Source organism: Vombatus ursinus, unplaced genomic scaffold, assembly GCF_900497805.2.
Source record: "Vombatus ursinus unplaced genomic scaffold, bare-nosed wombat genome assembly UNPS02014809.1, whole genome shotgun sequence".
In the NCBI taxonomy this organism is placed as follows: domain Eukaryota; kingdom Metazoa; phylum Chordata; class Mammalia; order Diprotodontia; family Vombatidae; genus Vombatus; species Vombatus ursinus.
The window spans coordinates 15,052,768-15,181,486 of NW_020954587.1; the positions used below are offsets into that span (position 1 = coordinate 15,052,768).

The 128,719-nt window shown below is 38.5% G+C and overlaps 2 protein-coding genes and 1 pseudogene across 3 annotated transcripts; all 3 read left to right on the forward strand.

Annotated features, from left to right (window-relative positions):
* The first annotated feature begins 22,451 nt into the window (after window positions 1-22,451).
* On the forward strand, window positions 22,452-23,195 carry LOC114052759 (annotated as a pseudogene).
* A 19,915-nt stretch (window positions 23,196-43,110) lies between these two features.
* SLC5A3 (solute carrier family 5 member 3) lies at window positions 43,111-71,068 on the forward strand. 2 transcript variants are annotated; one of them, XM_027875536.1, is made up of 2 exons: window positions 43,111-43,167; window positions 66,787-71,068. In XM_027875536.1, exon 2 carries the CDS (start codon window positions 67,128-67,130, stop codon window positions 69,279-69,281), a length of 2,154 nt encoding a protein of 717 aa, XP_027731337.1. In that variant the 5' UTR covers window positions 43,111-43,167; window positions 66,787-67,127; the 3' UTR covers window positions 69,282-71,068. The 2 variants fall into 2 exon arrangements, with proteins under 2 accessions (XP_027731337.1, XP_027731336.1); XM_027875535.1 differs by lacking the exon at window positions 43,111-43,167 and adding an exon at window positions 44,212-44,281.
* Window positions 43,288-121,644, forward strand: MRPS6 (mitochondrial ribosomal protein S6). Its single transcript, XM_027875465.1, has 6 exons — window positions 43,288-43,342; window positions 43,610-43,755; window positions 43,792-44,014; window positions 44,058-44,281; window positions 102,030-102,169; window positions 120,913-121,644. Exons 1-6 carry the CDS (start codon window positions 43,288-43,290, stop codon window positions 121,094-121,096), a joined length of 972 nt encoding a protein of 323 aa, XP_027731266.1. The 3' UTR covers window positions 121,097-121,644.
* The last annotated feature ends 7,075 nt before the right edge of the window (window positions 121,645-128,719 follow it).

The window sequence follows — 128,719 nt, forward strand, 5'->3', positions numbered from 1 at the left end:
TCTTCTTGTTGCATCCCTAACACTTAGCATAATGCTTGAAATATAATAATTGCTTTTAGTTAATGTTTTATTTTTTCTTACTTCCAAAAATGGAAATAGCATTTGATTTGATAGAGTTAAAGGCTAAATAACAAAGGTATGAACATTTTGCTGGCAGCCCAGAAGGAGCGGATGTTCTCTCTGTGTTTTCCTGCCCACTGTCTCCCTCAGTTCAAGGTAAGGTTGCTGGGTAATAAAACACAATGTCTCCTTCATTGGAATGGTTATTTTCCGAGCCAGTGTCTTATGCAGATAGTCTCTGTGCAGATAGTTTTTTCAGTTTTTGCTCAGAGTCCTCTATGGTAAGTATCCACTATTTCTATCTTCTCCATCATCAGAGAGCCCAACTAGTTGTCATAAACAATAGGTGGTTGTGATGAATTGTTTTTATAGTGCTATTGGCATTCTTTGTAGTTATTTTTATAAATTATTGCAATAATTTGGATTGTTGAAAAAACCTTTTGGTTGGTTTCTCTATCTCAAGTATCTACCCAATCCAGTCCATCCTCTACTCAACTATCAAGGTGATCTTCCTAAAGTGCGGATCTCTCTATTATATGCAAGATAAAGAACAAGATGCTCTGTTTGGCCTTAAAAAGCCCTTTATAACCTGGTTCCTTTTTGCCTTTCCAGTTTTCTTATACATTATTCTCCTCCCTGACCTCCTTGTTCTTACTTAAACAAGATATCTCATCTCCCAGCTCCTTTCACTGGGCTGACCCCCATGCCTGAAATGTTCTCCCACCTCATCTCTACCTCCTGGCTTCACTGACTTCCATCAAATCTCAGCTAAAGTCCCACCTCCTTCAAGAAGCCTTTTCCCTCTGTAATTCTAGTATCATCTCTCTAAGATTATTTCCAATTTATTCTTTACATATGTTGTTTGTACATAGTTATTTACATTTTGTTTCCCCCATTAGATTGTGAGCTCCTTGAGGGCAAGGGCTGTTTTTGCCTTACTTTGTATCCCCAATGCTTAGAACAGTGCTTGGTACAGAATAGATGCTTAATAAATACTTGATAACTTGACTTGTAAAAAGGCAAGTTGAACAATCTCTCAACAACTTGGTATCAAGTATTGTTTCACTATTCTGCTCATTTTGGGGTGTCGTGAACATCACAATTTCTCTTCAAAACGGTCTCCTTGTTTGGGATCTTCACAATAAATTTGGGCATCATACTGCTATTATTTCCATCAGAGTTTTTCCTAATCAGAGCTCATGTGTAGCCTTGTTTCAACTTCTTTGCCAACTTAGGGGTGAACTGGTTGGGAGTATTTGCATCACCTCCATCTTCTGATACTCCTAAGCACGAGTCACCGGTGAGGCATTACTCTGACTCAAAGTAAAGAACTAACAGATGTGCATAAACAGTTTCCGAATCTTGCCATCTATATTTCTTTACATCTCTTGAATCTGATTCTCCTGTAACATCACAAGTTAATCTGGTCACAGTTTCAATGACCTAGTTGTTATGTCACCTGGTGATAGGTTATATGCATGGACTCGAAATGCCATGTGCTGAGTTCACTGAGCTCTTTTTATGGTCTAAGAGCTCCTAACATATTCAATTTGTGGTTGTTCAGTCATATCTAACTCTTCCTGACTTTGTGGACTATAGCATGTCAATAATGTGAATGGGGTTTTCTTGGCAAGGACACTAGCATGATTTGCCATTTTCTTCTCCAGTGATTAAGGCAAACAGAGATTAAGTGACTTGCCCAGGGTCACACAGCTAAGTAAGTGTCTGAGTTTGAATTTGAACTCAGATCTTCTTGACTCCAGGATCACTGTTCTATCCAGTGAACCACCTAGTAGCCCTAACATATTTAGAAGTGTGACTAAAATGATTAGGTTGCTGGTCTCTTTGTTTTAGAGGTAGATCTACCAGCAGCACTCTCTTAGTTCAGGTTCGATTTGGGGACAAAATGAGGGACTCATAAGTCACTAAACAGACAACAAAAAGGAAGTTTACTTTTCCTTAATACAGAAAGGATGTGCACCAGGGATACAGTGATACATCTTCTGATCTGGTAAATGTGGTTTCCCTTTTCTCCTTATGAAGATGCATCTGGTCTGCAGGTCAGCAAGATTGGGTGTGGTGACTTCCATGGTCTTAGGCACCCACTAAATCTGAGAGACCCTGAGCTCATCTGGGTGAGGTTTTTATGCATTTGGATGATCAGGAAGCTGCATTAAGGGAAGAAGGGGCTAATTAGATCCTAGGGACAACTTTGTCTTCTTTTAGGGAGACTGAATTTCTATCTTAAGAAGTAAGGAGGGGGCAGTTAGGTGGCACAGTGGATAGAGTTCTGGCCTTGGACTCAGAAGGACCTGAGTTCAAATCTGGCCTCAGACACATAACACTCACTAGCTGTGTGACCCTGGGCAAGTCACTTAACCCCAATGGCCTCACCAAAAAAAAAAAAAAGAAAGAAATAAGGAGGCATGGGGAGGTCTAACCTATGTTCCCAGGAAAGAAAGGAGGTATGGGCCTCACCCATATTGGAAAATTCTGGTATATATTAGTAGTATCACACTCTGTAAATGGTTAAACTATAGTTCTAAACTTCCTAACACTTACCAAAGTTAGTATTTCTTTGAGTATATTGCTGTCCTAGTGATTCTTAAATTATCTTAAATTTAACTAATTTATTATGTTACATTAATATATTAATTATATTAAATTATCTAAATTGTTTTCCAGGTCAGTTGTTTTGGCTATGAGATACATTACATATTTTTCTACTTTTTCAGTCCTTTTACTTTATTTTAATATTTTTTGTTGTCTCATGAAGTCATTATATACTGTTTGGTCCATTCTAATTTTTGAGTTTGTTGCTTGGGCAAGGTTTTGCACTTCTTGTGCCAAGGCATTAATTCCCTTTCCAACTTTTTCTTTCATAGCACTCATTTTTTTCCTTTTTCTTTCTAGTGCTCTTATTTCACTGACAAAAAATATTTTAAAATTATTTTTAAACTCTTTTATCTCTTCCAGGAATCATAGTTGGATTTTGCCAAGCTTTGTTTTTCTTTGAGCCATTGCTTGTAGATATTTTGGAGTTATTCTCTTCTTTGTCTTGAACATCCCTGTCTCTGTAATAGCTTTTTATGGTGGTATTCTTTTTTGGTTTGTTTATTCTTTCAGCATACTTCCTGATCCCAGATTTTTATGTTTGGGCCAGACCCTCATGCTTCTGGAGGGAATGTCTGAGCTAAGCCTGGATCCCCCTGAGTCCTTTTGTTCTCTTTGGTCATTTAAGTGTTGTGTTATTCCAGGTTTCAGGGACAGATCAAGGTGGAAACCTGTCAGTTTTCAGTGTTCCCAAAGTGACCTTATCCAGGGATAAATCTAATAGGTGACCTCCTAATATAAGGACTCCAAGTTCCTAACCTGGGTTTGAATCTGATCAATAAACCTGAGTGCCTGTCCCTGGTTTGAAGCTCTAATAGACTACTGTTGGACTCAGCCACTACCAACCTGATGGAAGGCTTTGCTAATTTAGAGTGAAAAAACTTCAGGCTCCCTTTGTTTTGTGATACTTGCCCCCATTATTCCACTGCAGACTTCAGACTGTCCTAGAGCTGGAACTGAGACCCTTTTCTGCACCTATGGTCAAAACCACATAATTACCATTTGTTTAGAATTGAGCCTTGCTCAGTGCAGTTAGGTCCTGCAACCACTTATAACCCTGGAACAACATATCTAGGTGCAGGTCCCCTCTCTAGTCCACCCTGGATCTGTGACCTGGTACTGGGTAGATAGTAACAGAGCTACCAGTTGGCACCTTTTTTGTATCTTGCCTGAACAAGGTCAGACACCTTTGTATGGATACAGTTTGATCTTTTAAAAACTGGATTTCCCAATCAGGACTCAGTTTAGTGCATTTTCTACATCTGTGTGGAGTAGTTTTATGTGTTTGTTAAGGGAGGGGTGGTTACAGCTCAGCTATAATTCTTCCTTAGTCTGCCATCTTGGACTCAGGATTGCATGGTATCACCTTAGGTTGCATACTGAATCCTTTGTCCTTCAGACCATGTTATTACATTCCTTCCTGGTTTCCTCTCTGTGTGTGTGCATGTGTGTGTGAGCACATACATGCGAGAGTGCAGATGTCTTCTGTTATTTAAATTTCTTTTCATTTCTTTCTCCTCATCATTTGCAGAATTTGTTGTTTATCATTGGAATTGTTCAATTTAATCACCGTGTCTCGGGCTTTGGGGATTTTTTTGTTTTGGAGGCAATCTATGGATTTTTTTAACTGGCACTTTATTTTCTGTGTTCACAAGTTTTAGGGAGTTTTCTGTTATTATTTTTTTTCATTATGGTGTCCAGATTTTTTTACCTTGTTGTGTTCTTCTGGGAGATGTATAATCCTAAAGTTTTCTCTATGCATCCTGTTTTTAAGGTCATATGTTTTGCTTGTATAGAGATCACATTTTCTTTTAACGTTGTTATTTTTTGCTCCTCTTCTTCCAGATTATCTTTCACTTCTGTGTAACAAAATTCTCAATCAGTTACTCTCTCTTTGGTTCTTTGGTGAAATTTGCTGCCATAGGTTCAAGTTTTTATATGCTGCTAATTATTTTTGCTATGTAGGACACACATTCTACTTTCACAATTTTTATTTCTCTATTAAACCATTCAAAGACATTCCTCTGTGGTTCCATGCTCTTTCGGGAATCCGTGAGGGGGTGCAGTGAACATAGTGCTAGTTTCCTCATCTGCAGTGGTTTGCCATTTCCTTCTCTAGCTCATTTGACAGACGAGGACTGAGGCAAACAGTGACTTCCCAGGGTCACACAGCTAGTAAATGTCTGAGGCCAGATATGGACTCAGGAAAAAGAGTCTTCCTGACTCTAGGCCTGGCACTCTATCCCTTGTGCCAACTAGCCACCCTATGTTTGGCATTGTGCAAATTGATAAAATCCTGAGGGACAGATGAAAGCAATTGTCTCTTTTCTTCTGTCAAAGGAATCTGATAGTACACACAATACAAATGCAAGACTGAGAACAACTAGCTACCTAGAAAGTAGTTCAGGATGTCTTGCACCCTTGACATAATACATTAGTTTATGATAGTTCTTTTGTTAAAATATTTGGTCACGTAGACACAAAGTCCATTCTTGTGGAAGTCATTCCCTATGGATGATACATAGCTCCTGCTGGATTCTGTGATGATACTGGTGACCAGAAGTTCTTTAAGATGGTCTGAGGACTTCTATAAGAGATAAATAAACCTTCTTGAACAGTTTCCTTAAAAGCCAGGAATTGGTGATCTGGATTTTCCTATATCACACTCAAGCTTTGAGAACACACCTGTCCTGTTACTGAGCTTCTGTCTCAACAATTTCTTCTATTTTTATGGTACGGGAGAGTCACAAAATTTAAAGTTCTCAGGACTTATATATGAATATGAAAAACTAGCACCCTCACAACGTTCACTGCCAACACTTGCCTTTTGGCTTTTGTGCAAGCTCCCTCATGGTAAAGAGTGCAACTATTATGTCTCAGCTTGTTGTCTGTAATATCCTGCCTGAACTGGCTGGAACTGGTTCTGATCAGTGCTGATTCCAGTGATTGTTGGTAGGTATGGTTGTATCAGAGATGGTATCCACTTTTCTGTTAGTATAAATGACTTACTAGAAAAACTTCAAGCTTAGTCAAATGTATTCCAGAAAAGGATAGTCCCTGTCACTTAGTCCTCCAAAATTAAAGCCCTTTTAAAAGCTATAAAGGTACTTTCCTTATATACATTTCATAAAATAACTGGAAAATGATAGCCATTTGAGACCTGCTATCCAAGACCTCAATGCAGTCCACATTCTCAATTGTCTCCATTAGCGCTGTATGGAATACCATGATTACAGATTCAGTAGATCCATAAGGAATGCAAAATAAGGGTATTTTTACTATCAGTTAGTCAGTTAATCAATAAGCATGCACTTATTATATGCCAGGCATTATTCTAAGTTTATCATTCTTGGGATCCAAGGTAACCTCCTTTCCTGACCCTATCTTTATTTCCTCATGCTCAGTTATTTGGACCTCAATCTTTTACACACCAACACAGGATTTTCTCTTGGGCTCTTCTGTTCTTTCAGGTTACAGATACAGCACACTACTATTCTGCTTTCCCCATCAGAATTCTGATGGTGATGTTTTTGCATGGGTATATCATGACCTCCATTCCCTTGGTTCTTTATCTTTCTGAGGAGAATAGGTTTGCCTACTTCTCCATCTCTCACCAGAATGTCTGTGGAAGATCTTCTTGGTGCTTCCAATACTGTTAGCTGTCTGTCATCTTTTCACTGGGGCTGGAAAGGCCCACAGAACTTCAGGTAGAGGTCATAGTTCAATTTAATGAAGTAAGTGTGGCAGCCCCAAACTCCTCATGCACTTTGCCACATATGGTCAATGTAATTCCCTTATATGTATATTTCTGATGAGCTCTAATAAAGTTGTCAGGGGGAGAATAGTCTCAGCCTAAGAAGGCAGAGAAAGGGTGTGTTTGAACCCAACCTGAAGACTTAGGAAGAGTACTATAACCCTGGTCTTCCCATTAAAAAGTGATGATAGTTTGGGTCATGACACTCAAGAATTAACCCTTTCTGGCTCTCTGGAAAGCATCAAACTCAGTGATAAAACATAGCAGGAAGACATATATGATGAGGTTTATACTATACGATCATGACTATTCTCTAATGATTTTGTTCATGTGAGACTTGACACCTCAATTAGAGTAGAAGGTCATCAAAGGCAGGTGCTATATCTTCTATTTTGTGGGTTTTTTTCCATGTCCCCCAATACCCTGAGATGTGACTTCTTAGTAACTAAGAAGATGGAGTAAGATGCTCTTATCTTCTGACTCTGGGCATTTTCACTGGCTGATGTAACATTCCTGTAACACTCTCCCTCCTCATCTCTGATTTCTTACTTCCTTCAAGTTCCAGCTAAAATTCCATTTTCTACAGGCAGCCTTTCTCAATCCCTCTCAGTTTTCATGCCTTCTCTCTATTTATAATTTCCAGTTTATCTTCAATACAGTTTGTTTGTACATCCTTGTTAGCATGTTGTCTCTCCCATTAGTCTGTGTGCTCCTTAAGGACAAGGACAGTCTTCCCATTTTGTGTGTGTGTGTGTGTGTGTGTGTGTGTGTGTGTGTGTGCACGCGTGCGTGTCCCTAGAACTTAGTACAGTGCCTGGAACATAGTAGGTACTAAATAAATGTTTACTGATTAACTGATTATTTCAACCCCATTTCCTTTCAACTCTTAGTCACATCTCTAGATATTGGGGGATATGAAAAAAAAATCTAAACTAGAAGTGATAGTATCTGCCCTTTAGGAACATATAATCTTAACAAAGACATAAAGACTTGTATGAACAATGCCATTAGAAAAACAAATGCACAATCATATAGTATAAATCTACATATAAGAGCAGAGGGATAAAATAAAGGAATGAAGTGGTATTAAATCAGAGGAGGCTTCTTAGAAGAGTGGGTCTTCATTTCTCTCCAGGCCTTCCTGAGTCTCTTGGACTTTTTCTACACTACCCCAGAAACCCCTTAACCCTAGAAGCTCACTCTAGCCCTGAACTCTACACATTGTAAGTACCCCACCCTAAGGCCTCTCCCTCTGATTGGCTGGTTCCCTTTTAAGAAAGCCCAGACTAGCCATGTCTTTATTCCTCTTCAGGTTGTACTCCTGACTCTTGGTAAAATCTCACTGTCCTGGGTACTTTCATCTCCACCCTTCGACCCTTTTTCAGATCTCTTTTATGTATTGCCCTTGAGAATGTAAGCTCCTTGAGGACAGGGACTGTTATTTATTTTTTTTTGCTTGTCTTTGTATTGTTAGCACTTAGCAAATGCTTGTTGACTTGATTTGATGACTTAAACAAAGTGATAGATATGAAGGCGTGCAACAGATACTAGAAGTTTTCTCTGACAAAGAAAAGAGTTCTATGTGGTACATTGTCCAAATGCAAATCCATTTTCAAAACACAGCAGGGTACAAAAAGCATGTGAAGAGAGGAAAGCATAGTCAGAGCCCAAAGGATATTCTTCTTTTGGTTCAGTTACTTTCCAAGACCTCCTTTGTATTCTAGGGGTACACCAGCCACCCTGGTTTCAGGTGGAACACAGACCATAAGCAGGTAGTGAGTATGAAATAGTTTACCTAATCAAGATAGCTTCCACCTTTTCTACTCCCACAGAAATAAACTGAGCTCCTTTAAACAGCCACATACACCACCCATCATTCCAGAACAAACAGGGCTGTGTTAGATACACAAGCATCTCTGATCATCCTACCACACAGTGGGAGGACATTCCAGGCACATGAGCAATAAGGAGATGAAGGTGGAATGGAAATATGGAAAGTTTGTGCAGGGGTAGTAAGAAGATGGGCCTGGCTAAAGCTAAGAAATCACAAGGAATAGGAGAAGAGTCTTTGGAAGGCTCTGGGAAAGATGAGAAAAGGAGAGTATACATAATTAATGGAGGGGTTTAGACTTAATTAAAAATTCTAATAAGGAGCCCCTGAAGGTTCTAAAGCAGGTGAGTGACCCTTGTGGAAGATTATTCTGTCAGATATAAGCAGAATGGCCTGGAGCAGACAGACTACTACAGATATCTCATTCTTTTCCTTCCCATCGACTACTGAATCCTTAGTGAGTAGCCAAATATAATGTTGGTATGTTGAAGTTCCTGTCAGGGCAGGCCTTGTGAGTAGGTAGCATATATGGCTACTTATGTAGTGAGGTTTCACAAATATTGAAAAAGTTTCCTGCCCTAAAAATACCTTCTCCATTTGGCTCACTACTGTCAAATTCCAAAATCAGAACTTCATTCCTTTGGTGTAGGCCAAGAAGGTAAAATGCAAATACCTTTAGAAGAAATAATAAACCAACTTCCATGTTGTGAAAAGTACCAGCTAAGCTCAGGTCCTCAGAAAAAATTCCTATTAGCAATGAAGAACAACAGTGTATGAAACAACAGAACTAAAGAAAAACACCTCCATTCCATAATGGACTGCTTGGGAAGACGGGGCCTGAAAGCACAGACCACTCCATGGGTCAACGTCTCCTGGTAGGTGATGGTATGAGCAAACTAGGTCAAGACTAGTGCAAAAGGGGTCTTGGGAGACCAGACTAAAGCCAGCTTGATATCGGGTCAGCCCTCTCCAGGGGCCAAGGGCTGAAACCTTGGCCCTCCAGTAAGTCACAAATAGCAATGGGCAAAGCCAGCTGAAATCAAGGTTGGGGGAACTCCTCAAGAGATAGCTGCAAACAATATCAGTGGGTGGGGCTTGGTTCCAACAAATCAGCCTCTTCTAGGTCCCAGATCAGGACTGTGGAAGAAAAGCCTGTCCCCAGGCATTTTCCTATCCTAGAAATATAGTGGAGGAGACAGGATTGAAACCTAACCACACCATGCAGTATTGAGGCAGTATGAACAGCTTTCTTTTACTTTCTTTTTTTTTTAATTTCTCATTGTTTTAAATTTTTTAAATTTATTTTGAACTTAAATACAAAAAGAGAGAGAAAAAAGAACATTTCCATGTACACAGCAGAACATAACAAGAGGATTCAATATAAAACCATGAATTTCCATTTCAGACTATTTACTTTTTTTAAACTATGTAATAAATACTACACATTGTTTCCAAAGCTATCCTGATTTTCTGTGTGTCTTTCTAAGTTTTCTTTTGTTTTCTTCTGTGTGCTTTTCCCCTCTCTCTCTCTCCCCGCACCCAGTAAGTACAACAGCTCTCAGATTATAGTGAAGGCAAGACCTGATTAATCCTAGTACAACATCATCCCATTCCAGACCAGGGCCTGACAGGGTTCGAGCCCAAGCTGAGACCTTTGTCCCTTACCCCAAAAAAGAACTTGGGTCTCATTTGTCTGTGGGACCTTAGGGAACCCCACCTTGGACTCTCCTTGAAACTTTCCCACTTTGTCGAGGAAGTCTCTAGCATTAGCCTGAGGTGATGATCCTATCAGCTTGCCTTTCCTATACCCAATCTCCCAATTCTCTGTTACCCTTAATTTAGCCCAGCTCTCTATTGTCTGTTACCTCCGGATGGCCCTCAGCCACTTCCCACCCTTGAGCCTATCTAGACTCCATTCTACCCCTTAGTCACTCCTACCAAGATCCTCCCTAGACCCCTCCTCACCCCAAACTACTTGTCCACTCTTAGACCCCTCCCACAGTCCTTCTGTTTATAAGGTCCATCTTGTCTCCATTGAGGTGTTCAGATTGTTGGCCAATATGGCAGATCTTTAATAAGTCTTGTCTTTGGCTGAAAGAAGGCTTGGGTCAAATTCATTTGGGCAGGACCCACATCTCTTGCTTTCAATAGTCTGAGGTCCCAGCACTCCTGAACCTCAACAGGTCTACTCATTCTACCCATAAGTTCAGAAAGAGACAGATCTTGACTTTGGCACAAAGTTTTAAATCAGGAACTGAAGATGAAAGCATGAACAAACAGAAAAGAACACCTAATACAATAAAGAAACACTGTGAGTTAATATAAAGATAAAAATTCCAGATAAAAGAATTAACTCTGAAATAATCATAAGTAGAACCACAAGTAAAAAGAATGTATTGGCCACATGGACTCCTTAAGTGCATGTAAGAAAAGAAGGAAGAACTGAAACAAGTGTAAAGAAATACAATTACAATACTTGGAAAGAGAATAAACATCTTAGAGCAGAAAGTGGTCAATCTTATTCAAATAATGGACATACTGAGAATGAAAGAAAAAGAACTCAATGATTCAGTAAGGCAAGAAGAAATATTAGAATTTTGTTAAAAAACTGAAAAATGAGAAAAATAAGCGAGATATCTATTATAGAAAACTTCCTTGGAAGACAGTACAATAAGAGATAATTTAGAGCTAGTAAGGGTCTTGGCAAGGGGAGGCCTAGAGTCAAAAAGACCTTCATTCAAAACTACCCTCAGTCATTTACTAACTACATGACCCTGGGCAAGTCACTTAGTGCCTCAGTTTCCTCAATTATAAAATGGGGATAATAATAGTGTTTACCTCCTAGAGTTGGTATGAGAATCAAAGAAGATAATATTTGTAAAGCACTTAGTACAGTGTCTGGCACAGAGTAGGTGCTTGTTTCTTTGCTTCCTTCCCACTGTATTCCATGGAACCCATAACTAAAAAAAAAAAAACATATTTTTTAAAAAATTGTAAAACAAAACTTCCCAGAACTATTAGAGCCAGAGAATAAAGTGAAAATAGAAAAAATCAATTGAAATTGATCACCTACTGAAATTCCAAATTAAACATATCTAAAAATGTTACAGACAAAAGTCAAAATTCAAAGTCAAAGAAAAATATATTGTAACTAGTCAGAACTGTTGAGGTCTCAGAGGTTGAGACACACCTCAAAGACCAGAGTACAGGACAGGGTCATCTGGAATGAATTCACAGACTCAAGCAGTCTTTAAGTCAAGGTGGCAAAGATTTATTGTTATGCGTTACAGTGGGCAGAGGTCCTTAAGGAATTCAACCTAACAGGAACGATGCTAAAACTTACATAGGAAAAGTAGTGGATTATGTGGCAAGTATACTCATTAGGTGATAACATACAACTATGTCATTCACTACTGGAAACCACGGAGGAGGGTTTCCTAAGGGGTGTGTTTTTGGTCTGTTATGTCTGTAACAAGATAGCTTCAGAAGTTGATGTCTATAGCTTGACCTCTGGATTGTATACAGTAACTGTGGGCATCAGTACTTGATAGTTCTGCTGGTACAAGATAGTCCTGTTCATACGAGGGAAATTCTACAGAGGTCAGCTTGTTCTTGTAACAGGGAGAGATAGTTTGCCTCACTGGGCTCACTCATGAGTTATTGCCAGAGATGGGGTCCTTGGGCTGGAGGGAAACTGTCAGGGATAATGTTTCTGAGGCTAGAAAGAAATATGATATTAGAAGTGGGGTCTGAGTACAAGCACCCAAGCACTCCATCATTCCCCCCTTAAACAGATGGGACCCAAAATCTTTTGGGGTAAGAGACAAAGGTCTCAGCTTCTGAAACTGCTTCTTGCTGGGATTAAATGTAGAGCTGTCTCTGCCTCGTGGGGTCCCCCATTCAAGGGGCTGGTTGTTTGGCCAGTACCTGGAACTTGACCAATGCCAGGTCCAAGGGGTGATGGGTGATGCTCTTGGACAGAGGTTGGTAGCCAGTCTGAACAGTCATCTGGAAGTGGAGGGCACTGAGCCTGGAGGAGACAAATCTGGCAAGGAGATTAAAGAAACAAAGGCCAAAAAGGAGTAAGAGGAAAATGACCAGAAGTGGGTTAAGTATGGGCTGTTCTTCTGACAGAGTTATCTGAAATTTGGTTAAGCCTTTCTTCTTAAAATACTGTCATACTTCCTCATATCCTCTCAACATACTTAAACCATCTGAATTTGGCACAAAGGTACCCAGACCACCTATCCATGGACAACAGGAGGGACTTGTATATCTCCCTCCATTTGTCTACCTTCCATATTTTCAATCAAACCTTTATTGATCTTTCCAAATCTTTTGAACCCATTACTCAAACTACTCAACATTCCTTTACATTTCAACCATAAGACAAGATAGCTCATAAGTCGTTACTCTTTACTAACATAACTGTATTGCCTTAAACAAAAGAGGTTCCTAACTTTAACCTCACAACTGAATAGATTCACATCCTTGTTTCACAAGCTTGTTTATCCTCCTTTAATTATATTCACTCTGAAAGAAAGAGATACTTCAGAAATTGAACCTTTTATATACAATAAATTTTAACTCTTGCTTAGGCCATGGAATGACTACAAATTCAGATCAAAACAGCAAGATCTCACATACTTACATTGTGCTCATATCTTTTACTGACCATTTACTCTGATCATAGAAATTTGCAATACAAGGAAAAGGCAGGGACATGTGACATACCAAACATGACAGGATAAAACATCCTTAGCTCCATTTGAATTCGGATAAGAGTCTCAGTTCTTCAACCATGCAGTATCAATTCCACCTCATAGTCAGACTCGGGAATAGTCAGGTGGGAAACATTCCTTTTCAAAGGAACACAATGGGGAAACTGAGCCAGGAGGATCCCATCCTAGATTGAGGCTAAGATTGTCCTCATGGCTTTTTCCCAGATGCAGACTTCCATTGGTTAATAGTACAAGATAACATTCCCTCTGTGTAGCTTGTGGCATTTCTCTCAGATACTGATTTAATGCAGATAACTACACTCAAATTCAAACTCAAAACAAAATTAGTTATAGTCCCAAGAGCCTTTTACCTGAAACAGCAAGTTTCACTAATCATAGCTTAGAGCCAGATATAGTTAATTTTACTCTCATGGAGTTGCAATAAGCAATAAAGATTTACCAGGACTCACATACATAAGGGATTTCATTTAACATCTTTCTTTCTCAAATTCAAACTTGTCCTGGTATAAAAGCCAATCCTTAGAAATCACTTATATACACTTGCAAATTCTCAGCAAGCCAAGTTCATTATTTAGGAACTCCATAACCCAAACAAGTTCTTTGCTCACACAGATGGTTTCCAGGGACCTAGTAAGTTTACAAAATAAGAGGAATTGACATGGACCCCAGGGAGGGGCTGATCCTGGTGCTCCTGCCTGCTGACCCCCATACTCCAAGGAGGACTGTTCTGAATTGGCAGAACCAATCTGGATAAGGCTTTCACCCAATCCCCTCCTTTTCACACACAGTAATCAATGAACAATTTTAGGTTTTAGCATTAAAACAGTAATCTCAAATAACTTAGTTAACAATCTTACAGCTTTCATAAGTGATAGCCAAATTGTTTTAGCTGTAACTTCCTCTTTAACTACAGGCAAAGGTGGAAATACCTGGTTTTCTAAATGGCAGTTATAAGACAAGGTTAGCAGGACTGATAAAGTAACATAACTGGTTTTACACAATTTTCCACCATCTTTTAGTTATTTTCAGTTCATACTTTAATAACATCCAAATTATGAAAAGCTGCTTGATATAACTGCTACAAAAGTTTACCAATTTAAAACAATATTATGTACTTGAAACTTGAAACAAACACATTACCAATCAGGTGACTCCAATTCTGTTGAATGCATTTCCAAATTACCTTACATAGAAAATTGGGCATCTCATCACCATTGGCATTATATACTGGTCACAACTAATTAAGGAACTAATAATAATAATAGTTAACATTTATAGTGTCTGCCTTCTGCCAGGCATTGTGTTAAGCACCTTCCAATCATGTGAGATAAACTGAGGTAACTTGCTTAATGTCACCCAGTTAACAAATTTCATATTCATATATTTTCCCAATTTGCCTTAGTGCCAAACAGTATAATAAATTCTGACTTATCTTAAGTATCAAATTAGGAGCAACACATTTCATTTAAAATATGACCAGAATGAATTCAGTTACCTTTTGGTTGTGTTCTGTTACACAAAAACTTTTCTCTTTTATATGTGAGGCAAGAAAGGTTAAGAGCTAGTCAACCTGCCTCTTTGATCTGAGGGGAAAAGGTTCTCTCTTTCTTTCTTGTCTCTCTCTCTCTCTCTCTCTCTCTCTCTCTCTCTCTCTCTCTCTCTCCTCATTCAAAGCTTGGCCAGAGTTGGAATGTAGAGAGAGAAAATTTTTTACCAACAATTTTCCAAAAGTTTCCAAACTGTTTACTCTCAAACCCTCTGTTCACACAGTTCGTGCAAATAGATTATGCTTTTCTTTCTACCCATACTCCTCTCATTCCTACATGCTTAAACTTTCTTGTCTTTCCTTCTACTATGCCTCTGGTAGACTTTGATTAAGGCCCCTTTAAAACTGCACATATCTTATTTCTTTCTAATTCTTATCTGACACTTCTCTTACCCTCTTCGACTTGCATTGACCAATCATATAACCTAAATAGTAAAGTATTTCTCTCTCTGTCATCCACCCGCTTCTCTGAGGCTGCTGCAATCAGGGAGGGAAGGAGAGGGGGAGAGAAAGAAAGTGGCATTCCAAGCAAAGTCCAGCTGCAGCCCTTGGATGTTACCTTTGCTGCTTGGCTGCAAAGGGTGTCAGATTGCACACTGACACTCACTCATACCACAAAGAGACACAGACACACAGCAGATACAGACAGGGTGATACAAATGACAGGGAGAATCCAAAAGCTCAGAGAGGTTTATCAGAAATCCCCTGCACAAATCAGACAACTTTTCACAGTCCTCCAGATTGTATAGAGGCCAGGTAAAATGTTCCTTTTTAAGGTCTTGGAGATTAAGCTTTTTCCAGTTCTGTAGAAGGTAACCTAGGGGCGAATCTTGAGGTGTAGAGAGAGATTGGCTCTCCTTTTTGCCTATAAGCCTATAGATAGAAAGGGAAACCCATAAGCACCTGTAGTCGCTCACCTCAGCCAGCTCCTGGAGATGGAGAAAATACGCAGGTGTTCCCAAAACAAGGCATCCCTTGTCAAGAGGGAATTCTGCCAGAGTTTATTGCAGGCTCCACCCAAAGTCCCGACAAGCTTTCCTAGGTGCTCCTGGGATGATCCAACTACAGGGGGAGGGGAGGGTGAGGCTTACCTTGACTCAGAGAATGCCTGAGACTTCAGACAGGCCCCACGTTGGGCACCAAAAATGTAGCTGTCTGAAAAGTTTAGACCCCTCAAAGACCAGAGTATAGGACAGGGTCATCTGGCTTGAATTCACAGACTCAAGCACTCTTTAAGGCAAGGTGGCAAAGATTTATTGTTATGCTTTACAGTGGGCAGAGGTCCTTAAGGAATTCTGCCAGGGTAGGCAGAGCTCCTTAGGGAACTTGCAACCTAACAGGAATGATGCTAAAGCTTATATAGGAAAAGTAGTGAATTATGTGGCAAGTATACTAATTAGATGATAACATACAACTATGTCATTCACTACTGGAAACCATGGAAGTGGATTTCCTAAGGGGTGTGTTTTAGGTCTGTTATGTCTGAAACAAGATAGCTTCAGAAGTTGATGTCTATAGCTTGACCTCTGGATTGTATACAGTAACTGTGGACATCAGTACTTGATGGTTCTGTTGGTACAAGATAGCCCTGTTCATACAAGGGAAATTCTACAGAGGTCAGCTTGTTATTGTAACAGGGAGAGATAGTTTGCCTCACTGGGCCCACTCATGAATTATTGCAGAGATAGGGTCCTTGGGCTGGAGGTAAACTGCCAGGTATAGTGTTTCTGAGAGTAGGGAGAAATATGATCTTGGAAGCAGGGTCTGAGTACAAGCACCCAAGCACCCCATCAGAACTACATTCAGGACCACATGACTACACAGCATCAAATATAAAGGAAAGAACATTTTGGAAGTGGATACACTAAAAATCCAAAAAAAAAAAAAAAAAAAAGACTTGCAACCAAGAATAACAATCTGCAAAAGCATCTAATTCTATAAAGGAGCAAATGGTCCTTTAATAGGACAGAGGATTTTAAAAAAACATTCTTATTCAGAAAATCAGAGCTGGGTAGAATCTTTAATCTTTGAAATGCAAACACAGGAGTCGGGAAGAACTTGGGTACATATATTTGTGTAACTTGAAAAGGCTAAATGATGATTGAATGCTCACACCCAAATAGTGAGAAAAAAGACAACTGTACCTTCAAAAATCTCACTGTTTTTTAATAACCAAAAATCATTCAAGAAAGACAAACTCAGTCTGGGTAGAGTTTTGTGCTATATTGTTTGGATTTGAGAATAAAGAATAAGAATGGAAAAAAAATACATGCAGGAGGAAAAAAGGAAGAAGAGGGAGGAATTTACTATTTTTCATAATTAGAACTTCATCAGAAAAATAAACAAACATGAGAGGGGGAAGAGTAGCCATCTAATGAACATCAATGTTTTTTTAAAAATTGTGCTTTAAATTTTATTATTTTATTTTCCCCCAATAACATGTAAAAGCAATACCCAACATTTGTTTTAAAAATTGAGTTCCAGTAGATAGAGCACTGGCCCTGGATTCAGGAGGCCTGAGTTCAAATCCGGCCTCAGACACATGACACTTACTAGCTGTGTGACCCTGGGCAAGTCACTTAACCCCTTTGCCTAGCCAAAAAAAAAAAAACACTTAAAAAAATTAAAAATTGAGTTCCAAATTCTGTGAGGGACTGTCTGATGTTGGTTACTCCCAAGTGGGGGTTGTGGCAAGATGGGGTAGGAACTGGGTATTAGGAAGTAACCAGAGCTCACGCTCCTGAGGCAGTGAGCAGTGCTATGTGAGCTGTGATAAGCTGGGGAAGGAACAGGATACAAGGAAGTAGCCGGAGCACGTGCTCCTGAGGCAGGGGACTGTGCCACGTGGGAGCGAGATGGCAGAGGACAAGTTCCCTTTGCTTAATCCCCTCCCTAAGTGCAACGTCAACCCCAGACGCCTCCTTCCTGTGTCCTTCCTGACTTCCTGGGTCACGTACCTTCCCTTTGTGTAGCACTGACCCCAGATGCCTCCTCCCGGTATCTGGGCCTGACTTCCTAAGTCACGTACTCTCTCTTTGTCTATGCACTAATCCCAGATGCCTCCTTCCTGTATCCGGTCTTAGCCTCCTGCGTCACTTCCTCTCCCTTGGTGTGCTAAACCCAGACATCCCCTTCCGGTATCTGATCCTACAATCAAAGACTAGTAGGCGGGCTGAGGAGGAGGGGCTAAGTAGATACTTAAGGAACGGTCGTGGTCGGAGCACGCTCTCTCTTTGCTCCTGCTCTCTTGCTATGGCCTTCCTGCTTGACCTTGCTGTGATGGCCTCTGAATAAAGCTTGGGTGTTGGCACCTCCTGGTTGGCTCGTCTCTGTGTGTTTATCCGGGTAGGCCCCGAAGACTGGTAACTATGACTCTGGCAGCCTGCTCCTTATAGGAGGAGAGAGCACGGCGCGGCCGGCACAAAATTCTCTCCCTCCTTATCTATCTCCTCATCGAGAAGACAAGCAAGTTGATATAGGTTATATGTGTGTAGTCATGCAAAACATATTTCAATATTAGTAATGGCATAAAAGAAAACATAGACCAAAATAAAAACCCAAGAAAAATAAAGAATAAAAAAATGTATCCTTTGATCTGTACTCAGATTCCATCATTTCTCTCTCTGGGGATGGACAATATTTTTCATCATAAGTCCTTCAGAGTTGTGTAAGGTCATTATATTGCTGAGAATAGCTAAATTATTCATAGTTGATCATCCCCCATCATTGCTGTTATTGTATACAATGTTCTCCTGGTTCTACTCATTTCACTTTGCATCAGTTCATGTAAATCTTTCCAGATTTTTCTGGGAGCATTTAGCTCATTATTTCTTACAGCACAGTAGTATTCCATCACATTTATATATCACAAATTGTTCAGCCAACTGATGGGCATTCCCTCAATTTCCAATTCTTTGCCACTAGAAAAGAACTGCTATAAATATTTGGGCATAATTCCAAATTGCTCTACATAATGGTTGAATCAGCTCACAACTCAACCAATGGCATCTCCCATAGCCCACAATTTTCCCACAGCCCCTCCAACACTTGTCACTTTCCTTTTTTGTCCCATTAACCAATCTAAAGTAATACCTCAGAATTGTTTTAATTTGCATCTCTCCAATCAATAGTGATTTAGAGCATTTTTTCACATAACTACAGATAGCTTTGATTACTTCATCTGAAAACTCACTTGAACATCACTTTTACTTGAACCAAGAAAGGAAAGGAATTAAAATTAACAAGATAATGGGTGGAGATAGGGAAAGGCAAGAGGCAGGATTGGAGAGAAGGGATAGAATTGGGAAGAGAATAGTCACAATCAAAACAAATTTCAATTAGGAAGAATGAATTGTGAAGCAGAGTATAAAAGGAGAGGATGGAAGGATTAGATTTGGTTGACTAAGTTGGGCTGGATAAGGAAAGGAAAGGCAAAGAAGGTAGAATTAGATTATTCCAATTATGGATTGCTAGCATTGCTTCCACTCTTTTTTTGGTCACCTTTTTTCCCCCCTTTGTAAAAGTGGAAACTTTGTCAAAAGAGGAAACTTTTTTATAGGTCATGATGAAAGGAAAACACTTAACAATTCTAACCATGAATGTGAATGAAATGAACTATTCATAAAATGGAGGAATGTTGCAGAATGGATTAGAAAGCAGAATGCAAAATATCTATATATCTATATATCTATATATATATATTGTCCACAAGGAACACACCTGAACCATAAAGATTCAGAAAGTGTAAGGATGGGGGAGATTGAATCAATGAATCATTCTACCCCACTTAGAATAACTCCTCTGTCATAAGGATCATGCCTCCTGAACTCTGTCATCTCCTACATTATCTTCATCTCCCTCCCACCAGAACCTTGAGCTCCTAGCACAGTATACCTTGAGCTCCTTGAGTACCCTATGGATACCCTGACTCCATAGATGGGCTTTTGCCTTATCTCACTAGATATTGTCTTTCCCCATTAGAATGTAAACTCCTTGAACAATTTACACAAAAATAATACTGCAAATATAACTTTGAAAGACTAGGAACTCTGATCAATACAATGAAAAACCACAAATCCAAAGGTCTCATTATGAAACTTTCTATCCATCTCCAGATAGAAAGCTGGTGCACTCTGAGTACAGACTGAAATATATTTCTTTCTTTGTAAGGGGTAAACAGGTAGGGGGATCCCTAATGAGAAAATTTGTTTCACTTGACATAAATATTTGCAATAGGTTTTTTTTGTTTGTTTGTTTTTGGTCATCTCAATGGGTGAGGGTAGGGGAAATGGGAAGGAGGAATTTAAAACTGAAAATAAAATTGAGTTGTAAAAAAGAATGTAAACTCTTTGAGGACAAAAACTATCTTGTTATTTGCATTTTTATTTGTATCCTCAGCACCTACCACTGTACCTGGCACATAATAAATGCTTTATCTATGTATTTAACAAGATGTTCTATACCCTGATAACTTTATTAGATGAGAATACCTCTACTGAAAGTCATTAAACTAGTTACAGAGAAGTCTTTAATCAATTTGGAAGGTGTGCAAGTCATTGGACAAAATGAAATAATTTTACAAAAGAAATGTATTGAGATTGGTCGAGATAGCTATGTTTGTTTATGGGGCTTGGATAAAACTACAAGCCAATTTAGAACAAATAATTCCAGAGGTGGGCCAGCCTGGAAAGAGTAGCTTCAGCCAAGCCCCTGAGGAGGAACCACTTGTGGGGTAGGTGGAGAAAGTCTTGTTCCAACCTTGACCAGAGGATGACCCATGAATTTTGAAAGGTCAGAAGATTTTGGACTTCCCATAGCCTTTGTAGACATCTCCCCAGGAGGCTCATGGTAGTGTAGGAATTGAGAGCCAGTAGAAACTGAGGAAAATTAGCTTCATGATTCTACAAAGAGCCAAGCAGAAGGCTAGACCATGCTCAAAGGGAAATTCATGAGGACTCCATGAAGAGGCTGAAAGGACTTCAACAAATACAAATTGTGAGTTGCCCCTTTCTTTGCTAGATGTTCTCTCTTAGTTAGAACCCACTTTCCCCTAGATTGGTTTGGGAGAAGGTTTATACCATCTGTTTTTACTACACCAACTCAGCAAATATCTGCTTTTTAAAAGCTAATTGAGGAAGCAAGTAAGAGAAGTAGAGGAAAAACTGAGAGTGGTGCTAAAGGAGACCCAAAAAAAATACTGAAGAAAATAACACCTTAAAAAATAGTCTAACCCAAATGGCAAAAGAAATCCAAAAAGCCAATGAGGAGAAGAATGCCCTTAGAAACAAAATTAGCCAAATGGAAAAGGAAGTCCAAAAGCTTACTGAAGAAAATACTTCCTTAAAAATTAGAATGGAGAAATTGGAAGATAGGGACAATTTGAGAAATCAAGGCACTGTAACACTAATCAAAAGGAATGAAAAATAGAAGAGAATGTGAAATATCTCATTGGAAAAACAACTGATCTGGAAAATAGATCCAGGAGAGAGAACTTAAAAATTATTGGACTATCTGAAAGCCATGATCAAAAAAAGAGTCTAGACATCATCTTTCAAGAAATTATCAAGGAAAACTACCCTGATATTTTAGAACCAGAGGGCAAAATAGAAATTGAAAGAATCCACCGATCGCCTCCTGAAAGAGATCCCCAAAGGAAAACTCCTAGGAATGTTGTAGCCAAATTCCAGAATTCCCAGGTCAAGGAGAAGATATTGCAAGCAGCCAGAAGGAAACAATTCAAGTATTGTGGAAACACAATCAGGATAACACAAGATTTAGCAGCTTCTACATTAAGGGTCCGGAAGGCATGGAGTATGATATTCCAGAGGGCAAAGGAATTAGGACTACAACCTAGAATCACCTACCCAGCAAAACTGAGTATAATTCTTCAGGGTAAAAAATGGTCATTCAATGAAATAGAGAACTTTCAAGCATTCCTGTGGAAAAGACCAGAGCTGAATAGAAAATTTGACCTTCAAATACAAGACTCAAGTGAAACATGGAAGAGGTAAACAGGAAAAAGAAATCATAAGAGACTTATTAAGGTTGAAATGTTTACATTCCTGCAGGGAAATATATTTGTAACTCATGAGTCCTTTGTCAGTATTAGGGTAGTGGGAGGGAAAAAATTATATGTTTCTATACATAGATAGATAGAGGACACAGGGTGAGTTGAAGATGAAGGGGTGATATCTGGAAAATGAAATTAAGGGGTGGGAGAAGATTATACTGGGAGAAGGAGAAAGGGGGAAGTAGAATGAGATAAAATATCTCAAATGAAACAGACAAGAAAAGGCTTTTACAGTGGAGGGGAAATGGGGGAAGGTGAGAGGGAATGAGTGAATCTTGTTCTCATAGGATTTGGCTTAAGGAGGGAATAACATACACAATGGGGTATGGAAATCTATCTTACTCTACAGGAAAATAAGGGGGGAAAGGGACAAGAGAGAAGGGGGTTGATAGAGGGGAGGGCACATTGGAAGAGGGGGTAATCAGAAGCAAACACTTCTGAGGAGGGACAGGGTCAAAAGAGAGACTAAAATAAATGGGGGGTAGGATAGGATGAAGGGAAATATACTTAGTTTTTCACAACAGGACTACTATAGAAGTGTTCTGCATGACTACACATCTATAACCTGTATCGAGATGATTGCCTTTTCAGTGAGGGTGGGTGGGGAGGGAGGAAGGGAGAAAATTTGTAACCCAAAGTTTTAAAAACACATGTTGAAAATAAAAAAAAAGAAAAGATTAAAAAAAAAATCTAATTGAGGCAGCTGGACTGTGAGGGCCTGGGCAATGGTGGTGACTCGGGGAAGTGAATGGTTTTACCAGCAGGCCCCACATTGGCCCTTCCCTCGGTGACATCAGCCCTGGCCGTTTCCCTCTTTTTTCTGGGCCACGGTGCTCATGTTTGCTGCCTTCTGCTACATGCTAGTGCTGCTGCTCACCGCCATGCTCATCTTCTTCGCCATCTGGCACATTATAGCATTTGATGAACCTGTGGGTCGCGAAAAATTTGGCAACAGTAAAAGGTTGCTGAATGTGCAATGACCAAAAATTAATTAAAAATCAAATGTGTAATGAGTCCGAGGTGTTTCTGGTAGCACTTACACAAGTTGCATACCGCAACTTCACTCAGCCTCAGTTCTGAACACAAAGCAAGCTCTTTGTGCTGCACATGCCCTCAGGTCACGCAACACCAACAAATGCTGCTGAACTGAAAAGCCTAGTGAGTGGAAAAAGTTTAAGAAGCCCTGCAGTATAGACCAATGTAAAACACTCAATCCTCTTGTACTTCCAGAATATCTCATCCACATTTTCTTCTGTGTCATGTTTCTCTGTACATGTCTATTACACTGGGTCTCAATATGCCACTTTTGGCATGTCCTATTTGGTTTTTTTTTTTTTTTGGCTAGGCAATGGGGTTAAGTGACTTGCCCAGGGTCACACAGCTAGGCATATCCTATTTGGAGGTATATGAGTTGATCAGTGATGAGTGGACCAGGACTCTATGATCCTACAACCATCATGAATGCAGATACTCTAGCATACTGTCAGAAAGAAGGATGGTGCAAATTAGCTTTTTACCTATTATCATTTTTATTTTTTTATTGTCTATATGGCAAGATTAATGTTCTGGTGAGCTCTTAAGATGATGTACAACAGACTCAGTCCGGTTAAGTGCAAACAAAAGTCACAAAGTGAAAGGATTCTATCAACAAGAACCTGTTTCCAAGATTAGCTTATGCAATATGATCAGTTACTTAAAAAAAAACAAAACAACTCCTTATTTTTAAAATGTTTCCACATTTTTGGTTTGTGGAAAGACTGTTTTCATACGTTATGCTTAGACAAAGAAATTAAATGGAATTATGGATAAATTAATATAAGAGGATCACTTCTGGTTTTGACAGATTTGAACTTGTACTCCTTAGGAACAGCCATAATTTTCTGAATAATTGTATTAATTACTTACTTTCCTTAGTCTGTTGGAAGTTTTTGTTTATAGGAGCTTGAAGTAGCTTATGTTGGTTTTACTGAAATACTGACTCATTATAAACTAGTGTAGAGATCAAGCATTTTTGAAGGACTGAAAACTTTGTATATGTGACCTTGTGGGAAGCCTTATAGGTTTCTTCATATATCATGTAGAAGATTACATGGATATATTTTTTTCTTAACATTTGAATATTAGCCATATATATTGCATGACCTAGGAATTTCCCATTATAGTTCCATAAAATTTATATACTTTAATTCTTAAGTATAACTAAACCTATTAAGTATACTAAATTATCTTGGAATGCATTTTAAATTATTTTAAATGGTTTTATTTGTAGCAGTCATTTAGGAAGAAATTCAGTATTCTAATTATTGTTACAATCTAGTGATAAAAGATATTCTTAAGGACTTGCAGGTTATACCTTAGATGTTCAGAACAGAAAATGATAGAGAACATTGTGTAACTACCCTGCTGTTCCTTAGTGCAATACAATAAAAGTCTAAAATTTTTTTAAAAAGCATATTAGTCTATGGCTAAATGAGATAAAGTAGTAATTAGTGAGGGGGAGTACACATTGGTGGGGGCTTATGAGCAATAGCATTAGAAGTTCTACAAGTGGTCAAAGGGCATGCAGTTTTATAGACCTTTGAGCATAATTTCAAATTGCTCTCCAGAATGGTTGGATCAGCTTACAACTCATCAACAATGCATTAGTGTTCCAATTTTCCCACATCTTCTCCAACATTTATCATTTTCCTGTTTTGTCATGTTAGACAATCTGATAGGTGTGATGTGGTACTTCAAAGTTGTTTTGAGTTTCATCTCTCTAATCAATACTAATTTACAGCATTTTTTCATGTGACTATAGATGGCTTTAATTTCTTCATCTGAAAACTGCCTGTTCATATCCGTTGACCATTTATCAACTGGGGAATGACTTGTATTCTGATAAATTTGACTCAGGTCTCTACATATTTTTAGAAATGAGGGCTTTTTCAGAGACATTGGTTGTATAATTTGTTTCCCAGCTTTCTGTTTCCCTTCTAATCTTGGTTGCATTGGCTTTCAGCAAAATCTTTTCAATTTAATGTAATCAAAATTATTCATTTTGCATTTCATAATGTTCTTTACCTCTTGTTTGGTCATAAATTCTTCCATTCTCCATAAATCTGACAAGTAAACTATTTCTTGCTCTCCCAGTTAGCTTATAGTATCAGCCTTTATATCTAAATCATGTACCCATTTTGACTTTATCTTGGTATAGGGTATAAAAAATTGGTGTAATGCCTAGTTTCTGCCAATTTTCCCAGCAGTTTTTGTTACATAGTGCGTAGTTATTCCAGAAGCTGAAGTCTTTGGGTTTATCAAATAGTAGATTACTATAGTCATCAACTACTGTGTCTTGTGTCCCTAACATATTCCACTGACCTGCCACTCTGTTGTTTAGCCAGTACCAAGTAATGTTGATGATTGCTGCTTTATAATACAATTTAAGATCTGCTATGACTCAGCCACCTTCCTTAGCATTTCTTTTCATTAATTCCCTTGATATTCTGGACCTTTTGTTCTTCCAGATGAATTTTGTTATTATTTTTTCTAGCCTTATAAAATAATTTTTGGTAGTTTGATTGGTATGGCACTGAATAAGTAAATTAATTTAGGTAGAATTGTCATTTTTATTATATTAGCTCAGCCTACCTATGAGCAACTGATAATTATTTAGATCTGACTTTATTTGTGTAAAAAGTGTTTTGTAATTGTGTTCATATAGTTCCCGGGTTTGTCTTGGCAGATAGACCCCCAAATATTTCTTTCTATAATTTCTAATTTCTAATAATTTATCTTTCTATTTCTTGCTGCTGGGCTTTGTTAATAATATATGGAAATGCTGTGATTTATGTGGGTTTATTTTATATCTTGCAACTTGGCTAAAGTTGTTCATTATGTCAAGTCGTTTTTTAGTTGATTCTCTAAGTATATCATCATTTCATCTGCAAAGAGTGATAGCTTTGTTTCTTCTCTGCCTTTTCTAATTTCTTCAATTTCTTTTTCTTCTCTTATTGCTAAAGCTAATATTTCTAGTACAATATTGAATAACAGTGGTAATAATGGACATCCTTGTTTCATCCCTGCTGTTATTGAAAATGCTTCTAGCTTATCCCCATTACATGCTTGCTGATGGTTTTTGTTAGATACCACTTGTCATTTTAAGGAAGACTCTATTTATTCCCATGTTCCTCGTGTTTTTAAGTAGGAATGAGTGTTGTATTTTGTCAAAAGCTTTTTCTGTATCTATTGAGATAATCATATGATTTCTGTTAGTTTTGTTGTTGATATGGTCAATTATGCTGATAGTTTTCCTGATATTGAACCAGCCTTGCATTTCTGGTATAAATCTTATCTGATCTTAGTGTATTATCCTCATGATAAGTTGCTGTAATCTCTTTGCTAATATTTCATTTAAACTTCTTGATCTATATTCATTACGAAAATTGGTCCATAATTTTCTTTCTCTGTTTTGGCTCTTCCTGGTTTAGGTATCAGCACTATATTTGTGTCATAAAAAGAATTTGGTAGGACTCATTCTTTGCCTATTTTCCCAAATAGTTTATATAGTATTGGAATTAATTGTTCTTTAAATGTTTGAAGAGGGGCAGCTAGGTGGTGCAGTGAATAAAGCTCCAGCCTTGGAGTCAGGAGGACCTGAGTTCAAATCTAGCATTAGACACTTGACACTTACTAGCTCTGTGACCCTGGGTAAGTCACTTAACCCCGATTGCCTCACCAAAAAAATTATTTAAAAAAATGTTTGAAAGAATTCACTTGTAAATCCATCTGGCTCTGGAGAGTTTTCTTAGGGAGTTCATTGATGACTTGTTCAATTTCTTTTTCTGAAATGGGGTTATTTAAGAAGTTTATTTCTTCTTCCGTTAATCTGGGCAATTTATACTTTTGTAAATATTCATCCATTTCACTAAGATTGTCAAATTAATTGGCATACAGTTGGGCAAAATAGCTCCTAATTATTGTTTTAACTTCCTCTTCATTGGTGGTAAATTCACCCTATTCATTTTTGATACTGGTAACTTGGTTTTCTTCTTTCTTTTTTTAATCAAATTAACCAAAGGTTCATCTATTTTATTGTTTGTTTGTTTTTTCATAAAACCAGCTTTTAGTTTTATTTCTTAGTTCAATAGTTTCCTTAATTTCAATTTTATCAATCTCTCCTTTGGTTTTCAGAATTCCTAATTTGGTATTTAATTGGGGGTTTTTAATTTGTTCTTTTTCTAGCTTTTTTATTTGTATGCCCAATTCATTGATGTCTTCTTTCTCTATTTTATTCATGTAAGCATTGAGAAATATCAAATTCCTCTTAAGAACTGCTTTGGCTGCATCCCATAAGTTTTGGTCTGTTGTCTCATTATTGTCATTCTCTTGGATTAAGTTATTGATTGTTTCTATGATTTGTTGTTTGACCCACTCATTTTTAAAGATTATTTAGTTTTCAATTAATTTTTAGTCCATCTTTCCATGGCCCTTTAGTACATGTAATTTTTATTGCATCATGGTCTGAAAAGGATACATTTAATATTTTTGCCTTTCTGCATTGGATTGTGAGGTTTTTATGCCTTGTATGTGGTCAGTTTTTGTGTAGCTTTCATATACTACTGAGAAAAAGGTATATTCTTTTCTATCCCCATTCAATTTTCTCCAGAGGTCTACCATGTCTAACTTTTCTAAGATTCTATTCACGTCTTTAATTTCTTCTTGGTTTATTTTGTGGTTAGATTTATCTAGTTCTGAGAGAGGGAGGTTGAGGCCCCCATTAGTATGGTTTTGCTGTCTATTTCTTCCTGTAATTCTCTGAACTTCTCCTCTAAGAATCTGGATGCTATACCACTTGGTGCACATATGTTTAGTAATGATATTACTTTATTCTCTATGGTGCCTTTTAGCAGGATGTAGTTTCCTTCTTTACCTCTTTTAATAAGATCTATTTTTGCTTTTGCTTTGTCTGAGATCAGGATTGCTACCCCTGCTTTTTTTACTTCAGCTGAAGCAAAATATATTCTGCTCCAGCCTTTTACCTTTACTCTGTGTGTATCTCTCACTTCAAAAGTGTTTCTTGTAAACAACATATTGTAGAATTCTGGTTTTTAATCTACTCTGCTATCCACTTCCATTTCATGGAAGAATTCATCCCATTCACCCTCACAGTTATGATTATTAACTTTGTCTTTCTTTCCATCCTATTTTTCCCCATTTATGTTTTTCTCTCTCCTTTCTCCCTTTTCCTCCTCACTGGTGCTTTGCTTCTGACCACTGCCTCCCTCAATCTGCCCTCCCTTCTATTAATCCCCTCCCTTTTCTTCCCCCTTTCCCCTCCTACTTCCTATTGGGTAAGATAGATTTCTATACCCAATTGAGTGTGTATGATATTCTCTCTTTGAGCCAAATCTGATGAAAGGTTCAAACAATACTCACCTCCCTCCTTTCTTTCCCTCTGTTGTAAAGTCTTTGTGCCATTTCATGTGATATAATTTACCCTTTTCTGCCTCTTCCTTTCCTCTTCTCTCAGTACAATCTTTTTTTCTCTTAATTTTTTTAAGCCATCACATCAAAGACAACTTATATCCACTCCCTCTGTCTATGAATACCCCTTCTAAATGTCATAATAAAGATACAGTTCTCAAGAGTTACAAGTATCATCTTCCCATGTAGGGAATATTGAATAGTATGTTTTTTCTTTTCCTGTTTACCTTTTTATGCTTCTCTTAAGTATTGTATTTGAAGATTAAGTTTTCTGTTCAGCTCTGGATTTTTCGTCAGGAAAATTTGAAAGTCCCTCATTTCATTGAATTTCCATTTCCTCCCCTGAAAGATCATGATCAGTTTTGCTGGGTGGTTGATCCTTGGTTGTAATCCAAGCTCCTTTGCTGTACAGAATATAATATTCCAAGCCCTCCAACTTTTTAATGTAGAAACTGCAAGGTCTTGCATAATCTTGACTGTGGTTCCACTACATTTAAATTGTTTCTTTCTGGCTGCTTGCAGTATTTTCTCTTTGATCTGATAATTCTGGAATTTATCTACAATATTTCTTGGAGTTTTCATGTTGGGATCTCTTTCAGGACATGATCAATGGGTTCTCCGATGACTATTTTAGGCTGTGGTTCTAGGACCTCAGGGCAGTTTTCCTTGACAATTTCTTGAAAGATGCTGTCCAGGCCCTTTTTTTGATCATGGCTTCCGGATAGACCAATAATTTTAAAATTATCTCTCCTGGATCTGTTTTCCAGGTGAGTTGTTTTTCCAATGACGTATTTTACATTTTCTTCTATTTTTTCATTCTTTTGATTTTGTTTGACTGATTCTTGATATCTCATAGAGTCATTAGCTTCCACTTACCCAATTCTAATTTTTATTGAATTGTTTTCTTCAGTTAGCTTTTGTACATCCTTTCCCATTTGGCCAATTCTACTTTTTAAGGAGTTGTTTTCTTCAGTGGACTTTTTTTTTCCCATTTGGCCAATTGTATTTTTTAGGGAATTGTTTTCTACAGCCAATTTTTGTCCTTCCTTTTCCAAGTTGTTGACTCCCTCTTGTATACTTCTCATTTCTTTTCCCAATTTTTCTCCTACCTCTCTTATTTGACTTTTAAAATCCTTCTTGAGCTCTTCCAAGAAGGCTTTTTGGGCTTGAGACCAGTTCATATTCCCCTTTGAGGTTTTGCATGTACATATATTGACAAGGTTGTCTTCTGAATTTGTGTTTTGATCTTCCCTGTTCCCATAGAATCTATGGTCAGTATCCATTTCTGCTTTTTGCTCATGATGTTTGCCTAATTTCTGGCTTTTAGAGTTGAGCTCTCCTGCTGGAGCAGAGGGGGCACTGTCCCAAGCTTCTTGTGCTGGAGGCCAGGGGCCTGGTCACTGTCTTTGTGTGCTGGGGCCTCAGGTGCTGGCAGCTGGAGGCTGTAGGGGTCTGGCAGCTTACCTTGCTAGGCTGGGGTCCCAGTGGTAGTGTCTGGTATATGCTGAGGCCATGTGAGATTTTTCTGTGTTTCCCCAGGGCTACAGTGAAGCTGGCAGGGTGGGATGGGAGTCTGGCTGCTGGAAGACACCTACTCACCTGTAGCTGCCCTGAAGCACTCAGAGGTCAGCTGGAGGACACTTGCTTGCTGGCACGTGTGGTGTCTGCTGGTTCCCCTGACTGTGCCAAGGTAAGCAAAGGCACTGATGTTGGTGCTTGCCTGCTCCACCCCCCTGGGGCTCAAGGTCTCCCACTGGTTTGCTGAGGTGGGGCTTGCTGCTGGCTTGCCGGGATGTCTCTGGTCCTGGACTGTGCCTCCATTCCACCAGAGTGAGAGGGACCTTTCCCACTGATCCTCCAAGCCTGCTGGGCTCATAGAATGCTCCATCCCATTTTTCTGCTAGCTCCACTTTTTCAGGATTTTTCCTGGGGAGATATTTTCTGGGTTTTTAAGAGGTCAATAAGGGAGAGTAAGAGCAACTTACTGCTTACTCTGCCATCTTGGCTTCCAGAAGTCCCAATAGAGATTCATTCCAAAAGTCATTCTGTATAGATTCAAAGGATATGTACAGTCAGTTCTTTAATAATACATGCAGTTATCAACAACCATATAAAAAGAATGCTCCCAGTGATTAATAAGAGCAATTTGAATTAAGCAATTCTAAGATTCCATATCCACATCACATTTGTCATGTTAGCAATGATAACAAAGGAGGAAACTAGCAATTGTGTGGTAGGATTGTGGAAGGACAGGTGGAACAATGCACAATTAGTAGAGCTGTTAAATCATTCCAGTTCAGTACTTGTATAAAAATTTTGAAAATATACTCTCAAACATTGCTAAACTGTATATACACTTTGACCCAGAGATATTATTATAAGATATATAATCCAAAGAGATTAAGGGCAGAGGGAAAGGATCTATATGCAAAATCTAACACTTTTAGCTATAACAAAGAACTTGAAACAAAACAGTTGCCCATCAATTTGGAAATGGCTGAATGAACTGTGGTATACAAAAGTAATGGAAAATATTATTATGCCACAAAAATACAAATATGACAGATTTAGAGAAATATGTTTTGCTTTATTGTATTTTATATACAAATATAAATATATTTATATATTATATATTTATATAATTTTACATATTCTGGGGAGGGTGTCCTTATTCCAACTCCCATTTTCACTATTAAGTCAGATCCCTCAGAAGGCAGGTACATCTCTGGTTGTAGGGGTAACCCTAAGGAGTTTGGACCATCTTTCAAGTGTTATATGTTTGAGCTCTTATCTGTGTGTTGCCCAAATACATATTATATATATGTATATATATTTCCAGTTACAATTCGTATCTCCTCAATATTATTAATTGGCTCAGTTATTAGTTTTGTAATATCATTTAACCATTAACACCAATTAGTTTTTATCAAAGGATATTTGCTGAAAAGATACAGCAAAAACTAAAGCACAGAAACATCCTCCTGAACCACCTTTGTTCCTGGGAGAGCAGGCTCAAACTTCAAGCAGTTGCTACAAAACATTTGCCGCATCAAGTTCACTTTTGGTTTTGGTATTGCCACTGAACAAGTATTTCCCTTCCTTCAGGACATAGTCTCAATCTCTGAATCAACCCACTCACTGCTGGCCTGGATCCTGCAAGGCATTCCTCAGGGCTGTGTTAGTGTCTCACCTTGCTCAGTCATCAGCAAACTCTGGTTTGGACTCCAGGGTGGATCACTGATACTCTTCCAACCTTTCAAAGCTCATGAGCTTGAATATGTTCTGCCTCCAATATCCCTTCACCAAAGGTGGGAAAGAATAGACACAACAGGGACAGAACAGGAGCAGGGCCATATGTTCATGGTTTCATGTTGACTGAGGTGGGGAGAGTGCCTAAAGGCTCACTGCAGTTAATGCATCTTTTGCCATCAGGGAAAAACAAGCTATTTAATGACTTACCATGTTGGCAGCTCAGCATCTCCTCCCTCATTTACTATTTCAGGCTATTTGACTATTTGGCATCTTCCAATAATTTGGTAATTTTCTAATTTGATTCATTGTTTGTGTTTATATATCATCCCCCTCCCACTTGATGGTAAGCTTTTGAGGGCAAGGACAAAGTCTTATTTAATTTTGTATCCCCACAGTAGTAGACTTGTAGATAGCAGGCACTTGATAAATGTCTGTTGAGAGTAATTAATTCAACATTTGTTGAACTGTGAGTCCAAGACAGGACTTTTAGGGACACTTTTAAAATGTTAGCAGGAGCTCCTCAAGCGAATGAGACTGTAGGAAAAAAATTTCTTTTGAAAATCCCCATCCTTGAATTTCACAATGATAGAATAAATTCAACATGTTAGTTTCAAAGCTGTCCTGTTTGTTTACACCTACTTCTGAACTTCCTTCTGTTCTTTTCTGTGTATTCTTCTTTTCTTCTTTTTCTTTTGGCATCCCTATTGCTTGTCTTCTCCCTCTGAAATCTGCACCTCCCTACAACAACAACAACTCCCCACTTACGACAAATAAGCATAGCTTCACATTGACCATGTCTGAAAATGGATATCTTAAACTGCACCTTGAGTTCCCTTCTTGAGTCAGGTGGTTGGCAACATGGTGACTTTTTAACAAAGCAAACTTGTTCAATATTAAGATCTAAGATGATTGGAAAGCAGATATCATTAAACAAATATGTCATGGTTTTTTTTTCCTTTTTTTTTTTTTTTTGGTCTAGTTCTATGTTTTCTTTGGTGTAGGGAACTCCTGATAGATAAATTTCTTTAACCATGATCACCAATTGCTCTACATTCATAGTCTTTGATAGTTCCTGGGGGCACTAAGAGGTTAATCAGCTTATATAGGATCACATAGCCAGGATATATCAGAGTTAGGACTTGAATTCACATCTTACTGTGAAGCAAGCTAGACTAGGATGCCTTTCACTAAAACATATCTGTCTTTATTTTAGGCATTTTTTCTGTTGTGTCTTACTCTTTGTGATCCATTTGGGGTTTTCTTGGCAAAGAAAACGGAGTCGTTTGCCATTTCCTTCTCCAACTCATTTTACAGATAAGGAACTGAGACAAACAGGGTTAAGTGACTTGCCCAGGGTCACACAGCTAGTAAGTGTCTGAGGCCAGATTTGAACTCAAGTGCAGCCCTATATTCACTGCACCAACTAGCTGCCTAATAAGATACCTATTTAATCCATTAACACCTCATCATCTGTGATTACAGAGCTTGGGATAAGGGGGAGAGAAGGAATCAAATCCTCCTCCCTTTTACTTGTTCCCCCAGTTAAATATTTGTTATCCTCAGAAAACCAATACTTTTTGGAAAAAGTCTTTTTTAGAAAAGTCCAGTTGGCACAGTTTACAAAAGATCCACAAATTAATATTCTTCAACAAGGATACAGGAGTATCTGCACTAGAGAGATCATTTCCAAATTTAAGGTTACATAATTTTAAGAAATATAAATTTTAAAAATTCTGATAGGTTACTGGTTATTTTAGTGTTTGAAAAGGCCTTCCGTAGTTCAAAGAAAATAAGAAAAGGGAAAAAGAAAATCAAGCCTCTGTCCTCAGAGGGAAAGTCTGGTCCCTATAGAAGTTCCCAGAACATGTGAAGCTCTCCCCAAAAGAATTAGGGACCTGAGCTCAATGAGAAGTCACTCCCTCACTTTGCAGGTGAAAAACCACTATGCTTTGTCCTGGTGTTTGTGGACAGCAGAGATTTTCTAGATCCAGGAGAGATGAGAATGTTTGCCTTCTCTGTTCTCTGCTACTGACATAGACTGGATTCAGTTTGGAAGGGTAAAAACATCTCCAGGTCTTTTTATCACATAGGGCATCCCAAAATTTCTCCAGGGACTCCTGCAGCATATAAGGCAATTCAAATGGGGGTCCAAACTCATACTTCACTTAGGACAAGCAGCTTCACTTAAAAGAAAACAAGGTCAGGGAAAACCCAAAGAAATATCAGGCTCCAAAAAAAGGGACTCAGTAATTGTGGTTGCTTTCTCAGAGTTTCCAGGCAAGTTAGGTAAACCTTATCCTATAGATCTGCAGTCCATAAGGATCCTCAGAAAAGTTGTCTGTGTTCATGTCACAATGAAGCAAACAGTGGAGATCTGGTAGAAAGTTAAAGAAAAATGGCCATTGGTTGAACTTCAAAAGTGTGCTCTTGGCGAATTGCTAGGTACCAGAATTCTAGGGATGCAAGTATGCTGTTTATATCGGCTTTCATAATCATAAAGGGTACAGTAAAGCAAACAAACAAAAACCAACCAAACAGATACAAGTGCATCCCTTTGTGAAGTATGAGCACTACTTTCTGATCACTTCCTACCACTACATCAATTGAGCTGAGGAGGGGAGGAGAAAAAAAAAACAATTCTCTTTCCTTTATATACTTATTTATAAAACATATACATGTACTACTGTACTAAGACTACAACTAATACTAATGTGCTACGTTACAAAACTTACTCAAAAATGGACGTCTAAAAAAGAACAAGACAAAGATAAAATAAAATTTGATCCTAGTATCAATAGGGAGCAAGGAAGCAATATGGTCAGAGCTAGGCTTTAGAAACACTTTGGGGCAGCTAGATGGTGCAGTGGATACAGCACCAGCCCTGGAGTCAGGAGGACCTGAGTTCAAATCTGGCCTCTGACATATCACACTTACTAGCTGTGTGACCCTGGGCAAGTCACTTAACCTCATTTGCCTAGCCAAAAAAAAAAAGAAAGAAAGAAAAAAAGAAAAATCTCTTTGACAGCAGAATGGAGAATGGATTGGAGAGATGAGAAACAACGTAGGGAGAGCAATAAAAAGGTGATTGCAATAATACGAGTAAGAGGTGATGAGGGCCAGAACTAGGGTGGTGGCTCTGTGAGTAGAGAGAAGGGAATTCATGGGGGTCAAAATGACAAGACTTAGCGAGTGACTGGATTGTGGAGTGGAAGAGATAAAAATGATAGTACTTGTAACAGTAATAACTAAGTTTGAAAGAGGGGAGGGTTTGGGTTGAAGGAAAATATGAGATCTACAGTCTGCCATGTACAGAAATATTGATATACATTTCAATGGACCTTGACTGGGAATAGTCTTCTCTACAAAATAGTTTAATGGCTACTAGATTTTCATCTAGCTACTCTTCTCAGAAACCCTGTAACACACAAACCTCTCAGAGACTGAGGAGGGAATCTTCTTCTGGCTTTCCTCCTCTAGTAAACAACCTCATAAATTTCTTTCTAAAACTATTTAAGATTTTGGGGTTCATTCTCCTTGACCAACAATCCCTAGTTTTCTATGCCTGCTCATGCTGTGGGATCTACTCTGTTTCACCCAAATTGAAAAGGAAGGAGGCAGGGCTTTGACTCATAGGTCACTCCTCCAGAGTGCAGACCCCACCTCTGAGAGGTCTCTGCATCTACTAATCTTGGAGAAAAGGGATGAGTACGGTTGGGGATAGGAGCCAATTTTACTAATAGTACTTGTGTGACTACTGCAGTAGGTGCCCATAGAAGTGGCTATGTTATAACCAAGGCTCTGGACTTAGGGACTAGCCCAGTTGTTGGTAACTGAATAAGTCCAAGTTAGTCCAATATGTCCACTCTAGCTAGCATTGATACAGTGCCTACTATGTAGCAGACACTGTGCTATATGCTTTACAAATATTTTCTCAGTTGGTACAACAACCCAGGAGGTAGGTGCTATTATTAACCCCACTTTACAGATGGGGAAACTGTGGTTAAGTGACTGGCCCAAAGTCACATAGCTAGTAAGTATTTAAAGTCAGATTTGAATAAGGACTTCCTGACTCCAGGCTGGCCCCTAGAAACCAGATGGTGCTTAATCTTCACATCTCATGTAGTCATCCAGCTATCCACCCACAGTGCATGGCATACAGTAAGTGGTTAATAAATGTTTTTTTCATTCACTCATTCACTCACTGAAGTGCCTATATTTACCTGGCTCAGAAAGGGGAAGACCGTTAGCTAATACAACACAGGGAGGATTGGGTTGGGAGAGTGTTGGAGGATAAGAATAAGTGTGGTTATGTTGGACATAAGCCCCATTGTGGGCTATTATGGAGATGGTGGGATGTGATCGATTTCCTAAAACTTTGGTTGGTTGATAACACACACCTTGGGGTCGGGCTATGACCACTTCTTTAGAAACTACTGGAAAACAGGAAACTTACGATTTTTTGTAGCAATTGTGCCAGAGATTGGCTGTCAACGTGATAATGGCAATAACAATTTATTTTAAAGCTTGGAAGTGAAAGGGAAGAGGATAATAATTGTAAGGATCATGTGAATTTTTTTTCAAAATAGGGAAACCTGAAAGTTTGACAGCAGATGGAAGGAACCAGAGAAAGAAAAAGATTGAAGACACTGGGAAAATGGGATAATGAAGGAAGCACAATGAAAAGAAAAAGAAAAGGAGTAATAATAGGTAATACTTACATATCTATTTAAGCAATTAATATAAACTATTTTATATGTGTTATCTCTCTTGATTCTCACAGCAATCTTATAAAGTAGGACCACTATCACCCCTATTTTATAGATAAGGAAACTGAGATTGAAAGAAGCTAAATGAATTGCCCGGGGTCATGTAATTAGTAATATTCTAAGGCAGGATTTGAACCCAGGTCTTCTTAACTCTGTGTCTAGTGTGTCATCTTTTCCTCCATCTAGCTGCCTCTAAGAGGAAGACATCTTCTTCCCAGTTAAAAAGGTGGGAAGAGAATATAAATATTGAAATTGTTATTTTGAGGTGGTTCATAATCTTGATCTTGTTAGTACTATTGTTGCCCTTAGCCTAGAGAATTCCTATTCTCCCAGTTTTCTTCTACCTGAGTCCACTTGTTGGCTTCTCTTAAGCATTTACCACCCCCACCTACTATCTATCTTATGATGAGATTCCTTCCCCCACTTTTGTGGAGAAGAGGCACATCACTGCCCTTTAGGTTTTCTTTAAAGGTTTTTCCTGCTAGTCATTGCAGGGAGTTCCCTTTATGCCCATAATCTATTGTCCCATTTTGTGTCAAGGAGGAGGCCTTTGGTTCTCAAATGCTAAGCCAGGAGTGTACAGGTTCCAGTAGGTCCTATCATGCTGGAACAGCTTCAGGTATGGGAAAGACCATATATCTGTTGTCTGCATGCCATCTTCATCAAGTTTGGGCAGATTCTTTATTAGAGAAAGACTGGATAACAGAATTTTTTTTTGGGGGGGGAGTCACAGCAACTAATGAATTCCAGTTTGTTATCTACTAAAGTATACAGGGGTTGTGACTTGTGTAAGTAAAGGGTATATTCACACTGATGAAATTGTAGATCTTGGATTTAGGTAAATACAGGGAAGATGATAGATTAATAGATGATAGAACATAAGCCCTTACTTTCTGCAAGGCACAAACCAAAGAGAAAAATTACAAATAGACAGAAGTTTGATAAACTAACCCTGGTTTTCTACCCAAAGCTATGCTTCAAATTTCCCCCCACTGACCAAATGACTCTCTCCCACAACTAAACCCTCCTCACTTCTTTTAATTCTTCTCTTTCTAGAGCTATGAGGCTTCTGTATTGTCTAAGCTGAATTTTTTGCTAATCCAAGATCCTTGACTCATAGCCCAAGGTAGATTTGTTTTGGCTAGGCCCTCAGACCTTCTGTCTTTATTTCCCAATCTAATCTCCAGGTGTGGGATTTTTGGCTATAAAGGGCTCTATTTCAAGTTCTCCAAGATTCCTTCTGTGAGCTTCAGGCTGTGTTGTTTGGACTTTTTAGCTTCCTCTTTCATGCTTATGGGAGGCATTGATGATTTCAAATGCTTTTCAATTAAATTCAACAAGCATTCATATTGCCCCTATCCTGTTCCAGATACTGTAGGAACCTTTGTAACAAAACACAACAGTCCTTTTGAAGTTCTACCTTCACCTTTAGCTTGCTGGAGAAGAAGAGCATTTCTCCGCTCAAAGATTCCTTTCGTGGACTTTTAGGTCATTTTTCACTATCTTGGCATTTACATGCTTCACCCTCACTGGAGGGATCAATGATTGGCTCCTGGGAAGCACTATCATATCCTTGACTTGATTCTTTCTGTCTTGGTTAGTATGACTACTTGACCTCTTTTCCTAGAGTAAGACCTTTCAAAGGTCCATCATTTTTCTTGAAGCCTACATCTTCATGGCCTTTTGGAATATGGTATTCCAAGCTCTCCATTTGTTTATCGTGGTGACTGCTAAATTGTGTCTGATCCTGACCCTGGCTCCTCAGTACTTGAATGCTTTGTTTCTGGCCTCTTGCAGTATTTTTTCTTTGACTCGGAAGCTCTGGATTCTCACTACAATATTCCTGGGAGTTTTCATTTTGGAGGCTTCTTTCAGGAGGTTATGAATGGATTGTTTCTGTTTCCACTTTGCCCTCTAGTTCTAAGACATATGAGCAGAATTCTTTAATGATTTCTTGAAATACAATGTCTAAACTCTTTCAGTCATTGCTTTCAGGTAGTCCAATGCCTCTTAAAGTATCTCTACTCCTCTGTTTTCTAGGTCAGTTGTTCTTGTTATGAGATACTTTACACATCCTCCAAGTTTTCAGTCTTTTGACTTTATTTTAATATTTCTTCTTATATCTTGAAGTCATTAGCTTCTATTTGGTCTCTAATTTTCAGGGAGTTTGTTGCTTGGGCAAGGTTTTATTACCTCTTGTGCCAAGGTATTAATATCCTTTTCAATTCTTTTTTCCCCCATTTCTCTCATTTCTTTTCCAATTTTTCCCCTAGTGCTCTCATTTTATTTACAAAAATATTTTAATTTTATTTAAACTCTTGCCTCACCTCTGAGTAATTTTAGTTGAATTTATTCCCAAGTGTGTTTTTCATTGAGGCTTTTGTTATAGATATTTTAGAGTCATTCTTTTCTTCTGGGTTTGTATTTCAAGTGTTTCCTTCACCAGAATAGCTTTTTATGGCAGTACTCTTGTTTGGCTTGCCCATTCCATATGTCTTCCCAGTTTTATCTGAATGCATTTCATTATTTCTTAGAGCACAATAGTATTTCACCAAACTTATGAACATAATTTGTTCAGTCACCCTCTAACTGATGGGCAGCTCCTTAGTGTCTGGTTCTCTACCACTATAAAAAGAATTGCTATAAATATTTTCATACATATAGGATGTTTCCCTTTTTCTTTGTTTTCTTTGGAGTATAGGCCTAGTAGTGTTATTGTTGGGTCAAAGGATATCTACATGTTAGAAACTTTTTGAGCATAATTCCAAATTACTTTCCAAAATTACTGGACCAATTCATAGCTCAACTAACGGTGCATTAATGTGCTTGTTTTCCTGAAGCCCCTCTAATATTTTAAATTTGCCTTTTTTGAAAACTCTGCCAATTTGACAGGTGTGAGTTGGAACTTCTAAGTTGCTTTAATTATCATTTCCCTAATTTGGAACTTTTTTTTCCCATTTAGTTATGGACAGCTTGGATTTCTTCCCCTGAGAACTGCCTATTCATATCATTTGAACTTTTATCAGTGAGGAATAGCTTTTAAAAAATTACCCCTCAGTACTTTATTAGGGCACTATCCCTGCTCATTTCACTTTCCTCCCTTTCCAATCTCAACCTTATAGTTGACCAATTCAATTCTATACTGTCCCGTACTCTTGAATTCCTTCCCTCCATGTACTAACACTCCTTATCCTTTGCCAAACCTCAGTCCTGGATTACTATTGCTCTCAATCATCTCTGCCCCTACTCAACTTGCTGCTCAATGGAGACAGAGTAAGTCACATACCCGTGTTGATTATGTACCTTACAAACTCTTTTAACCAACTTCAACTGAGCCCACATTGCAGCGACAGCAATTTATTCCTCTCTAAGTGATTCTCCATCTCATTCTCCATAGAACCTATCCCAAACATTCTTTTCTCTTCTAACCCTCTGTCATCCCCCTTCTCCCTCCCACCTCTCAGTGGAGGACCTTGCCTCTTTACTTCATAAACTGAGGCCACTTGATGGAAGTTTCCTCTTTTTACCTTCTCTTAATCTCAAGACACTGTGATATCACCCCCACTTTCTTTTCCTTTCCTCGCAGTCTCTGACAACAAGGCAGGCCTTCTTCTTGTCAAGACCAACCTCTCTTGATCTCATCCTTCCCTGTCCTCTCCAGCAGACTGCAACCTCAATCATCCTCCCTTTCTGATATTCCCCAATCTTCAACCTCTCCCTATCTACTGGGATAGTTCTGTTCTACTACCTTCAAATATATTTGCTTCCTTCATCTTTAAAAAAACAAACAAACTTTGCAATACCATATCTCTCACTCAAGCTATCATACTATGACTCCTTTCAGCCAAACTTCTAGTAAAAGCTGTATGTACTTCTCGCCTCCACTCCCTCTCCTCTTATGTACTCCTCAACCTTTTGCAGTCTGGCTTCTGGCTTCAATTGAAACAGCTCTCTCCAAACTTGCCAACTTTCTCTTAATTGCCAAATCTTATGACCTTTTTTTCCCCCCAATCCTTACGCTTCTTGACCCATCTGCTGCATTTGACACTGTTGACTACTCCTCCCTCCTGGCTGCTCTTTCTTCTCTTTTCATGACACTTTTCTCCTCCTACCTATCTAAAAGTCTCCTTTGCTGGTTTATGATCCATACCGTCCTCTCTATATACTCTCTTGGTGACTTCATCAATGCCCATAAATTTAATCATCAAATTTGGAAAACTCAACAGTGGCCATGGGATCAGTTTACATTCCAGTCCTGAAGAAGGGCAATGTCCAGGAATGTTCAAATTACTGAACAACTGCACTCATTTCACATGCCAGCAAGGTTATGCTTAATATTCTGCAAGCTAGGCTTCAGCAATAGGTAAAACAAGAATTACCAGAAGAGCAGGCTGGTTTTTAAAGAGGCAGAGGAACTAGAGACCAAACTGTCAACATTCGATGGATTATGGAGAAAGCAAGGGAGTTCCAGAAAAACATTCACTTCTGCTTCACTGACCACCCTAAAGCCTTTGACTGCATGGATCCCCCAAAAATGTGGCAAGTCTACAAAGACATGAGAGTACCAGATCATCTTATTTGTCTCCTGAGGAACCTGTATGAAGGCCAAGAAGCAGCAGTTAGAACCAAACATGGAACAATTGATTGGTTTAAAATTGAAATAGGAGTATGACAAGGCTGTATATTGTCACTATTTATTTAACTTATATGTGGAATTATCATGAGAAATGACAGGCTGGATGAATCAAAAGCTGGAATTAAGGTTGCCAGGAGAAATATCAACAATTTCAGATTTGCAGATGAGACCACTCTGATGGCAGAAAGTGAAGAGGAATTAAGAAAAGTGACGAGTGTACAAGCTTGCTTGAAGTTTAACATCAAAAAGACTAAGATCTTGGCAACTGGTCCCAAGACTTTCTGGTAAATAGAGGGATAAGAAACAGGAGGTGTGTCAGATTTTATATTCTTGGCCTCAAAGATCACTGCAGACTATGACTGCAGCCATGAAATTAAAAGATGCTTGCTCCTTGGAGAGAAAGCTATGGCTAGGCTGGATAACATACTGAAAAGCAGACACATCACCTCACTGATGAAGGTCCATATAGTCCAAGCTCTGGTTTTTCCGGTAGCAATGTGTGGTCATGAGAATTGGACTATAAGGAAAGCTGAGTGCTACAGAATCAATGCTTTCAAATTTTGGTGCTGGAGAAGACTTTGGAGAATCCGTTGGAAAGCAAGGAGGTCAAATCAGTTAATACTTAAAGGAATTAATTCAGACTATTCACTGGGATGTCAAATACTGAAGATGAAGTTTAAATACTTTGGCTGTATAATGAGAAGCTGGGACTCATTGGGAGTTGGGAAAGACAGATGTTGGGAAAGATAAAAGGAAACAGGAAAAGGGGATGACAGAGGATGAAATGAACAGATAGCAAACACGAACCTGGATAGACTTTGAGAGATAGTGGAGAATAAAAGGAGTTGGTGTGCTATGGTGCACGGGGTCTTGAAGAGTCAGACACAACTGAACAGTTGAACAACAACAACAACAAATGCAGATGACTCCTGGATCTATATATCTAGCATTAGTATCTCTTCTGAACTTCAGTCCCACATCACAAATTGCCTATTCAACATTTAAAACTGGATTTCTAGAGTCATGTCAAACTCAATGAGAGGCTACATGGTATAAGTGACCGAGTGCTAAGCCCAGAGTCAGGAAGACTGATTAAAATCTTACCTATGACATTTACTAGCTGTACAATCCTGGCAAATCATTTAATGTCAATTTTCTTAAATTTCCTCATCTGCACAATGAGCATAATTAAAGCAACACTTCTCCCTTCAAGGGTTTGATCAACTAAGATAACTTACATAGAGCATTTAAAAATCTTAAAGCACTATGTAAATATTAGCTATTGTCATGATAAAATAAAATTTATTATTTTCAACTTCAAACCCACCACTACTCCAAATTTCCTATTTCTGTCAAAGGTACCACCATTCCTCCAGTCTACTTAGTTCAGAACTTCTGTGTTATCCTGGCCTCCTTACTCTCTCCCTCACACTACATATCCAAGTGGTTGCCAAATCTTGCATTTTCACTTGCAGATAATTTTTCTATTCAACTCCTTCTCTTTATTCACTTGACTACTCACCATAGTTCGGGCCCTCATTACCTCTTGTCTAAATTACTGCAACAGATTCTTAATTGGTCTTTCTGTTTCAACTTTCTCCTACTCTATTCATCTACAGAGCCACCAAAGTGATTTTCCTTAAGTACAGATCTATGTCACTCCCATACTCAGTAGTTCCTATTGCTTCTAGGATAAGATACAATTGCTCTGTTTAGCTTTTATAGCAGAACACAAACTGGTCTCAACATATTTTTCTAGCTTTTTTGACACCCTCCTATTTAATAAGCTTTAGTGGCTCTCTATTACTTCCAGGATCAAGTACGAAATCCTCTGGTTGGCTTTTAAAACCCTTCAAAACCTAGTCCCTTCCAACATTTCCAGTCTTTTTCCTAGACGTATACTCTATAATCCAGTGACACTGGCCTCCTTTCCTTTCTGTTGTTCCCACACAGCACAACAACAACATCAACAGCAACAACCATCTCTGAATGAGAATTTTCACACGCTGTTCTCTCCACGTCTGGAACTTTCTCTCTCCTCATCTGTGCCTCCTGGCTTTCCTGGTTTCTTTCAATTCTCAGTTAAAATCCAACCTTCTGCAATAATACCTGCCCAGTCTTCAAAATTAATGCCTTCCCTCTGAGACCGCCTTAATTTATCCGGCCTATAGCTTATTTGTACATAGTTGTTTTCACGTTGTCTCTCTCACTAGCAAATGACTCCCTTTGAGATTTGCCTTTCTTTACATCTCGGATGCACAGCACTGTGTTGGGCACTTAATTGTCAGGCTTGCTGACTTCTTCAGTATGCACTGGTCTTTCACTTCCTTACAAAAGACCCACCCATCTTCTCTCTCTATGCCTTTGCACAGCAGTGATCAACCCCTGAGCCTGGAAGGCCCTTCATCTAGACTGTGAGCTCCTTGAAAGCAGGTACTGATTTTTACCTTTGTATCTCCAGTGCTTAGCACAGTGCCTGGCACTTAGTAAGCGCTTAATAAATAAAAGCCAGCTGACTGCCTGCCTCCTAGCTAGCATCTCTGTCAAGCCAAGATGCCGCCGAGCATCACTTCTCATTTGAAGCCTTTCTTGATCACCCTAGCTGCTGGTGTCCTCCCTTCCAAACTACCTTGTATTCCTCTACTTTGTATTTTTTTCTTTCTATTTGTCCTCCATATAGTTATTTGTGTACTCATTGTTTCTCCAGTTAGAATGAGTCAGGGTTGCTTCATTCTTTAGATTTGCAATTTCGGAGCTTAGCCCTGAGCCTGGTACATTACAGGCACTTAATAAATGCTAGTGGATTGAATGTTTTGCCTCCAGGAAATGTTAACTTCCCTCCTCGCGTCCCCTCCGCCCTTTGCTCCTTTTCCAGCAGCTCCCGAAACCTGCGGCTCGCACCCGCATCGCTGCTGCTGGCCGGCCCGGCCCTTCCCTTGGGGTCAGCGCACCAGCCCCGGGGGACGCGGCACACGGGCAGCTGCAAGCCCAGGATGGGGGAGCATCCCGCGGAGGGACGCGGTAAGTGCTGGAGGCTTCCAGAAGCCTAGGTGGTAGGCGGGGTGGCGAAGGCGGCGGGAAGAAGGAGACAGGGTGTCCTGCCTCTGTCGCCGCCCCAGGAGCCCAGCCTGGCCTCGGCTGCTGCTTCCTGAGCCCAGTGAGGAGCCGTCAGGGACCACGTCCGAGGCTGGGGGCGGGGAGCGACTGGGCCGGGGGCCGGGGGCGGCTGCTTCGGCGGAGTGCCGCGGCCCCTTTAAGGCGGGGCGGAGCCTGCCCGGCCGCGCATGGAAGAATTCCTGTGCGCAGCTGCAGGAGCCTTTAAGCCCGGACTCCCGGGGCTGTAACTTGCCTTTGCTGCTGGGAGCGAGAGAGCCGACGTTCGTCCTTGTCTTTCCCCTTCCCCGCCCCGGGAACCCCGGCTCGCGTCGCCGCGCCCCTCCGGCTCCCGGCCGTCCTCCCTCCCACCGTCGCGACAGCGGAGCCCGTGCCCGCGAGCTCCGGCATGCCTCGATACGAGCTGGCTTTGATCCTAAAAGCCATGCAGCGGGTAAGTGACCCGGCCCAGCCCCGCTCCTTCCCCGCTTCCCGCGCCCCCTCCCTGGCCTCTGCATCCCCGCTGTCTCCTCTGCAGCTTTGGCATTGTCACGCTCCGCTCCCCTCTCCCCACGAGCCGGCGCGGGAGAGGGGCTGCACTGCTTCCGACTGCCCTGGGGCTTCTGGGGCGGGGTCTGGGGGGTGCCCGGGGAGGACGCTGCCGGGTTCATTCATTGCTTCCCGCTCGTCCTTTTTTACACACGCACTCACACGCGCGCGCGCGCACATGCTGCCCGCTCCTGGCAGGTCCAGGGCGCGTGTGCGCGTCTGCGAGCGCCTGGAGACGGGCTCGTGCGTGTGTTTCTCTGAGTAAATGAGTGGAGGCGTGTGGGGGCGTGGGCAGCTCGGCGAGCTAGCTGGTGCGTGTGCACGGGATGGCCTTAGTAAGTATTTCCATAGCGCTTTTAGGTTTGGAAACCGCTTTGCACACTGTGCCTCCTTCGAATCTCATCACCACCCCGGGAGGTAGGCGCTATTGTTAACCTCAATTTACAGATAAGGAAACTGAGGCTCTGAGAGGTAACAGGACTCTGGTCTGAGGGCTAGTACGTGTTTGAGGCTGGATTTGAACCGAAGTCTTAATGACTCCAGGTCCAGCGCTCGATCCACTGCGCCACCTAACATACACCACCTATGTGTATCCGTGTGTGAGAGCTTGGTCGTGTGTTTCTATAAAAGTGTAGACGTGTGCCCCCGTGTGTATGTATTCTCATGTGTACTATACGGTGTATTCCTGCCTATCTGCCTGTGATCGTGTGTGCATGTGGAGTGGGTTACGTTCATTTCTCGAAAAGGGGGTGTTTCCGCTCACTCCCGGACTGCCAACTCTGCATCATCTGTATGCACAGGTATGCCCCTTTTGGATAAATGTGGAACTTAAACCATAATCTTCTTGCCAGAGGAGAGAGAGAGGAGGAAAAAAAAAGTCAAACGCTGAATGTCTTCTGCCCATCCTCGAGTTGGGGAAACCTTGCAATGTTGTTACAAAACAAATAAAACCCAACTTTCTAATTCCATGCCTGTGGTGTACTTACTGCTAATTACCTTATTCTGGGTTCTCTAAGTAAAATGCTCTTCTAATTTTTACTCACCTTTTTATATGCCTCAACTATCCTCAGTTCTGTTTTTGATTGAAGAGCGTCTGTTTTGAAACTTCGGCACAATTCAATAAAATTGTCTTTGAATCCTCATGTGTAGTACTCTTTTGACTTGTTGCTATGTCTCTGACTTGAATGAATATTCAAAGAATCAAACTTCAAGGGAGGGGGAAAAACTCCACTAAACCCTTAATCAAATTCTTGATTAAAAAAAATTTAGTAAGCCTAAGAGTTTCTATGTATCTTCTATGTATATTGCTTCTATGTATGTAGCTTCTATGTATATAGCTGATGTCTTAATGTTTATTTTATTCATCCAAAGATTGTTCTTTCTGCTTCTCTTTGAGAAAATTTTTCCTGTGACAAAAAGAGAAAAACAGAGCCAGAGCGCAGAGGAGTCAGAAAGAAAGGCAGAGAGAGGGGAAAATAGAGAGAGAGAGAGAAGCAGACCAAAAGATAGGTAGAGAGACAGAGACTGTCTCAAGGGAGCTTTTGATGGCGTGGTACATGATAATACAAAGTTAACTTGTTTTGTGCTTTATCAGCCCTAGTGAAGCTGTTTGAGTTTATTATGCTATGGAGACAGCTTGTTATCCCAGCGCCATTGTGTCTGATATCTTAGAAATTTGGGCTTTTCCCAGGAACTCCTCTTGGTACTTAAAAAAAAAAAAGAAAAAGAAATGCTGTATATGGTATTATGGTTTTTAGTATTTACAGACAGACGTTTTCATATCATAGCTATATATAAAACTTTGTTAACTTTAGAACATATAACAAGCAGTGATTGAACATCTTAAGCTTTTGAATATGGCATATAATTGCTGAACTAATGCTAATATTTACAAGGTCTAAAGAATTTAGTAAATGCCATGGAAAAGGGAGAAAGCATATGTGTAATTTGCTAACTTTCCTAGTTAGCAAATTACTGGATACTATAAATTTTGAGTTCTGGCCTGAGAGTCTTTGACCAGGCATAACATTGTGCTCCTCTGACCTTTTCTTTGAACTTGAGAAAATAAATCAAGAATTTAAAGTTTGTGAGGCCCCCAAATAGTACTCCATATTTTCCCAATTCACATAAACATGAAATTTAATTGGGGACAGAAAAAGGAAGGGGGTGGTAGGTGGGAAAGCAAGAACTGGAGATATACCCTTGGTGGGAATAAGTAGAGTATTACTGTGCCCTTCTCAAGCAATCCCTATATTATAGAAGGTATTAAAAAATTGGTTTATTGGCTTTTGGCACCTTCCTGCCTTCCTACTTTTTTCATATTAATCTGTTTATTTTTATGTAGGTAAATGGAAGGTGGGCAAGAAAATCTTGTTAATCAGTATTGGCACAGCCTGTGTATATTTGAATTTTGTCTAGAAGCCAAGAGCTAAGTTAACTCACAGTCTCTTTATCATTACCAGTGTGTCTGCAGGCACATTAGTTAAGTTTTCCTTTGTCTCAGCTAGTTGTCAAGAGATAGGTGGGGGGCTACCTAAGTTTAGGGCTATGAATGTGGGCACCACCTGGCATCAAATAATGTTGACTTAATCTCTCTTGTGTAGTTAATAACAGTGATGGGAGTGGGGTATGTTTGGAGGAAGGAAAGTCATATGGAAATTCTTGTTGAGTTTTGTTTTCATGTTCCTTGGTCACCAGGGTTTGTAGAGGGCACATTGCAACAATGATGTTATGGTTGAAAAGACTGAAGAAATTATCTTGGATTTAAAGTGCATTAAGAGTAAAAGGTATACAGCTCATACTTTTTTTCTCCTGCCTTTTGAAATGTCTGTGTAGTGAACATGCAAGGTTTTTCTGGTTTCAGAAAATTTATTGTATTTAAGTTATTTAGAAAACTGTATTTGCAGTTCGTAGGCTCAGTTTGAACAAATGTACTTAGAGGTTATATTTTATAGAGTGTATATATAGGATCCCGTGTGTAAACTATTTCTTTTACAGAACCCAGATTAATAGGATTATGAATTTAGAGCTGTAAGGGACTTTAGATATCATTCCTAAGGGTTCCTCACCTCCATTTTACAGATGAGGAAACAGACCTAGCAAGAAATAATCTACTTATGGTCACAAATGTAAGTAGCAAAGTTGGAATTTGAACCCATGCTTGCCAACTCTTTATCTGGGGGAAAAAAGTTTAATTGACCAACAGATAATGTTGCTACAATGTGTAAACACATGGAGACTGCTTAAAAATAATAAAAAGTAATTTGTGGCTTAAGGGATAATTGCATCATTAGTGCCTTTAGATTGGATTGGATATCTAGAGGTGTTTCTTTCCCATCTGTTTCATGCCAGTTGTAATCTGTAGGGCAGTGGGTGATTCTCAGTCTTCTTGGAATGATGACATCCATTGTTTGGTTTCCTTTTACCCTCACCACTCCCTTCCTCCTCCCAGTACTAGTGACATAAGTCCTTCTTAAATGTGAAATGTTCAAAACATAATACTTTGTTTTTCATCACCTCTGAGGTAACCGAAAACTTTTAGGATGTGGCCAAGTTATTTTTGGGGGAATCCCTGCTATATATTTCAGGATATATTTAGTACATATTTGAAACAGTGATTTAATGTTAGTGAATTCCTGTTTGAACCAGGGAAAACTTTAATGAGATGGAATGGAATGGAAAAACCAGTCTTTAATAGGTGCCAGGCACTTGTGGAATAGTAGTCCTCAGCAAAAATAAACAAATAAATGAAAAATTTGCAAGTAAAATTTAGTCTGAACTTAGGTGTGCATGTTTTTAGTACAGGGGCCTTTAACTCCTTCAGGTTCTTCTCTGGCTAAAAATGCCTTAACTGTATTTTTAATTCTCAGTTGTTAAGCATTGCATAACAGAGTAGTGGAAGTAATACCATCATTTCTTCAGATGTAATTGCTTAAAATAATGAATTGTAGTGGACATTTATGCAGGTTAGCAACCTTGGGGTCATCTGCTCCTCACTCAGTCCAAATATCCAGTTCATTGCCAAATCTTGTCATATCTGCCTTCACAACATCTGTGGTGTGTCCACCTTCTACTCACAGAGCCATCACCCTTGAACTGACCGTTATCACTGGTCACCTACACTGTTACAGGAGCCTTCCAACTGGTCTTCCTTACTCAAGTTTCCCCACTGCAATCCATCCTCCCTTCTACCAAGATAAGCTTTTTAAAATATGTCTGGCAATATCATTTCTTCGCTCATTTTACAGATGAGGAGCTGAGGCAAAAAGGGTTAAGTGACTTCCCCAGGCTCACACAGCTAGTAAGTGTCCGAAGCCAGATTTGAATTCGGGGAGATTCTAGGCCCAGCACTCTTTCTACTGCGCCATACTTTTCATGTTTGGTACTTGCTTGTTTATTTATTGTCTCCCCCACCCAGGACAGGGCAGAGACTGTTTTTGCTGTCTCCCCCACCAGGAGACGGCAGAGACTGTTTTTTCGCCTTTGTGTATCCTCAGCATTTATTTAGCACAGTACCTAGCACAGAGTAAATGCTTATTGGTTATTGATCAATGTGACCTCTCTAGATTGCTAATGCATTCTTAGGCCACATTGATTTAAAGTATGATGTCTAGAATAAGGAGGCAATACAACTTTACTTAGTGCTGATTGGAGAGCATTAAGCACTTAGAGCACTCCAGTAACTGACATTTACATAGTTGCTCACAGGTTCACAAATTGCTTTGCTGTATTATCTCATTTGTGAGATAGGTACAGTAGTTACCCTCCCTGTTTTACTAGAGGGAACCTCTGCCCTAAGAGAGGGTAAGAACTTTAATATGTCCATGGTTACTGAGCCAATAAGTATTGGAATCCTGCTTGGAGGGGGGGAGCTGAAATAGTGAGTTTCCCATCTCTTGAAATAAATTGTTCAAAACATTGGCTGAGTGATCATTTGCTGGAAGTATTGAAGAGAGGATTCCTTTCTTGCATGAGAGATCACACTTGATAACCTTTAGGCATGGAGGTTAAAAATAAGGGTATGATTAATTTTATTTCTAAAGGTTATTTCAAATTATTAAAGTAGCACTGTGTTTTCGGAAAATGTGAGAACATAAGAAACCTTTGGTTGGAAGAGAGAGATTAGGTTTAGTAAGGAGATAGAGGGGAAAACCTAAGACAAAAAAATTTTGTTAAATTTTGTTGGCAAGGGGAAGATGATAGATACTTTGGAGAAAAAAATTAAATATATACATATGTGTATATGTGTGCCATATGTATATATACATACATGTATGTATATGTGTGTGTGTGTATATATATATTGCATTTTTACAGATTAAAAAACATTATTAGGTTAGGTTACAATGAGGTCCTGATTAGTGTTAATAAAAAATCCTGTGAAGTGGTGGTATTATTATGCATAATTTGGTTTACTTGGAAAATTATCATTGTTTATGAGAAGGCTTTGGGCTAGGATGAAGGGGAAGAATGATTAGAAATTTTTTTTCTATGCCTTTGCATCTCTACTCAGGTATTTTAAACTTGGAAATGAAAAATTAATGCTTTAAACAATAGCCTCATGTGACTTAGGTACTGAATGAATGTGAGCTCGTATATAAAAGCACCAAATTTATTCTTCTGTAATGTAGGAGCAAGTGAGTTCATAGCCCATGTGGAAATATGTAAAAAAATAAAATAAACATTTATGTTACCATTTTTAAAAGTTGTACCAGCTGTAGGCAAGTCTTAAGGTAACAACTAGTTAAAATTATTTTGGTTTTTTAGAGATCTTTTGGTTTTCTTTGACAATTTATGACCGTATTTCAGTCTTATTGCCTTGCTGGTCTGTCTCAAGTCTAATTCGGTATTTAAGAATCCCCATTTTTTATTTACAGTGGCAGCAAAGTTCCTCTCCTCTTCTAAAATAGACAGTTGTGGGATTCTTTCATCTGTTTATTGTGCTATCTAGGGAAATAGAGAGTTCTGACGCTCAGATGTGTAAGATAGGTAAGTCATGATTAAAGGGGTGGAGTGTGTGTGTAATTTTGAGGAACGGTTCTTGGATTTGAGCAGTTTTTATGTTATCAGTTAGCTTTCTGTTCAGCTTTGCTCATAGATAATTCTCATGTTGCCACATGATTTGTTGTGCATGATGACCTGGGAAGTCCTTGCTTAATTTCATTTTCCTCTATTTGTCTGTACCCTGGGCCTGTCTTCCAAGAACTTTGGAAAGGGGGAGGTTTCTGTTCAGGAGTATAGAAGTAAATTGACTGTGATTGACTGTGAAGTAAATAGACACTTGTTAATAGAGTCTATCAGTTCTATGCCCTTGGGCTACTAGCATCCTTTACCCAGTCTGCAATCAGTAATCTCCCTTAACCTTCTAGGCCTCATGCTTGAAATCAGACAATTAAAATTAGATATTCAGCTATTAAAGGGCTTTGAAGGATTCCCACCTTTCACTGAGGCCTTTGTTCTTTAAAAAGAAAGAATTATTTAACCCTATGAAGTAATGGAAAGGTTTTACTTCTTTAGAGCTGCAGGAAATGATGGGGTCAACTTATGAATGTACATTTTGTGGAAATAGTTTCTGAATGTTGTCCAAAGTGAACAGTTCTCTTAAAGAGCTCTTTTTCCCCCTCCCATATTGACTGTTCCCTACCTCTCTTGCACATTTATTAAATGCTGTACTACTGATAATTTCTTTTGGTTGATGTAGTGAGTGAGGAAATAACCTCCGCCAGTACACATCCACCCAGTGCCTTTTCTCTAATTTATAATCTGTAAGAGTTACATTATGTGACTTTGACTTGGTCAGTGTCCCCCAATCAGTTTGTGTCAGGGTAAAACTTGAACCCAGGTTATTCTGATTCTGAAGCTGGCCTTCTGTCCACTGCATCAAGCTCTCTTTCAATTAAAAATCTAGTTAATAAATAGTAATTACATGTAATTACAAGTTTAATAACTTTTAAGGAAAGATAAGTTTGAGAAGGATCTGTGATTTTTTTTTCAGTGTAAGGAGTTCTTAGGCAGCTCACAACAGGTCCCTGACCTAGGGGCTTTCTATAAATAAAGATTTATGTCATTTTCCCACCCCTACCCTACTAGCATCAGGCAGAATTTGAACCTAGGTCTTCTTTATTCAGAGCCCACTACTCTTTCTACTATGCTGTGCTGCTTCTATGTGAATCTACTCTCCCCCTCCCCTCTTTGTTGTTTGGACCTTTGATTTCATGGAAACTCTTGTGTTGACATTTCCTCCTTGGTTAACTGGTCTGTAATTGTTGTTATTTGTCCTTCAAGAGGACCATAGCAACCTGAAGGTGATGCCATTACTTGCAATTGAATTGGATTTAAGTGAGGGAGGGCTGTGCAAAGTCACCAGCCTCACCCTCTCCTCCTGAGCCATCTGGGTCCAGTGGCCAGATATAGCTCAGGATGACTTCAGATGGCCCCCATGCAGTGAGAGACCTTGGCCTTTTTAAGCTAAGGTCTTGACCGGGTTTCAGTTTAACTGTAGACCTAGAGTTCATGTCTTCTGGATCTAAACCAAAATAGTATCTTCTCATCTAGTATCATACTTTTGTTCATTTCATAACAGATATATTGATATAAAGTCCAATAAATATCACTTTTAACTCCATTTATACGTACTTGAGTATTTATTACATAAATCAAGTTATACCTGTACTTTTTTCTTTAAAAATTTTTTTTGATATGTTGTCCTTTATCATTGTTTGCTCATGTTGACTCTTCCGTTTTCACTTCAAGGTTTCTCTGAAGCTCTAAGTCTTTTTGTAAGGAATACTTAGAAATCTTCTATTAAAAGGTCCATTTTTTTCCCTTGTTCGATTATAATCAGTTTTTTTGGATAAGTTATTCTCTGTTGTAAGCCTATTGCCTTTGCCTTCTCCCTCCTTTCTTCTCTCTCTCTCCCTCCATGTCTCTCAGTATCTTCCCCTCCTCCACATAATGTATATATACTTATACACACATATACATATATATGCACATATATACATATATATGTATATACATTATACATATATATATTTTTTCTTTGCCTTCTTTGTATGTTGAATATATCTTATTCCAAGCTCTTTGCCCCTTTAGAATAGTGGCCACTTTATGGTGGTTATCATTCCTTCCTCCTTGAATTCTTTGTTTCTTCTTTTTTAAGTCTTTTCACTTTATTTCAGTATTTCTTGTCATTATCTGCTATTTGGTTCATTCTGATTTTCAGAGTTTGTTGGATTGGGTGGGGTTTTATATCTCTTGTGCCAAGCTTTTTTTCTTTTCCTTCTAATTCTTCTATAGCTTCTGTTTGTTTTCCTATTTTTTCTCTACTGTTCTCATCTTGTAAAAATATTTTAAATTAAAGGGGAAAAAAACCTCTTATTTCATCTCTTTGACAAATTCTAGTTTAATTTGTGCCCAAGATGTGCTTTTCATTGAGGCTTCTCTAGTAGATATATCTCTTAATAGGGTTTGTATTTTGAGTAGCCCCATCACAATAATGGCTTTTTGTGGTGGTATTCTTGTTTATTTGTTCATTCTTCCAGCCTACTTCCTGACTTTGGACTTGATGTTAGGGCCAGGCTCTGCACACTTCTTGAGGGAAGGTCTGGTCTGAGCCTATTTTCTTGGGATGTTGAGGTTTGTGTTATTTCAGCATTTTATGGATGAGTCAGACTGGTGGCCTGCGAGTTTTCATTGTCCCCAAATTGGTTTGATCCAGGGTTAACGTCTGAAGGCTCTGTCCCCCTTGCCTTCCTGCTGCTGAAAATATATGTTGTTGATTACATTCATTTGTTCATTTATAGGGTATTTAAGTGTCTAGTATGTGAATGTAGTTAATATTTAAAGTTCCTTCCAACTTGTGAAGACCTTTTCAATTCTTGTAAAAAGACTTTTAGATCTTATTGTCACAAATTGACTTAAAGAAGAAAAAAATGCCTTCTGAACACCTGTATCATTCTTGTACTTTGTTGGCCAGACTACCGCATGTACACCTGTTTTGTACCATGCTCAACATAAAACTTTTTAATAAAAATTATCAGTCATTGTGGTATAGTTTTTAAAAAAAGACAAAGGACTAGAGTAGAAAGAAATGTCTTCCTTTAAATAATTTTACTCTAGTGCAAAAATTCTTTAATCTTTTTGTTATCGTGGACACTTCTGTCAATATACTGAAGCTTATGGCCCCTTTATCAGAATAGTGTTTTTAAATGTATAAATGAGGATTACAAAGGAAACTAATTATATTGAAATACAACTTTCAAAACATTTTTTAAAACAGTTCACTGGCCGCAGGTTAAGAAATTACTCTGCTCCAGTGGATGTTTCAGAATGAACTCTGGGAGCAAAATGTGGTTTATTCAGGGAAGGCTGTCACACTTCTGAAGTGACTAGAGTAGGAGAAGGTGGCCAGTGACATGATCTGTCACTTTTTGCTAGGTGAATTTTAATTGTTTTCTGTCACCTTTTGCCTTTGACCTCTTTTCTGGTTTTATTTTTGGTCTATCAATAATACTTGTTAGGTACATAAAATCAGTAGTTAACTCTCCTATTAATAATACACTTGCTATTTGGGTTCCTGGACACATCATGACCTTGTAGGTAATCAGTGGCCCCTGGGCAAAGTGTAAGAAATTAGATGAGTGTCAAGGAGTACAGGTTTGTTTTTAATTAATTGCAATCTTTGTGAGCCTCTTGAAAAAAATGGTAAATAATAGTCTGTCTCCCAAAGGATATAAACGTTGTTCTCAGTGTTTGCTTATATATGGACCTATGTGAAAAGTGACTTTTTATTCCTTAGTCTTTTTATCCTAAGATTGCTGTATTTTGAGGTAGTAGTAGTAGTAGTAGTAGTAGTAGTAGTAGTAGTAGTAGTAATACTAAGCTCCTTCAGAATAGAGACTGGTTTTATTTATTTTTTTTAATCTATGTGTCTAGCAGATAATGGATGTATAATAAAAGCATACTGAATTAATGTATATTGAGTGTTACTCTTTATATTTAATTTAAATAAAGTAAAATGTAATTTAACTTAATATAACAAGTTACAAATAACAATTTTTTCAGCTGTAAGTTTTCTTCTGCTCCACAGAAAGGTCCATCAGAGAGAAGTCTGACTATAGAGAATTGAGCAAGGAGTGGTTTGAGTCATAATACAACTTAGAATAAAATATTTTTGACTAAAAATTGCCAGAAATTGGTATTCATAGACCATTTTTTCCTCTCTTCTGTGTGCCCAGATGACTGAGTAACCATTATTACAAGTTAATGTATACCTTTGTGCAGAACACTTTGGAATTTTGAATACCATCTCTAGGCAAGGCATAGTTTCTTTAGAAAATGATGCCTCCCCCACCCCCACCTACCCAAGTGTGTTGGTGATGGTATAAATTACCATATGTCAGTAATGGCACTGTAGCATCTTTTATTGCCATGAAGTTTGTCTTATATAGCCGGTTAAACATGGTGCTTTATTGGATGATTTCTTTTGTTTTTTGGTGTTTTTTCTTTGTTTATTTGGTTTTTTGGCTAGGCAGTGGGGTTAAGTGACTTGCCCACAGTCACACAGCTAGTAAGTGTTATGTGTCTGAGGCCGAATTTGAACTCAGGTCCTCCTGAATCCAGGACTGGTGCTTTATCCACTGCACCACCTAGCTGCCCCATATTGGATGATTTCTTACAAATTGTATAATGATCATTTGTGGTTTTAACAGTCTCACTTTTTTTTTTTTTTGTGACCTTTCAGGATGCATTTTTTTTTTTGAGTAGTGACTCATTACAAATTTCTTCTTAGTTTAAATTTCATTACTGTTATGATGATTTTATTTGGGTGAAGATGAATAAATGACTCCTCTTGTCACCCCTGCCCTCCCCCTCCCCCCTAAAAAAAACCAGAATGGAGACAGAGAGGGCTGACTACCTTTTTGTTCTTTTCCATCCCTTCAACAAAGTCAAAATTTTCTGTATTCTGAAGAGTTCTTTTTAGATTCTCTAGATCAGCACATTCTTATAGTGATTATAGGACCTTAGTTACAAATAATCCTTAACAACTTTTTGAAGACTAGCAGTTTTGTGTACATAGAACACAAATTTAAGTTCAAATATGATCAAATCAAATAGTATTTAATTGCAGCACATTTCCTTCAATCTTAACTGCTTTATAAAACTTTTTTAACAGTAAAAAGCAAAGTAGTTGGGGAAACTATAGTATAGAGAATGGTGTATCAGAAAAATGTTAATAAATTCTTTGCAAACCTTAATGTTATAGAACTAATTAGCTAATATGACCTGTGTTAATATCTTATTTTCTGGTTTGAGATGATGTAAAACCTGTCTTGAAATAGTCTTATACTTGATGTTTTTAATCTTTTCTTTAAATCCAATAAATGCAGGCAAAACTTCTTCATAAAAAGTAGTTGCATGGTATAATGGAAAGAATGTTGGATTTGTCATTAAAGAGCATGAGTTTGAATTCTGACTGCTACTGTGACCTTGGGTAAGTCACCTTCTCTCAATAGCTATCTGTAAAATGAAGGTATTAGATTGGAGAGAAGTCTGGGGGGGAACCTTAGAGATACTGATTTTAGGGCTAGGAGGCACCCTAGAGGTTTCCTAGTCCAACTCCTTTGTTTCACCAATGGGAAACTTAGACTGAGTGGTTAAGTGATTTGCCCAAGGTCATACTAGTTGTGAGCCTCAGAGGTAGGATATAAATCCATGTCACCTCCAGCACCTCCTCCTTTTGAACTTTGCAACAAATCCGTCCTCCAGGGTCCTAGACTTAGTATCACTGAAACTATTCAAAAGGAAATGCTATCATTAGTTTGGAAATCCATTCTAAATGAAATCTGTGAGTGCCTACACCAGGGCAGCAGTATTAGCGTGAAGTACGATTAGCATTTTTTGGACCTTCAGTTGGTTTACCTTGAGCAATTATGTTAACTTTAGGATTCTTTCTCAGTGGCGACATGATGGCAGGTTCCAGGTTTGTCACGTGGAGAAGAGACGGTTCTCTTTGGCCTGAGAGGGTAGAATGGAAGGTGGAAAGAGCCCATTATGGGCTTAATGTCTGGAAAATTTTCCCAACGGTTTTAGATATCCCGAAGTAGAATGGCTTGTCTTGAGAGTTTATGGATTCCCTGTCCTAGGAGCTCTTGAAGTAGAGGCTACACAGCTAGCTGCTTGTTGAGTGTGTGGGGATTCCTTTGTTCATGGGGTTGAACTGCACAGTTGCTGAGGTCTCTTCCGACAATTATGTAAGTCTGTAATTTTCTCTAACCTTCAGGCAAATGAGCTCTAAATTGATTTAGAAGCAGGATTTTCAAAATGTGCCTACTTATGCAAGAGGTCTGGGTTGATATTCTACAGCATTTACTTGTCTTCTGTCCTGGCTTCAGAACCGAGATGACTTGGGTTTAAATTCCATCCTCGACACATACTGGGACAAGTCACTTAAAATATCACTACTGCTTCCTGACAACTCTCTTAATAGAAAGAGGTACCTCACCTTGAAGTTTCCTGTACTCCATTAGTTCCTTAATTGCCTCCAGGATCTTCTATAAAATCCTTTGTTTGGCATTCAAAGTCCTTCATCACCTGGCTGCCTCCCCCTGCCCTTCCATTCTTCTTAACCTGCCACAGATTGTGTAATCCAGTGACACTGGCCTTCTTGCATTGCTCTGTCTTCCATCTTTGTACATTTTCATTGGCTATCCTCCATGCCTGGAATTCTCTCCCTCCTAGCTTGCTTGGCTTCCTTCAAGTCCCAGCTAAAATACAACTTTCAGCAAGAAACCTTTCTCGGTCTTTCTTAATGCTGATGCCTTCCCTTTGTCAGTTTTTTCCAGTTTGTCTTATTGCTACATAGCTATTGGTTTGTTGTCTTCTCCCATTAGATTGTGAGCCCTTGAGAACAGGGACATATCTTTTGTCTTTCTTTGCATCCCCAGTGCTTAGCATGTAACAGAGTGAACACTTACTAAGTGTTTGTTGACTTGACCATACCAATGGAATTAGTTCTCTTTTAGTCCCTGTCCCTATTTTATTTTAAAAAATTTAGTTGATAAATTTCAATTCTTCCACATACTACTGTTCTAGTTGTATTGGGAGATAAACGATTGGGTAATTTTAGTATTCTGCTCATTTAATTGCAGCATTGGACATTTCTGGCATCAAAAATTTGGAAAGAAATTAAATTGTTATCCATTTCCTTTCTAACCTTGAGAAATTTCAGTGAAGAAACATCTCCCAAGTTATGGGATGTTCAGCAAAGGCTTACTTGCCTGCTAAAGAGTGTCTAAGTGAGAGCTGAAAGACTTTGGTCCACTGGAAATGTGCTTTTATATTTTCTGGCATGCTTCCAGTTGGAAAGCTGAAAGATAACCTTGAAGAGTTGTGCCTCCAGGGAAGGTGAAGTTGGAACCTGGTGGGAAATATATATGAGTAGAGCAGAAAGAACATGGGAATGTGAGCTCCAAGGTTGTGCTGGTGGATGTCCTTGAATAACTTGCTTTATCTAGGTGACTTTGATCATTAGTTCTCTGGTAGAGTAGAGGGGTAGTATTAAATTTGTCTCCCTGTACCAGAAAGAAAATAGATGCTTACAATAACATGCTCATTTAGCTTGTATACTTTAACAGGTGAAAGGCAATCTGGTGCAAGAGACTACTAGACTCCATCTCAGGAGAAGACTTGGGTGTAAATCTTGCCTTTGATATTACCTAGCTGTTTGATTATGGGAAAGTTACTTAACCTCCGTAACCCTTTGCCAACTTTATTAGATTTTATGAGAAGAGAAATGACTTGTGCACTGTTAGTTGCACTCTATCAGTAGGGGAAATTCTCACAGAGGACCTAGGAAATCACAGGTCCTTGATGTGTATTGATTTCTTAAATTTTAAAGAATTATTTTATCCTTTACTTAACAAAGGTATGCTGGAGGGAGGCGAAATGCCTCATTAATCTTTAAGTATGAGCATTTACACCTCGGAAATCAGCAAACCTACATATCAGGACTTGATTTATTGTTTTGTTGATTGTCTAGACTTAATAAAGTGATGGAGAAAATGTTAATTATGGAGATTAAATGTAAAAGTGTTTCGTGTGTATAAAATTTTTGAGACCTGGTTTTTAAAACATTTACCACCACACCCATGCTTATAGATCACTTTCATTTCCATATATATCCCTCCTCTTCCCCTACCCAGAGAGCCATCTAGTATATACAGTATTCCTTGCCCATAGCTTGCCAGTCCTTTGAAGGACAAGAAGTATTTTTTCATCGCTTCTTCTGAGACAAGCTTAGCCATTATAAATATTTCTTAAAATGATAATTTAATTTTAATTCAGTTATGGTTTTTATTTTTTGTTCCTTCCATTTAGATTGGAGTCATTACTCATTTTGTTTATTTGGTTCTGCTAACTTCCCTTTTCCTCACTTCCAATGACTTTAAAAATAGTATTTTATTTTTTCCAATTGTATGTAAAGATAGTTTCTAACATTCATTTTTACAAAATTTGTGTTCCAGATTTTTTTCCTCCCTTCCCTTCCTGCTTCCTAAAATGGTAAGCAATTTGATATGGGTTATATATGTGCAATCATGTAAAACACATTTCCATGTTAGTCATAGTTGTGAAAAAAGACAAAAAGGAAAAAAAATATGAAAAAAAATGAAGGGAAATTGGTATGCTTTGCTCTGCATTCAGAGTCCATTAATTCTTTCTCTGGATGTGGATAGCATTTTCCATCATGAGTCCTTTGTAAATTGCCTTGGATCATTGTATTACTCAGAAGAGCTAAGTCATTCATGATTGATCATCGCACCATGTTGCTATTACTCTGTACAGTGTTCTCCTGGTTCTGCTCTTTTCACTTTGCATCAGTTCATGTAAGTTTTTCCAGGTTTTTCTGAAATCTGCCTGCTCATCATTTCTTATTGCACAATAATATTCATTACATTCATATATTACAGCTTATTCAGCCACTTCCCAATTGGTGGGCATCCCCTCAATTTCCAGTTTTTTGCCACCATGAAAAGAGCTGCTGTAAAGATTTTTGTGCATGTAGGTCCTTTTCCCTTTTCTGATGACTTTTAATAGATGTAGATTTGACTGTCCTTTGAATTTTTGTTGTCTGCCTTGCAAGAGTTTTAATCTGACTTAATTGTAATAAGGAGTGTAGTGTTTGTGTGATTTTTTTAAAAAGCCTATTTGTTCCTCTGCTATGTTTTATCTCAACAACCCTGTGACTCAAACCAATGTACAAATCAGAAAACTATGGCAAAAATAAGTCATGTGCACAATTAGTCTTAAACCATTTTTGATAGATGTCATTGTCCTGAAAAATGGTGAAAAATACTGAGTTTTTGAGATGAGAAATTTTGAAGTGGTACAAAATCTTCCCCCATGCTTCAGTGAACTCTTAATTTGTTAGTTCCCTTTTTTGTGGGAGTAGTGCAGATGAATGTCTTCGAGTTTAAGACTTAAGACAAATTCAGGTGACCTTTCATCTTTTAAAAAAAGGAAATACCGTGGTGAAGTAGAAAGAACACTGAATTTAGAGTTAATGGACCTGGGTTCAAATTTGCACTGCTACTTATTTTTGTAGTCTTAGGCAAATCATTTCTCTGGGCCTCAGTTGCCTCAAATGTGGAAATTGGACTTTAAAAAAAAAAAAAGAAATTGGACTTGATAGAGAACTCAAAGGTATTTATATTGTAAAGATCTCTTTGTAGCACGTCTAACCCTGTTAGTTCCCTACTCAAAAACCTTCAGTTGTTCACTCTTCTTGCCTTTAGGAAAAAATAGAAACTTCTCTATTGGATGTAGAAAAGCCTTTCACCATTTTTTCTAGGTTTCAGGGCTGTTTGCTAGCCTATTTGCTATTCTGCTCAAATGTCATTCCATCTCCTGCCTTATATAAAACTTCTGCTTATTACTCCTCTTTCCTCTTTCCTGGAATCCTCTGTCTTCTCCTCTGCCCCCTGGAATCCCTAGCTCCCTTTGGGCTCAGCTTAAGCACTATTTTCTACATGAGGCCTTTCCTGATATTCCTTACCCTCTGCCTTTTAATGCTCCTCCTTAATTTGTTTATATTTTGTATTTAAATTAGCACATGTTGTTTCGCACCAGTAGAATGTAATATCCTTGAGGTTAGGGACTGTTTTGTTTTTGACTTTGCATAGTGCCTGGCACATAAAAAGGTCATCAATGAATGCTTCTTGAGTTGAAATGCCGGGAAACAAACTAAAATGAAAGATGACAAATGTAGTAATTCTTGGAACAAACTGTGGAAAAGAAATAAGTCCAATGAAGATAAGTGGTCCTTTCCTGTGGGTACGATGGGTAAGTGGTGCTTCCAAATAAACTAATTCTGTGCATTGTGGATGAAAAAAAAAAAGATTTTTATCTGGACAAAGAATGTTCTGCTTGGTTTATTTCTGCACTGTTGCCCTGTCTTACCCATCTTCTTGGAACTCTGTCTTCCTGACACATCTATGTGATATGTATATAATTTGGATTGATGACCTCATAGTGGTGGTTCTCAACATTTTTCCCAGTTTTCTGACTAGACAAGAGAGGCTTGTGAATCTTTCTGCTAGTCAATAACTGTATGACCTTAGGTGAATGATTTATACCTCTTTTGACTTTACTTTTCCTTACCTGTAAAATGAGAGACTGGATAATCTTTGGGGTTCCTTTTTGCTCTAATTAGATGATCCTAAATTTTTTCATAAATAACTAGACTTGGAACCAGGAGACCTGAGTTCAGATCCCTTTTGACAGTTGCTGGTCCTGTGGTCGTGGACTTAATTTTACTTACCGTCTCAGAACCCTGACATCTTTATCACTTAATCACTTGTGTTACCTACTTCACAGTTGTTTGTGAGGAAGGCACTCTTAAAAATGGAATGAGGCCATTTCCTTATACATTTCAGTGTCTTTTCTATCATTGTGGTTTTTTTTTTTTTTTTTGAGAATGTAAAATTATGCCTTAATTGTGGAGAATCAGAGAAAACTCTACAAAGTAACCAGTCCCTCCTGCTTTTCATAGCTGTGAATTATTCTACAACTTTTCAGTGAGTTAACCTGAAAGCCAGCCAAGTCTTAAAAATAATAATAAAAGCATAAATTGGCGACAGTCAAATTTTGACTAAGGAAGAACTTGTCTGTTTCCATGTATTTTGAGAAAAGTGGATGTCTAACCATTCGTTTTACTATCACAGTGGACATGTATGTATCTGTATAAAATAAAGGTATGAAAGCTAGGAAATTCCAAATATACTTGATAGATATACATTCATCTCAGTGATATTCAGTTAAATCAGCAAACATTCATTGGACATCTACTTTATGTTAGATGCTGGGGCTACAAATTAAAAAAAAAGAAATAATTACCACTTTTAAGGAGCTTATGTTCTGTTGGGGGGGGTACAAAACATGTGCCTATATCAAGGATATGAATAATAAATATAAAATGCAAAGTAGTTAAGGAGGGAATTCAAAGTTGAAGGGATGAGGAAAAGGCTTTAGAAGTGATGGACTTACAGGGCAGCTAGGTGGTACGGTGAATAGAGCACCGGTCCTAGAATCAGCAGGACCTGAGTTCAGAATGGGCCTGTGACATATTAGGTGTATGACCTTGGGCAAATCATTTAACCCCTATAGCCTTAAGAAAAAAAAAAAGTGGTGGACTCTGTTGAATGGATGTTGGGAGTCATGGATGATAGTTAATGCAAAGGTATGGAAAACATAGAGAGAGCAAGTAGCAAGAAAGGCCAAGTTGGCCAGACCACAGAGTTCACAAAGGGAAGTAATGTATGATGAGGCTAGAAAGACAGGTTGGAGCCAGAGTGTGAAGAGCTTTGAAAGCTAAGCAGAGGACTTTATGCTTTGTCCTAGAGGCAGTAGGGAATAGGAGAGTACGTGGGCAGATAACTTAAGGAAAATCGCTTTAGCAATTGTGTGAGGGATGGATTAGAGTAAGGGGAGGCACCATATAGCGAGACCATTGCACTAGACAGATGGGAGCTGATGAGGACCCAAACTAGGGTGTGAGTGGCTCTGTGAATGGAGAGGAGGGGGCATATGTAAAAATGTTGTAAAGATAGAAAGTGTAAGATTTGGCAGTTGATGAGATTATGTAGAGTGAGTGAAGAAGAGTTGAGGATGATATTGAGGGTCTGAACTTGGATGATTGGAAGAATTGTCACACCCTTGAAAGTAGTAGGGGATTTTTTTGAGGGGAGGCAGGGATAGGCAGAACCATGACAGGTCTTTTGACAGCAGAGAAAAAATGGGTTGATAATAAAGAGCTAAAGATTAGAGAAAGTATAATAGTGAGGTCACTATGCTGGAGATGACTGCAAATCATGGAACCAAGGACAAACTCAGTGAATGGCCTCCTTTGTCAATTAAAGATGAGGGGAGGACCTCACCTGAGAGGGTGCTGGGAAGAAGTATTATGGGAGGTTTGGGAATGTATAGTAGTAAGCAATAATGGCGTAGTAAAAAAGAACCTGAATTTGGAATTAGAAGACTTGAGTTCAAATACACTTTCTTTCTTAGTCTTCTTTTTTTTTAGTTTCCTTATTTAAAGAATAAAGTTATTAGAACAGATGACTTCCAAGGTATGAGCACAAAAAAGTTTGCAAAAGCTTTTGGGTGGAGTGAGACAGGTAACATTTCTGGGAACTTTTCTTTTATGATTTCCTGGAACATCAATGAATGAAATAGCTTTATTGCTTCCTGTGTGCCATGGGCTGGGAGTACAAATTAGAATAGTTTGGTAGTCCTGGAGCTCATGCTGTAATTAGACAACCTGAATTCAGCTGCAAGGCAGGTGGTCTGTCCCAGGGGCCATTATGGTGCATCAGCAGGTCAAATGGCTGTGTGTGTGTGGGGGGGGGATTAGAAGGTATGACAGCAGGATAGATAGTAAGACCTCACGATTCTGTCCTATCAGAAAGTTTATAATTGGTGATTCCTACCATGGCCAAACAATGTGAGCTCCATTTTGCTCTTCCTTCTGGGAAGCTGTGGGCTTGAGGGAGGGGTAAAGGGTAAGGCAAGGGCAAAAGGCTTTCATCCCAAATTATCTTGTACTTGTGTTATTTGTTGCATTCTCCCAGTGGAATATAAGGATGCAGTTAGAGTAGAAAGAGCACTGTGGCCTGTGGAATCAGATGACCTGGGTTCAAATCCCACTCCAGATACTTACTATCTTTGTGACCGCAGGCCTCATATTCCTCATCAATAAAATAAATGACGTAGTTGTATTAGATGAACTCTGAGATGCCTTCTAATTCTAGATCTAGGATCTTATGATTCCCATGAAGTCAGTGATTATGAAATTTATGCTAGGAAGAAAATGGACTGGTCATGTGTCAGGTACAAGGAATGGCAAGTGAACTGCCAGAGTACTCCATTGGTTACCTTTGTGATGTCAAGAGAAAGTGAGACAGGCTCCTGTCATATTTGTTGGATGCCCCCTGGCAAATTTGTGGGAGGACATGGATGAGTCATGTGGCATGGGCAGGTACGGATGGGTTGTGAACTAGTTTGTTGGAGGCATCTTCTGAATGGATGATGTTATAGTTATCTGTCTATACTCAGGGCCTAGCTAATGTAACACATTATGCATAGTATACATTTAAGCATTTGTTGAGTTGAATTAAGTTCTTGCTTTTAACAAAGCCCAATGATTAGCCTAGCATCTTCCCTAATGTTTACTCTCCTAGCCTGCCTTCTGTCCAAACTTGACTGACTACCCTTATTGGCAAGTTACTTAATCTAATTGGGCCTCAGTTTCCTTATTTGTGTGGGGTAGATCAGTGGCACAGTGAATGGAGAGCAGAGATGGGCGACGGGAAGATAATGTCTTCTTGAGTTCAAATTTGGCCTCAGACACTTAACTTTGTGACCCTGGGCAAGTCACTTAACCCTGTTTGCCTCAGTCTCCTCATCTGTAAAGTGAGCTGGAGAAGGAAATGGCAAACAACTCAGGGGTATTTGCCAAGAAAACCCTAAATGGAGTCATGAAGAGTCGAATATGACTGAAAAACAAGAAATTCCTCATCTGTAAAATGAGGAAGTTAAATTTATAAGCTTCTGAGTCCCTTCACTCTAGGTCTTAAATTCTTAAATTGATACGTCCTAGAGATCAATTGCTTTAATGTACAAAGATTCTTAATCTTTTTCTAGCTATACAATATTCTGGGCATATTTTTCTATTTCCTCTTATATTTTCTACATCCTTTGCCTTCCAGTATCATAGTTATGCTTACCAATTGCCATTGAATCCGTTGTCTTATATTTTCTACTGACATTCTTAACCTATTTCGTTTCATTGTGACATTGACCTAGGTTTTCTTATTAGTTGCTTTATTTTGTTTTGTAATAATTTGGGCTCATTTTATTTCCTTTAGAGAGTTTGTCTATTTTGTTATATCTTTGATAAAAACAAGTTTTGTTTCTGGTGCTTCTGTTGGTGCTGTGTCTAAGTATATTTTTCTTCTGGCAGATTTTCTCTGCTTTTTTATAATCTGTAATATTTCTTTGTAAAAGAAGATTCTGACTTATTTTTTCTTTCTTCTAAAGCTAGTTTTTCTTTTCAGGGTTTCTGGTAGTTTGGTACTCTGGTTTTGTTTATTGGTTTGCTTTTTGGATTGTTACTCCCATTAGAATGTAAGCTGATTTTGAGACAGGATTTTTTTCATTTTTTTTTTTTTTTACTTGTATCTTCAGCACCTAGCGCAGTGCCTGGCACATAGCTACTTAACAAATACTTGTTGATTGATTCCTGTTCTTCTTTCCCTCTGTTTGTGAGATGTATTCCTTACAGGGATCTGGGGCTTTGGGGATCGTGGCAATAATATCAGCGTTTGACTAGCAGGGTCTTACTTTCTTGCAATTGTGGTTGAAGAAATCTTGAAAGAGTTATTGATAAATTACCACTTTCTCCCTACCTTCCTTCCTGAAAAGTAGCATTTCACCAAAAGATTATAACTCAATTCCTTAACTATTATTGAATAAATGCTTGTTTTAAATGAAAGTATGTATGTGTGCTTACACATGCTTAAGTGTCTAGAAAAGGGAGGCATGAAAATTAAATGAGGTAGTTCTGGTTAACTAGTGAAATATATTAGGACCAATTAATTTTGAATCCACAGTAATTTTTTTTTTAACATTGTAGAAAATGTATGTGGTTGTGGGGGGAGAGGGAAGGAAGATAAAAATAATTATTTTAAACTGGATGTGTTAAAAACAATACTTTTTGTAACTAGAGCAAACAAATCCATATATGATTTTAAGCTGTTTAAATGTGGCTTAAATTAGTTCAAAGACAACATTATTGGATAGTCATAATAACTTTTTATGATGTTCTGACATATTATAGGTAGGGGGGAACTAGCCCAGGAGTCAGGAAGGCCTAGGTTTAAGTCCTGCCTCTGACATATACTGTTTCTGTGACCTTGGGTAAGTCACTTACCTGCTCAGTACCTCAGATAGTTCTAAGAACAGAAGTTGCAGAATAAGTGTTATCTGTATTTGATTAGAGGTTTTCTCACTGAATGCCCTTTACCAGTGAAATCACAGATCCAGTGATTTCCTCCCCCGGTGTGTAGAGTAAGAAGAAAGTCAAGCTGTCTTTTAAAAAAAGACAGTATCAATTAAAAAAAAAACTTTTGTCTTTTCCACATAGTGTATTATTTAGTCCTTTTTTCTTCATAAATAATAACTTTATTGTAACTTGATGTGCTGAAATGCAAAAATCTTTTTTTTTTTGTTTGTTTATATTTTGCTTAGTACTCTGCTAGTTTTTATAGTAAAGTTGGATGACATCTAGGAGTGAAAATAGAGTGACTTTTTCATTTGTGTAAGGCAAAATGAAATTCTAGGGGCCCAGCAAAAAATACCTACTTGGAGCTTTGTTGCTATGAATGAGTGAGTCTTGGCAGTATGCTATCACCCACCTTAAATTTAGTGATTTTTTTGTTTTGTTTTGTTTTTGACTCATTTCTCTGAAGAGTTCTAGAGGTTTGCTACATACCTTTATCCCTTTAACCAACTTTGTATAAGACTGTTTCATGGTGTATGATTCTTAACTGTTGGTAGATTGGTGTTAACTGTAAGCTAAATTTGTGTTCCCTACCAAGCTACCTGCCCCAAATTTTGTTTTTTCAAAATGAAAAGTATTCTGTGTCACATATGAGATGGTAGTTTATTCCTGACTAAAGTGTCTTGTTGACTAGAATTTTTGTGTGATTCTCCAGTTATATTTTGAAAAGTTTTTTTTTTAAGTCCATCTTCTTGCTCCATTTGTTTGCCAGACTTAAAAAAAAAAATTTCCTCGTGGTTTGGTGAAATCCTTCTCTAATTCAATCTTTGTCTTTTGTCTTTGCTGCCTTGCAGGGTTGGTACAGTAGGCCTCACTAGACTTAGCTGCAACTCAGAATTTCTCCTCCAACAACTGAGTAAATGCTGATGGTCTTTGTGGAATGTGGATAAAAAGTTCGGGCTAAGTTCTCAAAATTCCAATTAAGAAGCGGAGAAAAATTTTAAAAACTGTCTCCTTCAAAGTTTGTCACAACCAGCACCATCAAGACAGCAAATCAAAGGACAAAGACTTTGACCTGCTCTATTACTATATTTAGTCCGGTCCACGTATGGTATAAAGACTTGGCTGGGGGGACCAAAAAGTAAAGTTGAACACATCTGTCATTGGAAGCTGTTGACTTAACAAAGTTACCAAAATGAGGGCCGTGCTGGAGACAGCAGACATTGCCATTGTGGCCCTGTACTTTGTGCTGGTCATGTGCATTGGTTTTTTTGCCATGTGGAAATCCAATAGAAGCACCGTGAGTGGATACTTCCTGGCAGGGCGCTCTATGACCTGGGTAGCTATTGGTGCCTCTTTATTTGTGAGCAATATTGGGAGTGAACACTTCATTGGGCTGGCAGGATCCGGAGCTGCAAGTGGATTTGCTGTAGGTGCATGGGAATTCAACGCCTTAATGCTTTTGCAACTTCTGGGATGGGTTTTCATACCAGTCTACATCCGGTCAGGGGTGTACACCATGCCTGAATATTTATCCAAGCGTTTTGGTGGCCATAGGATTCAGGTCTATTTTGCAGCCTTGTCTTTACTTCTTTATATTTTCACCAAGCTTTCAGTTGATCTGTATTCAGGTGCCCTCTTTATCCAGGAGTCTTTGGGTTGGAACCTTTACTTATCTGTGATCCTGCTGATTGGAATGACTGCTTTGCTGACTGTAACTGGAGGCCTTGTTGCTGTCATCTATACAGATACGCTTCAAGCTTTGCTCATGATCGTTGGGGCACTTACACTTATGGTTATCAGCATGATGGAGGTTGGTGGGTTTGAGGAAGTTAAGAAAAGGTACATGTTGGCGACACCTAATGTGACCTCGATCTTGTTGACTTACAACCTTTCCAACACGAATTCTTGTAATGTCCATCCAAAACCAGATTCCTTGAAAATGTTGCGTGAGCCAACAGATGAAGATGTTCCTTGGCCTGGATTCATTCTTGGGCAGACCCCGGCTTCGGTGTGGTATTGGTGTGCCGACCAGGTTATTGTGCAAAGGGTCTTAGCTGCCAAAAATATTGCACATGCCAAAGGCTCCACTCTGATGGCTGGCTTCTTAAAGCTTCTGCCTATGTTTATTATAGTGGTCCCAGGGATGATTTCAAGGATACTATTTGCAGATGATATTGCTTGCATCAACCCAGAGCATTGTATGCAAGTCTGTGGCAGCCGAGCTGGATGCTCCAACATTGCTTATCCACGCCTAGTGATGAAACTGGTACCTGTGGGCCTGCGGGGGCTAATGATGGCTGTAATGATTGCAGCACTGATGAGTGATCTCGACTCAATATTTAACAGTGCCAGTACCATATTCACCCTTGATGTGTACAAGCTCATTCGCAAAACAGCAAGCTCCAGAGAGCTAATGATTGTGGGGAGAGTTTTTGTGGCCTTCATGGTAGTGATCAGCATTGCTTGGGTGCCGATCATCGTGGAGATGCAAGGGGGCCAGATGTACCTTTATATTCAAGAAGTGGCTGATTATCTGACACCCCCAGTGGCGGCTCTTTTCCTTTTGGCCATTTTCTGGAAGCGTTGCAATGAACAAGGGGCATTTTATGGTGGAATGGCTGGCTTTGTTCTAGGAGCTCTTCGCTTGATCTTGGCATTTACCTACCGTGCACCGGAGTGTGACCAACCTGATGAGAGGCCAGCCTTCATAAAGAATATCCATTATATGTATGTGGCCACAGCTTTGTTTTGGGTCACAGGACTCATTACTGTGATAGTCAGCCTTCTCACACCACCTCCTACCAAGGAACAGATCCATACTACCACTTTCTGGTCTGTAAAAGTCCCAGACAGGAAAGAGAGCATCCCACGAGAGGACCCATACAAAATGCAGGAGAAGAGCATCCTGAAATGCAGTGAGAACCTTGAGGGTACCAACCACATTGTTCCTAATGGAAAGTCTGAAGAGAACCTGAAGACTGTGCAACCAGAGGATATCAACCTCTTGATGCCATGCAGAGAAGAGAGCAACCCAGTGTCTTCTCTAAGTCATTCTGAGGCCGAGACACCAGTAGACTGTTACTCCAATGGGCAGGCAGCTCTCATGGGTGAGAGAGAACAAGAGAAGGAGATTGAGGGTAGACACCAGTACTGGAAATTCATAGACTGGTTCTGTGGTTTTAAAAGTAAGAGCCTAAACAAAAGAAGCCTCAGAGATGTGATGGAGGAGGAGGCTATTTGTTTACAAATGTTGGAAGAGACTCCCAAAGTTAAGTTAACACTAAACATTGGACTCTTCGCTGTCTGTTCACTTGGAATCTTCATGTTTGTTTATTTTTCTCTGTGAACTTTTAAGGGGATGGTGAGACACTAGTTTGTGAGGATACTTTCTTTGGAAAAAAAATTACCTATAACTGTTGCATCTCTCAGGCATTGTTTGTTCTGAGGTTTTAGCCAAATTTTACTTAGCAAAAAAAAAAAAGTCATCTATTTGCAAGACTTTTTAATCTACCCAGAGTTAAACAAAAATAATACTCTTCAGTTTAAATGAAGCAAAACTTTTTTTTAGCCTCCTCAGTTGTACAAATGAAATTAAATTTTTCCTTCAATACCAAAGTAAAGAAAATGGTTTTATCTTAATGTTATACTATGAGAGAACCTAGACCAGCTACCAATGGGACCTTTAAAGCAGAATATATTTATTTTACAATACTTTGAACAGATGTATAGTATACGCTGCCAAGTCTGGGTAGGATTTTTCACACCTCAGAGGACCAGATGCATTCAAATGTAATTCTCTTGCATCTTCTAACCCTGTTTCCCCCACCCCCATTCAATATTTCTAAAAAAAAAAAAAAAGATTCTTACTGCACAATCAAGTTTTGCTATAAAACTATTTATTGGAGTTCTATGGTAAGTCCATTAGAATGAGTTAGCCAGTTTTATTGCCAGCATTTGTACGCCAAGAGTCTTTGTGAAAAGAAAGGAAAACTTTTCCTATAGGTGTTCTTGCATCAGCTGCTATAACAGGATTTTGAGAACAATTTCATGTTCTAGTTTCTTTTCCTCTTTCTTTCCATACAAAATACTGGGCACTTGCAAATTGTTACCATGCCTTTCCCTTAAGGGAAAATGGGTGAGAGAATGTGAATGGTACAGTTTGGGCACTATTACTGAGACAACTCAGAACCTAAGTCCTACTAACAAGTTGGTTGACTGTCATCTCTGAAGAGGATGGAAAACATTCCTGTGAGGACATGGTGTGAGGAGAACCCTCTTCTTATATTGGAGATACTCCACTTGGAGGAGCTGGCTTGACGTGGCCTGGCTTCTGTCTAGCTTCAGTAACTGAGATCAGAGTTCCATGTCCTACTCCCATTAGTAGGGAAATCACAAGCTGGCTACCTTGGTTGAGGGTGGCATAAAAGCACACAAAGAAAATCCATAATTACTTTCTCTTACTGAATCCTGTATAACTATATAGATCTTCAGTCACCACATCTTTACAAAAATAAAAAAAAAAGAAGTAGAACACTTCTATTCCCTTTGGATTTTTATCAAAACCATTTAACTTAAATGTTACCAACTTCTTACAACTTCTGGCTTTCAGTCGACCATGAACCATTAACTTAAAAGATTTTTGTCTCTAGACTAATCTTACTATGTTGGACTACTACTAATTGATCCAACCATGATTAATTTTAAAATTTATCTGGTAGCAAAATGTCTTCTCATCCCCATAGGGACTTTGTAGAGGATGTCTGTGGCTTATAATAATTCCTTGTATTAATAGCATGTCTTTATGGAGTGCCTTGTGAACATTATTGAATTCATTCTACATGTTTATACTCTTAGGATAAATAAGAAGGGGTCAGCCTTATTTATCCAAGATACCAAGTTGGCCAGGTCTCCAACTTGTGTTTTGCCCATTAAGATATACTTTTCTAAAGACGAAATTCTCCGTGTCTGTTGAAAGGTATGATTAAAAAGTTAGGAGTTTTTTGATAACTTTTAAGAAATGTTGTAATGTAAAGATTTGTCCTAATTTAATTTTCTTTGGTAGCTTATTGTATTGCAGTGTGAATTATCTGTATGCTGACTTGCATGATATTGGTGTCATTTTACCCCACTGATTTAGAAGCAATTGTTTTTAACAGATTTTAATTTTTTTTTGGTTAAGAATGAAATTTGGAACCATTGGTTCTCATCTCCCTCCAGTTGTCTTAATTGATTATTATACAAATAATAGCATCTGTGTGTGTATACGTACATATATAAATATATGTGTATATATATATATATACATATATATATATATCTCTTAAACCTGGGCTAATGTTTATTAATGAGGAAAGCTATCAAATTTGTGGTCAACTAAAACTATCTGTTAGTTTAAATTGAAAACCCTGTTTATTACCATGACTATTTTTCAGCCAGAAATAATAACCTTCAGTATCATAAGTTATTTATGACGTGCAGACAAAAATTTCTTAACATATTCTATATGATTACTTGGAAAGAGGTGTAGACTATTTTTAGTAAAATACTTTTAATGATAAAGCCAAATAGGCATCTCTTTGTAGACATTAGTGTGTACATTGTTGTTTGTTATTTTAGGTTAAGGTTCATATTTGTTCTATAGTAACAGTGATCAAAGCTACTAAGAATCAAAATGAGGGAAATGAATGAATTTGTTCTGCAAAGATGAAAAAAATTGTATTAGCTGTCCCATGGTCCGAGTTATTTTGATGTTTTTAGGTAATTATCTCCGTACTGCCAAATGGGCAATTGTAACCTTCTACCCTGGAGTGACTACCTCAGCCCTCCCCCCCCCAGGCAACTCATCTGTCTCCTACTTTAGATAGGAGAAATTCGGGTTCTGAAGGACTCTTCAGAGTTGGCAATGCCAACAGTTTTTTTGTATCCTTTAGCCATTCCATTTTGTAGCCAAAACCCCCTTCCCATTTGGCTGCCATGATACATTCTCTGTTGCAAAGAGTCTGTGGTTTCCCAGTGAAAAGGGTTGTTGCAACAGTCTGTCAAGGTGACCCATGGTTGCAGCTCCTAGGGATGGTCCCACGTTTTTCATAGAGGACTCTTAGAATGTAACTTTTTAGAACTGGAATGGATGTTTGCGATGGTCTAGCTTATATTTCTACATGCTTCTTTATTCTTCAATTGAGGTAGTTGAGACTGGGAGAGATTTAATGATGTGTCCTTACAAGCTAGAGCCATTCCAATGAGTTTTCTTTTCTATTTTGCCATACTACTTTGAACTATTTTACCAAGAATCAGCCGCTATTTGCAGCTCAGTATTTCTACCATTGTCTCTGTGGTCCAGCTGTGTCCATGGCTACTTACAGAAAAGCATGATCTTTTCCATTTTGGGGCATATTGGCAGCTTTTACAATCTTTTCCTCTTCCCTACTAGCTATACCAAGGCCAGTTCACCTCTACCTGATTATCAGGTACAGAAGGATAAGAAAACTGAAGGTAGTTACCCTAAGGTATAAGGCTTAAGGTATGGGACCACATACCCTTTCATAGGGACTATGGATACACACAAGAGCAAAAATAATTTCTAGTACCTCAGAGATAACTAAAGCTCATAAACTCTTCTAGCCATTCATTTGGAAAAATGAACTAGGCAAATAACTGGGGATTCTGAGTTTTACTTGGATAATATAAACATGAGCAAAGCAGTAAATTTAAGTGATATAAATGGAAATGATGACTTGCCAAACACCGATTGGAAAAAAGTGAATGTGGTGGTAGATGTTGACATTTAGTCATATTAAGGAAGCCTGGTTTGACCTTAAATTTTTTGTGAAGGACAGACTGTTAACCTTTATAATTGAAGTGATGACAGTGGTTGATCTTTATTGGTCATAATTTAGTAATGACAATGTTTCAATTTTTACTTCCAAGGATATTAACATTTCATTTGGCATGATGTCTGGTTAATACTGAGATTATCCAGAATAAATTTTAGGCATAATATTGTCTACAGAGATGTGACTCCTCTCCTTTCTTTTTCTGACTTCATTTTCCTTCCATCCCCTACTTTTCCTCTTTTCCTTTTCACATTTTAATCGATCAGTGTTTTGTTAGCTTGAAGTAATTTCAGACTTCTTGTCATCGTATGAGAGTCCTGCTTTACTGTGGTATTGGAGGTTATAATCCCAAAGAAGACTCACTAAGCTCAGTTATATAAAATAGTCCAGAATAATATATTAAACTTACTTCACTTTAAAATTTAATGCTTGCTGCTTTTCATTAGAAAAATGAGAGCTTTTTCCCAGCTTCATTCAGTATTCTTCTTAGCAAATAATGTGAACTCTAGCTTAATTACCAGTATTACTTAATTCCCTGATGTTTTGTTCTATTTAAAAAAACAAAAACAACACAGAATTTGAGGAAGCTACAGTTAAGGGTTCATATTAATTCCATATAATGACAATACTTAATACAATAAGACATAGTAATGCTGTCCTGCCAAAAAAGAATTTATAGGTAGTTTAAAAAATTACTTTTTAGAGAAGAGGGTGTGGGAACTGTTGGCTGATAAGGGATAGATAAGAGGTTTGATGAGCTGAATTTTTCATCTCCTAGTTGTTGGAGTGTTGTTGATAGGCCTGAGATTTAACCAAATTCAGAAGGCAGTAATCCTTGACTGCCTTGAATCATAAGACTCGCAAAACCCTTTTCATTTTTTTAAAGAATATTCTAACTCAGACATTCTTAACCTTTTTTGTGTCATGGACCCTCCAAAGCTGCTAGGCTCCTAAAAAGGTTTAATTTAAAAATCATAATGGAAGAAATGCTAACTTTCAGTTAGAGGTTAGTGAAAATAAAGATGTAGTTTTCCCCCTCCATCCTAAAGTCTACCCTCAGTTAAGAACTCATGCAGTAATACACTACCCAACTACCTTTGTGGCAAGCCAAAATGTTTGGCATCTTGGATGAAGGTATTATTGCCTTTGTGTAGGAGCTTAGCAGCAGGCTCAGACTTAATTACAGGGTCTAAATGCTGCTACTGTCTCCTTTTCATCTGACTAAGTTTCTTTTAATTCTTCTCCCCAAATAATGGGAATGAGGCTTAAACTACTGATGTACCTAATAAAGATGCTGTGAGGATAAATGAAATTTGTTTAGTTATTTTTAAGCACTTTGAGATTTTCAGATTATGTTCATGTCAAAAATAGTACAACCCCACGTTCCCCAGTAGTTAGACTTCCAGCAACAAATGGGTCACAGCCATGACTCTAAAAGGCTTTCAAATAGAAAAAAAAAATCGAGCATTTGAAATATCCCTTGTAAAGACCCGGAAGCCCCTTGAGGACAGGGACTGTGCCTACTTATTTATCTCTGCTGTTTTAGCACTTAGCACAGTGCCTTGTTAACAATAGGTGCTTAATAAATTAGTGTGTTTTTAAATGAATGAATGATCAAAAATACCCGTGCACTTTATTCCATATAAGAAGCCCTTACCTAGAGCCTATTGACTCAAACCATTTTCCTTACTTTACCGAGAATCTTGATTGTATGAATTTTGGGGGGGCTGTAAAAAGAAAAAAAAGCAGGCACAGTGATAGCAATAAGCCTTTTGAAAACGTGTAACCTGATAACACGATAAGGGAGAATATGCAAGGTAAATGCTGCATAACCATTAGGGACTACTTAGGATAGGACATCTTCTACATAGCTCTAGCCCCACCCCAGGCATCATGGTATTACCTCTCAGTAGAGTGATTGATGGTCATATAGATCACACACTTGTTAAGAATATTGTATCATAACTGTTAAAAATGATAGGGATATTTCTAATACATGGTAGGAATACTTCCAGAAAATGTTTTAAAATAAAACTTGGCACTTAATAGCAGTTCTGATACCCACTTATGGCATACGCCACTTAACTACTAGTTCTGCGTCAATGAGGCATTACTGTACTCTGTATTTTCTTTTACTTTTAGACAGGCAATCTGGATAATTTTTAGTCATTATATCTAGAGATATAATTAATTAGCCTGTTTCAAAAATAAGTTGGTGTGTTGTAAATACTGACCTGTGTTGAGAATTTGGTAGTAATGCCTCAGGAAAATAGCTCCATGTATTTTAGTGGTAGGAAGATTAAATTTTTCCGGTAATGTGGAAATCAGAATTTGTTTGACTTCCTCATGATACAGTGAAACACAGAATCTTCTGGGTTACTTGTGATGAGGCTTTTAAAATTAAAATTATCTGTATTTGACACCGTGCCTTCAAATAGTCAGTCCTGACTTAACTATCGTAGTATAAGTACTAATTCTTGCAGTTTTTCTTTTATAGTTTAATATAACTAGGAAGAATAAATCAATATACACACAAGCTCACTGTATAGCGAACTTTTTATTAGACTAAAAGAATCCATAATGTGATATGTTTGTTTTTTTAGCTTAAAATTATATTTATTTTAGTGTTCATGTGTGTATGGAGAGGGGGGAGTTTTTTATTTTTTTATTTTTGGCAACCTTATAGAATTTTATGTATTCACTTAACTGAAGCATAATCTGTAAAACTTTTTTAATGTTTTGTTCCTGTAAGGCTTTTTTATTTTTTATTTTTTGCTTTTATGTTTGCCTAGTATAACTTTATGATGCGATGTTTGCTAAAATCTTTGTGTGAAAAGAACATTTTTTATTCTCTATGGTGGGGAGCTACAAGTGCATTGAAAGCCCAGGATTTGTCCTTTTTATGTGTATATAAAATATATGTATATATACACACACATACACACACACAAAGCACAACATTAAATGATATATTCCCAGTATTGCCCCAATTTCAACTCTAAACCCCACCAAAAACATTTCCATTTTGTTACATATAAAGATGGAGAACCTGATATTGGAAATTCCAAATAATAGGTTATCTACTCATTTCATCAGAGATCCTAGATTATTATAAATTCTGTATGTTATTCTGTGTCTGTTTGTATGTCATAGAGGGAACAGGGGAAGCCCAACTGTTAAGAATATACAATTAACAAAACTTACTGCCAATGTATTCACTGTCAGTGTAGGAAGCGGGGTCTGGTGATTTGTAGCTTCCTTGGCCTTTTTTTCCCCCCGCCTCCTAGGGCAGGGGACTAAAATTGGAATTCCTTATTTCTGGACTGGTGGTATATTAATACTCGTCTTTAGGCTGCCAAGTCTGTGTTAATTGTAAACTTAATTTGTAAAACATTTCCATTTACAAGCAATTCCACAAATAAGTCTTAGTTTTTAAAAAAAAATGATTCACATTTTAATAGTGTGAATGTTTTATATAAGTAATTCCTACATGCACTTCTATTTGAGAGATCTGGGTTACTTTTTTTTTCCTTCTTCAACCTGAATCAAATCTAGATAATGAACAGCAGATTTGAAACTTAAGTGATTGTCACCTTACCTTTTATCTTCTCTGAGTATCTGTGTTGTACCATCTTATTTATACAGGTGCGTTCTTCCCAACCTATTGTCTTGACCTATGATGCAGTGGTATCAATAGCTAAAGCAATTAGTGTTCTTCTGTTTGTGATTATTTCCCTTTCGAATCCATTCAGAATTGTGTAGGGGGAATTTATGTGATATATATGTACATATACATATTTATATATATGTATGTGTGTATGCATATATATAATTCTCATGGGGGAGGAGTTGTGGAGGATTCTTAATACTACTGCCTAAAGACTACTGATTTTATGGACCTAAATAAATTCCACATTTTTGAACTGTTTCCTTTCAGACTTAGGGAAGGATAGAGCACCACAGAATAGAAAACTGGAAGGTGTGATCTTAAAAGCTAGGTATTATTTCAGTAAAGGAGTGAGTCCTTAAGGACAGAGGTATCAAGGAAGTGATCTCAGAAGTTTAAGTGAGGAAAGGGCTTGACTTTGGCAGTGTATGGTAAAGCAAAAAAATAATTACAGTTAATACAGTATGCGTGCTGTACCCTTTGTTGTTTTGAAGTTAAAATGGTTATATGTGATAATTTAAAGAAATGTTTTGAAGATTCTTTTAAAATGTGAGCACTCTTTACAGTTTTAATTATGGACATATGCTACATTTTTGGTGGTGTGTGTTTCTTCTCTTATACCATTTTGGTTTCTTAGTCAACAAAAGTTAGGAAAAGGGCAGAGGAAACCATTCTCACTTTTGGAATCCCTACTGTTTAGACCAGTACTGACTATCATATATGGCAATTCTATATTAATGTGCTCTGCGTCTCAATACTTTTATTTTTTAATAAGGTGGATATCAAAAATAGTTGCTGTGCAAAATGTTAGTAGTCTTCTTCAAGAAGAAATAAATTCTTTTTCTAATATCCTGTGAAATCTCTTCATTCATTCCTTTACTTTTAAGCCAAATGTCAGCAGAGTACTGCTGCTTTTATCTAGTAACTTTGATATGTAAGTATTAATGCATTTTTAAAAGATGTCTGTAATAAATGACTTGTTCTTCATCTTGGCCCACTCCGCTATCTTGTGCAGCTTTTTCTATGAGAGACCATTTAATACACTGGGGCCGTGTATTTATGTATATGTATTGTTTTAGTTTGTTGGCCATGTGCACCGAAGACCAAAAATTATTGTAAATGACCTTGTGGAAAAGTTAATTTTATGTTTTTATTGTTGTTCAATTTTGCTTTCATTGATTCTTCCTTCCTCCAATTCTTGAAAAATAAAGTGGGCTTATTTGGTTTCAGCTCATTGTACAATTTAGTTTAATGCCCAGTAGAATTTTGTAAATCAGGTTAATTCCAATATTGAAAGGGGTTTAGTGAAAGAATAGATTTAAAATTAACTAGTCATGACTAATCTAATTTCACTATTCTAACCTAATGTATATTAAATATGATTTAAAAAGTTATAGACATATTGTGTGATACCAGTTTGATGTGTTTTCAAAAGTGTTATAAAAATTAAAATTAATCTGCTCAAGAAATGGCAGTTTCCATTACTGACGGTGTAAAATATGAAAATATGATGTTTTTTGTGTACTTTGTGTGTGTGATTTTGCCAGCTACATTAGCCTTCAAAAGTATTTGGATACCTTAAGCCACATCAGAGAACATTCTTTTCTGTGGTATTTTGTCCTGTACCTGATGTATAGTAATGATTTTACAGACACGTTAGCACTTCTGTACCAACTTTGAATAAAAATGGAAAATTTAGACACTTTGTTGTGATTGAGTTTTTTCAGTCTTTCAGTCATTTCTTTTGACCTGTGTACCTTTGCCTATCCCTATTGCTTGCTTTTAAAATTTGCCTAGTTTTTTAAAAATAATTTTTATTCTGATCTTGACAAATACCACCAACTGAGCATTTCCACATATAAAGAACTGAAAACAAAGATTGTACATGAAAACTTCAGACCTCCATTATGCATTACTTTTTTAAAAAAGTATGTAATTTAGCATGTTATTTCCCAAGCTGCCTTGCTTTTTTGTTTCCCTCTGAATCTCTGTATATCTTTATATCTGTGTATCTTTAAAAATGCTTCATTGATTTCCCCCCCTTTTTTTTCCTGCTTATTATGACCCTTCCTCTTAACTATTTTCTCCACCCCTCAGAAATAGATAGTGGTAGACATATTCAGATGTTCCTGCTGTCATAATGTTCATTTGAAACTTCAGGCATTTACATAGCTACCAGTGGGGGTAGTCAAGGTCTGGGTGTTAACACACTTTGAAGGGAAATTGAATCATCTGTTGTATGTACCTAAGTGTGTGCCTTTATTTCACTGCTCTGGAACTGAATCCATATGATAATAGAAGTGGGTTAGATGTGTAGAGTAGGCCTCAGACACTTGACACTACCTGGGCAAGTCACTTAACCCTGATTGCCTCACCAAAAAGCAAAAAAAAAAAATATGTATAGTAGAAATAATAATTTTTATTAATCTTAATTTAAAAACAAACACTGGCCTTGTGATCAGGAGAATGGGGGAATTCTCCACAGTCTTGTACATCTGTGCCTGTAGTGACTTGGGTACATCGCCTAGGCCAGCAGACATCTTTGTTTTCTATCTTCACAACTTATTTCACAGCTGCCCCCCTGGTGCAGGCCTGCATCACCTCATGCCTGGACTATTGCAATAACAGTCTTGTGGTTGGTCTTCCTGTTCAGGCTTCTTTCCTACTCCATGTTTCACTAAGCTGTCAGAGTGCAAGTCTGACCACATCCTTCTGTAGTTCTCCCCCCCTCCCCCCTTTCAATCAATAGGGGCTTTCTGTTAATTCAAATATAATCTCTTCTATCATTGAAAGCCCTACAAAATCTGGCCCTTTTTAACCTTTCCAATCATCTTACATTTTACTCCCCTCCATATCGTACTGTCCAATGATACTGACCTTGTCCATTACTGCATTCCATCTCCTCGTCTTCTGGCTCAGTTCAAAGCCCACTTTTTGCCAGAGCACTTTCCTGCATCCTTCCACCACTACTGCTTTCCTTCTGAGACTGCCTCACACTTAGATTGCATGTATTTTATATGTACAGTTTTTTTGCATGTTATCTCCCTCATTAGAATGTGTGTTCGTAGAGGGCAGGAGCAGTTTCTGTTTGTCTGTGTCCCTACTGCCTGTGCACAGCGCCTGGCAATCACTGAAATAAAGGGTTATCGACCGGCTCTTTGAAACGTGACTTAGGATACTGAAATAATGATTTCTTGGCCAGGGAAAATGTATATATCTAAAGTGGACTAGAATCAGTGTATTAGCCATAGATTGTCAGCTCTGCTGTAAAGGGAGAGGGGAAAGGAAAAAAGTATCTGCAGCTTCTGACCTCATGAAGCCTCTGCTGATAGAGAGAAGTAGGTATGATCCAGGCAGACTAGCACTGGAGGTGCTCTGTAATTCACCAGAAACAACGATAGATGAAAGGGATGGAAAACGTACTCTGGCTTTGATGTCTATACACTAACATGGGTAATAATTAGCAAAAAGAGCCTAGAGGTCTTATTATCAGGAGGTATTGTGACTTCATTGGTATCCATGAGAATTAGTGGGATGTAACTCAGGACAAGCAAAGTGATGAAAAGGAACAGTATGTCCAGAAAGTACAGGTGAGATGAGAAGAGAGCAGTACACAGTAGCATAAAAACCCACCTGTGTAGAAATCTACAAGAATGAGGTGGTTAAGGGGCAGACGGCTATGGGGAACGTTTGGGTGTAGATCAAAGGAGGCAATGATCCGAGATGATGAGTACAGGAAAGGGGTATAGATGTGATGGCAGGCTTGAATACTTCAGATTTGTGCTAGGTGTCTTCTACTAAAAGAGAAGCAAAAAAAGTTTGAATTTTCTCACTGAGAATTTCATCTTTCAGAAGAAAAGAAGTGATCAGGCAATAAATAAGGAAGGCATCTGCTTGGTAAAGACAAAATGACAAACAGAGAGCAGTGACCATGGCAGTTTGGGATTGAATATATAAGGAGAAAACCAGATATACAGTAACTTATTTAGGATTAGGATGTCCTTGAGAATCAAAGTCTGGTGATTGGATTAATTTAGATGATGAAGGGGTGGGGAAAGGAGATTGTAATCTCTCGACAGAGATTCACATGAGGGTTTGAGAAAACTGACCACTCCTACTATATTACTGACACTTCCCTCCAAGAGACCTCAAAGACTTTTGACTGGGAAGGGACCTCATTGACCATTAGATGCAGACCACACCTAAAAAATAATACCCTTTTTACCACATACATGATAAGTGGTTAGCCAGAGTTTGCTTTTCACAGAACCCGGTACATAGTGCTTAATAAATGTGTTATCTAGTCACAACTCCTATATTCCGACCTCGGTGAGGGGCATCTCATTTCTGCCCCAGGAACCCTGATGAACGTTTGACCAGTTCTCATTAGGGTGTTTTACTTTTATAAGTCTTTTTCTTGGGGGGGGGGGGGGGGGGGGGGGTTGAAATTCTCTGCTGTTATAATTTCCATACACTTTTCTTCATCTGTTCTCCTGTTGTCTTGTACTTCACTGTGTTCATTGGGCATCTCACAATGTAAGCTGCTTGACTGTGGTTTTGTCTTTCTATCTCTAGAGCCACAAACAGTGCCAGGCTTCTAATTGGTTCTTACCAAAAACGTTTTTTGGATTAAATCAGTCAGCAAGCATTTATAAAATACGCTGTGTCAGGCAGTAGGGATACAAAAAAAGGTAAAAGCAGTCTCTTCTCTCATGGACCTAATATTCCAATGAGGAAAATTACATGTGAAAAAAAGGTATGTATATGTAAGATAGATAAAGTGAAAATAGAAGATAATCTCAAAGGGAAAGCACTTGAGGTGGAGTTGGGGGTGGGGGTAATAGCTTCCTCCAGAAGTTAGAATTTGAGCTGAGTCTTGAAGGAAGCCAGGAGGTGGAGGTTAGGAGGAAGGGCATTCAAGGTTTGGGGGATAGATAGAAAAAAGATATGGAGTGCTATGCATGAGGAGCATCCAGAAAGCTAGTGTTGCTAGATGGCAAGAGTTCTCTGGGGAGTAAAATACAAGAGAATTGAAAAGGGAGGAAGGGTTCTAAAGGGCTTTTAGCCCCAAGAGAGGATTTTATATTTAATCCTGAAAGTAATAGGAAGCCATCAGATCTGGGCTTTAAGAGGATCACTTTGGCAATGAAGTAGAGGATAGAGTAGAGTAGACAGAGACTTGAGGCCAAGAGAGATGAGTTCAATTTTGGACATGTTGAGTTTCAGGCATCTATAAGTCATTGAGTTCAAGATGTTCAGTACTCAGTTGGAAAGGGGACACTGGCAGTCAGAGTTAGGGCTAGATAAGTAGATCTGAGAATCATCTGCACAGAGGTGATAATTGAATCCATAGGAGCTGATTTCACTAGGTGAATAGAAAGAATAGATTTGTATGCTTAGCTTCTTGTAGTAGCTGAAAATGATTTTAGTTGTACTTCTTTCCCAGATCCTGGAGCCCCCTTCAGATTTTCATAATTGTATTTTATTTTTTTTCTTTACCAGCCTGCAAGCAGAATGTTGAGAGAGTTCTGACAGCTGAGCTTTTCTGACAGATCTAAGTGTATTCTTTGGAAGTTTGAGGCTGAGGGGAAAACTTACAGGGCTGTTCCTTATCCTGGACCACCTTCATTGTTTTCTGAAGCCTGCTTCTCAGGCATACATAAAGAAATTTCTATAAATTGAAGGAAAAGTTGAATGGATAATTAAAATTATTTTATTAGCAGTGGCTTTCAGTGAGTGGAGGCTGATTGGGATACAATAGAGCATCAGGGAAAATAATCTCAAGATAGGTGGAGGGATTTGAAGTGAATGAAATCTAATTTTTGCCTTTATCTAGGCCAGTCTAGGTAGAGGTTTTCCAGATTGAAGTTAGCGTTGTGTCATTTGGAAGCCTATAGTTTACTTTACTCCTTGCCATTGTTATTGTTTAATAGACAGCTGAAGTTAAATTACACTGTTCAGTTGGACTTTCAGTTCCTAAAGAGCAGCAATGGTTAGCTAAAAGCACATTTCATCAATGCTAAGCCTGAAATGTTGCTGTATCTGTATTTGTTTTCTTATTTTTAATATTGGGAACCTGATCGCTGACTTCAGATTCAAAAAGATCTACATGCATGGGTAATTCATATAACATCTCAGTGTCCCACATCAGCTCTCTAAGACTGATGTACAAACTGCCCCAAGACTGAAAATATATTATCTCCCATCCTAGAATGTAATCTCCTTGAAAGCAGGGACTTTCTTGCTTTCTGTTTGCATACACTATGTTTAGACTGCATAGTGACACTAAATAAATGCTTTGTGTTCTCTGGGAACCTTTTCAGCATCTCAGTGCAGATGGCTGATAGCTGTGGATCAAAGTCCCTCTGAGCTTCAGTCCACTTGACCAGCTGCCCATTTGACTTTTCACGCTGGGTGTTCCATAGACATCTTACTGAAACTCAACATGTCTAAAACAAAACTACTTTTAAATGACTCTGTCAAAGGCACCACCGTTCCAATAGCCCACATTGGTTACCCACATATCCAGTTGTCCTTGCCAGTTCAACCCCACTACAGTTCATGCCCAGTTCTTCTCTACTCACACAGACGCTAACTTTTTGGGGGCCGCCTTCTTTGCTTAAATTATTGCAATTATTTTCTAACTGGTTCCCTTCTCCCAAGTCTCCCTACATCTCCCCATTCATCCACACAACTGCTATAGTGATTTTCCTAAAGTGTAGATCTGACAGTTTCATTCCCTTCCTCAGGAAATGTCACTGGCTGTCTCCCTTGTGCTTCCACGGTCAAATATAAACTCTGTTTAGCCCTGTCTTTTAAGTCTCATTTTACATTACTACTCATACTCCTCAGCTAGGGTAGTGCAGTGGATAGAGCTCTTAACCTGGAGTCAGGAAGACCTGAGTTCAAATTCAGCTTTCAGACACAAGGTGTGTGACCCTGGGCAAGTCCTTTAACCACTACCTCAGTTTTCTTGTCTGTAAGATAGGGATTATAATAATAGCACCTACCTCCCATGGTGGTTGTGAGGATCAAATGAGATAATATTTGTAAAGTATTTAACCCAGTGCCTCACACATAGTAGACATTTTAATAAGCGCTTGTTTCCTTCCTCTTCATGAACTGTGACCCAGCCAAATTGATGGTCTTTCTGCTTCTCACACAAGGGATTTCATCTCCTGGTTTTTTGACTTTGTACTGAGTGTCCCCCCACCATGCCCCTGAAATATACTCCCTCTTTACCTCCATCTCGGAATTCTCCTCTTCCATCAAGCACCACTCTTTTACCTAAAACTTTAACTGATTTTGTCTTCTTGCTAACTCCTAGTACTTTTCTTCCTAACTGCTTTGTATTATCTTCTTTCATTATATTCTCTTCATATTCTGTATGTACTTATTTATATGTGTTGTCTTTCCTCTCCCTTCTCCCCCTCCCCTCTCCTTGCCAAGTCATTGAAAATATTTTTTGTATTTTCAGTACCTGGAACATTGAAGATGTTGAGTAAATGCTTTTTGATAATTTGCCCTTTTTCAGTTTTCACTTGTTGCCCATAGTAACCCTCACTGGGATCAGACAGATCAAGCAATAACAAATTACAGTCCACACATAAATCTGGGTCACAGTTTTTCACCAGTATAAGGGAAAGTGGGCACATACAGAAACATGTCAAGAAACCATATGAATGAGGAAAACCTGTGTGCTTGGGTAATCACATTTTTGAAACGGTAGACTTCAGTGACCTTATTCTGTCTCAGGAACTGCTCAGAAAAGTTTCTGGATGAACATAGTTTTTGAGTTGAATACTGGAGTGAATGGAAAATATAGTATGCTTCAGTGATGTACAGATGAAGAAGTGATTAGAGAACTTTTTAGGTTAATAATTGGGGAAATCTAGATACCAGAGCTATTCTGTGATTAGAGGACAAATGTAATTTATCTGACCATAAACAAAAGAAAATTTGATTAGGTTAACATAAACTAAAGTGGAATTGTTAGCAGAAAGGACCCAGGATCTGAAAAATGACAGGTGAAAGAAGAGATTTCAAACCTGCATCTGGAAAGGACAGATACTACAGTTACTGTGGAGATGTCAAGCTGACCAGGAGATGTGGTGGTACCCTTGAAAATAATCAGGAAGTTAGGAAGAGGGGAAGGTTTGGGGGGGAAAGATAATGAGTTCCTGTTGAATTTATGATGTGTATAAGACATTGAATGTAAGATATTCAGTAGTCAGTTGAAAATGGGACACTGGTGGTCAGAGAGGAGGTTAGGGCTAGATAGTAGATTTGAGAATCATCTGCATAAAGATGATAATTGAATCCATGGGAGCTGATTTCACCAGGTCAGATAGCATAGGAAGAGAAGAGAAGAGATCCCAAGAAAGATTCCACAGATATAGCCACAGACCTGGAGGAAGATCCAGTAAAAGTGACTAAGAAGGACTGGTCAGAAAGGCAGGAGAATAGAGTATTGTCATGAAAACCTAGACAGAATGAGGATGATTGATAGTGTCAGAGGCTGCAGAAAGGTCATGAAGGATGGGGATGGTGAAAAGACCATTAGATCTGGCCATTAAGAAATTATTAATAATTTTGGCAACAGTAGTTTTTGGTTGAATGATGAGGTCAGATTCAAGACTGTAGAGAGTTGAAAAGAGAGTGAGAGGAAAGGAAGTATAAACACCTGTTTCAGAAGGCCTTCTCAAGGAGTTTAGCTACAAAAGGGAGGAGGAGAGATATGGGACAACAGGAATGGATGGATCCCTTGAGAGTTTTTGAGGGTGGGAGAGGTATGAGTGCATTTGTAGATAATAGGATTGCAGATTAGAGAGAGTGGAGGCAGTCTTGCTGGAGGAGACTGGATGTGCATGTAGAGTGGCTTGCCTTGGTGAGGAGAAGCTCCACCTCATATGTGAGACTGGTGAAGGAGGAGATAATGGCAGAAGTTGTCTGGGTGATGCCATATGAGGTGTTGGGGGGAAAAGGGAACTTTGGTGAATGGTCTTTCTATCTATCTCTTTTTTTTTAAAAAGGTAAAACATGAGGCAAAGTTCAGCTAAGAGGATGAGGGAGGGGGAACTTTGGAAAGTTTGAGGAGGGATGAAAAGGTTTGGAAGAGCCACTGTGGTGAGTGGTATAGTGAGTCACATAAGAAAAGAATTACTCTTATAACAATGAGGAACCAGTTAAGGTTGTATACCTTAAATTTGTAGTGAGCCCAAGTGGCACAGTTTCATGATTTTCTCCAACTAAATTCAGTGCTATGTGTGTAGGAGAAAAGATAATAAATGGCGGTATGATCCAAGGTTAAGGCTTTGCATGGCAGGGCAGATGAGCAGCACTGTAAGGGGGCAAGGGACTCAATAGAAGTAGACAGTGTATAGAGTTGAAACTGGTTCACCAAAGAGTCACGATGGGGGAAGGAAGAGAGTGTAGCTAGTGATGGACTGGGAAAGAACTGATGCGTCAAGGGATTGAAAGTCCTTGTGTGGATGAAGAATAGGGTTTGGGGTTGTGTCGCAGAGAGATGTGGAATGACCATAGATTATAGTCAGACAAGGGAATTTCAGAGTTCATGAACATTCAAGTGTTCCATTTGTGGATGATGGCAAAGTCAAGAGTATGACCATCTTTGTATGTGACTGATGTGAGGTGGAGGTCATGAGAAATGAGTAAGTTAAGGAACTGTGAGGGTAGGGTATCTGAGGGATTCTAGGTATGTTTGCTGAAGTCCTCTAGTATGGGGGCAGGAGTTGGAGAGGAGACTTGTGAGCCAGGCATGGAATAAGCTGCAGAAAGAAGAGGGGTGTCCTGGTGGTCTGTGTTCACAAAGTGCCAGAAGTTGGATTATCCAGGATTGAATATAATAATAATAACAACAATAATAACAGTAATTGTAGGATTGGATTTATACCAGGAATGCAGGGTTGGTTGGTTGGTTTAATATTAGGAAAACTATCGTTATTGGCTTTAGTAATAACAAGAATAACGAATCGTATGTTAATTTGCAGAGAAAGCTTTTGACAAATAATACAACACCCATTTCTGTTAAAAACACTAGATAGATACTAAATGTGCCTTTCTTTAAAATGATAAGTATTAGGACAGCTAGGTGGTACAGTGGATAGAGCGTTGGGTCTGAAGTCAGGAGGACTCATCTTTCTGAGTTAAAGGCTGGTGTGTGATCCTGGGCAAGTCACTTAACACTGTTTGCCTCATCTATTAAAAAAAAAATGAGCTGGAGAAGGAAATGTCAAACTACTCCAGTTATCTTTGCCAAGAGAACCCCAAAAGGGGTCATGAAAAGTCAGACACAACTGAAAGTGACTGAATAGCAACAAAACATATCTGAAATCAAGAGCCAAAATTATATGTGATGGGAACTTTTTAATAAGATGAGAATGAAGCAAGAATGTCCATTGCTACCATTTTTATATAACATGGCACTAGAAATGCTAGGTATAGCAATAAAACAAGAAAAAGAAGTTGAGGGAATAAGCAGAAACAAAGAAGAAACAAAATTATTGCTTTTTTTTGCTGGCACTTAAAAAATTTTATTTTAAACGTTCTTTTCTTTTTAAGTTGAGTTCCAAATTCTCTCCCTCCCCCACCCACTGAGAAGGAAAGCAAAAATTATATCTGTTACACAGGTGAAATCCATGTGAAGCATATTTTCATATTAGCCATATTGCAAAAAAAAAAAAAAAAGCAAGAAACTTATACTCCAGTTTGCATTCAGAGTTCATCAATTCTCTCTCTGGAGGTGGGTAGCTTTTTGTCATCATGTGTCCTTTGGAATTGTCTTGGTTCTTTATATTGCTCAGAGTAGCCATGCCTTTCACAGCTGATCATCATTACAACATTCCTGTTACTGTGTGCAATGATCTCCTAGTTCTTCTCACTTCGCTTTGTATCAGTTCATAGAAGTATTGCCTTTTTTTTCCTGAGACCACTTCTTGTCATTTCTTATAGCACAGTATTATTCCATCACAATGATATGCTACAACTTGTTCAACCTTTTCCCAATTGAGTATCACTTCAAAATTTTCGATTCTTTGCCACCACAGAAAGGGCTAATATAACTTTTTATTTTTTATTTTTTATATAGGTCTTTTTCCTTTTCCTTTGACCTCTTGGGGGTACAGACCTAGTAGTGGTATTGCTGGCTCGAAGGGTATGCAGAGTTTTATTTATAGCCCTTTGGACATAGTTACAAATTGTTCTCCACAATGTCAGACTAGTACATACCTCCAATACTTTATTAGTATACTTATTTTCCCTTATCTCTTCCAGCATTTGCCATTTCTGGTAGGTGTGAGGTGATACCTCAGAGTTGTTTTAATTTGCATTTTTCTAATCAATAGTGTTTTAGAGCCTTTTTTCACATAACCACAGATAGCTATGATTTCTTTTGGGGGGAAAAAGTTATTTCTGTCCTTTGACCATTTATCAATTGGGGAATGGCTCTTTATCTTTATAAATTTGACTCACTTCTCTGTCTAGTTGAGGAATGATGCCTTTATCAGAGAGACTCAGTGTATGAATTTTCAATATTACTTCATTGTCTATGGTACCTTTTAGCAAAATGTAGTTTCCTTGATTGTCTTTTTAAATTAGGTCTATTTTTTCTTTCCCTTTGTCTGAGATAATGATTGCCAGTTCTGTTTTTAAAAGTGTTATTTTCTTCAGTATTTTTTGTGTGCCTCTTTTACCAAGTTGTTAATTATTGTTTCATAATTTTCTTACGTCACTCTCATTTCTTTTCCCAGTTTTTCCTCTACCATTCTTAGCTCTTTCTTTAGCTCTTCCAAGAATTCTTGTTGAGCTTGGGTCCCGTTATCATTTTTCTTTGAAGCTTTGCGTGTAGCTGTTTTCACATTGTTGTTTTTGTTTCTTGGTATTCCCTACCACCACAGAAGCTTTCGTTGTGAGCAATGAGCAAACGCTCATTTTTCCAGCCTATTTCTTGGCTTTGAACTTTATATTAAAGTTGGGCTCTCCTCACCTTGGGGTAAGGTGGCACTGTCTTAAGCTTAAGGCTTTTTTGTGCTACTGTTTTCATGGCTAATTTTGGGGATCTGCAAGTTTTTGGTGCTTCCAAGGTGGTGTGATCCAGGGAGAGATGTTGACATAGCTTTTCTGGTCGGTACTCTGGTCTTAATCCAGGAAGGGCCCCTGCGCCCTTGGAACTGCAAGCACTAGTGTTGCTTTTGGCCCTTGTGCTGTGACCAGGTCCCCTGATCCTTTGCAGCCATAAGATCTAATGCTCCTCTCCACCCTGGAACTGAGATCCAGAACTTTATATGGACAATAGGTTGCCGTTCAGTGGAAGCTGTACCCAGAGCCAGCAAAGGGTCCTCTGTAATCTCTTTCTTACTAGTTGTTCAACCCTCTTATTATCTCTGGGCTCCAGAGCTGCTCAAAATTGTTGCTTTTGCAGATGATATGATGGTGTATTTAGAGAACCCTAAAGAGTCAAATAAAAATTAATTAAAACTAACTTCAGCAAAATTACAGGTTATAAAATGAATTACTTGAAATCAGCATTTTTTTTGTATAATATAAATAAAAGAAGGATGAGTTAGAGAAATTCCATTTTAAGTAACTACAGAATGTATATAATACTTTGGAGTCTATCACCATACATACAAGAACTATGTGAATATCATTAGAAGATATTCTTTACATAATAAAAATAAATTTATATTATTAGAGTGATGTTAATCACTAATGTAAGCCAGTAAAATAAAAATGAAAATACTAATTAAATTAACTTATTTTGATGCTACAACAATCAAACAATCAAAGAATTATTTTATAAAACTAGAAAAGAAATAATAAAATGTATTGAGAAGAACAAAAGGTCAAGAATCTCAAGGGAAATAATGAGAAAAATAATTGAGAAGGAACAGGGGCCTAGTAGTACCAGCTCTCAGACTATACTATGAAGTGGTAATTCTCAAAACAGTTTGATACTGGTTAAAAAAAATTCAATCAGGGGAATAGATTAATCTACAACATACAGAAACAAAAGAACCTATTATCCTAATGTTCATTAAGCGCAAGGGCTCCAGTTACTTAGGTAAGGACTCAGTATTTGCACACCAATCTGGCAGAAATTAGGTTTAGATCAACACTTTATACCTTTTACCAAGGTAAGCTCCAAAATGGATGCATTACCTATATATAAATCAAATTAGAGAAAAGGAAGAAATAGCAAATAGGAAGAAATTGCTTTTCATACCTGTGGCTAGGGAGGAGTGTTCATGACTAAACAAGTGATGGAATAACAGAGCAAAACATGGAAAATTTTGACTACATAAAATTAAAGCATTCAAATACAGCTAACATTAGAAATGAAACAGTTAATTGGGGAAAAATCTTTGCAGCAACTTTCTCTGATAAAGGTCATATTATGTTGTAATGGGGGGGGCCCTGTTTCCCTATCTCCCTTCCTGATAGATAAATAGATATGAAACTAATTCACGTTTATCAGAATAACAGCCATTCCCTAGTTGATAGTTTAAGGAAAGGAGTAGGCAGTTATATTTCTTTTCAATAAGACATACTTTTTCCATACTTTATTCCAATCAGAGAATTATCCAGACTAAAAATACTATTTCTTTCCTTCGTCAATTACTTTTGTAGTGTTATTCTTCCAACTAGCTTTTTGGGGTGTTTTTTTTGACCCCTGAAACCTGGTGGTTTATTTCTTTGAATGAATAAACATTATGCTTATTAGAGAGCAGCACCATATGGAAACATTAGAAAACAAAACCGAACCAAAATTCAGAACAAAACCATTAAATAGTCAGATTTTTAAAGCCTAGATCAAATGCCATCTTCGTTATCCACAGCACCCTCTCCTTTCCCTTCAAGTGATCTCACCGTTCTAAAGCCCTTCATACTTCACAGTGAGTTTGAATTGCATTCTTTTTATTGTGTGTGTGCATTTGCATATGTAGATCTACATGTATCTTTTCTCCATGACTAGATTGTAAGCTTCTGAGGACAATGACTTTCTTATTCATCTTTTCCTCCCCTCTTATCCTCCTGCACAATCACTCTTACCAGTGATGTCTTAATTACCAAATCCAATAACCTCTTCCAGTCCTCATTCTTTTTTGATCTCAGTGACTGCTGTTGCTGTTTCACCCTGGGGGGAAACTACCTTCCTCAGCTCTAACCTGCTCTCAGGTTATTCTGTTTTACCTCAGCCATATTCTGCTACATGTATACGCAGCCTGCATCCAATCCTTTGCCATTTCTACCTTCACAATATCCTTCTTAGCTGTCTTCACTTAGATAGCCACAACCTTAGTTCAGGCTGTCATCCATTTTCTCCTGGACTCCTACTTTTCTCCCTGCCTCAAGTCTCTCTTTCTCATCAAATACATCCTTGTCTCCTCCCTCTCACCCCATCTAGTCAGTATGTAGTCAGTGGCTAAGGCCTGTTTCACAGCATCTCATATACAGTCCACTGTGGTCTGCTCACATAGCTACTGCCCTGGTACAGACTTGAATAGCCTTCTGCTTGGTTTCCCTGCATCATCTCTCCCCACGCCAATCCACCCACTCAGCAAGCTACCAAAATGACTTTTCTCAAGAGCAGACTTCACAATGTGACTCCCCTATCCAATAAACTCTAGTGACTCCATTATTGCCTCTGGGATCAAATGATATATATTTAAAACAGTCTGCAAAACTTAGGAGGCAGAATGGTAGGTTAGAAATAGCCCTACATGTCAGTGAGAGGACTTAGGCCCAAATCCATGGTCTATTCCCCACTCTTTTACCTGCTTGCCCTTGGAGCAGACTCAGTAACTTCATCTGTAAAATGAGTATCCCAGACTACATAACTCAAATTCCCTTCTAGCTCCAGATCTGTGATCCTTTGTGATTCAGTAAAATTGTCTTCAATAACTTTTAATAATTTGTCTATAATAACTTTTAATAATTTTTAAAATTTATTTTTAAAAAGTTATCTTTAAAAACTTAATAATTTTTAAAATTTATTTTTTCAATCAACAAACATGTATCTTCTTTTCTTCCCATCTCTTCCTCTCCCTTACCCCCTCCCTCCACTTAAAAAAAAAAAACAGCTGAGAGAACTGACACCCAAAGAAACAAAAAGTGATTTATGCTAAGTCACAAACCTATCCAAATGAAATTTGAACCCAGGTCTTTATTAGACCAAGTCTAACGTTTTTCTACTCTCTAACCCCAGTGGATGTCTGTTAGTATCAAACAATGAGGATCAGTGTACTCTTTTTTTGTTTGTTTTGGATTTGTTTTTAGGTGGGGAGGGAAGGCAATTGAGGTTGGGTGACTTGCCCAGGATCACACAACTAGTAAATGTTTGAGGCCAGATTTGGACTTTGGTCCTCCTGACTTGGGGGCTCTGTCCACTATGCTACCTAGTTGCTCTTCACTAACCCAAAGTTACAAAGGGTGTGGCATGTCTAGAAACATATTTTCAAAGTTCAAGAAGCTTAATGAATCAGCATGAATATTTTGTACATCCTGAAGGTAGAGGGATGGACTGAATGACCTCTGAATGTTCCTTTGTATTTATGGAAAACAGCAAATTTGTAAGGCAGTTCCCTTAGACTACTGTTTGAAATACAAATATATGAATGGATCTATGTGTAGATATTGAGATATTTTGGAAAATGCCTTGACATTGTGGCTTTATCATTAATAAGATGTACTGTTTTTTTGAGTAGGAAGGCTAGGTGGGACTGATGCTGTTGATGTCAATCTGGTTCCTTCCTGTAAAACTTAGTCAGAATTTGAGATCATTCTTCAGAAGTGATTATCTGATTGTCATTTTTTCTTGTTAGTTAATCTAGATAACCGTTCGAAATAACTGGGGGGGATGAGTATTAGTAGCGCTTTTTCTATTTCATTTGTTATCATCTACTGTAGAAATTATAGTTATATCACAGCTTACCCAAATGAATGCAGCTCGGTTTAGTGATTTTTAAAGTGACTAATAATGGTAACATTTATTAAATGCCTACTATGTGTCAGGCACTGTGCTAAGCACAGTGTCATAAAACCTAGAAAGGAGCCTATCTGGAGGATGATTGAAAGTGTCAAAGTCTATAGGGAGGTCAAGAAGGATAAAGATTGAAAAAAAGCCATTAGACTGGGCATTGGGTAACCCTGAAGAGAGCACTGTTACTTGAATGATAAGGCCAGAAGCCAGACTGCTGCCGAGGGTTTAGAGAGAGGAGATGAAGTGGAGGCACTGAGTTGTAGATGACTTTCTCATGAAGTTTAAGCAACAAAGAGGAAAACACATATAGGACAGTAATTATTGGGGATGGTTAGAGCAAGTGAGAGTTTTTCAAGAATGAGGGAAACATGGATGTGTTTGTAAACACGACAGACGGAGGAGGGAGGGAGGAAGAGGAGAGAGGATGATAATGAGAGAGAAGCAGGTGCACCCTTAATGAAGAGATGGCAGAGGAAGAGAAGGAGCTGTCAGATAGGAGGAGAACCAGAGAAAAGAGTATCCGCAGAAGGATGTGGACAGGTCAGGTGTGAGGGATTAAGAAAAGGGCATTACATTACATTTGGCAATTGAGAAATGATTGGTAACTTTAGAGAGAGAGCAGATTCAAGTTGAAAGTCAGATTGAGAGTTTAGAAAAGAGGAGCAGGTGTGTAGGTGATTTTCTCAGATGGGTTAGTCACAAAGGGGAAGAGAGATAGGGGTGGTCAGAATCAAGTGAGTATTAAGGGTAAAAAGACATGGGTATGTTTGTAGGTTACAGAAAAGCCAACAGTTAGGAAAAGATTGAAATTGACAGAGGGAGGGGATTATAAAAGAGAAAACCTGTGGGAGAAGACAGGTTGGGATGAGATCAAAGGTATTTGTAGAGGAATTTTCCTTGGCAAGGAGGGAGGGTATAATCAATTAGCATTGATTTCTAGTTTGAGCCAGACTCTGTACTAAGTGCAAGGGGTCCAAAGAAAGGTTAAAAAAAAAAGTCCTTGTTCTAATGGAGCTCACAGTCTAGGAGGGAAGACAACATGTAAAGAACTAGGTACAGACATAAAGGATCAATTGAAAATAAGGGAAAGCACTAAGATTAATGAGGACTTGGAAGCCTTCCTGCATAACTGAGAGACCTTAAGGCACTTCATGTGAGAGTGAAGGTTGAGGGAAGATGCTTAGTGATGTGATATGACAGGGGTTAGAAGAGGATTAATTTTCTTGGAGAATGGTCTCAATTTTTTCAGTGAGGTATGAGGTAATATCTTCAGCCAGGAGGGTGTGACCTGGGAAACTTGGAGAGGAATAATATAATGGTTTGGAATAGCCACTGTGCTGAGTAGGATAGTGCATTGATTAGGGAACTGTAAGATTACCTTGCTGCAATGAGAGCCCATTTGAGATTATGTAACATAACTGTGTAATGTAGTTCTCAACCCACATTTCCTTCTATTCATTTATTCCCAGAACACCTTGTTCCTCTGTAATTTTCTTCCCAAATTTTTTTGCTATTTGCTGGTCTTGCTCTTTAGGTTGACTCTCAATTTATTTCAAGCCATAGGTGCCAGTAGTAGTATAGACTAAGAAATTCATAAATTCCTCCTCTACACTGAATGGTTCTGTTTGAGCTCAGATAACCCAAGCTGAATATGTGAGCCTCTAAATGTGCCCTCATATTTTTTCCCTTCCCTCCATACCTTCATTCTTGCCTTCCCATTCCCAGTATATTACTGGTCCTCACCCCCTCCTTTTTTTGCGTAGCAAAAAAAAAAAATAATAACATTGATTAGTGCACAGGTCCCTTGACTAAACCCAATGTTGTTTTGGGAATGCTATGTGCTAGTTATCTAGTTGAATATGATTAGCAATTTATACTTGTGACTTCTTCCAGCCCTTTCTTTTTCTATTAATGGAGGTAACTGATGTCCTTTGAGGTTTAGAGATTGGACCCAAGTAAGCTGACATTCAGTTTATCTATGTTTCCCAGTCTTTCATTAAACCAGCACATGTGAAATGATCACTAGATGTATGGAAATGTAGTGTCAAGTATAGAATGTTGAATAGATACTCTCCCTCTGTTTAAGGAGTTCAGAGCAATTCAAAAGACATTGTGTGCTTACTTTGTTCAACAAACTGTGCCAGGCACTGAGTTCCTTTCTTCTACTGGGAAATACAACTCCGATGCAGATGAGTATACACAAAGTAATATTAGGTGAGTGCTAACTAAGAAGGGAAATCTGGAAAGTTTAGTTACTTCTGGGTATGTGACCCTTTGATCTGCGCCAATCAGTTGAAGACATTGTAACAGTTATATTTTACTTCTATCGATATGATTAACTCCTAATTCTGCGAATCTAATTCTAGTGTCCTTTAGGTAGACTTTTGTAGGGTAGAAATCAACACATCAATAATCTTCTCCGATCTGTATCTTGTCACTACCAAGGAGAGGTAGATTTATGCCCCCTTGATCTTTTCTGCTACAAAAAATCAAATCTGAACATCTCACTGAAGTATATGTCTTTTACTCTCATTGACTTAATGTCTTTCAATTCCCTGTTTTCCTGACCTTCCAACAACTTGCTTTTACTGCTTGTAGTCAGATTTTAAATTTTCATTGAGATTTGCCAAGGCAGATTTTCTTTTAAACCTTTTGTCTGTATTGCCAATTCTGTCATCAGAATCTTGTTGTGGTTAATCTGTACCAAGAAGAACAACCCCTTGTATTTCTCCTCCACAGGAAGGTGTGGGGTTGAGGGGGTTGAAATTTGAGGGGTAGGGCTGCAAGGAGACAGGGAACAAAATTAGATGAGAGAGATGAGTCAGAAAGGTAGCTTTTTGGGCTGGGGGGATATTTACCTGTTTTTTCCTTCCATCTATCAGTTCACTTGCTCTGGCATTTAATTTACTTGCTACCATAGTAACCAGGCCTCCTGCCAATCTTTTCCTTTTCCTTTTCTTTTTTCTTCCTCTGTCTTATGTATGTTTAAGGGGGAGGACATAAGTGGAAATCTACCAGTAAAGGGGTTTGCTGCATTTGGAAAGGTCCTAGAATGGTACTATGCCTAAATCTTTATTGTTATTTCTAGTGGGTGCAGTAACATTGCCTACTTGTAACCTGTTGGGATTACAATATTCTTGTTAAAAGAATGTTAATATTGAGGGATAATACAAGAGAATAAAGCTTTTATGATGGGGACCAAAATTCTTTTCGAAGCTCTTATCCAAATGAGGTCCTCTAACCTATAGGCATTAAGAAATCCAACAATTTGTTGCAATAATTCAGTAAGCATTTATGAAGCCACTATTTTTATGCAAGGCTTTATGCTAAGCACATGAAGGATTATTACTTTGATACTTCAGTGGAGATGTGAATTTTTTCTAGGTGGATATTCTTTCCAGTGGTACATATCACAATCCATACATGCATTTTTATCTTATTTCTTATTTTATGTTGTGTGGCTACTAGCTGAGTAGATGGATTGGTCATTGGTTTTCCTTTATTCTTTCTTTGTGATTGGCTCACCTCCTTTCCTGGTTATACAGTGACATCATTTGGGATGTAAAGATGAGATGTAAGCTGTAGTTCCTGTTCTTAAGAGTTTTACAGATAAAAGATGTCATCATGATTTTAGCTTGGGCCACTTGAAGTATTGGAAGGGCTGGGGAGGACAGCCTGTGAATGTCTTATCCAACTTCATTCTGTTTAGTGGCAAGGACAATGTTGAATCTTCTCAGGTGATGGTTGAGGCATCTGGTGCATCGTACCATTGGCACACAGGCACCTACTGACAGTTGAGGAAGAGATGAGATCTAGGGGTTTGTCTCTGTACAAAATAGTCTGAAAATGGGCAAATACAGTAGTTCATAAATAGGGTTGGAGATGTTAGAATGGAGGCAAATCAGAACCAAGGGTGGAAGCATTTTTTAAATCAACAGGAAATAGAACAGTGTCTAGAGTAATTGCTAAGATTATAGGGCAAGTAGTTGTAACCTTTGGAGCAGTGTTAGCACTGGCAGCAATAGATAACTTTTGCTGGGAGGAAGTTACAGATTCTTTCCAAATGAATGCAACGTTGCCAACTTGGAGAAAGGGTACTCCGTGTTTACCTTTGATCCATGCACTATCATTAGAAGTAGCATTAGTGACTCTTAGGATTCAAGAAAATAGGTCATTTGATAACAGATTAATAGACTGATACTATGTACTGTCTCCTCCCCCTACAGCCCCCTCCCCCATTTAAAACAGTGGCACTGGGGAAGATTAGCATTAGCACTGAATTTCATGTCCAGACATGAATTTGAATTCCTTTTCTGATGTGTGATACCCTGTGTGACCTTGGGAAAGTCTTCACCTTTCTGGGTCTATTTCCTCATTTATAAAATGAGAAGATTAGGGTTATGTGATCAGTAAGATCTCTTCCATTTCAAACCTAAAATCTTTGTTTTGAAAATATGATGACGTAAGAAGGGAGGTATCTCTAGTTTTGTGCAATTAGTTCTTAGGGCCTAACATTGAAGGTGTTTAATATCAGAGCTTAAATAGGACTTGAAAAGATTATTTGTTTATGTAGTTCTTTCTTCTCTCCTCCTTCCATTTGTAAGTATATTAAAAGTATCCATCTCTTTTTATGCTAAAAAGAAGAAAATGATTCCCAGGGGAGAATGTAGAGGAGTTTTTATAAAATCATTTTTATTCAGGATTGTAGAAATGACTTATCCTATTTCAATTATTATTTTGCTTGTAGTCAAATTTTATTTTGGCCTCTGTTTTAAAAATGAAATGGTTATTTCAGAAATCTGATCAACCAATTGTGTAGTCCATCTTTATTCTTAAAAAAAAAGGATTTTTAAAAGGAATTATTGGATTTTCAAAGTATACAATAAAAAGGCTCTAACCCCCCCCTTTTGCTATATTAGCTTTTCCCTCAATATATTCTACATATGACTCTCTGTGTGTGTGTGTGTGTGTGTGTGTGTGTAGTTTAGTTGGTATTTTGATTGTGGGGTAAATAATCCACTAACTATAGCATTGAGGTTTTTTAAAAAAGTTTTATGCTTCCTTTTTTTATGTCATTTCCCGATATACTCCCCCTATTGAAATCCTTCTTCATAACAGAAAAATTCACTTGGTAAAACAATCATGTAGAATGAATATACAGCATTTCCCACCTATACAGAAGTTCAGTTCACACAAAGCTTTTAATTTTAAAGGGTCCAGAGGTTGATTATCTTCTCAGATACTTAGCAACATTTAAGACAGAGAGCATAATACCTTTTTAGATACTCAAATACATGCTCAGATATGATTGCTTATCTTTATTTCTTCCATAAACTTCTTCTGTTATATCCCAACTGAGATTTACTGTCCTTGGTTAATTATTGCTTCTCCAATTGGCCAAGCATCTTTTTTTCCCCCTATTCTTTCATTCTCAAGTTAGTTGCCACTATAATTGGCTGCTCTCTTTAATCTGTCATCCAAATTCTTGACAACAATGGTTAAGTAGTGCCTGATCCAGAAGTGGGCATTAAAAAAAGCATTCCAAGAAAAGTAGTTGTGAAATCACCCCCCCCTTTTTTTTTTTTTAATAATTTACGAGGTATAGGAGCATAGATTTAGAGATAAGCAGGACTTTAGAATTGGGAAGGTCTATTATACTGAGATCTTAGAGATCATCAAGTTTAAATCCCAAGTTGTATTTTACCAACCTGGTAGGCAGTAAGACAGTGAAAAAGAGTGTTTTGGAGTGAGGACTTTCGGGATTTGAGTCTGGAGTCTGAATCCTAGCTATGACCTTGGGCAAATCACTTAACCTTTGTGGGCCTTAGTTTTCTCATCTCTAAAATGAGTATTTTAAGTTCTTAAGTATGAGGACAGGAGTTGGAATGAACCTGGAAATATGAAAAGTTGTTAAGTGAGGCTAGAAGTTTTCTTGAGAAGTAAGGAATATATGAATATACAACAGTGGCAACGTTCTGAATCACAGGATTCAGAAAAATTAGAGGCAGGAATTTGCACCCTCATTAGAATGCAGCTAAGGAAATTATGAGTAAATGTTCCAGGGTGATATCTAGACCAGGGTTAATATTTTTTGTGTCGTAAACCCCTTTGGCAGTCTGGTCAAGTCTATGGATCCCTTTTCAGAATAATGTTTTTAAATTAATAAAGTGAAATATGTAACTGAATAACTGAAATACAGTTATTATTAAAGAAAAAAAAATTCACAAACCCCAGGTTAAGAATTCTGCCCTAGATAATTGCAAATAGAAATATTAGGATTATAGGATAATAGATTTAGAGCTTCAGTGGACCTTAAAAGTCAACCACTGCAATTCCTAATTTTTGTGGATGAAAAAAGTAAAGCCCAATTACTTGCCCAAGGTTGCATAAGTAATTGAATATGGGAGCTGAAATTCTAGCATTGTTTATCTTATTACAAATCCAGTGTCTTTTTCACTATATAATGCTACTTTTCAGTAAGCAACTTCTTTGGATCTTGAGATAAGCCCTGTGTGGCGTTGTTACATGGAGATGTGTAGCCACTGAGATGTTCATCAGACTGGTGGTTGGTGGTATAGGTTCTAAGTTGTTACCGAATGTGGCAACTTAAAACTTTGAAGAATTAGCCAGGATGTGTTGATACACAAAATCACGTGTTTGTGGAGGTATGGTGTCAGGAATTCAGAATCCAATGCAGTAGTCTATAATCAGTCAGCATTTATTAAGTGCCTACTGTATGCCAGGCACTGCTAACTGCTATGGATACAAATATGAAAAAAAGAAAGACAGCCCCTTGCTGTCAAGGAACTTACATTGTAATGGAGGAAGACAATACACACAGGAAGATGAAAAGGGGGTGGGGGGTGGGGGGGGCAAGGTCAGAGAAGTGTCAAAGTAGTGCAGCCACGTGGGAAATGAGGAAATACCAATTCATTTCTTCCACACAACTTGCCTCTTTCGTATATCGTGTCAGTCACCACTACTTAAATGCACTTTTCCTTAGTTGCCTACATCCTCTGCTGCACCCAAAAAACAACGAACTAGTGAAGAATATGGTCCTGGAATCTGAGACACTGTCCATTTATTCTGATCCATATCTGAGTGAGAATCCCCTCTTAAGACATGCCTGACAAGTAATTAGTCAGCCTTTGATTGAAAAATTCCAGTGCAGGGAATCCACTACCACCTGAAGTATCCCATTTGTAAGAGATTTTTTTTTTCTCATATCAAGCTAAAAATGCCTTTCTACAATTTCTATCCATTATTCCTAGTCTTACATTGTGGGGCTAAGGAGAGCAAATCTGATCCCTTTTCCATATGACATTCTTTCACATTCTTGAAGCCAGCTATCGTATTCCTCATTCCTCCTTGCCCCCATCTTTTAGGCTAAATACTACCAGTTCTTTCAACCAATCTTCATATGGTTTGATTGCAAAGAAATTGTTAACCCCAAGACTGTCAACCAAAATAATTTTTAAAACTTTTTAATAATATTTTATTTTCCCCAATTACATGTTAAAACAGTTTTTAACTCTTTTTTTAAATTTTGAGCTCCTAACTCTATCCCTTCTTCCCTCCCTCCCCTCCCCCTCTACCCTACCTAAGATAGTAAGCAATTCGATATAGATTATACGTGTGCAGTCATGTAAAACATTTCCGTATTAATCGTTTTGTACAAGAAGACTCAAAAGGCATGAAAGAAAGAAGGAAGGAAGGAAAGAAAGAGAACAATAGTATGCTTCAGTCTGTATTCAGATAGTATCAGTTCTTTCTCTGGAAGTGGATAGCATGTTTCATCATGAGTTCTTTGGGATTGTCTTAGATCGTCATATTGTTGAGAATAGCTAAGTCGTTCATAGTTCTTCATCATACAATATTACTGTTACTGTGTACAATGTTTTCCTGATTCTGGTCACTTCACTTTGTATCAGTTCATGTAAGTCTTTGCAGGTTTTTCCTGCTTGTCATTGCTTATAGCATACTAGTACTACATCACAATCACATACCACAGTTTGTTCAGTCATTCCCCAATTGATGGCCATACCCTCAATTTCCAGTTCTTTGCCACCACAAGAAGAGCTGCTATAAATATTTTTGTACAAGTAGGTCCCTCCCCTTTCCCCCTTTTTTAAAAAATTTCTTTGGGATATAGACCTAGTAGTGGTATTGCTGGATCAAAGGATATGCCTAGTTTTATAGTTCTTTGGGCATAGTTCAAATTGCTCTCCAGATTCAACCAAAATACTTTTAATCAAAGTTATTGAGGTATGGTAGAACCAAGCCCTCGACTTAGAACAATAACATCTAGGCTCAAATATTGGTTCTAGCAATTACTTTCTGGCTTTTCTGGTAGGTCATTTCACTTCTCAAGGCTCAGATCCTTATAAAATGGAAGTAACGATACTCATACTATCTACTGTATAGAGTTGCCATATATAAATATGAGTTTCCTCTCTGTATATTGGACATTGCTCTTGTAGCATATTTTGAGTGCTTTTTTTTTCTTTTAGCAACTCATTCCTTTTAGCAGTTCTTTTTCTTCCTTTTTAATTGACAGACCATTATCTACAATCTTGGCATTGACCATATGGTGTGCCTGTTTAACATTTCAAAGTTGTCATAAATCCTAGACTTTTTTTCTTTCTTTTTTTTTTGGTCTGAGCATAATGAGTTGCCCTAATAGGTTTTTTAAAAATCTCTTTACAAGGTTTTTCTTTTCATACTATTTGGGTAACCCGAAATCTCAAGATACCAATTGTGCCATGCAAGTGCATTAATCCTTGAATTAACCTTTATATTTAGCGAATAAAACAAGAAAATATGTTTTGGTTATTCTTGGTGCTATTAAGTATCTTTTTTCCTCTTTTTCAGATAGAGATCATAGGATTATGGGATCATAGATCTAGATAAAATGAAAGTTTTTTTTAAAAAAATTTGATTCATAAGAGCTTATTTTACAAAGAATATTCCAGGTTTCTGGTTGAAAATATTTCAGTTAGAATTACCACAGAGAAATGCTTTTTAGTTAGACAAAACTAAAATCAAAATGCATAGTATGGCTACCAATCCAAGGAGCTATGGTCAACCAGAATTGTTTTCTTCTTAATCTGATCATCCCTGATTTATATATATTGTGTATGCTTTCTATTATAAGGTAATTAATTTGGAGTTACACCATGATTTATCAAAAATGATACTTTTTGTGGGTTTTTTTTAAAGTTGCCAGCTTGTTGAAACATATAATAAAAACAATTTTGTTTTTGTTCTTATTGCACATCTCAGAACTCAACATATTTGCTGAACACATTAGCAGTTTTTCATTAGGATTTGTGGAAAGAAAGATTTCATATGTTCACATGAATCACTTTTCTTTGGTAATATATGCAAATTTCATTAGAGAAATTCGAAAATAATTTCTTCATGTTCTGGGACATTTTATTTTATCATAACTCAAAGTCTTGTGTTGTTACATTGAGATGCACATCCATTGATGTGTGTATCTATTGGGATGGATATGTCAATGTTTAAGAAGTTACTTGTGTTACTTCTGATTGAAGCAGTAAACTGTGTTTGTCTTCTTCTAAAACTTAACAGCAAGAGACCGCCACTGCCCTGAAGCGCACGATTCAAGCCCTAATGGATAAAGGTGCAGTAGTGAGAAATTTGGAAAACCTGGGTGAAAGGGCCCTTCCATATAAGATCTCCGTACATAATCAACGCCATCACAGAGGAGGGTAGGTTCTGCTATATTGCCTGCAAAACATCTTTAGTATAAGCTAGCTTAATAGATAGTACTATTTAGTTCGACCTAGAGATTCCTGTCATTGTATGCATTGTAACAAATTAATTATAATAATGTGATTTCATTAGCTTAGGGAGCTGTAATGCAGCTCCTGTCTGGAGCGTGTTTTCACATGACTGTATAAGTGTATTTACTTCCTGTTGCAATATTGTGTTGTTTTTGTTTTTGTTTTTTTATTGTCCAACCAGATAATTTCATTGATATAGGGAGTTCCCAATGAGGAAGTTCCTTTACTAACACTGATAAAGCACTCCTGTGCAATGATTGGAAAGAGGATTTACAGTAATTCATGTTTTCACTGTCTCCATGTCCAGCTCCCTGTGCATTATGCCACACTGCCTCTCTAAGTACAAAAATAGATCGTGTTGGGGGTTGAAATTATGTGGAACCATATGATTTAGAGCTTTTTTAAGATTAAATTTATTTTTAATTTATGGGATAAAACAAGCATTTCTATAACGTAATATAATTCAAAGAAAAAGATTGCACCTTAAACTGCAAATCTATTATGTACAACTTACTATTTCTTTTAAAGTTATGCCAATTTCTTCTTTCCCCCTCCTTTTTTTTTTTCTTAAGATTTAGAGCTGAAAGGGATCTTTGAGATCACTTAGTCTAATTATCATTTTAGAGATGACGGAACTGAGACCTAGAGAGATGATGTGGTAAGGTCATACAGGTGGTAAGCATCTGACTCAGAATTTTGGTTCAGGTCCCTTGATTTGTTGTTTGTTGTTTAAGTGTGGCTTGTACCCAGTGATTTCCAAGGTGCCTTCTAATTCTGAGGTGCTGATGCCCAATCCAGTGCTCTATCCTTCTTTCTTGATGAAAAGCAACACAGTCTTTGTGGTTGTTTGTTGCACTGATCAGAGTACTGAAGTCCTTCAAAGTTATTTGTCTTTACAATGTGATTGTTATTTTGTAAGTTCTCCTGGTTCTGCCCACTTTACTCTGCATCAGTTCATTTACCACCTTTCTGAAGCAAATCTTTTTTTTAAAATTTTAGGCAACTGGGGTTAAGTGACTTGCCCAGGGTCACACATCTAGTAAGTGTCAAGTGTTTTGATCTGAGGTCGTATTTGACCCCAGGTCCTCCTGACTCTAGGACAGGTGCTCTATCCACTACGCCACCTTGCTGCCCCTTCTGAAGCAAATCTTGAAGATTTGATGCTATAGTGTTAGATTAGGTCTAAAAGACTATCTTAATGTTTCTGTAAATTATGCCATGTCTGGTGGAATTCTGCTTCTTTTTTCATACACCCCATTTTTACTCATCTGAGGATAAACCTACATATTCTCTGGATGAGAGTGGAAGGGGGAGCCAGGGAAGACAGGGGAGATAATGTAGAAGTCAGATGTTAGGACTGCCTATGGCATGTTATACCAAGCTATTCTTCCTGTGGGATTGGAGCTGTGTATAATGCATAAGACATTTTCCTTCTCTCCATGTGCCAAAGTGTGGAAAAGATGATTCTTCCCAAAAGGAAAGCTTGAGACTTGGTGATGCAGAATGAGGCACTGGATTGAGTTTTTGTATTGTATGTAAACCTTCAGTCATAGCCACGTACTGTAAATTCCATCTTCTGGTTGTTTAACCTTGTTAAACAGTAAAAAGCTAATGTTCAGCTCCTCAAGCAACTCTGAAATGAATGCTGGTGCTTAGTAAGGTCTGAGAGATGTTGCTAGGCAACTTGTAATTCACAGAGGCTATCCCATCTTGTGACAGTCAAAATAACAATAAAGGGTTTTTTTTTGTTTCTGTTAAAAACAAACAAACAGAAAACCCATAAACAGGATTGTTTTTAATATCAAGGATGTAAACCTTTTTCACTCCCAGATGCTGGCTCATAGAATCATTAACCAATCTCTGCCTGAATCCATCCTTGTTGTGTATAAAGTAGGGACAGCCTTATTTCCATCATTCTCAGATAATGTGGAGTGACTGCCCTCATGGTTGCCCCACTTGTTACGTATCATGGCATGATACTGACTCACCTCATATAGGAGCTGGCTTCATCCCTTGCTGGTGGATCCACCCTGTCATAAAGGAGTCCTGTCTGAGTCACTTGGATGGGTCATGAGTCTTAATGTGGGTCATCTTAATACAAGAACCAAATTTTTTCAGAGATAATTCTAATTTCAGATTCCTGCCATGGTCTGAGATAAAAACCAGATGGAGGTGATGGATAGGCCTCCATTTTGTGTATATTGTATTCAGTACTGCTTTGAAAACCTATGTTCTCTAGGTCTGAAGGCAGTGGGGTAGATGAGGGAGGTTTTTTTTACTGAAATATCTGCTAACTAAAAAATTCCTTCCAAATCCAGGAGCTTCAGAACAAATCTCAGTACTAATAGTTATAATGCTTCATTTCTTTTTTTGAAGCCCTTTCTGACTTGTCATCTCATTTTGTTCTTACAACATTCCTCTGTGTTGTGCTAGATATTATCTCCATTTTACATACAGCAAAAATTTAGGCTCAAAGAGGGTACATTCAGCAACTTTATTTCCTTTTCCAAAATAATTTAGTCTTAGCTCATGTATAAGGGAGAATTCTTAAGTGAGCATTTTATTTCCAGGGACAGACATTTACAAAATGAGAAACCAAATGTAGCATAAAGGGGTGTGTGTGTGTGTGTGTGTGTGTGTGTGACAGAGATAGAGACAGAGACACAGAGAGGGAAAGAGAAATAGAAGCAGAGAGGAAGAGGGAGAGGCGGAGATTTGTCTTTGATAAATGGATCTTCAATTCTGATTTGCAAAAAACATTACTCTTCTTGGGGAAGAATTTTGACTCTTGGTTTTTATTCTTTGGCTGTTGGAACCTATTGGGATGAGACATCATAAGATCATAGATTTAGAGTTATGAAGAACATCAGATCCCATCTAATCCAACCCCTCATTTTTATGATTGAGGACACTAAGATTTAGGGAAGTTAAATGACTTGCCTACGGCCACACAGATAATCGGTGTCAGAGGTGGGCTTCCGACCTTGGTGTTCTTGACTTTGAGTTCCTTCTATATATTCTGCCTTCAACCAGGTGGTCTCTGGTGTTTATTAAATATAACAAATGATTGATTTATGTCTAAAACAAAACTCTTGGCATCATCACATTTTATACATTAGTACAGACAATTTCCATTTTACAAATAATTTTTTTTGTAGCAAAATTGTGTTTATAAACCAACTGTCTGAAACTCAGAACTCATTTCCTTACATAAAAATATGTACATGATGATTATGTTCTCAGGCTTGCCCAGTCAGTTAACAAGCATTTATTAATCACCTGCTATGTAACAGGCACTGTGTTAGGTGCTAGAAATACAAGAAAAATGCAACAATCCTTACTTTGAAGAGGGTAACATTCCATTGTTTCCATTCTTTCACAGTAGTATATAGAGTTAAGGGATATATTTCTATAAGCAAATGCAGATAACATTGTTCAACATAAGGTAGTTTTCAAAGGGAGGTGCTAAAATAAGGGCAGCCAGGAAAGACTTTATGAGGAAGGTTGTGCTTAAGCTGCATCTTTGAAGGAAGAAGGATTCTGTGAGGAGGGGCTGAGGATGGAGTGCATACCAGGCATGAGGAATGGCTAATTTGGCTAAACTATAGAGTGCAGGAATGCGAGTCATGTATTTTGAGGCCAGAAAGATAAGCTGGGATCAGATGTGAAGGAATTTAAATGCCAGAGGATTGTCCTAGAGACAATAAGGAGACAGTTAATCGAGTTTATTATAGTTTATTGAGTAGGAGAGTGACCTCGTTAGATCAGTGCTCAAAGGAAATCAGTTTAGTGGCTGTGTAGAATTGATTGGAGGGGAGAGTGCTTGAGTTCATAGCATTTGAAGAGGTGGAAGAACTGGGTGGTGAGGATGTTTCGTCACCAATATGAATGTTGAAATCCCCTAGTGTAAGGTCAGGAATTGCAGAGGAGAAGAAAAATAAGAATGAACCTCAAAGGAGGAGGGGTTGCTGAGCAGTGACAGCAAAGAGAGAATCTGAAAGTGTCCATGAGGGGAGGAAGGAGTATTCTGATTCTTTCCCTAGGACCAGTGAATAGAGGAATGTGAGAATAGGGTACAGCTGGTGCTAGAGAGTATGGCCAGGGGTGCAGTGTCATCTGGGGGTAGTCGGGTCTTAATACAGGTTGATAAAAGAAGTATTGGAGGACGAGATCCAAAATGAAAGGAAGATTATTTATTCCGAAACAGGAATTTCAGAGAGCACAGTGGAAGGAGAAGCATAACTGGAGTGATATGTGAGAGGGGTGGGGTTCAAGAGGATGAGGGTGAAAGAAAATGGAGCTGAAGTTTGGGGACAGATTACTCCTAAGCAGCCAGTAGTTAAGTAATAAAGAAATAAGGAGCTAGGTAGGTGGCATAATTGATAGACCTACCCAAATTCACGTCTTGTCAAAAACATTTACTAGCTCTGTCATTCTGGGCAAATCATTTAACATCTGTCTCAGTTTTCTCATCTGTAAAATGGAGATAGTAATAGTACCTACCTACAGTTCTGTTGTGAGGATAAAACAAGAAAATATTTATAAAGAGTTTTGAATACGTTAAAGGGCTGTATAAATGCTAGCTGTTTTTATGGCTATTATGAAGTATACATAGGTATATGAGTTACTTGGGCCAAAGTGACATAATTAATTGTGACACAAAACAAATCTCATGATTTTTTACATATTTAAAATATTTTTAATATGTTATGTTTTCTTTTTTACTGCAATCTCTTATTTCATGTTTTTTTTACAATATTTTGATATACATTCCTTTAATTCATCATGAAATTTACACTTTTTAAAAAACATTCTATTTTAAGGGTATCATTGATAAATTGTTCTTTTTTCCATGTCTACATTTGATTGTAGCTCATAGGTTTTCTTTGTAGTTTAAATTCTACCTCTTGTTCTACCAATATGCATATCAGAGTTCATCATTCCATCAATGGGTACAAGACTTCGGACTTACTGAAAATAAACTCCCTGAAATATGTTTGATGGATTTTTTTTTACAGGTTAATGAAGATTCAGATATTACTAGTTCCCTTGGACTTCTTATGGCATTAGTTCTGATATATGACCTCAAATGAAATAAGTTTCATCAGTAAAAGTTAACTTTTTCCAGTCTTCAGTACTCCAGTTTTTGTATTGTTCCATCCGTAACAGGCATTTTTTCTTCATAGCGATGGTCTTCCGATTTAAAGAGGCATTTGTCACATTGGAGAGGAATCATTACCAATTCTTCCAGCTGCCTGGTTCCTCTGAAAGTATTTGGTTATTTTCTGAGGATTAATTCAGCTGTTTTGCAGCAATAGTGTGTCATGTCTTAGAGATAGTTTTCATTTTCAACTGCACTTTGGGACAAGATCTATTTTTTTATTTTCATTGAAAATAAAAATGATCTTTCAAATTGTTGCCTTCAGTCATCAATTGCTGCAGTATTGAAATATAGAATTTAAAAAATATTATTTTTGATAAGAGTTCCAAATTCTCTCCTCTTCTGTCCCTCCCTATTCTTATGTGTGATATAATATATATTACATATTATATTCATTATACATATGAAGGCATGCATAGCATATTTTCCCATTAGCCATGTTCTGATAAAAAAAAGAGGAAAAATATGCTTCAGTCTGCATTCAGAGTTCATTAGTTCTCTCTGTGGAGGTGGATAGCATTTTTCATCACGAGTTCTTTGGAATTGTCGTGGATCAGAGTAGTTAAAACTTTCACAGTTGATCATCGCTACAATATTGCTCTTGCTCAGGGTATGGTTTTCCTGGTTCTGCTCGCTTCACTTTGCATCAGTTCATATAAATTGAAGTGTGCTTTTTCAGGGCTGCAACTTTTACATGTTTCCTTGGAATAATCTCTATTCTTAAAAATGGAAGAAAATAAAAACAACAAAAGAGCAGTGAAATAACATGTGGAGTTAGAAGCTCCTGCTTCCTTTTTGCCAAGCACTGTGCTGACGTTCTGGGAATGTAAGTACAAGCAAATAAGAAAGACATTTCCTACCCTTAAGGAGCTTACATTCTAAGGTAGAAGGGGGGAGACAACACAAAAAGGGAGTGAAAATTGGGGATGGAGGTGAGGAAGATATCTTCGTGACCCCAAGATATAAAAGTCAGGAAAATCAGGAACAGAAATGGGAGAAAAGTGAGTGTGATTGGCCTGGGCACTTTGTCCAGTGGAAGTTCTAGATAGGAATTCCTCAATTGAAAGAGGGACTACAGAAGCTGAAGCATCTCCAAGGGTGAAAAGGCAGCTGGGGAAGAAATGTAAAAGTTCAAGAAGTCAGAAAAGAAGTGAAATACAGTACTCAACTGACAGTTTACTAAAGGTGGGAAAACCAATTCAATCCATTTTCTTCTAGTTAAGATCAGACATTTTGAGTCAGTAGAAGCATACATGCCTGAACTTTACTGTCACAGAAAGAAATCTCAAAATTGGTGGTTATCCTAAGTGATTTGCACACCAGAGGAGTGTTAATGGTTGGCACATGAAGCATAAGACTCAGTCCCCATGGGGAAGGGGGTGTTACAAAGTCCCTGGCCCTTGGGATACCTCCCTTTCTGGGCTGTAATGGGGACATGGAGGGAATCCTGTTTAATTCATAGCTTAGGCCTGCAACAACACTTTATTAAACACCACCCAACTCTGTACCAAAAAACTGCTAGGTTCTGGGGAACAAAAAAATCCCCTGCCTTCAAAGAACTTACTTTTTGCCTATGGAATAGTACTATTTCAAAAATACCTAACTGCCATTTATAACATTGTTTTTATGGGGAAATGTATGCTTGTGAGGTCTCTAAGCTCTAACATCGAGAACCAGATTTCCTTAGGCTCTAGCCTTCAGTGTGACCGTGGAAGAAGCAGTTTCTTCAGCAAGGAGGTGATAAGATAAATGTTCTTTAGTACTATACTCTCACATACAAGAAAGGATCTGCCCTATATTTACATAGAGTTAGGCAGCTCCGCACGCATTCTGAAAACAAAGGGCAGTTTGCCATAGTATGAGACAAGACTCCATAGACAGGCATAGCTACCTACTAATGTTCTATACAAATATGAGTTTTTGTTGTTCATTCATTTTCAGTTGTGTCTGACTCTTTTTTTTTTTAATTAAAAAAATTTTTTTTTTATTTTTAGGCAATTGGGTTTAGAGGTGACTTGCCCAGGGTCGCACAGCTAGTAAGTGTCAGGTGTTTGGTCTGAGGTCAGATTTGAACTCAGGTCCTCCTGACTTGAGGGCCAGTGCTCTATCCACTGCGCCACCTAGCTGCCCCTGTGTCTGACTCTTTATGACCCCATTTGGGGTTTTTTGGCGAAGATACTAGAGTGGTTTGCTATTTCCTTCTCCAGCTTATTTTACAGATGAGGAAACTGAGGCAAGCAGGGTGAAGTGACTTGCCCAGGGTCAACACAGCTATGAAGTATCCGAGGCCAGATTTAAACACAGGAAGATGAGTCTTCCTGATTCCAGACCTGGCACTGTATGTACTTTGCAAACTAGCTGCCCCCAAAAATGAATTAGGGATCTGTTATACTATGACAGACCAGCTGCAAGTTTCCTGGAACAACTGTGAGCACCAGTGGTCCACATGTTTTGTGGTTCTTGCAGTAGAATCCCAAAGAATGAGAGTCAAAAGTCCAGGCAGGGTTCCATTTGTGGTCTGTCTTCACAGTTTTGGGCACTAAAGTGTCTGCCACAAAATATTGTCATTGCTTTGCCTACCTGTGTTGCCTATAGGTACCCACTGAAGATTACTTGTTTGATAACCATTTTGCTTTTGTCTTGGTATTATCAGTGTCTGGAACATAGTAGGTCCTTAATATATGTTGATGAATTGATGGGACTGAAATGAAGCTTCATATCTTACCGGAGGAAACAGCACAATCCATTAGAGCAATGTTTGTTCTTGTGTTAAAAGATCCCCCTATTTGCTTCTTCATTGGGTTGATTTACTGAGAGGGTGACATTTAATTTGCTTAGGTACAGATGACCATGGTAATTTAAGTCAGTATTTCCATAGTTCCAGTGTATACATACATGTTCTGCAAAAGGTCTTTAAAAAATATCTTCGGCCTTTTACTTCCCCCTCTGTCAAAAACAGTTTTGATAAGTAGACTTAAAAAGGACCTGCCATCTTGTATTTAAATTACTGTGTTATTCATGGTGAGGGAGAAATGCAAATATAAATGATACTCTAGGAAATAAGTGGAGTTTTACTACATCACTCCCCTGATGGGTCTGCTCACTCTAGGAGATCTGGCACATAGGGTTTTAGCTATACTTAACAAAGGAAATTGATTCTCATTTCCATTTTTCTAATTAGTTAATATTGCCAATTACTTCCTCAGCAGTAGGACGAGTATCATGGTCTTTCTCCATTGCTTTGTTTTCGGATTGTGAAGGGAGCTGCGTAGTGTAAGGGAAAGGGTCAGGAGAGAACTAGATTCACTGCCTGCTCTGATACTTCCTTAATTGTGTTACTGTGGGTAAGTCACTTAACCTTATCTGTTTTCTTATCTGTAAAATGGGGATAGTAATATCTCTAGTACTTAGCTCACAGAATTGTTACAATATTCATATATATAATGTCCTTTGCAAACATTAAAGTGCTGTATAAATATCAGCTATTATTATTAGTCTAACCTTTGTCCAGTGCATGATAATTGTAGATGAGTAAGCTTTTCTGTAATTGTCAATGTTACAGCTTCATCAGAAATCTGTAATCATTTTTAAAACGTAACTGAAGCAACACACAAAACATATGGATGTTTCAATGCCATTTGCTCCACCAGTTTGAAAATCAGGGTAATCACTGTGTCTCTGCAATATATAACAAGAAAGGCTAACTGCTAGAGTGTAAGCAATGTAGAGTTCAAGTTATTCTGTTTCTCTAGTAACAAGCAAGAAAAAGATGCTGTTGTGGGGAAAGGCTTGAAGGTGCTCCAAGGCGGTACATCCTTCTCTGCAGCCCTTCCCCCATGAGCAAGTGTTACCAGTGGAAATTTCCACTGTCTGCTGTAGGGCAGAGCTAGGCAGGCAGACAGAAGCATGTAAATTCAAACTGGCCTTTCTCATGGACTGGCTATTGCAAACAGTGCTTTTCATATAGTGTCACTAAATGGTGAATGCAGAATTTGTATTTAGCAAAGGAATTAAGCCATCAGAAGTGTAAGGTAAAATGCCATCCACACACACACACACACACACACATTTGTAAATATGTATACATGTTATTGGTATCCTTCATGTGTTTTTGCATAGATATTGCATAGTATTATGTTTATGCATGTGCTAATAACCATGTCCCCAGAGGAGTAGAAGAGAGAGCACACGCTACTTTTTTTTTTTTTGAAAGAAAATGCTTTTTAAAAATTTCCTCCCCCACTCTTCGTCAGAGTAAGATGGCTTGAGAACTGAGCTTACTTTATTTGGTGCTGTGATTTTCCTACATTTAGGTTGCTGTGGAGATTTTTGTTATCCACCTGGGGCTTTATCCTTGAGGTGCTGTGACTTCAAGTACCATGTGATGCAGTGGTCTTTCTAGTGATGAGGCTTGTGGAGGGGGTTGAGTGTTTAGAAATATAAATGACTGTTCTTCCTTAGAAATTTGTGTGCTGAGTTTGTATCTGGAAATTCATTTTCTCTCTCCTTGACATTGAAAAATTGGAATTAAAAAAAAAAAAATTATTGTGAATGCTGGGATTTGTGAAAGGAAGTATATTAGTGTAATGGGACCAGAAGTCATGCAGATGGCCACATTCATGAACAGGGGCACTCTTTTTTGTTCTTCCTACCGTTTCAGTTGGCTTGGGCACCTTGATAGCAGATTACAAAATGGTGAGTTAAATGTATGTTCAGAGTTAGACAAAAGAGGAGAAATCAGATCTTTGTAGAGAATTTAGTATGTGTAGCTAATGACCACTCCTATTGAGATACCCTTAGAAGGTATGTATAAAATCATAGAATTTAGAATCGGAAAGGACCTTGAAGATCATTGAGTCCAAACCCTCCATTCTGCAAATGAAGAGACTGAGACCAAGAGAGATTGAAATGATTATCTCACTGTTACCTGGCTTGAGTGAGTTATGAGTGAGAGACTCATAATTTGAACCATTTGAATGACTCTCCATGGTCTGTTCTAAGATGAGGCTGCTACTAATAATCACTATCCAAAATGCGCAGTTTAACTTTGTCTGCCTTACAAAGCCAGAATCGAATTGGTCAGACCACTGACTATAATTTCTTAGGGCATTCTTAGAATTAAAAATGTATTAAAAAAAGTTTAGATTTTAGTTTTGGAACTTAGATTTTTCTGAAATCAGTAGTCTTCCCCCCCCACCCCAAATCACCCGTTAAAACAATATTTGATTAAAACAATAATTGGAGGATTTTTTTTTTTAAAGAAAGCACTAATTCCAGCATTCTTAACATTTCTCTGTCCTACCAGCCTCCACTTCTCATAGTTATGCAGCTCTTCCAATTGAGGTCATTACCAATTTGTGTTATCTTATTTTAGTCTGTGCCCTCAAGGCCACGTTGCAGTCCTTTTTTCTTCTCTCATTGACCCTCTATCTCCACCCCTCTCCAACAACAGCTGTTCCAGATTTTCTCTTCACACTTCATTCTCCCTATATCCCTCCCATACTGTGTTTGTTCCCAAATTGTATAGGGTATGCCTCCTACTCTACTGAGAAAATTGAGACCATGCATTGTAAGCTCCCTCTTCTCTATGCACTTCAAAACTCCTCCTCATACCTTCATCCATTTTTTTCTTTAGTGTCTGATGAAGATGTGATCCATTTTGTTGCTAAATCCAACCTCTCTTCTTGTCTCCATAATCCTATCCCTTCTTGACTTTCCTATCCACCATTATCACTTTTTTGTCTTCAATCTCTCCCAGTTCACTGCATCTTTCTTTGATCCGATTGACAGATTTGCTTATTTCCCCACTCTCCTTGATAAACTTTCCCATATCTTCTCTTTCATTGCCAGACTCCTAGAGCAGTCTGTAACTTCTAACTTTGATTTCCCCACCACCTACTTCTGACCTCAGTACTCTATTGAAATTGTACTCTCAAAGATCATCAGTGCCAAATCTCATGGCCTTTTCAAGCATTATTCTCTTTGACTTCACTGTAGTTTTTCTCACAGTGTTGACTACCCCTTCTTCCTGGGCGCTCTTATCCCTCAGCTTAATTGAAACTGCACTTTTTGGGTTCTCCTCATATTTGTGTGACCACATTCTTCACATTCTTCTTTCCTGGATCATCATCCACCTCAAGGCTCTGTCCTTTTTCTTCTCTCTCTCCGTTCTTTCAGTTGGTTCTCTACCATTTCCAAGGGTTCAGTTATCAGCTCTTTGCATATGTTGTAGGCCAGGACTGACTCAGGCTTCTCAGTTCAGGTGTGAGATTGGAATTACATGAGACACTCAAGGTCCATCTAACAAAAGGATATTTATTTAGTAATAGTATAGAAAGAATATTTTTTTCTTTTTTTTCTTTTCTTTTTTTTTTTTTTTTGCTTTTTGGTGAGGCAATCAGGGTTAAGTGACTTGCCCAGGGTCACACAGTGTCAAGTGTCTAAGGCCGGATTTTGAACTCAGGTCCTCCTGATTCAAGGCCAGAGCTCTATCCACTGGGCCACCTAAATGCCCCATAGAAAGAATATTAAATAAGGATACAGTACTGCTGCTTCTCCTCCCATTTCTTTATATAGAAACAAGTTCCTGTCATGTGGGAAGTAGTGACTTGCGCAGGTATGGGACATCTACTAACTCTGAGGGGCACTGACTTCTGGCTGGTTTCTTTTATGCCTTTAGCCCCCTGGACCAAACAAGTTTCAGGGATATCTTCCTTGTCTGTAGTGTTGGTGGAACAACAACTAGCCTAGCCTACATAGCAAATCACTCTCACATTTATATCACTAGTTCTCAGTTTTCTCTGGAACTCCAGTCCCAGGTCAGCAACTTTTGCCCACTTGTTGCCTCTAACTGGATGTCACTTTGGCATCTCCAGCAAGTGAACTGGTGGAAGAAAACCCTAGATTTGGAGTCAGAGGTCCTGGTTTCTAATTCTAGCTCTGCCACTAAATCACAGTATGACCTTGCGCAACTCACCTCTCTGGTCCTCAGTTTCTTCATTTGTACTAATTGACCTCTAAGACCCTTTTCCAGTTCCAAATCTATCAATCAAAAAACATTTATTCAGCACCTACTTTGTGGCAGATACTGTGTTCTTGCTGGGAATACAAAGACAACAATAAAGCAGTCTGACCTGAAGGAAGTTACATTATCTCTGTGGAAAGAACATACGTAGATATAAAATAAATGTAATGTGGGGAATGATTCAGCAAGCTGCGATTTAGAAATGAAATGGAATACCATTGTGCAATAAGAGTGATGAGCAGGCAATTTCAGAAAAACCTGGAAAGACTTGTACAAACTGATGCAAAGTGAAATGAGCAGAACCAGGAAAACATTGTACACAATAAAAGCAACATTGTGGAATGATCAACTATGAACGACTCAGCTCTTCTTAGCAACACAGTGATCCAAGACAAGTACAAAGGACTTATGATGGAAAATGCTATCCACATCCAGACAGGAAACTGTTTTACTTTGAATGCAAATTGGAGCATACCTTTTTCATTTATTTTTTTTCATGGTTTTTTTCCTTTTGATTTGTTTCTTCTTTCACAACTGTGACTAATATGGAAATAAGTTTTACACAATTGCACACGTATAATCTATATCAAATTGCCTATCATTTTAGCAAGAGGGGAGAGAAGGGAGAAAAATTCGGAACTCAAAATCATGTAAAAATGAATGCTAAAAATTGTCTTGACATGTAGTTGGAAAAAATAAATGCTATTTAAAAATAATTTGTGTACATAAAAAAAAATAAATGTAATGTAAGCACAAGATAATTTCCAAGAGGAGACATTATCAGCTTGGGACACAAGGAAAGACCTCATCTGAAGCTTGAATTGAACTTTGAGGGAAGCTAGACTTTCTCCAAGGCAGATGGAAGCAGTGAATTCTGTGTGTGTTGTGGGAGGGAAGAGTTGCAGGGTCAGCCTAAGCAAAGCCACAGAGACAGGAGATGGGAGGTTGTGTGTGGGCAACAGCAAATAGGTCAGTGTGGCAGAACTGTAGTGAGAAGGGAATGCATGAAGGGGAGTTATGTTTAGGTCAGGAAAGGTAGAATGAAATCATATTGTGAAGGACTCTAATCATGAAACAGAGAAATTTGTATTTTTTTCTAGAGGGTTTGGGGGCAGAGGAACAGATTTAAGACATTCACTCTTTGTCTTATGCCTTTCTTTGTATCTCCAGTGTTTAGCACAGTGCCTGGCACATAGTAGGCAATTCATGAATGTTTGTTGACTCTCACTGGCATTCTCTTTTTCCAGTTAGATAATTTTTAATCAAGCAGCCCACAGGTATTTACTAAGCATTTACTATATGCCAGGCACTATGTCATGCACTAGCGATACATAGTCAAAGAATGAAACAATCCCTACTCTCAAGGAACTGGCATTCTTTGGGGGATACCAGTAGATAGTTGTTCATTTAATTCTATTCTAGAGTGTTATATTCAGAATTTCCAAGAGTGCATTCTTCCTGCTATTGTTAATTTTAAAAGAATTTATAAATGATATCTTCCTAAAATAGATTATAAATTCATTGAAATGAGGGTCCGTTTCTTATACCTTTCTATATATATTTCATACTCCTTAGCCCTCACAAAAGCACCTAGTATGGTACCTTGCATATGGTTTGCATGTACACCAGTAAGGGCTAAGTAAATATTGATAGATTCATTCATTCATTGATAAGTTTACCCCCAAGAGAAAAAGAGCTAAGGAGATGCTATAATGGATTGTTAAATATTTGATCCATATAGGGCAGATTGGGTCCTGTGGGCCCTGATCAATGTCTAGTAACCATTGAATATGATCATCTACTGGAATGGTGCCAAGCCCTCCCTGGGCCTGCTCCAGTCATAGCTTGCTGTTCACTCTCTCCTTTCTGCCCACAGTGAGGGGAGGGTTCTGCTTTTAGCCGGAATAGTAAGTGCAATGTAATCTCTTTCTTGGCACTAACCCCACGCCTTTTGGAAATTTCCACAGAGTTGTGAAAAAGAATCAAGAAGTTTTTGCCCAAAGGAGACCCAGATTAAAATCAACTGGATGATATGCACTGAATGACTTTAATAAGTTTTGGTTCTGGGCACAGGCTTATTTGCATTTTAGCCAGTGATCTTGGTTTTTCAGAATTCACATTTTAGTTTGGCTGAAGTAGTATTATTATCCATGACAGAAAATGGAGAGCAAGGTAGAAGTGACTGAGGAGCAAGCTGTACATATTCCAACCCTGGGTTTTGCCACTAATCTGAGCTTTAGTTACAGACATGCCAAGTCATTTGGAGTCCTCATCTGTCATCCATATGAGGAGGGAATAAGCATTTGTACAGCACCTACTGTGTGCTAGGCACTGTGCTAAGCACTTCTATAAAAATTACCTCATTTGATTCTCACATAGCCCTGTGAAGTAGGTGCTATTATTGTGCCTATTTTGTAATTGAGGAAACTGAGGCAAACAGAGGTTAAGTGATTTGCCCCTAGGGTCACATAGCTAGTAAGTGCCTGAATCTGAATTTCAATTCAGTTCTCCCTCACTCTAGTCCTTCACTTTCTCCATTGTAACTGCCTCACTGCCTCTATGGATGACCTAAGGATCAACTCTAGACTACATAAGAGAGGGTCTGATTTGGTCTTGAGCTGTTTCATAAAGCTTGGCCCCAAATTGTGTTTAAGTTCTTTGGGGCCCCAGAGATTGGGCTAATTCCGTAACTAATTAGGGGTTTCTGGCTTTTTGTGGGCAAGGATTCTAGACCAAACCATCCACTCTAAACTACTTTCCCAGCCTTTCTACCATCACCACCTGGAGAACATGAATCAGAACACCCCCTTCCTACCCACCTCCTTTCCCCAGCAACACTTAAAAAGATGTGAAAATGAATTGTTTTTCAAGGTCACAAAATAATCCTGGAAAGTCTCCTGAAACCCCCTTGTATGAAAGTAGCCCTGTGTTCTTGAAGGCTGTACCAGTGGAGGAAAAGCTAAAGCGGCTTCTGTATAGGCCCAATGATGTATGTCTTTGCATTCAAGGACCAGTATAGCTAAGTTCAGATAGACTTCTTATCAGTTTGGTCATAAGATGGTTTTGAGTTTTTATTTTTTTGTTTTGTTTTGTTTTGGCCCAACTTGGAGAAACTGTCAACTTAAGTATATAGAGGGGTTGCAGTCCACTTGGTAAGAAGTGTAACCTCTCCATACAATATTGGAGTGAAGCAATCAGTAGCGATGAGCAGTAGTGAATTCAAGCAGCAGTATGACTGATGTCATAAGAATGTAAACTGAGGAAGAAGAAAGAAGAAACCAATAGCTTTCGTTTTTTTCTGTGAGGTTCTCAGAAGAGAGGATAGCAGGAGGGATGCTATGAGAGGCTTAAGGAGAGAAGAGATTTGGAAGAATATTAATAGCTAGCTAACATTTATATACTATGTTAAAGTTTACAGAGTGCTTTACCTCTATTCTCTCGGGTCTTCTCAGCAATATTGTGAGGCAGGTGCTTTTATCTCTTGTTTTGCAGATGAGGAAACTGAGGCAGATAAAGGTTAAGTAACTTGCCCAGGATCACACAGGTACTAATTAGTGCCTTTAACGAAAATTGAACTTAACTTTTCCTCACTGAGGAAGGTCCAGCAGGAGTGGGGAACCTGTGGCCTGTAGGCCACTTGTGGTCTTCTAGGTCCTTGGGTGGGGCCTTTTGACTGAGTCCAAGTTTTACAGAACAGATCCTTTTATTAAGGGGATTTGTTCTGTGAAGTTTGGATTTAGTCAAAGGGCTGCACTTGAGGACCTAGATGTTGCCTCGAAGGCTGTAAGTTCCCCACCCCTGGTAGTGTTTTATCCACTTCAGACCTCTCTGTGGAGAGCAAGATAGCACATTGATTAGGGAGAAGTACAATGATTACCTTCCTGCAGTGAAGGCCAAATTCAAATTAGAGGATATAAATTTGTAGTGAAATCAATCAACACAGTTTTATGATTTTCACCAACTCCATTTAGCAACAAAGCAGACAAATGGTGGCATAATCAAAGATTGGATTTTGGCAAGGCATGATCTATAAAAGATTAAAGAGGCAAGGCATTTGATAGTAGAGGTTAGCGCATAGTTGAACTGGTTCACCAAAAGGTCAACATAGGGAAGAGAGAATAGTGTAGCCAGTGAACTGGTGATGAAAGAACTTGAAAGAACTAAGGGCTAGAGGAAATGGGAGTTATGGTGAGTAGGGAGAATAGGCATAAGGGTTTAAGGCATAAGAGAAGATGAATTGATAAAACATTATCAGATAAAAGAATTTCAGGGTTCACAAATGTGGAAAAAGAACACTTCTGGGTATGGCAAGATCAAAAGTTTTGTGACCATCTTTGCGGTAGGTGAGTTGAAGTGAAGGAGTATGTCATGTGAGTTGAGTGATTAAGGAACTGAGAAGTTAGGATATTTGGAGGGACATCTGTGTGTATGTTGAAGTCATTGAGGAAAGAAGGCAAATGTCCTAAGCATCAATAGATATTCCCCAGGATCTGGACCAGGTGATGTTTGATAGTGTGAATCTCAAAAAAGAATTGGTTGCTGAGTGTTGGTGATAGAGAGAAAGTCTGAAAGTGCCCATGGGAACAAGCAGTATTCTTCTGATTCTCTTCCCACAGTTTGTGAGTCAAGGGGATGAGAGGAAGTACAAGCCATTCCTGGAAAGGGTGGCAAGGAAAACTGCCTTCAGAAGGGAGCCAAGTCTCACAATGTGTCAAATGATGGAAAGAGTAAGAAAGGAAGAGGTTTAAGATGAAAGGAAATTTGTAAATTATGGAGCGAGCATTCCAGGAGTGGAAGGGGCATAAAGTTCTGGTGTAGAATCTTGCTGGGTTGAGGAGGGGATAGTAATAAAAGATTGAGCAAAGGAAATGGGGATTTGTATTTGTACTTGGGCAGGAGAGGATTCAGAATCATTGGCTTAGTGAGAATAAAGGGGGGTAAGGGGAAGCTACATATTGAGGAGTGAGTTTAGGCAGAGTATCAGAGTTTGGAAAGAGGTCCATTGGGGAATGTAGGTGAATAGACTGTTCAGGATTGTCCCTTTGAGCATCTGCCTAGAGAAGTCTATGGGGACTGAGAGAGAAACCTGGTAGTAGGTGATAGGATCTTGTCCCTGGGCTCTCTGCTTAGTTAGTATGCATAGATACACGTGTCCATAAACATAATACATGCATACATATACATTCCTATGTATGTACTAGTGTATGAGTCTATGTGTTTTTATACTTATTCATACACATGTATGTATATGGGTGTGTATATAAAATTTATGAATAAAATATACATACATTGGGAAGGCCAGCTTTTTGCTTCTAGGTGTAGGCAATTAAAAAGATCTGCAGACCACTACAAGAAGAGATAAGAATTTGAACATTTGAAGTTACAGTGGGAGTGGAGGAAAAGATAAGCAGGGTTTAAGAGAGATTGTATGCTGGGAGTGGAGTCAAGGGAGAAGAAAGAAAGATGATTCCAAAAAATTGTAGGAGAAAAGTTTATGCCATTACATCTTCCATTTTAGACATGAATTTGAAGTGTTGGCAGAGTGTTCAGGAGGAGATAAAAATTCTGGGAAAGCCTGAGGTTGGAACTAGAGATTTGGGACTCATTTTCATTCAGGTGATTCTTGAACTGTGGGAGTAGATGAACTCCACAAAAGAGAAAAGGGAGAGAGGGAAGAGGGATTAAGAGAGACTTTTAGGGCACATGAAAGGAGTGGACTGAGGATGAAGAACCAGCCACAAGTCAAAAGGAGCAATCCCAGAGATAGAACCATGAAAGGGAAGTGTCAGGGAAACCCAGGGAGGCAGCGGCGTGGTGTAATGGAAAGATTGCAGAATTTGGAATTGGAGGATTTGGTTTAGAATCACAGCCTTGCCCCTTGGCACCTTGGTACCTCTTCGACTTTGACACAGTCCTAGCCTCCCTGTCCTTCAAAGAATATGGACTGTATGATGGAATCGAGGATATCAAGGATGGGGTGGTCCACAAAATCAGATACTATGACACATTCCAAGGAGGAGAAAGACAGAAAAGAGGCTTGTAAAGTGCTTTCCTCACAGCGACCGTGTAAAGTAGGTGGAATAAGTCTCCTGACTTGAAGTCCAGAACCCTATCTATGATACCTTGCTACTGCTCTTAAGTGTGCGTGTTCACTTGGAAACATTTCCATAGAATTTTTGTTATAAAAAGATAATAGAATGCAGAGCCTGAAGCTATAAGGGTTTTGTTTTTTTTTTTTAAAGGCAAAAATCCTCTGATTATGGATACCCTTTGATGATTTCCAGGGTCATCATGGAGGGAAAGAATAGAACAGATATCAGTCTTTGGGGAAGATTAAGGGGCGGGAATTGACCAAAGTAATAAAATCTAGCAACATAATTTTGGAGCTAAACTTTTCATCTCCAAAGCCTAGTACATAGTAAGTATTAAATAAATGCTAATTGAATGAATGACTGAATTGAAGCTTTGGTTATTTCATTGCAGGTATTTCTTGGTGGATTTTTATGCACCGACAACAGCTGTTGAGAGAATAATGGAACACTTATCCCGAGACATTGACGTGGTCAGACCGAATATTGTCAAACACCCACAAACCCTAGCAGTGAAAGAGTGTGAAGGCATCATTCCTGTTCCTTTTGAAGATAAATTATATTCCAAGAAGAAATAAATGGAAGATGTGGCTGGTTGCAGCCTTGTTTCTAATTCCCTGACAAAAGTACACAATTTATTATCAGTTCACTATTCTTGACCTTTAATTGTGTACCAACTTTGTAATCAACACATGGCGAGTGTACTTTTAATTTTTGAAAGTTAATATGTTAATATAAAATTAATATGATAAAGTAAACTTGGGTCTCTCTTCTCGGAAGAATGTGACTTGTTCAAGGCAAGTTACCCAATTATCTTCAGATCTATGTAAGGCTATAATATCATTATTTTCTGAATTCATTTTTTTCTTTAAAAAAAAAAAAGAGAGAGAAGAGTGTTCAAATTGTAGCATCAAAATAGTAATCATTGTTGAAAACTGGAAGAAAGGTGAATAACACCATCAGAAGGACAGATGCATTGAAAATGCCTTGAACTGCTAGGGACTTTGTTTCCAACCAATCATAATTATGCTGTGTAACTAGGTATAAATTAATATTTAAAAACCGCTGTGTAATATTTGTACAAATTCCTTTTGAATAGGGCAATAAAAATTATTCTAAAAATTAATATAAGGTCAAGGAGAATATTCCATGAATTTCTTCACACTCTCCCAACATACTTTCATTAGGGTGGCAGAGTTTTAATTGTTTTTTTGGCGGAGGATCCAGACTTGACCAAAATTCAGAGAACTGTGTGTACAAGGTTGGGGGAAATGCAGAAGAAAGGGAAGCTGTATTTTATTAACTGTGAACAGATTTTTTGACCTTTTTTTTTTTTTAAGATGACTTGCCCAGCAAAAGTTCAGTTAAATTCATAGATATTAAGTATTTTCTGTATAAGACACTGTCCTAGATACTACAGAAGACAAAGATGTTAGTAGCTTACTCTGGAATAGTACCTTCCATGCATTCACATTTGATCCTTACAACAACCCTGTGAAGAGAATGATCTAACTACTCTTGTCCCCATTTTACTGATTAGGAGCTTGAGGCTCACAGGTAAAGTAACTTGCCTATGGTCACTTAGGTAATTAATGATAGAGCCTAGGACTTGAGTCTAGATATCCTAGTGTCAAATCAAGTACACTTTCCACAATGCCAAGCAGTGTCATCTTCCTTGGGGATACAATTCTAATAAAAATAGAATATTTTGAATGTATAAGAAAAAACTATTCAAGGTTGTATGAGAGATTTGAGGAGAAAGAGGTTGCTTCCTTTTGTGTTGAATTAAGGATCTGGGCCTTGAAAGAAGTCAACAGGCAAAGATGGTGGGAAAGGAAGAGAATATTTCAGGCGTAGGAGACAAAGGCACAGGTGAAGAGAAGGATGGCCCGAGTTCAGCAAACAGTGTGATTTATGCCTCAACCGTTTTTCTGCTCATCTCCTTTTGGGGGGTGGGGAGAAGCATAATAGGTCCAAGATGTTTTGTGAGGCCTGGGTTTGCCTGAATTGTTGGACACCAAATACAGCATATGTGAGAAGGAATGAATGCCTCACACAAGCAGTCAACCCTGTTACCAGGAAATACAAATAGCAAATTCAGCCTTTGATTTCACTGGCATTGTTAGAGACTAGCAGAGAGTCTCCGAAAGTCAGTTCTAAGACCATTGAGAGTTACTGGAATGAACACCCAGTCTTCTGGAGCCTTGCTCCAAAGTCCCACGCCCATCATGTAGTCAGAGGTAGGTCTGTCTGTCACGATGGTCTGGACATCCTCTCATTTATACTCTGAACTGTTCCACTTCCCTCACCCTGTGCACAATATTAAGAATGATGTCAGAACCACCTTGCGTTAAAAAAGAAGCCACACATTTCTGTGGCCAATTGTCCTGAATCGGAGGCAAGCATGCTTTGAGACTAGATAATACCATTGGTATACTTGGTAATTTTCCTCCATACTTGCTACAGCCTGGGGAAGATGACTGACCTGCATCTCTTTTCAGGTCATGCAAATGTTTGGTTTTGTGGCATGATTTAGAAAAGAGCTCGTAAGGAAGCTTGCTAAGTAAGTAGGACAGCAATTCAGTGTGCCAATCACTGGCCTCTGAACCACCGATTCGCCACCTGCCTGTGAACACTCAGAGGCTCCCTGCTCCATAAACTGCAGTCGCTTCCTTTCAACAATAGGACCTCCTCCGCTGACATTTTTTAAGTCCTTTGCAATAACAGCTAGCGTCTGTATAGCACTTTAAAGATTGCAAAGCTCTTTGCTTATGTTGTTTCATTTGATCTCATAGCAAACCTGTGAAGATTGTTATCCCCATTTTATGGATGAGGAGTAAGAAGTGTCTAGAGGCAGGATTCAAATTTAGGGCTTCCTGGCTCCCATGGAACCACTTTGCTCCCTGGTACCTTCACAAGCTAGCCCCAACCTCATTGTGCTTGACTCCCTTCCCATACTCTGGTTTCAGCTAAGCTGGCTTTCTATTTGTTCTTCACACTACACTGTATCTCTGTACCTTTATAGTAATTCCTGCTGTGCCTGGAAAGTACTCCCTCCTCACTTTAGCCTCACAGAATCCTCCTTTTCCTTCAAATCTCAGCCTTTAACTCCTCCCCAAACTCCTCTGTATTGAGCTAGTTTGTATTTAATTGTAATTATTTCCTTTATATTTCTTCTGTATAAACTTTTCTATATTACCTTGTCTTCACCATTAGAATGTATATATTCCTTGCAAGTAGGGATTGTTTTCATCTTTCTTCTTGTATCCCTAGTGCCAGCCAGTCAGTGCCTAGTACACCATAGGTGCTTAATATACACTTATCAAGTGATTGCTCATTTCTTTGATTCTCTGGCTTTTGATTCCTCTGGACTTCTTGAGTTGCTGGCAAAGAAGCTTTGCGTTTGTCTTTCTTGCCATCATTTTCCAAGGTCTGCATTTGCATATCCTTGTCAATCAGGATAAATAAAAGACTTGGTTGCATCAGTAATAAACCCATACTGGTTAGAGATGTGGGCTCAGTGATGGGACTTGATTTCCCAGAGCCTTGATGCTCCTCGGAGAGTGAAAATGAAGAGATTTAGCTTGGTGAAGAACCAAAGGCTAAATGCTTATTAGCAGGAGAAGCTAAGTCTAAAGGGGTACAAGAAAGGAATGACCTCTTCATATCCTTATAAATAGGAAAAGATCATTGTGTATTCATTGCTTCTAATTCATTTAAAATTTTCTTGAAAGAATTGCTGGATAGGGGGCAGGTAGGTGGCACAGTGGATAGAGCACCAGCCCTGAAGTCAGGAGGATGTGAGTTCAAATCTGGTCTCAGACCAGACACTTAACACTTACTAGCTGTGTGACCACAGGCAAGTCACTTAGCCCCAATTGCCTAAACAAAAACAAACAAAAAAATTGCTGGATAATATCAGTCTGGCCTTACTTGATTTGACCTAGCTGCAGTGTAGAAAGTTACCCTTTGCTATAATTAGTTGAAATTAACTCTATTAGCTTAGAGGGGTAGTCAGAAAATTCTTGGCTATAGCCACAAGACACCATAACTTCCCCATTTAAAAAGGGAAGTTTAGGGGTGGCCTAGGAAAAAAAAAACAACAAAATCAAGTTTTAATTACATGTCCTTTTTCAGTGCTTCATGTTCGAAAATTATCCATTCTTTCCTCTTCAACCCACTCCAAAAATACTCCCTTTCTGTCAATAGCCTCGTCTCAGCTGTTTGAAGAAGAGAACTAATTAAACAAACTTACACAGGCTAAGTGCTTAGTGTGTTGGCTCTCCAAGGGAACAGAGAGAAATTCAATTAAACATTAAGTGCTCTGAGCTTTAACCCTACTGGGGAAATATAACATGTACACAGGTATGTTCCTTCTTGGCCTCACTGGGTCATTATTAGATCATTATCTATGACCTGCTCCTCTAACTGTGGTTTATCCCAAGGCTCTCTACTGGGCCTTCTTCTCTCTTTAAACCCTACCAGTGGCCTCTTCAGTTCCCATGGGTTCAATTGTTACCATTAGGCTGGAATAAGAACTAGACCTGTAATGTCATTAATATAGAGATCTCCCAGATGAGAAAACTACCTCTACCTTTACAGGTTTCGTTGTTTTCTCTGCAACTTAAAGTCTTAGTTGCCTACAGTGCTAAAAAGTTAAATGTTTTGCCCAAGGTCAAAGCCAGTCCCAGGCTGGACTTGAACCCAGATTTTGGCTGTCATTCCAGCTCTCTCTACTCTATGCCATGTTACTTATCTGTCTTTGTGCAGGTGATGCTGAAATTATAGCAGCTGTGCCTGAACTCTCTAGTCCTGTATTGCTGAGTCCTTAATGGACAACTCCACCTGGCAGCAAGGTGCCACAGTAGATAGGGAATGTTGGGCTTGGAGCCAGGAATACCTAAGTTCAAACCTTGCCTCATACTCTTTTATTTGCTTTGTGATCCTGGTCAAGTCACTTTAGGCATTTCAACCTCAGTCTTCTATAATGTGAAGGAGTTGGAATCAGTGTCATCTAAGGAACTTTCCAGCTCTCAACTGTTTGCTTCCCTAATTCAACATATCCAAAACGACCCATTTTCTCTCCACTCCCATTATTCCCTAAACTCACCTCTGATTTTCTCTATTTCTGTTGGGTATATCACCATCCTTCTAGTCACCCAGGTTCACAATCCAGGAATCATAGTTGACTCTTCCCTCTTTCTCACCATCCCACTTATTTCCCCTTCCCTCCCCATATCCAAACAATTCTTGTTGGTGCTACCTCTATGTCTCAAAGCCATCCTATGGGATTCTTCACTTCCTTGACCATCAACCTAATTCAGGCCCTCTTAACCCCTCTTCTCCAGTTCTCCAAACTGATGCTAAGATAGTCTTCCAAAAGAATAGGTCTAATCATGTCACTTTAATGTTCAAGAATCTTGGTGACTCCCTGTTCCATCCAGGAGAAAATACAAACTCTTTAGTTTGGCATTATAAGCCCCAATCTGGTTCAACTTCACAGGCATCTGTTATTGTTCTTTTTCATGAAATGTCATTGTTCTTTTTCATTGTCATTGTTTCATGTCATTGTTCTTTTTCAGGCTAACAGACCTACTCATTGTTTCCCAAACCTAGCATGACCTCTCCCACCTCTGCCTTTCCAAAAGAGTGCAATCTTTCCTGACCTCTGCCTTTTAAAATTCCTAGCTTCCTTCAGGGCTCATGGCAGGTGTCATCTTTAGAAGCCTTTCTTGGTATATCTGTAATTAGTGCTCCCTTCTTTCTCAAACTGTATTGGTTTAATAGTAATAGCTTATGTATAATACCTTGCCTTCATTTATATATTATACTCGCCTCCATTTATCCATTCTCTCCTCTAGCTGAATGTAAAACCCCTTGAGACCAGGGGATCATTTATATCTAGGTCCCTAACAAGTATTTGTATGTTGAATTTAATAAAATATAAACTGAAAGAAAGCACTAAGAAGGGACACTTCGAAGAGGAGGTAGTATCTGAGTTGAACCTTGAAGGAAGTTAAGGATTATGAGGTGAAGATGACATGTACTCTAGGTAGGGGGTACACCTATGCAAATGCACAGAGGCGAGAGAAGTTTGTTGAGGCTATGGAATAGGTGGAATAAGTAGTCTAGTTTGGCTGGACTATTAAGTTAAAGAGGAAGTAGAAGAATGAGATAAGAATGGAAAAGTAAGTAGCCCCCAGAAGGACCCCAGGAGGTCCTTCAATGCCAAGGTAAAGAGTTTGTATTTTATCCTAGAGGCAACGGGAGTCACTGAAGATTTTTGAGCAGGAGAGCAATAGAATTGAAACTGCTCCTCAAGAATGATATTTTGTCATCCACTCTTCTCCCATAAGCTCAATTATCATCTTTTCTGATGATTCTCAAATCTATTTATCCATCCCTAACTTCTCTTTTGACCTCTTCTCACATCTCCAACTACCTAGTGGACATCTAGAACTGGATGTCCCGTAGACATCTTAAACTCAGTGTGTCTAAAACTGAACCCATTATGTTTCACACACAAAAACTTCCTCTTCCTAACTTCCCCATTGGGGTCAAAAGGCACCATTTTCTTAGTAGCCATCTAGGTTTGAAACCTAGGCATCGTCCCCGACTCTTCACTTCATCATCCCCTTACCCAATCTGTTGCCAAGTCCTGTTCTACCTTCTAATCATCTCTTGTATATATCCCCTTCTCTTCTTTGACACTGTCACCACTCTGGTGCAAACCTTCATCACTTTACAACTGCAATAACCTGCTGATTGGTCTCCCTGCCTCAAGTCTTTCCCCACTCCCGCTGTCAAAATGATTTTCCCAAAGATCAGACTTGACCATGTCTCCCTCCTATTTAAACTCCAATGATTCCCTATTACTTCCAGGATCAAATGGAAAATCCTTTGGCTTTTAAAACTCTTTATAAAACTCCTGGCCTCTTCCTACCATTCAGTCTTGTACCTTATGGGGGCCATTTCTAGTAGTCCTAATCTATATCTTGCCATTTGAGATGGCTCTGGAGGAGAAAGTGAGGCTGGTGACCTTGCACAGCCCTCCTTCATTTAAATCCAATTCACTTGCAAATATGACATTGTCTTCCTGATGTCATGGTCTTCTTTGAGAATGAAGGACAAACAAGAACAACTTGTACCTTATTCCTGTCCATACTTTCTATGGTCTTGTGCCACTGGCTTCCTTGTTCCTCTCACAAGACATTCTCATCTCCCAACTACATTTTTATTGACTGTCCTCTCCCATGCCAGAAAGTACTCCATCTTTGTCTCTGCCTCCCTGCTTCTCTGACTTCCATCCAGTCTCAGCTAAAATTCCATCTTCATCAGAAAGCCTTCCCCAATCCCCAAAGATGCTGGTCCAATTTATCTTGTATATAAGGGTGTGTGAGTGTTCAGGGAGGACTAGCCCCTCTGGTGTAAGGGCTTGCTGAGCTTTTCTCCAGGCTATTCATCCACCTTTGGTGTCCACCTGGGACTCAATGCTCACCTGTGGCTCCAAGAAGCTGTAGCATGCACAGTGGCCACACCCTGGTAAAACCATCTTGGCAGATGGGTTAAACCAGATTGAGGGTAACCTAAGGGCCTCAAACCCCATGGTGAATTAGGGGGATGTCTACCCTAGGCATATGCCACCAGGGACAGTCTTCATATGCTTGGGGTGGATATCCCCTTCATTCCCAATGGATTTGACGCTGGTGGGTTACCCTCAACCTGGTGGCTAAAGCACGTACTATGGAGCATTTAGTTTGGTCATACATTGAAGATGCCAAGGTCATCCACTATGTCCTGGGCCATCTCCAGTCATCCTGACTGGTCTTGCCATTGGACTTCAATGATTCTGGAAGAAAGAGTGAGGCTTTGTGCAATTCTGCCTCAAATCCAATTCATGGGCAATTCAAGACATCACTTGTGATGTCATCAGTCATCTTCATAGTACAAACAACAACATCCTATATTTACATAGTTTTTTGCATGTTGTTTTCTTTGGTAAGTTGTGAGCTCCTTGAATATGAGGATTATTTTTGCCTTTCTCTTTATCCCCAGCTTTAGCATTGTGCCTGACATATAGTAGGTACTTAATAAATGTTTGTTGACTTTAGTTGTATTTGAGAGAGGGAAAGACTCTTATTAGGTTATTTAGGAATCTCTTCCAAATGTCCAGGTGAAAGGTGATGAGGAGAGTATGGATG

Bases quoted from the DNA above. Each gene is read 5' to 3' on its own strand.
- SLC5A3 (XM_027875536.1), top strand. From the start codon at position 67,128: ATGAGGGCCGTGCTGGAGACAGCAGACATTGCCATTGTGGCCCTGTAC.
- MRPS6 (XM_027875465.1), top strand. From the start codon at position 43,288: ATGCCGCCGAGCATCACTTCTCATTTGAAGCCTTTCTTGATCACCCTA. The intron at 44,282-102,029 runs GTAAGTGACCCG...AAAACTTAACAG, and splicing joins TCCTAAAAGCCATGCAGCGG to CAAGAGACCGCCACTGCCCT. The intron at 102,170-120,912 runs GTAGGTTCTGCT...ATTTCATTGCAG, and splicing joins CAACGCCATCACAGAGGAGG to GTATTTCTTGGTGGATTTTT.